Genomic DNA, 125,049 nt, shown 5'->3' with positions numbered 1-125,049 from the left:
CCAACTGAGCCATACCTGTCAGGGAGACAGTGGCTTTTCATTGACTGAATGCGGTGGTTTCTCATTGGCTGGGCTGTTGGTGGGCATGAAGAAAATCTTCCTTCCTCCTGCTCGGGTAGTGAAGTAAGCTTCCTGCACCAATTTGTGAATTAAGCTGACAGGAGTAGTGTGTGAGAGAGAGCTCCCCCTTTGGGGCTCCCCACTCCACTTAGAATGAGGGTTTGTTTTTCACATCTCTGTTTCTTCTTTTCCAATGGTATTTCCCAAGATCGCTGCTACCAAGCCTTGAATTTATCACAGGTGAATGAAGACAACTTTTGTTTCCTTTTCCTGCTGAAGTAATGAGGCTGACTCTGATTGCCCAGCTGAAGTCACATGCCAGTGCCAGCCAATCACTGGCCTGGGGAAGGGGACTCAAATGCCCTGATTGGCTGAGCCAAGTCACAAGCTCCTCACTGGTAATGTGAGTGATTACAATCAGGGGCTGAAGCCCCTGCTCCGTGGGCTGAATACCAACCTGTAAACCAGAAGGTCGCCGGGTGGATTCCTGGTCAGAGCACATGCCTGGGCTGCAGGCCAGGTTCCCAAGTTGGGGCGTGTGAGAGGCAACCAATTGATGTTTCTCTCGCACACCCATATTTCTCCCTCCCTTCCCCTCTCTATAAATAAATGAATAATTAAGAAAAAAAAGCCAGCTGCTGAAGCCAAAACCGGTTTAAATCCACTCTTAGCTGATCCTGTGGTCCTCTCTCCCAGTTTCCCATCTGTAAAACAGAGATAATAATGACACACCTCCTGGGGGCTCTGTGAGGACTGAGCGAGTTTGCTCATTCCAGGCCCTCAGACTGGCGCGCAGACGCAGAAAGCAGGTAAACATCAGCTGCTGGCGTTGATCCTGTAGGTCCTCCCCAGTTCTCGAGGCTGTGGTTCTGCGCAGGCTCCGTATTTTTTGCACTCTGTCTTCTTTCCAGGTAGTGTTGCTGGATCACAGGCCACTGTAAAACACAGCGGCCTATGTTCCAGCGACGGTCGTTCTATCATCTCTCACCATTCTTATGGTCACATTTTTGGGAAGGGTCTGGAGGCAGTGGTTGCAGTCAGCTGGTGGCTGAAGTGGGAACAGTGAAGCAGGTGTTTCAGGGCTTCTCCTCACGGTCTCCCCACGTGGACTCGTTCAGGCTTCCTCCCAGAGTGGCCACCTCCAGGCGGTCGGCCTTGTGTGGCAGCTCAGCGTTTCAGAAGAAGGGGCAGCCTCTCTTCTGACCTAGTCTTGGAAGTCCTGCAGCCTCACTTCTGCCACCTGCTGTTAGTTACTAGCCACTCACCAGCCCACCCAGATGCAGAGGGCGCACAAAACCCACTTCTCAATGGGGAGGGTGTCAAGGTTCTAGAAAAATATGTGGGAGGGGAAACAAAGATGGGAAGCCATCTTCGGAAATCCCAGTCTGACTCCTCTTGGGACTAACGTGTGCTCCACCTGTGCACAGCCAGTGCCTTGAAATGTCCTCCTGGGGTATGGCCTCCAGGCCCCAGTTCTAAATGAAAATAATTTATTGACAAGTCGCAGTTCCTTGGGATTGAAACATAACACAGTAGTCCCTATTTTCCACCGTTTTCATTTCAATTGTTTAGATCAACTGCACTCCAAAAATATTAAATGGAAAATTCCTGAATTAAGCAACTCTTGCCGTTTGGCTCTCTCCCTCCTGGCACATGAACCACCCCCTTGTCCAGCATCTTCACACTGCGCACACTGGTCACTTAGCAGCCATCGTGGTAGCAGCTTTGACTGTTGCTGATTCGAGGTCCTTGTGTTCAAGGAACCCTTACGTCACCTAATGGTGGCCCCAACGCATGAGAGTAGGGATGCTGGCAATTCGGACAGGCTGTAAAGAAGCCATAAAATGCTTCCTTTAAGTGAAAAGACGTGTGTGTTTTTATGTGTGGAAGAAAAAGGGCCACAGGCTACCCCGACAAGCTCAGGGGAGGCCTGCGTGGTGGCCTCACAAACTCAGAGACCAAGGCAGCCAGCCACACAGGATGCTCTGAAGTTAAAACTTTCCAACTAAAAGCAGTCACGGGGGGCAGTCACATGCTAGGCTAGAATCTTTTCTGGCAAGAGCCAGTCTTTACGTTAACTGAGCCTGTCTGTTGTCTTTCTGCATCCGTGATAACATACCTTTGGAATGTTAGAGTGATTTCCTGCTTCCCGACCCCTCCCCACAATCACTGACCAGGGCCGTGACCACAAGTTTCCTCGCTGTCACTGTCACTGTGTTAACGGTGCACCATTAACTGCCCTGTCCCCGCCGCTGTACAATAAGTGTGTGTCTTTCATTTTATTTTTCATCCAAACCCAGAGGGCCCTGCTGGGCTTTGCTTTCTCCCGCCTCCCCACTCGATCACCAGGAGACTCCATGTAGCCCCTTAGGCCTCCACGTTTGATTGAGATGCATAAAATAAGGTGCAAAACTGCCATTTCCGGGAGCATTTGCTCAATCTGCTGAGGTTTTTGTTTCCCGGCAATTGTCGTCAGTTTGGCTCAGATAAACTCATACAAATTCTCTACAGGTTTGAATGTTTCTTACATTGACATATGTCTGCATATATGTCTAGGGAAAAAAACAGGGAATGTGTTTAGGGTTTGGTACTATCCACAGTTTTAGGTATTCACTTTCCCCTGCAGATGGGGGGAGGTAGTTTTGTTCTGTTTTTAAGTGACTGCCCCTCCCTATTATCTATGCTAATTTTTATTTTTCTTTCTGGGTAAAAGCTGAGAGTGGCCAGTAAGCCAGGACAGGCAGATTAGGAAAACTAAGGCAGAGAGCTGGATAAACTGGCTGAAGTTTACAGCCAGACTCAAAAGATCGCCTCTGGAGAGATGACCTCTAGGCCCAGGTGTGTTTCAGCCCCAGGCCCGGAGAAGCAGCAGAGCCAGGTGGGCGATGCCAGGACCAGCTGCACTGACTCACGACCCCCTGCCCTGTCACTGACCAAGAGTGGAGACCCTGACCCTGAAAGGGGACACCTGAAAAACTGGTGAATATTCTACTGAAACCCTCCCCTGAAATTCCCACCTGTAGAGAAAGATAAAAGCCTCAAAACAAAGCACCCAGTGGGCTCTCCCTGTGGGGTGCAACCAGCACCCTTCCCTGCCCTGTCTTCTTCCCCACGGGCACGCAGCTCCTAAACTAACCAGGGGAGCAGTGGGCGGCAGCAACGGGTCCCAGGCTCATCCCATGAACCTGTCTGCATGGCCCCATTTTCTCTGACTTCCCAGTGAGCTCAGACAGCCCGGCCCAGGCTCTCCTGCTGCTTCCTCTATGCTGGGCCCTTCCTGGTCTCACCGTCCCCAGCTTTAATAAACACACCCTCATCCTGGCTGGTGTAGCTCAGTGGATTGAGTGCTGGCCTGTGAACCAGGGGGTGGCCGGTTCAATCCCCAGTCAGGGCACATGCCTCGGTTGCAGGCCAGGTCCCCAGTTGGGGGCACACAAGAGGCAACCATACACTGATGTTTCTCTCCCTCTCTTTCCCTTTCCCTTCTCCTCTGTCTAGAAATAAATAAAATTTAAACAAACAAACAAATGTACCCTCATAGTCTTGTGCAATCTTTTCTGCATGAAGTCAAGAACCCACACACTCCTGGCAGGCCCTGGGCAGACCTGCTCAGGGCCAGGCTCTCTGTCTGGTAACAAGGTTACAGGGAACCTTAATGACGGTTTTCACCAGATTCTCATTTTCATTCATTTCAAAGCACAATCTTAGACACCAGATCATCTTTTGAAGTGATTGCTCCTGTTTTCAGCTGTGACGATGGTGTTTTGGGTGAGAAGATGGTCTGGTTCTCAGAGCACAGGTGCTGCAGGGTCTGGGAGCCAAGACACGGGATGACTCAGCAGATCCCGGGTTCTGTGCACGCGCGTGCGTGCGTGCGTGCGTGTGTGTGTGTGTGTGTGTGTGTGTGTGTTCCAGCTTGAGTGTGGGTTCGGAGACAGAGAAGACAAACAGCTGGAAGTGTTCACAACCGCTGGCTCTAGGTGGACGGTATGTGGAGTTTATCATACTAGTCTCTCAACTTTTCCATAGATTTATACTTTTCACAACAAATATTTGAGGGGGAAAAACTGCTGTAACCTCACTCCGAGTTCGCAGGGGAGAGAGAGGTCTCTTAACTCTTGAGAACTCCACCCTCTGGCACTTGTCTTCTCTGCCACCCGCGGCATCCTTCTCTGAGGGAGGAGGGGCGGTGGTGGAAGCTGGGCCAGCCCTGGGTTCTCTCAGTGCGTTCTTTGGTTAGGTGGCTGGTGCCTGTCACTGAGACCTCAAACTTAGGCTATGGGGTAGTTGGCCACTTTTGTCCTCAGCTTTGGCCCTAGAAGCAATTCTGGGAGGTCCTGGAAAATTCCAATTCAACATCCTATTACGGAAGTCTGAAGGGCAGAGACCCCTGCCGGTTGCCAGAAGCTGATGGCTCTGATTCTCACCCAGGGTCAGCGCCTGCGAGACCTTTGGAAATGTGTGCGGGATGTTCTGTCATCGTCACAGTGACTTGGCCAAGGGTTGCTTTGGGCAGCTGTTCTGTAACTATTGACTTCATCTCCGACTGCCTTCCCCAGCCCCCAGCCCTCCAGTGGCAGTGTGCGCCCCCCTCGGGGCCTTTGCCAGGAACACATTCCCTCGAATCAGGTCGTGACTCCTGCACTTTGGCCGGGTCTCTGATCAAATGCTTTCCTCTCGGAGAGGTGCTCTCCGGCTGCCCCCAGATCCCACCCATCACACTCTCCCTTCCTCTAGAAAGGAGAGGTTTTTTTTTTCTCTTCAAAACACTTATCATCACAACCAGCCATTGTATCACACATCTTCTTGCTTATTTTTTTTATCCTCTCTTTACAACATCAACCCCAGCAGAGCAGGATTTCTGTCCCCCTTTTGCCCTACTGCTACATCCCTGCTTCCTAGAATAGTGCTGGCACATGGGAAGTGCTCAGTAAGTATCAATACATATTTTGAATGAATGACTGACTGGACAGATTTCCCATCAGACAAAGCCCCTGCCAGACCTGGAGCCCCCTGAGAGCAGAGCCAGCGTATCACCGCCTCCTCAGTACTTAGTATCTGGTAACAGAAGCCAGCATCCAGAACGTGCGTATAAATCGAGGAAAAGAATCCACGTGATGGAAAGTAGATCAGTGATTGGCTGGGGCCAGGGTGGGAATACGAAGTGACTGCAAGTGAGCACAAGAGGTCTTTTCAGGTGATGGCAATGTTCTGAAGTCGGATTGTAGTGATGGTTGCAGTCTGTAAAATCACCCTAAATCGTTCAAGCACTTAAAACAGGTGAATTTTGTATGTGTATCATATTTCACTAAAACTATTAAATAAAACAAAGAATATGGGTTGAGGGAGTGAACCCCACCCTAGGAGGTGCCCTGCAGATCGTCTGAGCCTTACTCAGTGTCCGCTCTGGGCGATCCTGGGGACTCAGTGACAGCCCTTGTCCCTGCCTTCATAGGCCCACAGTGACAGCCCGGAGGGTGGGGCCCGGAATGGGGAAACTGGCAGAAGGGTCAAGGCTGAGACGGGGAAGCACCGTTGGACCGCAGGACTGGAAGAGTCAGGGAGGACTTCCTAGACGAGCAAACGCCTGAGCCAGCGCCTGAAGGAGAATGTTGTTCATGACTGAGACTCCAATTTTTAAAACGCGTTAGCCTCGGTCTGGCTGCGCTCTCGTTCGGAGCCAGACAGGAGGCCCCGCCGAATTCCCGAGGACAGGGGCCACAAGGACAGGGGCCACAAGGGGGCGGTGTTGTACCGCGCTCCTGCAGGAGTGAGCGGTGAACCAGGGTAGGGCGGGGGGGGGGGGGGCTGGGGGGTGTTTGTGCGGAGAGACCTCGGCCAAGAGCGCCGCAAGTGGCCGCGCGGCGGGCAGAGGGAGCCGCTGAACTGGAAAGGGGGTGGCGACCAGCCTGATCTCCACGTCTGTTCCAAAATGACCTCCATGAAGGGGTTGGGGTGCAGCATTTTGCGTTAGTGGGACGAGATCACCGGTAGGGCGGGGATGTCAACGCGGTTGTTCCTGTATTTGGAGTCCAAGCCTGGAGGAAGTACAGGGTGGGAGGTTAGCCCCACATCTATGGTGTCGTGAAGGGAGAAGTACCTGGAAGAGGGTGTCGCCATCGGCGTGGGAGGGAAGATGGGGAAACTGGCTCAGGAGAGCCCGTGGAGCCTGGATCTCCACACACCAGAGCGTCTACGTCTACTGGACCGGTGTGTGTGAGGGGTGTGGCCGGAGTGAGGGCTGAGAAAGCCTTTCCTGGGCCCGGGGAAGGTTTTGGGAGAGAAGAGGAACTTGACTCTGTCCCTGACTTTGTGTGCCACGTGGCCTCAGTTTCCCCATCCGCCCAGCAGTTGGAATGATCTCTGCCTGAGTCAGACCTTTCTGCCCCTCTCACGCACCAGCGGTTTGCAGAGGTGAACTGCTGAGCTTGACGCTTCTGTGCCTGGCCCTGCGCTGGCACACTGAGGTGACCAAGGGTGCCTCAGGCCCACTCCTCCCTCACTCAATCCAATGGGGCGTCAGAGAGTGGCAGCCCCTGCTGGATCAGAGCTGGATTGGGGAAACAGAGGCAGAGCGGTCAGGACCCTGTAGGATCCAGGTATGGGGGCAGTGCTCCTGACTCAGACTGAAGGGTCAAAGGTTTTTAAAAACCTCCTAAGGCCCTGGCTGGTGTGGGTCAGTGGTTGAGTGCCAGCCTGCAAACTGAAAGGTCACTGGTTTGATGCCCAGTTGGGGCACATGTCTGGGTTGTGGGCCAGGTCCCCAGGAGGGAGCACCTGAGAGGCAACTACACACTGATGTTTCTCTCCCTCTTTTTCTCCCTCCCTTCCCTCTCTAAAAAAGAAAATGTTTAAAAAAACTTTCTAAGAATTGTATGGGAAGTGGGGGAGGGCCCAGGTCTCAGAAGAGAGTCCACTTGTAAGAGGCCTGAAGAATGGGTGAAATTTCTCTGGGAGAAGGTACAGCATCGGGTAAGGGTGTCCTTGGCAGAGGGAATGACATCTGCAACGGCTCGGAGATGATAAGTGTGGCTCATTTCCTTTGCTCCCTCTCTGGTATCCTGGCAGAATCACCTGTCACATGTCCCCGAGACCAGGATCCACAGCTGAGTGATGGGCTGTAATACAAACTCCCGAGGGCGGTCCCTGGGCCTGTCACCTCACGGCCTGGTGGACTGACTGGCCTTGAGGTCGGCGTGAATCCAGGCTCCCCACTAATCATGTGTGTGACTTCAGGTCTGTGACCCCACCCCCCCACCCATCAAATGGAGACATGACACTGGGTCTCACCAAATCAACCATCTCATTTTAAAGAGCAGTAAAGAATTAAGTATATAATTTACATATTAGATATTTAAAAATATATAACTTGTGGATTAAATCAAGGGGCCCAAGAAACAAGACAGACTCAAAAACATGCTGCCCCATTAACCGGTCCTCTGGCCTATGTCACAGAGCAAAAACTGACAATACAAGAATTTGCCAGCTCAAAGATATGCTATTCTAAACCTCATTATGTGGAGGGATTTTAATACTGAACTTATTAGCAGCAGCAGAGTATCACTTTACTTCCTTGGTTCAGATTCTGTAGAATCAGAAATGGGGTGACTAATTTTGGGGACCCTTTACTACTCACCTCTCCAGCGCCAGGTCGGCTGCCACCCGCTGCTATGCTCTGACTCAGGTTATTAGGCTGGGAGACCCTCTGGTCTGAGGGGTGACTCGTGAAGAAGGGCTGTGTGACCTCACCCCACCCCAACACACACCCCTGCCTTCCTGAGGGGCACATTATACTCTTCCTTTATTGGCTGTCCTGGTATAATACAAATCTGCAAGTTTAGATACAAAAAAATCTGGAAATAAAAGATAGAAAAGTACCCGCCAGGCACCGCTCCCCTTTCCTCTGGACCCCTCCCCAGCGGGCACTGACGTGAGGTAACTGAGCATCTCCTTCCCCTTCCCCTACCCCATTTCCTGGGCCCCTGACTTGGCCCCTGCCCCCGTGAGACCCCGGTCCAGGGAAGACGTGGGCCACGGAGCAGGGGAGGGGGTAGCAGGGTGAGCACAGCATTGGCAGTGAATGCAGTGGCGGGCAGAGGGAAGCCCTTTGCTTGTGCTGTGCATGGGGGGCAACCTGTGTGGGGCCCAGCTGAGCCCCTTTAGTGGGCACCCCTCCCCCACCCCACCCAATACTGGAAGGTGGAAGGTCAACAACAGAAACTGGAACACGTAGTTGGAACCGAGGGCACTCGGTGGGCCTGTGGCCGTCCCGTGTCTGGGGTGAGGGCAAACGGGCATTGCCAGCCTGAGTCTGGCAGTGAAATGGGTCCCTTAGCCAGGCTGGGTCCATCCCTGAATTCCATCCTGTCGCAACCTGGGCATCACACTGTTGGTTCTGTCGTGGGTGCGGGGGTGGTGGAGAGGGGATGTTAGAGGGGATGTTGAGGGGTGCACCCCAGGGAGCAGGATGAGGGGAGAGGTGGGGTCTCCACTCCCAGGCGTGGGGCGCCAGGAGATAGTGGGGTGGGCGGGGCATCTCGGGCTACAGTTCGATCTCAGTCTTTTGCAGGTCACCAGAGAAGGGGTTAGAAGGCTTCTCTGCAGCAGGTTTGCCTTCTAATGCTGCCCACTGGGCCTCAAAGGGGTCCAACTCGGGGGCCAGGGCGGGTGCTGGCTCTGGGGGCCAGGGTGCCCCACTGGGGCGCGGACGAGCCTGGGCCCCAGGGGCACTGGGCGCAGCCGGGGGCGGGAAGGCCCCAGCTTTCCCGAGCAGTGTGGCGGGCTGGGGCTGGAGCTGGGCAGCTGAGCAGAAGGCGTTGGCCACCATCTGTGAGGGTGTGATGCCCACCACAGGCACGCGGGGCATGGGCGGGTAGCCCAGGCCTGGATAGGTGGGCACAAAAGGGGGCTGCATGTGTGGGGGAGGCAGAAACAGAGCCACCTGGGCAGGTGCGGCATCGAAGGGCCCCACCGGGGCAGGGAAGGGCTGTAGGGGTGGGGGCACAGCGGGCACTGAGGACACTTGCTGCTGCTGCTGCTGCTGCTGCTGCGCTTTGGCCACCTGGGACACCTCTTCTAGCCACCTCTCGGCCTCCGAAGGGGTCCGCTTGTGCCCGGGCTGGAAGGCAGCTGCCGGGGACATGGATGGCTCGCCCCAGGCAGAAGTCCCTGGACAGAGGAAAGGGACAGGTGAGAGCAGGTGCTGCGTCGGAAAGAACCCGAGGCTTGGAGCAGACTCTGGAGCCTGGCCGCACCCTTCCTGAACCAAATGATGGCTCTGAGATGCTACGAAAACTCAGTTCTGAGATTCTAAGGACCCAGATGTCAAAGTACAAGCAGGACTGACAAGCGCCCAGGCCGGCTTTGCTTCTGGTGGGTCAGAACCAAACCTGTTAGTAGCTTAATTGTTCTCAATATCAGCCTTGGCTCTACTATTTTGAGAATGTTTTGTTTTAGGAGGCTAAGATTCTAAGGCTCCCTGCGTCTTTCTCAGACTGTACTACTCTGACAGAATGAGTAAGGCTTGATGGTTTTACGTTTGTGTTTTCTAAGATTATAGGGTTTTAAATTTACGTTGCTTGCCACTCGAAGGTGCTCCCGTGGTTCTAAGACAAGCATATGTCCCTAAGGTGGTCCCCTGGTGCTGAGCCTCAGAGAGCACACGCTTCCAAAGCTGTGCGATGCCAGGGCTTCATGGTTCCAGATCTGTCAGATGCGAGTATCCCATGATTCTAAGGCTCCAGGTTTCTAAATTTTATTACTCTGAGGCAGGAAGGTTTCAGAATGATCCCACGGGTCTAAGGTGATCCTGCAGCCCCCAGATGACCTGTGGGTCTGAGCCTGTGGGGTTCCAAGGTCCCTGGAGGCCCTGAATGGAGCAGGGCAGTGCGGGAGGGGCCCCGAGGCAGCCTCCCCGGGAGAAAGGCTGGGCTCACCTGCGGAGGCCGGTGGGGGCCCGGGGGCCGGCGCTCCAGGCCGGGCAAAGGACGAGCTGATCTGTGTGCACAGAGCGTTGATGCTGTCACTGTCGCTGCCACCAGGGGGCTCCATCTCAGGCACTGGGGAGTCAGGGGGAGGTGGAGGTCAGTGGCCAGGCCCACTCCCTGTCCTTGGCCCCTGGCCCTCTGGTGGCCTTCTCACAAGGTGTGTGGGCTGGTGGGTCCATTCTGCAGTCACTAAGTGGCCACAGCCACGAAAATGATAACTCTGTGCGTATGTGAGTGTGACATCTGAGTGGTCCAAGTAGTGTGTGACGCTAACATAGAGGAGAGACCATTCCTTGGTGTGGCCACTGCTGGACCCACAAACTAAATCGGGGCCAGAACAAAGACTGCTTCCTGTACACCCCCGAGGAGACTGTCTGATTGGCCCCTGTCCTTTGCTGGGACCTGAGCTGTTCCCCTTCATCCGGGGCAGGCCACGCCCCAGCACCCCTGTCCTGTGTAAACCCTTAGCGCCTGTCACACGGTGTGGGGAATGTCCATGTCGTCTTGCTGCTGCCCAAGATGAGCCTCGTACGTAAGTCCCCTTAATAAACTGCTGATGTGGTGGCAGAGCGGTCAGCTCCAGCTCTGGTCACCGGGCCCTGGAAAACTTCCCAAACAATTGGATGGCGAACAGTCACAGGGACCCCAGACCAGCGAGGACCTCAGGAAGCACCTGTCTGTAGCCACACGGCAGAAGAAATGTTTGAGATGTTTAACATATATTAATTTAAAAAATATGTTTAACCACGTACGTAGCAAGAGCACTGACCGGTCGCAATGGATGTTGGCCACACTGCTGTCCACTGGCTGGGGATCATTTGTCTCACTTTGGGTGGCAGAGTGGGGCCCGGCCCACCCACCCGACCAGCCCGTACGTCACGAGGGCAGAGATGCACCTGAGCCAGGAAGACACCGAGCAGGAGTGGCAGCCCCACGAGCCCCTGGACGAGCCAGGGGACTGCCCGGGTAAACAACGGACAACGCAGGACTGCCGGGCGCGGTGTGCGGCGAGTGCCTGCAACGGCCCAGCGAGTGTGTGTCTCCAAGGGTGCACGCGTGAGGCTCCAGTGAGCAAAAGGAAAACTGACTGTGGGGATCAGCAGGTGCCATGTGGGGGTGCACAGGTGGGGGTGTGGTTTCCAGGTCAATTATATGATGGCTGTGTGTGTTAGTGCAAAGGAGTGTGTATCTTCTGAGGATGTGGCGTCTGAGTGTGACTGGAAATCCAGGCGTGTGGCCACTTGACTGTGACTCCCGAGTGTGAGCCAATCTGCCTGTGTGATGCACAAATGTGTTTGCAAACTTGCACGAATCTGCATGTGTGACTTCCGAGTTTGCATGAACTGGGTGTGTGGTTTACAAGTGTAAACTTGGGTGTGTGATTTCTGGGTCTGGGACTAAGTGTGTGAGTGACACCTACAGCAAACTGTGAGATCTGTGTGTCAGTGAGATTTTTGTGTGGGAAGTCACAGCCACACAAGTGAGCAAATGGCCGCGGGAGCAAGGCTTCCAAATACAGCCTCAGGAGCCTGCCACCCCTCAGGGAGCATGTGTCACAGCTGTGGGGGGTGTGCTTAATGTCAGGTGGCACAGGGACAGCAAAAAAGGCCTACAGGACATGGAGTGAGTGCGCCTCATTCTCAACAAGCGCTGGTGTCTGCTTGGCGGTCACCTTCTGCAGCGGCCCAGCTCCTGGACACAGATCAACACCTCCCACACCAGCCCCCACAGCCTTGAGGGGCACACGTCTGCGGCTTGGTCTGGAGGCAGGAGAGCGGGCCGGGCTGCAGGACTTTGCCGAAAGCGGGAGGAAAGGCAGCCCTCCTGCCTGCCTCCCTCAGCCGAAGCTCGGCACCGCCCCTCCTCTCCTCTCCCGGCCCCACGGCAGACGTTGCTGCCGAACTCTGTGCTCACCTCACCCCTCACCTGGCCAGACCTCATGGCTCTCCTGGCCAAACACAGGAAGACAGGACTGGTCCCTGTAACTCCACCTTCCCTCCAAGCAAAACGGGACACTTTTGCGGCCTCTCCCCTAGAACCAGCCATGGCAGACACTGCTAAGCAGTGACAATGGGTGCTGCCCTGGCCACTCCTTCACCCATAAGTGACATCACAAACCCATCACTGGGCTCTCTGACCTCGAGATTCCCTTGCTCACTCCTGCCTTTCACCTCATGGTTCTTCTGGCCAAATTCTGGCAGTCTGTCCTTGGGTGAAACATAACACTCCCATTGCCCTCTCTTTCTCCCCTGCCCACAGAAGACTCTGCTAACTACGAACTACTCATGCAGTGTACCACCTGCTCCTTATTTTTCGCTCAGGGCAGACATTGTTTGGGGAATGCGATGTAAGCTGTCACTCTAGTCTCCTTGCCTTAGACAGACATTGTTAATCGATCACAATCCTCCATTACTCCCAGCCCAAATTCTTCACTTGGCCCAATCTCACGGCTCCACTGGCAATGACTTGAAGGGAGCACCAGCCTGAGGTGCCCCGGTCTCCTCCTGAACGAAAAAGCATGGCCTGGGTGCGGCTGTCCTCCTCCCCTTGCCCGTGGCTGATCAATCCCGCGGGCCACCTCTTGCCTTTCCCTAACCGCAGCAGACATTGCTAATCGAGCATGACTTGTGCCACCTGGCTTTATCCTTCGCCCACAGCAGATACTGCTGATCCATCCTGACTTCTCCTACCTCTCTACTGTCCTCTGCCAGGGACAGACACAGCTGATCACAGTGGGCTCCACCTTGTCACCTTTGCGCACGGCAGACGGTGCTAACCAGTTACGGCCCTCGCCACCTGTTCTCTGGCTCCTGCGCACACAGACAACCGCATTGACCCCAGTGTTCCTGTCCCCGGAGCCCGGGGCTCACCTGTGCTCTTCACCTGGAAGTCAGTGCGGCGCTGCAGTGTGGATGGCAGCTCATTCAGCCGTAGGCTCAGCTGCCGTTTGAAGGGCGAGTTCTTCTGGCTGAGCGCCGGAAACCCGCGGAACGAGCCCTGGCGCACCAGCTGCTCCAGGGGGGCGTGGCGACGGGGGATGGCAGCCGCTGGGGTGCCTGCAGCCACTGGGGTGCCTGCCTCAACCTTCTCACCAGGGGATGTGGTGGCTGGTGTCGGGGACACGTGCCCAGGCTGGGCGGGCCCGGGAGCTGCAGTGGGGGCAGCAGCTGCCTCTGCTGGAGACACAGGGGAGACAGGTGGTTAGACAGCTCGCCTGGGCATTTAGGCCTCTCCCGCCTGAGCCCCGTCATCCCCGCCCCCCCCCCCCCCAGGGCTGCCTTCCTCACTCAGTGTATCATACCTCAAGACAGGCTGCTCCAAGCCTTGAATGCCCCTCACCTCCACCCAAGTCATGACCACTTTCCCCAGGGCGCCCTCGAGGAAATGCCCCCAAACTGACCTTCTGTGTCTTTTAGCTTCTACCGCCAACCTGTTTTCCTCTGCTGTCTCTTCTGTCCCCCCTGAGACCTTCTGTCTCCTTTTCTGGCTAAATTAATAGACACTTGGTGCATAACCAGTGTACCAGGGCTCGTTCTAAGTGTTTTGCGATTATTAACTCATTCGACCTTTACGACCACCCAATGAAGTCAATAAGTATCCCCACTTTACAGATACGGAAACTGAGTCCCAGCAATGGTAAACGACTTGCCTGAGCCAGGGCTAACAGGAGACAGGCCGACTCTGGAGTCGGTGGTCCAATCAATGACCCTAACCCGTCTCTCCTGGTTTGGTCTTTCCACCTCGTGCTGTCTTCCTCAGTCATCCCGTCTGCTCTTCTCTGTCTCTCCGCCTCCCACTGTTCTTCCCACCTCCAGTACCTCCTCCCCTCCTCCGGTTGCTGCCCATCCTTCTAGACACAGCCTGGCCACTTCTTCCTCTGGGGAGCTTTCAAGTTTCTCCAGCCCCCACAGCCTGGGCTCCCTCCACTCTGGGACCATCCTCCAAGGGACACCTGTCCTCCCACTTGGCACAAGGTGTGCTCTTCAATGGGAGGGTCCCCTCACCCCTGCCAGTACACAAACACCAGCCCACCCTCCAACCAGGGTCTCACCCAAGCTGTAGCCTGAGTGCCGATGAGATTAGACTCAGACCTAGAGAGGGCGGGAAGTCACCCGGCGTCTCTTCCCCCAGCTTCCCAGTTGAGGTGGTGACGCTCTCAGCCAGGCCTGGCCCAGGGCAGTGGAAACAGCCTGGGACAGGTTGGAATCAGGAAACTTCCCCTGCCCCGGCTCCCGAACCCCTTCACTGTGTGACCTCAGGGAGTCCCCTCCAGTTTCCCAACTGTAAACCTGAGATAAACATCCCTCTGCCTCGCCGCCCCCCCACCCCTTGCCTCCTCAGAGGGTCAGTTGGGGCAGTAAACGTTCCACGCTTTGTAATCGGGCGAAAGCTCGGCACACACTCCCTGGAGCGAGCACTGCTCTGCTCCAAAATGCAGGGAGGAGCTCCCTGCGCAAGTGCAGCGCCTGTACCCGGTGACCACGCCCAGGGCGAAACGTGGGGGGATGTGCTCGGCAGGTCCTAACGCATCTGCGCGCTCTCATTTTGCTGTGTGCAGTGTAACGTGTTCGCTACAGTGCAAAGTACCTGGAAACGAATATCCTCTGGACACAGCAAAACTCTTTTGCCACCTCTAAAGCATATGACCAGTTTTTGTAAATTCTAGTCTCCCTTAGTAACAGAAAGGAAGCATCTGCAACTGGGAAGAACCGCGTATGTGCTCCCTGTGTTCCTTGTAAACGATAAAGCACCTACGGACCAGGCCCTTTGCTAAACTCACTCTGCGATCTGCTTTGCCCAAGATAAAACTCTTTGCGGATTCTGATAATGTAAACAGTAAAATACTTTGTAAGTTGTGCAGATAAATGGTCATGCAGTTTACACATAAAAACATACTTTGTAAAGCTCAAAAAATAATACAACTAAGCGACCAAGGATAGCCAACCTATCAGATGCACAGTTCAAAGCACTGGTGATCAGGATGCTCACCGAAGTGGTTGGTTGGTTTTAGTCACAAATTAGATTAAAAAATGAAGGCTTCACTAAGTGAAATGAAGCAAAAGGCACAGGGAAACAATAGTGATGGGAAGGAAACTGGGACTAAAATCAATGGAGTGGACCAGAAGGAAGAAAGAAACAATCAAACAGAAAAGAATGAAGAAACAAGAATTCAAAAAAATGAGGAGAGGCTTAGGAACCTCCAGGACATCTTTAAATGTTCCAACATCAACATTATAGGGGTGCCAGAAGGGGAAGAGGAACAGCAACAAGTAGAAAACTTATTTGAACAAATAATACAGGAGAACTTCCTCAATCTGGCATAGGAAATAGACTTCCAGGAAGTCCAGGAAGCTCAGAGAGTCCCAAAGAAGGTGGACCCAAGAAGGAACACACCAAGGCACATCATAATTACATTAACCAAGATTAAAATGAAGGAGAGAATCCTAGAAGCAGCAAGAGATAAGGGGACAATCACCTACAAAGGAGTTCCCATCAGACTGTCAGCTGATTTCTCAAAAGAGACCTTACAGGCAAGAAGGGGCTGGAAAGACGTATTCCAAGTCATGAAATCCAAAGACCTACAACCAAGATTGATCTATCCAGCAAAACTTTCATTTAGGATAGAAGGGCAGATAAAGTGCTCCTCAGATAAGGTCAAGTTAAAGGAGTTCATCATCACCAAGCCCTTATTTTATGAAATGTTAAAGGGACTTATCTAAGAAAAAGAAGATAAAAAAGATGAACAGTGAAAGGACAGCAGACTCACAGTTATTAACAACCACACCTAAAACAAAAGCAAACTAAGCAAACAACTAGATCAGGAGTGGAACCACAGAAATGGAGATCAGATGGAGGGTTAGCAACTGGGGAGTGAAAGGAGGAGAGGTGAGGAGAAGGTACAGAGAATAAGTAGCACATGTGGTTGGTAGAAAATAGAGGGAGGGCAAGAATAGTATGGGAAATGTAAAAGCTAGAGAACTTAAGATACATGGATGTGAATTAAAGGGGGGAAGGGAATGAAGGGGGAAAAATGGGACAACTGTAATAGCATAATCAATAAAATATATCTAAAAAATTAAAAATAAATAAAATAATATTTTCTATGTAAAAATAAAGAGACCATGCTTTGTAAACTCTAATATTCTAGTATGCGATAAAAATTTCTGTTTTCCTAACTTTTTAGTTAGGAATTTTAAACATATAGAAAAGAGGTAATAATAGAACAGTGAGCCCGCAGATTCTCTTACCCAACAGCAACCAGCATTAATAAGTTAGCATATTTGCCCTCTCCCTCATTCCATAATTTTTTTCTATCATTTAAGAGTAACATGCTGCCCTGGCTGGTGTGGCTCAGTGAATTGGGCATGGGCCTATGAAGCAAAGGGTTGCCAGTTTGATTCCCGGTCGGGGCGCATGCCTGGGTTGCGGGCCAGGTCCCCAGTTAGGGGACCCATGAGAGGAAACCACACATTGATGTTTCTCTCCCACTCTTTCTCCTTCCCTTCCCCTCTCTCTAAAAATAAATAAATAAATAAATAAATAAATAAATAAATAAATAAATAAATTTTAATTAAACAACAACAAAAAAAAGAGTAACATCCTTCAGCATGTATCTCTTAAGAACGGGGTCCATCTCCTACACAACACAGTGTCATTTCTCACTTGAGAAATTTAACATGAATAAACACTATTAGTCCCGTTTCCCCAAAGGTCCCAATTGTGTCTTTTATATTCATACATATATATATGTATGTATGTATATACTTATATACATAATCCAGCATCCGATTCAGGACCACCAGCTGCATTTATTAATATCTGTCAAACATCTTTATCTCCTTTACTCTGGAATAGTTCTCAATGGTAAATTCTTTGTAAATATTAAGCAACGTTTTTCAAAAATTTAAAAACTAGAATCCACAAGAAAAAATTAAATTACATCATTAATGTTGAAGTTTATCAGATATTTTTCATACTTTCTGGATGGCAACCCAGAAAAAATACCTTTTACATGGCAGCCCATTCCACACACACACAAATACACACACGTGCAAATATATACCATATTTTGCCATGTGTAATGTGCACTCAAGTTTTTGGCCCAAGCTTTCAGGAAAAAAAGAAATCTTTTGTTTTAATTTTTAATTTAATTTATTTATTTATATTTAGAAACAAAAACAGAGAATCATCCCAGGGTATTATTTTGCATGAGGATATTGTCGTTGCTTTCTAGAATTACACTTTTAATTCATAAGCACAAATAAAAGAATTAAAAACATTGATATAGACGTGCAACTAGTTCTATCCATATACAATGCACATCCTTACTTTTCCCTCAAAAATTCGGGGAAAAAGGTGCACCTTAATCATGGCAAAATACAGGGTATGCTGAAATAAAAGTATCATTAAGCTGTACTTACCCTAAGTACATTTGATTATTCTAGCGTTTTCTCTTTTATTATTTATTTATTTATGTATTTATTGTTGTTGTTCATGTACGGTTGTCTCCACCCCCCCAATACCCCTTTATCCTGGCCATTCCCTCTCCCACCCATTACTCTGGTGTTTTCTATTTCATTTTTTTCCTACACAGCTTGAAAAGCCTGGGACCTCCCTGAGTTGGCAGGTGATGAAGCGCTTGGTGAGTTTTGCTGGGATTTGTGGCCCACAGAATATTGCCCAAAGAACTCCTTAAACTAAAGTCAGCTTTATAAACTGCACCCGAACACGGTGCTTGGCGCTCTGCTTTGTAAACTGTCGAGTCCCGCTGCCTCTAAAGCTTCCCCTGTAAACCGGACCCAGGCCCCACCTGGGACCACTCTGTCCCCTGCTCTGCCCTCTGGGCAGCACCCACCTTTCTTTTTGTCCGGAGCCTCTCGCTCGGCGGGCCGCCCACCCCCAGACAGGCGGAAGGAGCCCTCCCGGGCGAAGCTGGTGCGGCTGGCATCGAAGGTGGCCGTGACCCCGCATTCCTTCTCCCGCCGCTGCTTCCGCTCCAGGCAGGCGGCAAAAGCACAGCCCACAGCGTGGCTCAGCCTCTCGCCCTGTTGGAGGGGGTTGGGTGGGGGTTAGAGACGCTGAGTTGTGCGGACTGGACCTCACGGGCCCCGCCTGGGCTCCAGCAGTTAGGTGCTGGGTGACCCGGGCAGTCCCTGTACCTCTCTGGGCCTCAGTGGAGACCTGCACCGAGAGGGGTACAAATGACAGCCCTGAGTGAAAAAAAGCCAGAAACAAGAGTTCAATAATATGGAGATTCCTCAAAAAATTAAAAATAGAGTTGCCATATGACCCAGCAATCCCACTTCTGGCTATTTATCTGAAGAAAAGTCAAATACTAACTCAAAAACATATACGTACCCCTGCGTTCGCTGTAGCACTGTTAACAATAGCCAAAGTAAGGGAGTAACCCAGGCGTCCACCAACACATGGGTGGATAGAGATGATGTGGTACATAGATACAGTGGAATAGTTCTCGGCCATAAAAAACGAATGAAATCTTGCCATTTGCAACAACATGGAAGAATCTAGGGGGAATTATGTTAAGTGAAATAAGACTGTCAGAGAAAGAAACAACGATTCGCCTATCTGTGGAATCTAAAGAACAAAGTAAATGAACAAACAAAACAAAACAGAAAGAGACAACAAGCTGATTTTACCAAAGGGAGTGGGGGTGGGGAGATGGGAATACAAAAAAAGAAAACAAGGACAATACTGTAAGCCTCCATCTACATTGTTCTTGTTTTATATTTTATTGATTATGCTATTACAGTTGCTCCATTTTCCCACCTTTATTCCCCTCCCACCCACATCCCCTCCCCACTTCAGTTCACGTCCATGGGTCATATATATAAGTTCTTTGGCTTCTATATTTCCTATACTATTCTTAACCTCCCCCTCTCTATTTTCTACTACCATTTATGCTACTTATTCTCTGTACTTCCCCCCCCCCCTTCCACTCCCAGTCCCCTGCTGATAACCCTCCATGTGATCTCCATTTCAGTAGTTCTGTTCCTGTTCTAGTTGTTTGCTTAGTTTGTCTTTGTTTCTGTTTAGGTTCAGTTGTTACTACCTGTGAGTTTGTTGTCATTCTACTGTTCATATTTTTAATCTCCTTTTTCTTAGATAAGTCCCTTTAACATTTCATATAATAAGGGCTCGGTGATGATGAACTCCTTTAACTTGACCTTATCTGAGAAGCACTTTATCTGCCCTTTCATTCTAAATGCTAGCTTTGCTGGATAGAGCAATGTTGGATGGAGGTCCTTGCTTTTCATGACTTGGAATACTTCTTTCCAGGCCCTTCTTGTCTGCAAGGTTTCTTCTGAGAAATCAGCTTATAGTCTTATGAAAAATCCCTTGTAGGTAACTGTCTCCTTTTCTCTTGCTGCTTTTAAGATTCTCTCCTTCATTTTAATCTTGGGAAATATAATTATGATGTGCCTTGGTATGTGTCTCCTTGGGTCCAACTTCTCTGGGGCTCTCTCAGCTTCCTGGAAGTCTATTTCCTTTGCCAGATTGGGGAAGTTCTCCTTCATTACTTTTTCAAATAAGTTTTCAATTTCTTGGTCTTCCTCTTCTCTTTCTGGCACCCCTATGATTCAGATGTTGGAACATTTAAAGTTGTCCTAGAGGTTCCTAAGCTTCTCCTCATTTTTTCTGAATTCTTGTTTCTTCATTCTGTTCTGGTTGAATGTTTATTTCTTCCTTCTGGTCCACACTGTTGATTTGAGTCCCAGTTTGCTTCCCTTCACTCTTGGTTCCCTGTACCTTTTCCTTTATTTCACCTAGCATAGCTTTCATTTTTTCCTGTAATTTGCAACCATACTCAACCAAGTCTGTGACCATCCTGATTATCAGTGTTTTGAACTCTGCATCTGAAAGGCCAGCTATCTCTTCATCACTTAGTTACATTTTTTCTAGAGCTTTGATCTGTTCTTTCATTTGGGCCATTTTTTTCATCTCATTGTGCCTGTTACGTAGTAAGGGGCGGAGCCTTAGGGGTTCACCAGGGCTGGGTAATCCACGTTGCTGTGTTGTGGTGCTATATGTGGGGGAGGGATCTGAGAGAGAACAGTCCCACTTGCTCTGCTCTCTGCCAGTTTTCAGTCACTTCCCCCACTACCCACAATCAAATTGGGCCCGCCTGATGCTGATTACCGGGTGGGAGGGTTTGTGTATGTTCTAGGACCCTGTGGGTCTCTCCAACAAACTCTCCTGTGAGGCTGGGAGTTTCTCCCGCTGCCACCTCAACCCCCACAGGTGTTTTCAGTCAGAGGCTTTGAGGCTTTATTTCCCTGCGCTGGAACCCTGAGTTGCAGTCTGTCTCACTTCCCAGTTGTTCCTCCTGATTTATCTGCACATGAATGTGGAACCACTCAGTTTATAAGCCATCGCCTCACCTGCTCCACCAGCCGCTGACCTGCCTGCCCTGGTCCTGAAACCACTGCCTTGTCTCGGGTCCTCTCTGCCTGGCTGCCCGTCTCTGCCCCTCCTACCAGTCTGAATGGATGTTTCTTCTTTAACTCCTTGGTTGTCAGACTTCCACACAGTTCGATTTTCTGTCAGTTCTGGGGGTTTTTTTTGTTTCTAAAGTTGTTGTTGACCTTCCTTTGGTTGTGTGAGGAGGCACAGTGTGTCTATCTATGCCTCCATCTTGGCCAGAAATCTAGAAAGCCCCATTTATATAAAGTTATAAAACAGGCAAAATTCATCTACTGGGGAAAAAGTCAGAACAGTGACTGTTTCCGGGGGGAAGGGGTGGAAGGGGACTGGGAAGGGGCAGGGAGAACAGATGGGTGGTCGTGTTCTAAAGCACACCAGGGGGGTGGGGGTGGGGTTCCAAAAGCGTGACAGGTGTGCGCGGTTGTCAAAACTCAGCACAAGTGTATCCGTGATTTGTGGATGGCATGTGCTTTTTTAAAAATAAAAAGAGCCAAGGGACACCTGGGCTGGTGTCCCTTGAGGTCTGACTGTGGGCTTGGCTCAGTCCCACTGGGACAATGACGAGGCCAATGTGATCCCAAGAACAAGGGCCAGATCAGGGGGTTCAATCAATTCTCCAGGCTCAATGATCCATGGTTAATTACCTGAACCAACCAAGGCCCACCTGGGAAGAAGTAAAAGAACACCTAGAAAAAGAAAGGCTCCAAGGCACTGGCTGAATTTGAAGAAAAAAATGAATGAGAACTAGAGGAAAGACTTATGAAAATTACAGGGAGAAATTATTAAGTGGAAGTGGGAGCTCATCCAGAAAAAAGACCAAAGGAAAAGAGAAAAGAGAAAAGAATTCTGGTAGGTATTTATCTTCTCCTTCAAGTTCTATTCTTCCAGCAGTTCTTCAAATTCTGTAGATGTGGATAAGAAACAAGGAAAAATGAAAAGAAGAAACCATTTACACAAATCTGCAGAAAGCTCCATGTCAGAAATTGAATCAGGCAGTAAGGAGAGTTTAAAAAAAAAAAGAGAAATCAAAAGATGCAAATGATAGAGATTTATGCAGCCACTGTGGAAAACAGGATGGAATTTCCTCAGAAAAACTAAACATGGAACTGCCTTTTAATCCAGTGATCCCACTGCTGGGACTGTACTCTAAGAAGAACCCTGAAACACCAATTCAGAAGAACCTATGCACCCCGATGTTCATAGCAGCGCAATTTACAACAGCCAAGTACTGGAAGCAGCCAAAGTGCCCATCAGTAAATGAATGGATCAAATCAATTTGGCATGACAAGAGGCTGGATAGATAGCTATTTTATTTTAAAAAGTGCTGAAAAAATATAAAATTGATTTAATGGTATGCATGCTGAAGTGTTTGGAAAAGTATTCCGGTATCCGCAATGGTGAAATACATCAAAACTGAGATGGACAGGTAAGTAATAGAATGAGCACAGACAAATATAAATGGCAGAAACTGGGTGGTATGTGTACAGGTGACTGGCCACTGTACAAGCCTTTTGACTTTGCTGTGTGTTTGAAGAACATTTGCTAATAAAATATTGGGAATAAAAAACAATAGTCACTATTACCTGAGTGCCTACTTAAGAGGCACTAAGCCAGAAAGCCTGGATTGATGCTGGCTTTCCACTTTTCAGCTGTGTGTTCTCAAGAAAAAAATCACTTCACACCCTGGCTGGTGTGGCTCAGTGGACAGAGCACCAGCCTGAGAACCAAAGAGTCACCAGTTTGATTCCCAGTCAGGGCACATGCCTGGGTTGCAGGCCAGGTTCCCAGTAGGGGGTGTGTGAGAGGCAATCACACACTGATGTTTCTCTCCCTCTCTTTCTCCCTTCCTTCCTCTCTCTAAAAATAAATAAATAAAATCTAAAAAAAAAATCACCTCGCCTCTCAGTGCCCGAGCCGCCTCATCTGTAAAATGAGGTGCTCCCCAATAGCCCCTACTTCACCAGGGTTACGGCAAGAATTAGGCAAATTAACATATGTAAGGCGTACGGCACAGAGAAATACCATAATATGTGTCATTGTAAATGCATCCAGCCCCGGCTGAGCCCTGACTTACATCCTGTTATAAAATTCTCAAACAATGCCAGGAGGTGCACACTGTCATGAATTGGTTTTACAGGTGAAGAAACTGAGGCTGTTAACACACCCATCATGAGTGGCAGCATTGGGATTCTCATAAGATCTGTCAGACTTCTGTTTCCTAACCAGGATGCTCAGCCACCTCTTAAAGTTACACCTGGAGACAAAAATCCTCAACAAAACACCAGCAACTGAACCCAGAAGCGTATTTTGTAAAAGATTTTTTATTTAATTATTTTTAGACAGAGGGGAAGGGAGAGAGGGAGAGAAACATCAATGTGTAGTTGCCCCCCCGTACGCCCCCTACTGGGGACCTGGCCTGCAATCCAGGCATGTGCCCTGACTGGGAATCCAACCAGTGACCCTTTAGTTCGCAGGCCAGCACTCAATCCACTGAGCCACACCAGCCAGGGCTGAATCCAGAAGCATATTAAATATATTATACACCATGATGAAGTGAGATTTATTCCAGGAATGAAAGGCTGACTCAACACATGGAAGTTAATCAACGTAATACACATTCATAAAATGAAGGAAAAACCACAAGATCATCTTGACTAATGCAGAAAAAGCATTCAACAAAATTCAATACCCTTTTGGAATAGGTAGATACAACCCATATCTATCTCTTTGCACAACCAAATAAAGAACAACAAAATTAAAAACAAAATCAACTAGAATTGCCAGAAAAATCAAACTGTACAGCAGTCCGACAACCAAGAAGTTAAAGAATAAACAATTCCTTCAGACTGGTAGGAGGGGAGGAGACAGGCAGCCAGGGTGGAGAGGATGCCCAGCAAGGTGGCAGCTGGAGGACCAGGTGGCCCCACATTCGCATGCAGATAAACCAGGAGGCACAACTGGGGAGCAAGGCAGACCGCACGATCCAAGGTTCCAGATCGGGGAAATAAAGCCTCAAAACCTCTGGCTGTAAAAATCTGTTGGGATTGCAGCAGTGGGAGATACTCCCAGTCTCACAGGAGAGTTCACTGGGGAGACCTACAGGGTCCTAGAAAGTACACAAACCCACCCACTCATGAATCAGCACCAGAAAAGCCCATTTTGTTTGTGGGTAGCAAGGGAAGTGACTGAAAGTTGGCCAATAGCTGAGTAAGCAGCATTGTTCCCTTCTGACCCCTCCCCTGCAGACAGCACCACAACACAGTATGTTGCCCCACCCTGGTGCATACTTAAGACCCTTACTATGTAACAGCTGTGCCAATACAAAGAAAGATATCCCAAATAAAAGAACAGATCAAAACTCCAAAAATAGAGCTAAGCGATGAAGAGATAGCCAATCTATCAGATGCAGAGTTCAAAACACTGGTGATCAAGATGCTCACAGAACTGGTTGATTATAGTCATAAATTAGAGGAACATATGAAGGTGAAACTCATTGAAATGAAGGGAATTGCACAGGAAACCAATAGTGATGAAGAGGAAACTGGGACTCCAATCAAGGGAGTGAAACAGAAGGAAGAAAATAATGGCCAAACAGGAAAATATGAAGAAACAAGCACTCAAAAAAATGAGAAGAGGCTTAGGAACCTCCAGGACATCTTTAAACGCTCCAACATTCGAATTATAGGGGTACCAGAGGGGAAGAGGAACAGTCACGAGTGGAAACCTTATTTGAACAAATAATAAAGGAGAAGTTCCCCAATCTGGCAAAGGAAATAGGCTTCCAGGAAATCCAGGAAGTTCAGAGAGTGCCAAAGAAGTTGGACCCAAGAAGAAACACACCAAGGCACATTATAATTACATTAGCCAAGATTAAAATGAAGGAGAGAATCCTAGAAGCAGCAAGAGATAAGGGGACAGTCACCTACAAAGGAGTTCCCATCAGACTGTGAGCTTATTTCTCAGAGACCCTACAGGCAAGAAGGGGCTGGAAAGAGGTATTTCAAGTCATGAAATCCAAAGACCTACATCCAAGATTGCTCTATCCAGCAAAACTTTCATTTAGAATGGAAGGACAGATAAAGTGCTTCTCAGATAAGATCAAATTCAAGAAGTTCATCATCACCAAGCCCTTATTATATGAAATGTTCAAGGGACTTACCTAAGAAAAAGAAGATGAAAAAGATGAACAGTGAAAGGACAGCAAACTCACAGTTATTAAGACCACACCTAAAACAGAAGCAAACTAAGAGGACAGCTAGATCAGGAGCAGAACCATAGAAATGAAGATCGCATGGACAGTTAGCAACAGGGGAGTGGAAGAAGGAGAAGGGGGGAGAAGGTACAGAAAATAAGTAGCATAGATTGTAGGTAGAAAATAGATAGGGGGGAGGGCAAGAATAGTATGGGAAATACAGAATCTAAAGAACTTGAGACACGTGGACATAAACTAAAGGGGGGGAATGGTGGGGGTGGGGGTGCAGGGTGGAGGGGAATGAAGGGGGGAATAGAACAACTGTAATGGCATAATTAATAAAATATATTTAAAAAATAAGAAAAGAAGCATAAATTGTAGGTTGAAAATAGACAGGGGAAAGTTAAGAATAGCATAGAAAACGGAGAAGCCAAAGAACTTATATGTGCAGCTCATGGACATGAACTAAGGGGTAGGGAATGCCGGTGAGAAAGGGGGTTGCTGGGCAGAAGGAAATAAAGGGGAGAAAGAGGTGGGGCAAGTGTAATAGTATAATCAATAAAATATACTTTAGCCCTGGCTGGTGTAGCTCAGTGGATTGAGCACAGGCCTGCAAATCAAAGGGTTGCCAGTTTGATTCCCAGTCAGGGCACACGCCTGGGTTGCAGCCAGGTCCCAAGTTGGGGACAGGTGAGAACAACCACATATTGATGTTTCTCTCCCTGTCTTTCTCCCTCCCTTCCCCTCTCTCTAAAAATAAATAAATAAATAATTAAAAAAATAATAAATAAAACATACTTAAAAAATTTCAATACCCTTTCATGATTACAAAAAAAAACACACAACAAACTTGGAATAGAAGGAAACTTCCTCAACCTGACAAAGGACATTTATGAAAAAGTTGCAGCTAACATCACACTCAATAGTAAAATACTGAAAGTTTTCCCCTAAAATCAGGAACAAGATAAGAATGTCCATTTTCTGGAGTAAAAGCCTCTTCAACAAATGATGTTGGGATATCTGGACAGCTACATGCAAAATAAAGAAACTTGATCACCTACTGACACCATACAGAAAAATAAATTCAAGGTGAATAAAAGAAAGTCCTAGAGGAGAACATAGGCAGGGAAAATTTCAGATATTCCATGCAGCAATATTTTCACAGATATTGCTGGATGTTCCACAGGTGCACAAATGCTCAGATGTCCCTAGACCAAGGGACATAAAGAGAATAATAAACAAATGAGATCTCATCAAAATAAAAAGCTTTTGTGTGGCTAAAGAAAACAGCATTAAAGTGAAAAGAAAACCAACGGTATGGGAAAACATATTTGCAAATGATACCTTGGACAAGAGTTTGATCTCCAAAATATATAAAGAACTCACACAATTCCACTCCAGGAAGACAAACAACCCAATTTAAAAAATGGGTAAAGGCCCTGGCTGGTATAGCTCAGTGGATTGAGTGTGGGTCTGTGAACCAAAGAATGACAGTTTGATTCCCAGTCAGGGCACATGCCTGGGTTGCAGGCCAGTTCCTGGCAGCAGACAAAGGAGAGGCAACAAAGGAGAAATACATTGATATTTCTCTCCCTCCCTTCCCCTCTAAAGGTAAATAAATAAGTAAATAAATAAATAAGATCTTTAAAAAATGGGTAAAAAACTTGAACAGACACTCTCCAAGGAGGACATACAGAGGGTCCAGAGACATGAAAAGATGTTCAGCATCACTAGCCATCAGACATGCAAATTAAAACCACAATGAGATACCACCTCACACGGGTCAGAATGGCCATCACAAACAAAGCAACAAGTGTCGGAGAGGTTGTGGAGAAAAGGGAACCTTAGTGCACTGTTGGTAGGAATGCAGACTGGTGCAGCCCCTGTGGAAAACAGTATGGAATTTTCTCAGTAAACTAAAAATGGAACTGCCTTCTGACCCAGCAATTCCACTGCTGGACTTATATCCTAAGAATCCTGAAACACCATCTCTAAAGAACCTATGCACCCCAATGTTCATAGCAGCACAATTTACAATAGCCAAGTGCTAGAAGCAGTCTAGGTGCCCATTAGTAAATAAGTGGATCAAAAAACTGTGGTACATTGGGGGGACTGGGATGGGAGAAATAGACAAAAAAATGTACTTAAAAAATAATTAAATAAAAATTTAAAAAAACAAAACAAAACTGTGGTACAATTACACAGTGGAATACTACAAAGCAGAAAGAAGGAACTCCTAACCTTCACAATAGCATGGATGGAACTGAGAGTATTGTGCTAAGTGAAATAAGCCAGGTGGTGAAAGACAAATACCATATGATCTTACCTATAAGGGAACCTAATCAGCAAAACAAACAAGCAAGCAAAATACAACCAGAGACATTGAAATAAAGAACAAACTGACAGTAACGGGGCGGGGAGGGAGAGGAATATGGGGGAAAATAGGGGAAGGATTGTCAAGGAACATGTATAAAGGACACATGGACAAAAACAAAGTGGGGAGAATCAAGGGTGGGAGGAGGGGATAGAAGGTCGGACAGGTGTGGGGGGGTGAAAATGGAGACAACTTTACTTGAATAACAATAAAACGCACACATACACAAAAGAATGCCCATTCTCATCACTTCTATTTAACAGTATCCTGGAAGTTCTAGCCAGAGCAATAAGACAGGAAAAGAAAATAAAGGCATCCAAGTTGAAAAGATAGAAGTAAAATTATCTCTATTTGCAGATGACATGATCTTGCATGTAGAAAGTCCTAAATAATTCACAAATTATTAGTGTTAATAAGTGAATTCACCCCTGACTGGTGTGGGTCAGTTAATTGACTGCCAGCCTGTGAAGCAAAGGATCACTGGTTTAATTTACAGTCAGGGCACATGCCTGGGTTGCAGGCCAGGCCCCTAGTAGGGGGTGCATGAGAGGCAACCACACATTGATTATTTCTATCCCTTTCTTTCTCCCTCAATACTCCTCTAAAATAAATAAACACAATCATTTAAAAATAAAAAATAAATTAATAAAAATCAGTCACATTTATAACCTAGAAATTAAGACAATAATTTCATTTGCAATAGCATCTAAAAGAACAAAATGGTTAGGAATAAATATAACCAAGGAAATAAAAGACATAAATACTGAAAACTACAAAACATTACTGAAAGAAGCCCTGACTGGTATGGCTTAGTGGGATGGGCACTGCCCCACAAATTGGTCATCAGTTTGATTCTCTATCAGGGCACATGCCTGGGTTGTGGGCCAGGTCCCCAGTTGGGGGCATCTGAGAGGCAACTAATTGCTGTTTCTCTCTCACATTGATGTTTCTCTCCTTCTCTTTCTCCCTTCCTTCCCCTTTCTCTCAAAATAAATAAAATGTTTTAAAAAATTACTGAAAGAAATTAAAGAGGGCCTAAATAAACAGAACATCTTATGTTTATGGATTAGAAGACCTCATCTTGTTAAAATGGCAATATTTCCCACGGTGGTCTAGAGATTTAATGTAACCCCTATCAAAACCTAATGGACTCTCACAGAAATGAAAAAGCTAATCCTAAAATTTACACGGAATTGCAAGTGACTCAGAATAGCCAAAAAATTGGAGAAAGAACAAAATAGAATTTACACTTTTTGATTTAAAAACTTACTCTAAAGCTGCAGTAGTAAAAAAAAAAAAAGTGTGATATTGGCATAAGGATAGACAAGCAGACCAATGAAAAAGAACTGAGTGCCCAGATATACACCCACACATCTACAGTCCATTGATTTTCTTGGAAATATTGGGACCAAGACTATTCAATGGAGAAAAGATAGTCTCATTAGCAAATGGCGCCAGGACTACAGATACACACATGAAAAAAATACAGTGGACCCCTACCGACACCATTTACAAAAATTAACTCAAAAGGGTTCAAAGACCTAAATGTGAGAGCTAAAACTATAAAACTCTTAGACTAAACATGGGATTTTATACATAAAACATTGAGGAAAGGGAGGAGCTTCAGGAGCCCTATCTTGTCATCAATAAAGTTCACTATACCCAGCCAACCCCCCCACCAAAAGACAAAAAAGAGTTGCAACAAATTTCTGACCCCACATGCTCTTCCAGAACCCTGTCTCTCCCCCCATCAGAAGTAGGGTGAAGCCCTGGCTGGTGTAGCTCAGTGGATTGAACGCTGGCCTGCAAACCAAGGGATCACAATTCGATTCCCAGTCAGGGCACATGCCTGGGTTGCAGGCCAGTTCCCAGCGGGGGATGCAGGAGAGGCAACCACACATTGATATTTCTCTCCCTCTCTCTTTCCCTTTCCCTCTAAAGATAAATGAATAAAATCTAAATTAAAAAAAAAAAAAAAAAAGAAGTAGGGTTAGTGTTGTCTTTCCTTAGTCTGGGAAGACCTCTTCCTTGTCTGGCCAAACAGAACAGCACAGAAGCAATGCTGTGGTTTCCAAGTCCAAAAAGGCAACATGGCTTCCTCCTGGTTAGTACTAGGGTTAAAGCAACCTCAGTCTCTCTCCTTCACACTCCTTCCCTCCGCCACTCCCCGTTTTGGAGCCCTGTGCCGCCACGTGAGAAGCCCAGCTTTCCTCAAGCTTCCACACTGTAGTCTCCCGTGTGACTGCCACGTACACTATGACCGCAGCGTGTGACAGACCCTGGTCATGGTGTGCCAGACGCTCTCTGAGCCTTCCCACACTCCTGACCTACAGCAACGTGAGAGGTAGTAAGTGATTGGAATTTTAAGCCGGTAAATTTTGGAGAAACTTGTTATGCACAACAGATAACTGAAACAACCACTAATACTATTCTCCAGAAACAGCAGCTGCTATGGTCTCTGCATCTCAAATATCTCCACACTAGCCCCTGGCAGGCACTGATCTGTGCTGACTAATCAATACTGACTCGCCTGCTTGCGGGTCTGAAATCGTGTGTATGAGTGAGGAAGGTGAGGGTATTGACTCGTTTGTGTTTGCTGAGTTTACAGCTCTTGGCAGTGAGGATTTCGGAAGCATGCAGGAATCCTTGAGTAGAGACTAGTGAGGTCTGCAAGGTCCAAGTGTTGTTTAACTTGCCCATTATCTCCCTGCTTTGGGTAACAGCACCACGGATTCTCTTTGGGAAACCCCTTTTCAATTCTGGCTATGTTGGTCTGGGTGCTCCACCTCTCGTGGCCAAGGGGAAGCCAGGGACCTGAGCCAGGCCAATTCCATGCCCTCTCACCAGAAATTGGACCCAAAGCACTGGGAGGCAGGTTCACCTCACAACAGTGCCCCAACAGAACTGTCCCCTGGCGCAGTGGCCCCAGGCTGCCCTGCTCTCTGCTCTTTCTGACGCTTAATGCTCTGCCCTTCGATTTTGTCGTGTCCTCACCCAGTGATACATGTATTGATTTTAGAGAGAGGAAGGAGAGAGTGAGGAACTTCAACGTGAAAGACAAACATGGATAGGTTGCCTCACACCCGCCCTGACCAGGGATCGAACCCTCAGCCTCAGTGTGCGTCCTGACTGGGGATCCAACCTGTAACATTTTGGTGTATGGGACAACACTCCAGCGGAGCCTCCCAGCTCGGGCTGCCCTCTGATTTTGTGAGATTTCTTACATCCTTCCATTAAATTTTTTTAAAAGATTTTATTTATTTATTTTTAGAGAGAGGGGGAGGGAGAGAGAGAAGCAGAGAAACGCTGATGTCCGAGACATCAAGCATTTGCCTCTCCTGCGCCCCAACTGGGGACGGAACACCCAACCCAAGCATGTGCCCTGACCGGGAATTGAACCAGCAACCTTTTGCTTCAGAGGATGATGCCCAAACCAACTAGGCCACACTGGTTAGGGCCGTGAGTTTAATTTAATTTTTTAAAATTTATTTTCACCCGAGGACATTTTTGCATTGCTTTTAGAGAAGAGAGAGGGAGAAACATCGATGTGAGAGAAGCATCGATTGGTTGCCTCCTGAATGCACCCTGACCAGGGATTGATTATATGCACCTGGACCAGGGATTGCAACTGACCAGGAATCAAACCCACAAGCCAGGTATATTCCCTGACTGGGAATTGAACCTGCAACCTTTCGATCACGGGACAACCCTCCAACCAACTGAACCACTAGGCCAGGGCCATGAATTATATTTTAGATTTAAGTTAACCAGATCAGTTTCTATTGCCAGCAACCAAAGAACTGGCCGACGTAGGGGGCCGAGACTGTGGTTTCCTACAAAGGTGGGCAAGGGACCGAATTCAGGGTCCAGGGTTCAGGGCAGAATAAAAACTCTATTTTCCACCATCTTTCGCAAGTAGAGAAGTGGAGCCATCCTTCAGCGCGGCAACATGATAAAGCAGCCGAGGCTCTGATGCAGGCGGGGGAGCCGCAGCCACGGGAGCTGCACTGCCTGCCTCCGGACGTCTCACATGAGACAGGGGCCAACCTGCATCTCACTGAAGTCACTGGTATTGGGGCTTTTCTGTCACAAGCCTCAGAATCTTTTTTTAAAAAAATATTTTATTTATTTATCTTTGGAAGGAGAGAGGGAGAAAAACATCAATGTATGGTTGCCTTTTGTGCGTCCCCTGGGGAACTAGGGAATGGTCTCAAAACCTTGATTGTCTGGTTCGCAGGCCCGTGCTCAATCCACTGAGCTACACCAGCCAGGGCTAAGCCTCAGAATCTCAACTATGAGGATGCTTCTGAGAAGGCAGCCCATTTGTTGCTTTCATCTGATTCTCAGACGGGACCTTGACCTCCCGGAATACAAAGAAACAAAGACAAAATGAATCAAGGCTGAAGGAAGAGTCGGGGGAGGGGTGTTGTTTGAGAAGGGCCTGAGGGAGCCTGCTGGGGGCAGGCGACCCCACAACTTGGCCTGGGTGGGGTTTACCCATAAGCAAAAATTCATGGAGCTGGACATAGAATGTACATTACTACTCTATGTATGTGATCCTCAACTAGAAAAGTTAGAGAAATATGAAGAACTGCTAACAATAAGGAGGATGCTGATAACCAGTGCTTTCCTGAGTGCCTCCTACATCCCAGGCATATTCCAACTTCTGTGTGTTAACCCATCCGAGTCCACAGTAATTCTCTAGGCTAGGAGGCTGAGTAGGGTCCCTTTTCCGGGTGAGGACGCCAGGCCTAGAGAGGAGAGGTGATGGCTTGTGTGACTCCACTCGGCAGGCCGGGGATGGAGCTGGACTGCCAGGTAATGAGAGAGAAGAGACAGCCTCAGGGCTCTGGCGATACTCACAGAGTCCTTAAGTGCCAGGAAACAGTGGCAGATCCAGCGGCGGGTGGTCCCGTCACGGCAGATATAAGAGAAAGCCTTGTCCAGGTTGCGGTCAGGGGCACAAAAGGAGACTTTTTCGATGGTCTGGTCCACCAGCAGGTCCTGGGAGCAGTCAGGAAGACCAGGAGAGAAATGTGAACTTTCACATATTCATGCCACATCCCTTAGTGTCTGCTCCACCTGGCAGTCACAGTGGGTCCTGCTGTGGACCCTGCAGGCATGGGACTCCCAGTTAAGTGCAGAAGCAGACTCATCCCCAGGAGAGGGCCCAGAGTCACAGCCGGACATAAGAAGGGAGGCACAGACACAGAGGTCAGGAATGGGACGGGGAGGCGTGGGGATGAGGAGCTGCCTGACCCAACCTGGGTGGGGAGGGAGAGTCAGGCAAAGCTTCCTGGAGGCAAAGGGCGGAGAACAGTAATTCAGGCTGAGGGAACTGCCTGTGCAAATGTGTTGACACTGTTCGGTCATTAACCTAACTGTCATCATGCGCTAGCTGCCTCCTCCGGTGGTGTCTGGGCTGGAGGCAGGGAATTCAAAAGTGACAGATACCCAGACCCTGGCCCCATGGCATCCTGTCTGGCTGGGTAGACTGACAACACACATCTAACAGCTAACACTGGTCTGAGTACGTGCACCGCACCAGGCGATAAAGACTAACCCCCATGCCGAGCAGCAACGCGTTGGGAGTGTCACGGGAGGGGTTAGGGCTTTGCTTGGAAGTTCTCGCACTTTGCGTAATTGCGAGAACCCTACAGGAAGAACTCTATTTTTATAGTAAAGCTCTATGGCTCTGAATTCCTCCTCCCTTGACTTCCTTTTCCTTCTATAAATATTCCTCCATCTTGGCCCACAGGCCAGGCTGGCCATGTCTGCTTGCATTCGATTGCAACTCTTTCCCAGATAAACCCTTTTCGGTGAGGCAACACCCAGCTGTGTGATATACTTTCTCAGGTAACGGCAGGGCCTTTTCTCATCTCCATTTGACAGATGACGAGACTGAGGAACAGAAGAAGGGTTGCGCCTCACACCCAGGGTCACCCAGCTGATAAGTGGGCGAGCTGGTGGGATGGAGCTGGGGCAGCTGCTCCAGTCTGCTCTCACCCACTGTCTGTGTCGGCTCACAAGTAACCACAGGACGCAATCCTGAAGTGTGACTCTGAGATGTGCCAAGATGTTACAGAAGGCCCCTGAGGGAGGGACATCCTAGCGGTGGGTGGGAAAGCGCCCTCGGCCCCACTCCAGCAGGGTGAGCAAAGGGGCCTCTTCCACCCCCACGAGCCTCCTACCTTGGTCTTGTCATCCACCACTCGGAGCCCATCAGCTGACACCCACAGCACTGACTTCACAGACTTCCGGCCCATCTGGGAGGAAGGTGAGAACAGAGGGCGTGATCGGGGCTGTCTCTTCCGGCCTGACCTTGCTCCTCCCTGCGCCAGCCCCTCGCTTACCGCCTTCAGCTTCTTCACTGCGTCTTCACACACGTGCATCCCCCTGGACTCCTCCACCTCCACGTGGCCCAGGTACTGGGGAGGGAGGAAAAACAAAAGGATGTGGAATAAGCACAGTAATCAATAATTCGTAGTGTCCCCTGAGCAGCTGCAATGCATCACACAGTGTTCTAAGCATGTCACATGTGCTTAGCCCTCATTTAGTCTGCACCTCAATTCTGCGAGGGAGGTCCCCCGATCCCACCCCAGATACACAGATGAGAAACTGAAGCACACCATGCAGTCGTGATTCCCATCCCACACCCGTCCCTGGGCCTTAGGCCGCCACTGTTGTCCTTCTGAGCGCCAGCATCTGCACCTCTGCACCCGAGGGCTGGCCCCAGCGATGCCTCATGGGAGTTGGGGCACACACACCCCCCCAGCTCCCTCCTGCTATGGGGGGGGGGTGGCTCTGTTTCCCAAAGTCCCCAGTGGCATTCAGCTCGGCTGCCCACAGCTGTAGTTTAGTGACCCACCAGTGATTGGCTGCCTTCCCTTCCCCACTCCACCAGCATTTCCTGCGCCTCCCAGATGGACCCCTCACACTCACGGTCTGCATCTGGAGAGCTAGAGGAACAGACCAAGTTGGGATTTGAACCTGAACCCTCTATCTAACGTATTAAAGTGTAGTGTGCATTGTCGAGTGTCACAGAGGGCTTTGCAAATGGTACAGAATTTTTGTGACCTTCCAGTGCCCTCTGGAAATTGTTACCTCCCACAAAACAGGTGACCCAGGCAGGATGTCCCCCAGGTGACATTTTCCTGGTACAAGACAAAGTGCGCTGGTTTTTAATCCTAACTCTGCAGGACTCAAGCTGTGGGGTCGCGCATGGGCGAACTCCACAGCTCTTCGTTGATGCACTGTCTCTGCCACAGAGGGCAGGAGGGCGGGACCTCACCCCGACAGGACGCACATGCGTCCCACCCCCACCCATGCCCCGCCCACTCACCCTGACAGGGAAGCTGCATGTGCCCTTGCGCACCGCATCCTCGTCCGCCTGCCACTGATGGGGGCGCGAAGCCTCGGGCACGTAGGCTGGCTTCCTCCGCCTCAGGCTCTGCCGTAACTTGTTCATAGTGCCTGCCCCCTCTGGTGACACAGGACAGGGAGTAGGTCAAAGGCCAGGATCGGAAGACACACACAGTGCTCAGGGAGTGGACACAGTGCTCAGTGGGCACAGAATCAGATAACAAGGGAGTAAGGTTACAGGGTTAGGGGGGTCACTGGGTCAGAGGACATGACATTCAGGGAACTTGGATCAGCAGCAGTCAGGGGACACTGGGGGGATGGGGATGACAAAAGGCAGGGTCAAGACATGAGGCAGAGGGCAAGAGTCAGTGCAGAGATTCAGAAGACATGGAGCTGAGGGGCAGGGAGGTCTGGGACGGGGGTCACAGCTTGTGGGGGCCTGGAAATGGGGATGTGGCAGTCTAGAATAATGAGGAATCAAAGTAATGGGAAGGCAAGGCAATGGAGAGTACTGGGTTACAGGGCATGAAGTCAGGGGTCACGAGGTCAGGGGCTGAGGTGGTCAGAGGGCACAAGAGTTGGGAGTTGCCTAGGTCCAATGTTGGGGGGGTCTCATAAGGTCCCGAAACTGAGGTCCAGAGCCAAGGCCAGAGAGTATGGACAACAGTGTGTAGTGTCAGGTGTGGGACGCTGGGGCAGTGCGCACCTGTGACTCCCAGAGGCATGGGTGAGGGTGGAAATGGCCAGCCGACACAATCCTCACTGACTGAAACATTCTTCACTGAGAAGCCATGCCGACAGTCCCAGGAGGGTGAGCAGATGGGGACTGTGTGTGTGCGTGACTATGTGTCCCCACGTGGTGTCTGGAAGGGTGTCCAGAGCAGAACACGCCACTGCGGTGAGTGTGTATTTCCGAGGGGTATACGGGAGGATGTGGGTCCGAGTGGTTGCTCCCTAGAGTGTGTGCCTGTGCACACTGTCCACGGCGGGGTCTGTGTCCAAGAGTGTGGTCACTGTCTGTGAGTACAGGTTCCTGAAGGTTGTTGCTGAAGTGTATGTATGTGTGAACGGTTGTGAGTGTGTCAGCAAATGTTTCCGGAGAGGTGAGGATGTGTCTCCGAGCAGGAAGAAGTTGTCTTTGAGGCTGTATGTCTGTGTGAGGGTGTGGCCATTGTCACTGAGGACTGTCTGTTGTCATCGATGAGAGGATGTATGAGTTACCCAAGAGACCACGCCGGCGTCCAAGACTGCAGCTGTTGTTGAGGGTGTGTCTGCCAGAGCATGTGGCCGTTGGGTCCACAAGTGTTGTTCTGAGGGTGTGTCAGTATGCACCCGTGAGTCTGTAAGGTGTGTGAGAACGTGAGGTGATTGTTATTTGTGAGACTGTGTCTGTGTGCGGAAGCGTGGCTCTTTTTTGTTAAAAGAAGTTTTTTTAAAGATTTTATTTATTTTTTTAGAGAGAGGGGATAGGAGGGAGAAAGAGAGGGAGAGAAACACTGACATGCGAGAGAAACATGGATTGGTCGCCTCTTGCATGCCCCTAACCAGGGACCTGGCCCACAATCCAGGCATGCGCCCTGCCTGGGAATCAAACTGGTGACCCTTTGGTTCACAGGCTGGTGCTCGATCCACTGGACAGCACCAGCCAGGGCTACAAGTGTAGCTCTTTATGAGAAGATGGGTCCAGAGGTGGAGTCTGCGAGGTGTCTGCTTGAGGAAGTGTGGGTCTGCACATGCTGTCTGGTACTGGTGTGCAACGTGGTCCTGGGGTCAGAATCTGCTCGGTGTCTGTCCTCCCCAGTCTGGAAGAGTCTGGGCGTTGTCTGGGAATGTGTCTGTATGTTTGTGTGAACCTACATTTGTGTGTGTGGGGAGGTCGACGTGTGTCTGTCCTAGTATGTGTCTGAGCATGAATCGGCTTGAATGGTCACTGAGTGTGCACAGGAGAGGTTTGAAGGTATCCACTCATGAGTGTGATTAGGCTGTGTGACTGCAGGGACAGTTTCTCTGGTCATGTTAGTCAGACCCACCCACCCACTCAGTCCCTGCCTCATCTCCACCCACCCGGTCACTCACCTGGCTCCGTCCTGGAGGTTTCAGGGGGCCCCAGGGCCCCACAGGGGGCTGGGGACAGATGTTGCTCAGGCCTCCTGGGTCCGTTCTGCTCAAGGGACAGAAGAGAAGGTGAGAGGCTGGCTTGGGATGGGCTTGGTGCCCTACCTCACCCTCTCTTTGGACATCAGCCAACATCACTCCATCTCGGGCTCCCTGATGAAGGCTTGGTTGTCACAGCAACTGTTACAAGGGAGATGAGCCCCCTGGCCCTGGTTGCAAGGGCCCAGGAACAAGTAAGTGTGTCTGGGGTGTTTGTTAGGGGATATCCTGGCCTCAGGAGGCCCTCAGTACCCACAGGGATGGTGTGAGGGGGGAGTGGCCTTGCCCTATAGACACATGTTCAGGGATGCACAGACATATAGTCACATGTCTGCATGCGACTCATGCTTACACTTGTCCCTAGCACTGGGTTGCAGCTCTGCACATTTAGTTACACACAGACACAACCCCCAACTATACACGCCAGGTCACACAGACACACATATAGTCACAACCACTACAAATATCTTGTGACACAGCCAAGTTCACAGATGTACACAGTCTCACTGCAGACATATGTTTCCATGCATACAGAGTCCCAGCCTGCCTAGGCACCGCCACACACACCTGGTCACATCAGCTGCTGATGCGTGGTCACTTCCGTTTTCTCAGCCACATACAAAGAGCTGGGCCCACCACCCAAGTGGCACATGTATAGCCACACCCAGTGAGTCACTTTTCCCCAGGCAGTCACCCGAGATCCTCCCACTCAGAATCACACCCAGTCACAAAGACACAATCATAGCCACACACACTTGTCACACCTAGCTCCAATGCTGCATGTTGACATCTGGTCATGGATGCATGCAGACATACACACATCTGATCACACAGCCACATGTGTTCAATCATCCACAGGCACAAAGCTGCACGTGGACACTCAACCCCTTGTATCAGTCACACCAACACACTTTTTGGACACACACTGTCACACAGTCATGCATACCCAGTCATAGAGGCTCACATTTAGTCACAGTATCAACTAACTTATATGGACAGTCCTCCATCCCCAATCACACAGAGACGCTGGTGGCCATGGCCCATGCATTATAGGGAAACAGGCTTGCACACTTAAGACACACATATGGCCACCAGGAGACAACTATCCCCCAGGATGGCCACACTCAGGCACAGCCAGACAGTCGGCGGCTCAGCATCACAGCCATATACATTTCAGAGGTGGTTGTGCATGCACAGTCGCACAGCCTCAGTACCCACGTTACTCAGCCATATACCACAGTTACAGTGCCGTCACCCAATATCCCACACCCAACCGTACCACATCATAGCATCACAGAGAAACATGTGGTCTCTCTCCATGAAAACACACAAGTCACACAGACCAGTGGCCACATACTCGTACAGTCACAGCCCCATGTGGCTAGACACGTAGTGTCTCACATGCAGAGCCATCAGCACACAATTTTGTTTCACATACCACAAGCACACAGTCACGTGCATGCTCCGAAATGCAGGGACCCAACACAGCATTTATAGCTGTGCTTCTGCAAAAGACACAGCTCCTCACAGTCACCCTGTCACCAAATCACACACTCAAACACAAATAGTCCAGCATGCATGCAGACACACACACCAAACAGCCACACAGCTACAGACACTCTCACAGCCTGTGACATAGACACAGGTACATATAGTCATCCGGGTCATAGACATGCGGGTCACAAACAAATACAGAAGCCCCAGTCACCTGCATGCCTCCAACACACACAGTAGCCTGATGCCATCACACAGACACCCGTGTAAAAATAGAGTCAGACATAGTGAAATAACCCACTATTAATGGTCAGCTAGGGTTTCAGATCCCAAGTCAAGCACATAGCCCAATTCACACATTCATGATTGTAAATGCACACGATCACTATCAACACAGAGCTAGATGCCATCATTTATACAATCCCAGTCACACACACAGACATGGCTCTGAACACACAAGCAGCACAGAAACATACAAGTCGCAATGCCATCACACAACCCTAGTCACATAGGCACAATGTGACCAACTTCATCTATAATGGAAGTCACACACCCAGAGGTGCAGGGACATGGTGTGTCACACAGACCCATGTGTGGCACGAATACAAAACCAGTCACAGATATAACCACAAATGTTCAGTCACTGGGAGAGTCGCACATGGACAGAGTCATAGACACCACTCCACTCACACAGTCACAACTACACCCACATCTTCAGTCAGCCACGAACACACATGTCCAACCCCAGACTTAACACATACAGTCACATACCCAGTCACAGTTACCAAGGCACACAAACACAGGGTCACTAAAGATGGAACGAGACGCAACTCCACAGTCACAACCGTGCACACACCCAAACATAGACAAAAAGTACAGGCTTCATGCACACTGAGCCGTTGTCATTCACACATACACAGTCACACAAATGCTGGGGTCACTCGAAGACGCTGCCAGACACAACCACAAGCATAAAACAGGCACACACACAGGACTCCTCATAGTCACCAGCTATAGCACAGACTCATGCTCAGCCACCTCCCCATCACTTGCTTCCCCCCTCCCCCAGGTACCACACACAAAGCCGCCATCACCTCAGATGCTGCAGACAGACAAGGCTGCACCCGGTCCCTAGGAAACCTCTCCCCACCGGCCTCCCAGCATGAATCCTGGAGCCTGAGGGGCCAGTGCATTATCCGAGGGTGGGGCCACTCCCTGGCAGCTGGGCAGCCCAAGGGACAAAGAGGGTGTCCCAGGGACCTGTGCCCTGAGACCCTTGACCAAGGAGGGGAAGTGCCTGAAATTTCCCTAATTTTATTCACGCTATGGCGGGAGTGAAGTCTCAGGCACAGGGACCTTGTTTTGAGAAGGGGCTGTTCCTAGGACACCGCCCAAGGATTGTGGGGAGGGGGGTGGGATGCTGTGCCCAGGACTCCTCTGAGGCCTGGGGACAGACTGTGCCTGAAATTGCTCTCAGCCTTGGCTTGGTAGGGAAGCCGTGCCTAGGGACCCCATCAAGACCTTGCCTAGAGGGTTGTTGTGCTCACAGACCCCCCTCTGGCAGGGAGGAGTCTGGATGGCGTCTGGTCCGGGATCGCCTCCAGCAGGCCTTGGCTTCATCCGGGGGTTGTGTCCCGAACCCATCCCCAAAACCTTGCCTAGGGAGTTGTACAGAAAATCTGTCCCCTGTCCTTGATTTCCCTGAGGGGGAGTTCTGTGTTCTGGACCCTTATCTCCAGGGCCTCGGTAAGGGAGGGAGGGCCTGTGTCTCCCAAGCTTTGGGTCGGTGGGGGTTTGTTCGTGGACTCCCACCCAGGACCACCCTCGCCAGCATTGGCACCCTCTCAATACGGGCGCCTCCCACCCCCCCAACCCCCACCCCCACGCCACATCAGCAGCGGCGCCGCCCCCCTACCCGAGCCCCACTCTCCCGCCCTTCTCACGCTGGCCGCTGCGCTCCGGGACATCCAGGGCCCGGGCGCCCCCGCCTCCCGCGGCCCCCGCCAGGCCCGGATCCCCGAATGCTGTTGGTGCTGCTGTTGTAAAGGTGGCGGCGGCAGCTCTGTCCGACGCTGGCGGAGCCCAGGGACCCAAGGATGGTGCGAGATGCACGCCCGCCAGCCTGTTTGGCTCCCCGAGATTTCCGTTCTGGGGCGGGGGAGCGCCCCTCCCGCCTCTGCTCCCCGCCCTGGCCCCGCCCACTGGCCCACCGCCTGCTGGATATACAAAAAGACCCCGCCCCGGCCCCGCCCACTGGCCCACCGCCTGCTGGATATACAAAAAGACCCCGCCCCTGTCCCGCCCCTTCAGCTTGCTGGCACCGCCTATACGCAAATGTAACCCCGCCCCCTCCCTTATGGCCACCGCCCCGCCACGCCCATTGGCCAGTCCCCGGCTGAGCTTGCACGTGAGCCTCTCGGAGTTTCCCCCTAGGTCTTTCGAAGCCTGGACTCCCTTTCCCTTGGTGACCCCTGATCTCAGGTCTCCGTCAGTTCTGCGTCCGAAAGAGTTGCTTCGGGAACCGTCTCGCCGCTCCACATCCTCAAATCTTCCAGCTAACCCCACGGTTTTCCTATCCCAGCGGGGGCTGGCAGAAGCGGTGACAAGGCACTTTTTGCAAGGAATGGGAGGGGAATGAACAGACCCCGGCGTTCCGGCGTGCGATCCTTTCGGCACGGGCGGTGGGGGCGCCAGGCTGGGACTTAGGCGCGGTTCTGGCTGCCGTGGCGTCCCCGCTCCCATCCTATCCTGTGGGTTTGGCAAAGCATCTGGCAGGGGCATTAAGGCCCATTAGCAAAGGCGAGGTTGCTGGGAGCCGGGGCGTCAGGGTGGTGGTGTAGGGGGGAGGACTTCTCAGCTGCCGCAGTCTTACGAGCAGGTGGTCTGCACGTGCGGGAGGGGTTGGGGGTGGGAGGGAAAGGGGAGAAGGAGGTTCCCGGCAACAGATGGCCCAGGCAGGACCAGGGCTTTCAGACAAGAGGGTGGGAGGGGGCTGGCCATCTGCACCTGGAGGCTGTCCGCGAGCTCCTCCTCCCGACCCAGCGCAGAGAAAAGAGCTGGGGAAGGGGAGGGCTACTTTTATTCATACTCAAGGTTCAAACACCCCCCAACACAGAGAGGATGGACAAGGAAAAGACAGCTGGTCGAGGGATGAGGGAGGCAAAGGTGAGGGCTGCCTCTAACCAACACCCCTCCCCTCTCATTGGCCAGATCTGTGGGAGACCAGAGACACAGGCGAGGGGCTCCCCTCTAAATGAGTCTGCATCTCCGCCCGGCGTGCAGGGTGCCTGAAGCTCTCTCAAATGTTGGCGGAAATAAATTAATCCCAGGAGTTCCTTGATGCCCACTTTGGGGTGGGGAGAGCAGGATATGGGAGCGTGAAGTGGGGAGTTCCTTAGCCCCAGGATTCCTCAGTCTCCAGCGAAGGGTGCTAGGCTGTACTGGGAAGCCCAGGGAGGCGTCCCCAGACCGGAACAGAGGGGAAAGGATGGCCCTCTATTGGCCGGATTCCCAGAGGGAGCTGTCTGAGGGGTCTGACCAGACAGACCGCCCCTCTGGTCAGGAGGCTTCGGGCAGTGGCTGAGCCTGGCGACCGGCCCAGTAGCGGTGGTAGGTGTCGTGGAAGAGGTCCCGGCAGTCGATACTGGCGCGGAGGCGGGCGCAGGTCAGGAAAGCCCCCGCCAGCTTGCGGTGCAGGGCGTAGGTCTCCTCAGGCGGTGGGCGGAGCCGGTGCTGCAGCAGCACCGGGATGAGGCCCTGCACTCGGCGGGCCGTATCCCCCGCCCCGAAGTCATAGGGGCCCTGGGTGGCGAAAGGCTCTCCCAGGATCATCACAGCCTCCACATGGGCATCAGAGAACGCCTAGAGGTGGGGAAGAGCAGAGGCACAGCCCTCCACTTAACCCAGAACTAACAAGCACCTCTCAGCTCCCTCGCGATGTCCAGTATAAACAAATGCCCGGACTCCTTCCAGAGCCCCTGGAAGGCAAGCAGCCCCCAACTCCTCCCAAAGGAAATGGCCTTTCGCTCCCTCTCAGAGCCTCCAATACACAAACAGACCTCACTCTGCAGACCAGAGAAGCAGGTTCCATTCCCCCATTCGCTTTCTCCAGAATAGGTTTAAGTGGTGCCCATTTTCCCAGGGTTCCTGAAGCAAAGCAACCCCCATTCCCCCCACTCCTCCCCAGAGCCCCTAAGTATAGATCAGCAGTTCCTCATTGCCCCAGAGTTCCCCAGCAGAGTTAAGCAGCCCCCCCATGCCCACCCCACCCCTCCCACAACAGATTCCATACCCAACCCCCACAGTGACTCCCAACCTTGGTTTCAAAGCCTGTGAGGAATTTGAGGTCCCGGGATTTCTGCAGGACCCGGTCTCTGTCTCCATTGGCTGCAGCCATCACCACCTGGATAGATGGGTGGGGGGGCACCAGGTCAAGGGCTCTGTGGAGTTCAAGGGTTCATGGAGGAGTCTGGGGAACTGGAGAAAGGACATAGTACCCACTTTCCTTCTCATCTGCCTAGGGCCTCTCACCTGGACAGCCTCTCCTGCCTTGCCTCACCTTGCCCGGCTGTGTCCCAAGACTGTCCTAGAGCCTGGGGAGTGGAGTAGTCAGGGGTTCTGACCACCTGGCTGGGAACTAGGCAGTAGAAGAGCACAGAGGAAAATAGATGTCGAGCGCTGCTCATGAGTCCAAATACTCATGTGGCCAAGGATGGAACTATGACCCAAAACTGTACCCAACGTTGCCACTGGGCCATCTCTATTCACCTGGTTGTCTGCTGATGTCTGCCTCCTGCACTGGACTGGGAGCCCTGAGACAACAGGAATCCTGGATGGGTTCAGTCCCATGTGGCACAGGCTCTGGCACTCAGGAGACCTTTAGTGAACTTTTGTGGAGCAAATTAGCTAAACACCCCTCCAACCATGAGTGCACACGAGGAGAGTTGAGGGTATAAGGACGGACGGACAGACAGACAGAAGCTGCCTGGGCTCAGTCCCAGCTCTGCCACTTGCTGACTGACTCTGGGCAAGGTTCTTTGTCTCAGGCCTCTGATTTCTCATCGGTGAAGTGGGGATGTTGGAATTATCTTCCTCGTGGGGTTGTTGTGAGGTTAAAGGAGGCGATAGCTATGCAGTGCTGAGCACTGGGCCAGCATGGAGGAAGCACCATAAATATAATCAGCTACTATTACTAGTAAGAGGTGGGTGTGAGGGTCCCCACCTCACACATGAGCAAAAAGGCTCAGAGTATGCAATAGAAAGGTGAGGAATGGAACCTGGGAGATCCCTTAACCAGTGAGTTGCCCTTCCTTGAGAGGAAGGGGTACAGGATTAAATCTCTCACTTCCACTCTGTCTCAGCTTCCATTCCCAAGACTGTCTGGCCATCTGTGAGGCCTACATGGTCCTTGGGGGCCAGTGTGACAGGGCTTTTTTAAATTGGGAACGACTGGGGAGGTGGCAGGAGAGCCATGCTTAGTCTGGAGGTGGGGTGGGGTGGGGGCAGGGCATGAGGTGTCCCAAGTATCCAAGTGGCCTGCAGAGGACAGGCCCCAACAGGCCCGTGTATGTGGCAGGAAGTGGGGGTTCCCAGCCCCTCCCTCCTGTCCCTACCTCAAGGATGGCCCCACCATGCCCACTACCCAATCCAGAGCCCTGGGCCTTGCCCCAGACACCATTCTTCCTTTCCTCACAGCCTCCCTGGGCTCCTGGCTCCTAGTCCTAAAGACCACTCGTTATTCAGAGGGGGTTTCTGATTCCGTCTCTGCCCCTCTCCTGCTCAAGTCCCTCCCATGGCTCCCCTAGGCACCCACACAAAGTACAAGCTACGAAGCATGGCTTCTGAGACCCAGTGTGATTTGGTTCCAATCTCATTGCTGGCTCCTCCTCTGCCCCCCACCTACCTTCCCAGTCAGAACATGAACTTCATTTTGGTCCATTAGGACCTGACTTCTCCAAGTGTGTGGTTCCTATACCTGGGTGTGTGTTAGCAATGCATGATCTTATGCCAAGCTCCAGACCAGAATCCATGTGTCAACAGGGTCATGGGGGCTGAGGGGGTTTCACGTACACATTCAAGTTTGAGAAGTGCTGCTTTAATGGAAATGTCCCTTCTCATCACTTAGCTTTGGTACATGTTGTAGATCTGGAATACCCTCCTAGCTTCTCCCTTATCAGTCTCCTCATCCCTCAGGTCTCAACTCTGATAGCTCCTCCCTTAGGAAGCCCTTCCTGACTCGCCAGGCTGGCCCATGCTTCTCTGAGCTCCCACAGTGCCCTGTGCCTCCCCATCCTGGCCCTGACCACTCTGGGTCTTCACTGTCTGTTCCCCCATTGGACTGTGAGCTCTTCGAAGGTGGGGACTTAGATTGAGTTGGTCATTATTGTCCTCAGTTTACCCAGAATAGGGCTGGGCACACAGGTAGTATCAAAGAATGTGTGAATTGATGACTAAATGATTAGAAAACCCAGGTTGAATGTCCAACCTCACCAGTCAGTTGACACGGTGTTCTCTGTGGCCTCTGAGACAGATTGACCCAAGTTAGTGGGAGGGGCAGGCAACGGGTGAGGAAGCACTTCCTGAGGGCGGAGCAGCTCCGTAGGAAGCAGCCTGCCAGGGGGTGTATGTGAGGGCAAGGCTGGATACCAAGATTTGGGACAGTGTGGATTGTGGGGAAGTGAGAGGATGGGGGCTAGTCAGGGTTGGAAGCATGGGCTCGGGAATCAGACCACCTGGGTTTGAATCCTAGGTCTGCTGTGACCTTGGGCAAGTGACTTAACCTCTCTGAGCCCCGGTTACTTCATCTGTAAAATGGGGCTAAAAATGGTCCTCACCCCATAGAGTTGCTGAGGGCTTTAAGTCAGTTACCATACGTCTAGCACTTAAAACAGCACCTGGCATTAAGTGCCTGGCATCTGTTAGCTGCTATTAGTATTACTATTATTTCTTATTTCTTAATTCCAGATACTATGCTTCTCCTTCTCACCTTTGCCTCAGTATCTGGCTTGAGCCTTGGCCCTTCAGACCACAGGGTTGGGGGGAACTCACCTCAATGTAATGGTCTGTGAATTCGGTCCCAAATTCTCGGCTTGCACCAAAGTCCAGCAGGGTCACCTGGGAATGAGAACGGTGAAAGAGACGCTGGGAGCCCACCTAGGCTCCCCGCTGTCCATTGGGGGTGGCCTGGGTCCTCCTGCCAGAGTCCCTGCCTGCTGTCTCCGGGGGCTCCTAGCTTCTGGTCTCCACAATTCTAAGTCACCCCCACATGAAGCTGAAGGGACTTGGCTTTTATTTATTTATTTTTGGGTCATAATTATTTTATATAATAAAGTGTTTTAGGCACAGAAAAAAAACCTCAGAGAACAAAACATATAGAAGAGTGAACAGAAATCTCACCACCCAGCTTAAAATATAAAGCGATACCAATCCAAGCGGGGTCTCTGCCCGATGTGTCCCCACCCTGTCTTCTAGGGTCACCACAGTCCTGAAATTTTTATTGATTACTGCCTGAAGTTGGCGTGTGTTTCTACGTGTTCTACATGTGTGCACTCATGAACGTGTCACATTTTCTGTATTTAAACTTTATATAAATGGTATTTGTGGTAGTTATCCTGAAGCTTGTTCCTTGTGCCCAGCGTGATTTGATGATTTGTCCGCACGGCTGTGTGCAGCTCTGGCTCTTTCATTCATTTCCTCCCTGCTGTGTAAGGACTTCATGGCATGAGTGTATCACAGTGAACTTATCTGGTTGATGAACACTGCGGGTGTTTGTGGGTTTTGCTATGAAAAACAGCACTTAATTGACACATATGTAGGAGTTTCTCTGGGGCAGTGGGGTTTGGACTACTGACCATAAATTATAGTAAGAAATACAGATTATACTGGGCACCAGTGCTAACGCCACATAAACATAAACGTCAAACAGAAGTGTCCTGATATATTATAGCTCTCTTCCGTCTATAACACACTGACACTTTCTATTCTATGCCTTTAAGATGAAAAAATGCGATTGAGACCCAATAAATGGACACCAGGACTCAGGAAGTGCATCACCTCCCAAGGTTGGAAAAACCCCTCCCTGGGGTGTCAGCTTGGGAGGGGTGCAGGGTGTGTGTGCACTTGGGGTGAACACAGTGGCAAGGGACTGCAGCTGGAGATTCAGCGGGGCCGCTCCACCTTCAGTAAAGGGCTCAGGCGTGATCCTGAGGGTGTATGGCGCCGTGGGAGGGAGGGTGTGGCCAGATCTGTTTGAGAAAGATCCGCCGGGAGACTGAACGGGGACAGACCACGTTGTCAAGCAATCTGGCAACCACGCATGCACGCTGAGAGTCTTTCCAAGCAAACTCTCTTGTCCAGGCTTTGGGGCACACTGTGTTCTTTGCCAGGAGTGCTCTTCCCTGCTCTTTGGCTGGCTATCCTCTTCTCATTTTTCTGGTTTCAGCTTTAATGGCACTTCCTTCAGGAAGGTTTTCTTGACCCCATCCTGACAGGACAGCCACTTTCTCTGGCTTCCCGTAGTGCCCGGGGCCTCCCCATCACTGTCCCTGACAGCTCTGGCCTGTGCTACCCTGCCATGGCTCTGACTACTCTAGGTCCCCCACTGTCTGGTGACGGGTCCCCCACTGGACCACGAGCTCTGAAGTGAGGATCAGGGTGGTCTTGGTGTCCTTATCAAGAGGCAGCGGGGGCTTGGTGTGTTCTAAATGAGTGGCAAGTGTGACAGTGATGACTAACTGCCTTTCAAAAGTTGTGTTCCTCTTCTCTACTGTCACACTGCCACTAGGAAGCCACTGCCTAGCCAGGAACTCCATTTCCCAGCATCCTTTGCACCTAGACTGGTTGTATGAACAGTTCTCATCAACAGAATGGTAAAAAGGAATGATGTGTCACTTCTGGTCAAAGAAGTTAGGCAGGGGATTATGCTCTCAATCTCTCTTCCCCACAATCACCAAAGGGGAGGAGTCTGGGTCTCCACATCACCACAGGGAGGAGGGCTAGCCCAGCCTGTCCTGTGAGTAGTAAACTGCTATTGGGTTAAGCTACTGAAATATTGGAAAATATCTGTCACAGCAGCTGATGTACCCTGACACACAGCACAAGGAACCGACCTGGTGACTGGAGACGTCATACAGGAAGTTGGCCCAGTTGGGGTCGGTCTGCATGAACCGGAACTCAAACAGCTCCCGCAGGCACAGCCGCAGGAGCTGGAAGCAGATCTGGGGTGGGAAGAAGGAGTAACAGATGCCTCGGAGTCACCTCCCCATGTAAAACCTCAGGGGCCTGGAGAGGCACAGTGGGTCCGGCTGACCCTGCTGGCTCTGCCCGGGGCAGCACCCTCCTTGCTGTCCCACCAGACCAAGTACCTGGTTCCGGATGTCCTGGCTCAGGCCCTGGCACTGGTCCAGGGGGACCCCTCCGACCAGCTCCATGCCCAGCACCCGTGTTGTGCAGAGGTCCTTGATCACTGCCGGCACCCGGAAGAAGGGGTCATCAGCCAACAGCTGCCTGGGGCAGAGGGGCAGGGAGGGGATGGGACATGGTGCGCAGGCGCTGTGGCCCACCTCTGAGAAGTCCTTCATGAAAAGTCTGTGTCTTGCCTTCCCTTCTCTTTCTCTTGCCTCTGTGTGCCCTGACTGATGGTTAATACCTGGCAGGACTCACGTTCATTCAGACATTTCGTTCATTCCTTCATTCAACAAACATCTCCATAAGGCCTACTCTGTGTCTGCCCCTCAGCCAGCTGCTGGAGACCCAGTTACCACTTCCCTACTGGAAATACTTTGATGATATCTGGTTGTCCCATGATGAGCTCAATGTATTAAGCTCCATAAACATTACTTTCTGCCCTGGCTGGTGTAGCTCAGTCAGTGGATTGAGCACTGGCCTGCAAACCAAAGGGTCACAGTTCAATTCCCAGTGAGGGCACATGTCTGGGTTGCAGGCCAGTTCCCAGTAGGGGGCGCACGAGAGGCAAATGTTTCCCTCTCTCCTTCCCTTCCCCTTTAAAGATAAATAAAATCTTAAAAAAATATATTACATTCTCATCAACTTATTAATTCATCCAAAATACAGTCACTGACAAAAAACAGTCACTGATATACAAATCTCTGAGTCTGTAGTGATACTCATTGGCTGCTCCTTGGAGTCAGGACTGGGAACACTGGTTAATTAAGGGAAAGCACCCTTCTCAGTGTCTGTCCCTGTGCTGGACAATGCTGGGACAGAGCAGTGGATGAGGCCCAGGCCTGCCTTTACGCACACCAGAGACCACACTATAACAAACAGACCAATAGAATGAGCTACGTGTGTCAGTGAAAGATTTGGGAGGCAGAGAATTATGAGGGAGGCCTCTGGTTGCGGAGCTGTGGGATGGCTGGAGGACAGTGAGGTGGGGAGCAGGGAGGTGGGGAGGGGTCAGGGGAACCCATACAGGTTTTATTCTAAAGACGCTGGGAATCCTGTGGGGGAGGGCTCTCCCCCATCCCACAGGGAGTGCTCTGGGCCGGCCCACTTTGAACCTTCCTCCTCCGGGCTCCAGGCTCCAGGCTTGTATTTTTGTGCTTGTTTGTAAAATCTCTATTTGAACCACTCCTGGTGGTCCAGGCCCTGCACTAGGCATTTAAGCAGCACGATTCCCTCTTCACTCCCCTGTGAGGACACTCTGCCAAGGCCGCTGTGCAGACTCAGGCCACCCAGACTTCAGGGCGGCCCTGGGGCTGGAGCCCACATCTGTCTGTCCAGGCCCACGCCCCAGAACATTTCCTTCCACTTACTCTGTATTTACAGAGCTCAGCTCAATAAGCACGTGGGCTACACTGTGGAGGATCTCACTGAGGTATAATTAATTACTGCCTATCATGATGCTTCTAAGATGCTACCACACTGCTCCCGATAACTATAGTTCATTCATTTTCTTTTTCTTGTTTTTTTAAAAAAGATTTAATTTATTTATCTTTAGAGGGTAAGGGAAGGAGAGAGGGAGACAAATATCCATGTGTGGTTGCCTCTTGTGCATCCCCTGCTGGCAACCTGCCTGCAACCCAGGCATGTTCCCTGACTGGGAATCGAACCACAATCCTTTGGTTCGCAGGCCCGAGTTCATTCATTTTCACTGCTGCATGATGTTCCACTGATGGATACACCATAATTAATTTATCCACCCTGATGGATGAATTTCAGAATTTGGGTTGTTTCTTTTTTTTTTAAAGATTTTTGTTTATTTTCTTTTTAGAGAGAGGGGAAGGGAAGGAGAAAGAGGATGAGAAACATCCATGTGTGGTTGGCTCCCATGCACCCCCCAGTGGGGACGTGGCCCACAACTCAGGCATGTGCTCTGACTGGGAATTGAACCTGCAACCCTTTGCTTTGCAGGCCCATGCTCAATCCACTGAGCTACACCAGCCAGGCCAGAATTTGGGTTGTTTCTAACTTGGCTTGCTGCAATGAGCATTCTGGGAAAGTCTGGTGGTGTATACTGCCCTCAGCAACCCTGGAGTATTAGTCAGGAGGGCGACTCTTAGGTTGTACGTGAATATCCAGCCTTAGCATGTGATGCCACACTGTTCTCCCAAAATCCTTATCTCAGTATCTGCTCCTGCCTGCAGTGTACCAGGGATGCTCTGGAGCCCGTTCTCTTTGACCCTTGACACTGTCGGCTTGCTCAAACTTTGTCAGTGCAGCAGGTGTGACCCATTATGTGAGTGAGTAAGTGCCTTTTGACAAGATCCTCCCCACCCTGGACTGAACGGTCATCCAACCCATTTCTCAGATGAGAAACTGACACTTTAAGAGAGGAAGTGACATGACCAAGCTCACAGATGACACAGAGGATACATTGGAAGTAACAAGTGAAGGGATGAACAAATGGATGAAGAGGAAAAGAGTTTGCCAGCCCCACCCAAAGACTCCAGTTCCGACTTGGCCTGGGAGGGAAGGAGGGAGGGAAGCTGGAAGGAAGAGGTCCTTGAGGGGCCTACGGGGGGCTCAGCTCACCTGAAGTTCTGGGCGGAAGCCGCCTCACGACGGTAGTCACACTCCCAAGCCAGCTCCTGCAGCAAAGCCTGCAGGCTCTGCTCGGCAAACAAGCCTGATGGGGGCAGCCTGTCAGTCGGGAAGGCCGCAGCTGTACCCGCCCCTGCCCGCCCAGCCCCTCAGGTTCCCACTCGTGAATGTCTTCCCTCGCCAATCCTGTCTTCCGCTTTCAGTCTCTCTTGCTGTCTCTCACACCTTCTGCTCCGAGCCTTTTACCCCACTGTCTGTCCACACACCTCCCCTCTGTCCTCATGCAACTGTGGGCTCTTCTTGGGTCTGCCTCTTTCACAGGCACGCACACCTGTCCCTAGGCATTTCTTTCCTAGTCACACACACCACTTATTCTGTCTTTGTCACACTCCGTCTTCTGCCCCTGCCTTTCTCTCCCTCTCACACACTCACACACATACTCTGCTCCATCTTCTTCAGACTCTTTCTCAAAAGCTTTAACACAAACACGAGGTCTCACTTACACTCTTACTGCTTCTGTGGCTCTTTTTCAGCCCTTCTCTACACACCTTCTGTGTGTTTCTGAATTTCAGCCTCGGCTTCTGTCTCTCTCAGACTCTCCAAGTTTGTTTTTTTCTTGCACACTTGTACTCCCTACCTGTGGTGTCCCTTCCTTCTGTCTCAAACACACACTCGCACACAGGCACGCCCTGTGGTGGTACCCTTGAGTACCACCCGAGCTGGTACTCTCCGACTCCCTGCGTCCAGCCCCACTTCCTCTCGTCAGGGTACCGGTCATACAGTGGGCACCTCACCGTCAGGCAGGGCCACGCTCATCTTGAGCACTGCCAGCAGGTTCTGGACGTCGCTCTGGATGCTCTGGGCAACACCTGGGTACTGCAGAGGGAGGAGTCATGGGAGGATGGGAGTCATTCCTCTGGGGCAGTAGGGTGCCCACCACCACCCATCCGCTTCCCCTCTCACCTGGATCTTCACGGCCACTTCCGTCCCATCCCTCAGCACGCCCTGGTGCACCTGCCCGATAGAGGCGGCAGCAAAGGGCACCTCCTCCAAAGAGACCACCTTGGCCTGCCAGTCCCTGCCAAGCTCCTCTTCCAGAACTCTCTGGGGAGAGTGGTGGTAACAGTCATCGCTATGATTATAGGCAGCTGAGCTCATTCCCTGTGCTGAGCACATTATAATAACTCCAGCACTCACCACACCCTGGGCGGGGGCTAAGTTGTTGGCTACTGCCCCACTTTACAGATGAGGAAATAGAGGCTTAGAGAGAAGTCTCTCCGTCAAGGTGAACCAGGCACTGGCGGACTGAGAGGCCCAGGCCAGCTTGGTATTAACTTAAAGTTAATGTGATAAACAAGTTAAAATGTACAGAAGGCTTCCTGTGGGCCAGATCCTGTTCAGAGAGGCTCAGGAGCAGCAGTGAGTGCCCAGCGTCACGTGGCGAGCGAGCAGAACGGAGGTCGGCAGGCAGGTGCCTGACCCTGGATGGCACACCCTGACCCTGACATTGGAAGGACAGCTCACTCCTGTGCACTCACTCAGGGCCAGGCACTGTGCCCACCTATTTGCAGATACACTGTCCTTTACTTTAAAAAGCAGTAATAATAACAACTAAAACTTGCATGTCATTCATGCTGTGTCAGGGCCCTTCAAGTGCACTCTTTATGCTAATTTATGTGGCCCTGTGATATGGGGGCTACTATCACTATCCCCATTTCCCAGAGGAGCACACTGAGGCGCAGAGAGGTCAGGCCGTGGATCTGCGATCACACGTGCAGGAAGGGGCAGGGCCAGGGTTTGAACTCACCAAGTCTGACCCCTAACATGGCACTCACTGCCGCCGTAACAGCTCACCGAGCCTGCCGAGGACCAGACTGAGTGCGGTGTACCACCCTCATTTAATCATCACAACAACCCTACGAGGAGGTGCTTCGGTGACCCATTTCCCAGAGGGGAAAACAGGCCCAAGGTTAGTTAGGCAGTACAGCGGGAAAGCCACGAGAGACAGGCAGGCGGAGCCCAGCTCCCCGGTCGGCCTCCCCTCACCGGGCACTCACCAGCATCTGCCAGCGGGGCATGAAGTCGGCGCTCTGGCGGACCCGCTCAAAGATGCGCTGCAGCTGGGGGCTGATGAAGCTGTTGTCTTGGGAGACAGGGGCCCAGGGGACAGGGAAGCAGTGAGGGAGCAAGCAAGGGGGACCCCTTGTGGGAATACCAGGGGTTGGGGCTGGCTGGTGGGTGGGGTAGGGTAGAAGTGAGGTTGGTGGTTGAGGGTCATGCTGTACCCTGGATGCTGAGCATTTGGCCAACCTTGAGGGCGGCCCCCCGAACTGTACACAAGGTCTGCACGATCCGCTCGGCATTGGCCTCTGACAGGAAAGGGCTGGAGCCGGGCCGGGAGCCGCCCTCTGGGGTGGAAAGAATGATTGTTAGTATTACAGCCACAGAAGTATTCAGCATGACACCACTATACACCCACCGGAATGGTTAAAGTGAAAAAGACAATGCCAAGTGTTGGCAAGAATGTGGAGCAGCCTGACCGCCAACACTGCCGATGATGGTGCCACAGCCCACGCCCTGTGGAAAACAGTGGCAAGTTTCTAGTAAAGCACACACCTGTATCAGACGCTGTTCCTCTCCTAGGTACACTCAAGAGACATACATAAATGTGTGCAATGACAGATATTCCAAGAGGAGTCTTCACAGCACTATTTGTAACAGTCCCAAACTGGGAACGTTTCAAGGGACTGTCAATACAATTAATGAAGAAACTGTGGAAAAGTCACAGAGCGACCACTATGGTGTGGAATAAACAGCCCACATCCACACACAGCAACACAGACACCTCTCCCACACAGAGCCTAGGGGTGTAGAGAACCAGACACACACCAAAATACACTGTCTCATCACACTGGTGTGAAGAGCCCAACTGGCAAAGGTGATCTCAGGGTCAGCAGCCAACACAGTGGTTATACTCGGTGGGGGGAGCAACCAGGATGGGGCGGGAGAGGAGCTTCTGCAGAACCAGGGCGGTGACCCTCCAAGTGAGGTTGGGTGGGCCCCTGAGGATCCTTGAGACCCTTCAGGAGGGTCTGTGAGATTAAAATATTACCGTAATATGCCCTGGCCAGGTGGCTCAACTGGTTGGAGCATTGTCCCATACACCACAAAACTGTGGGTTCGATTCCCATTCAGGGCCCTGACATAGGTTGCAGGTGTGATCCCTGGCCTGGCACATACAGGAGGAAGCCAGTTACTGCTTCCCTCTCCCATCAATGTCTCTCTCTCTCTCTCTCAAATCAATAAACATATCCTCCAGGGAGGATTAAAGATACATTATCATAATAATATGAATGTTATTTATCCCTTTTTACTCTTTCTCCCACAAACGTTCAGTGGAGTTTCCCAGAAACTCCAAGACCTGTGATGATGCTGTTGCCCTGATTGATGGCTGATGAAATGTGTGTATGTGTTCTTGTGTTCCAAAATTTTCAGTTTTAATCTCTAATACAGTAAGTATCCATAAGTATAACCCACATACACAAGCTCTTTGGGGTCCTCATGCTATTTTTTAACAACTGTATTGAGAGGTAATTCTCCTAACATCTAATCCGCCCATTTAAGGTCTACAATTCAATGGCTTCTAGTACATCGAGAGTTGTGCAACTATCAGCACGGGGTGGTTTTCACCACCCCGGAAAGAAACCCCTTTCTACTGGCAGTCACCCCTCACCCTGGTTTTCTCCAACCACTTTCCTTGAGCCCCAGGAAACCACTAATCTACTTGCTGTCCCCACAGATGGCCCTATTCGGGGCATTTCTCATAAATGGAATAATACAATATGTGGTCTTTTGTGTCTGGCTTCTGTCACTTAGGATAGTGTTTAAGAGTCATCTACACTGTAGCTGGATCAGTACTTCATTCCTTTTTTAAAAAAAATTTTATTTATTTATTCTTAGAAAGGGGAAAGGAGGGAGAAAGAGGGACAGAAACATCAATCAGTTGCCTTTTGCACGACCCACCCTACGGACCTGGCCCACAGTCCAGGCATGTGCCCTGACTGGGAATTGAACCTGCAACCTTCTGGTTCACAGGTCAGTGCTCAGTCCACTGAGCCACACTAGGTAGGGCTCATCCCTTTTTATGGCTGAATAATATTCCATTGTGTGGATATAACACTTTTTAAAATCCATTCCTCGGTGTTAAGAGTGTGTAGGGGTCCCAAGACCAAAAAGTTTGAGAAATGCTGTTCTAGAGTTTCTTGATCTGGGTACATAAGTGCTGTGAAAAGGATATGAACACAGGTCTATGTGTAAATTATATTAGTATTCAATAAAGCATCAATACGCTTTCATTTTATTTAAAAAAATTATTGAGCCCTGGCTGGGGTAGCTCAGTGGATTGAGCTACAGTGTGGGCTGGGAACCAAAGGGTCACCCGTTCCATTCCCAGTCAGGGCACGTGCCTGGGTTGCAGGCTGGATCCCCAGTAGGGGGCACATGAGAGGCAACCACGCATTGATGTGTTTCTCCCTCTCTTTCTCCTTCCCGTCCCTTCTCTCTAAAAATATATAAATAAAATATTTTTTAAAATTATTGAGCTCTTTATTGAGTGCTCACCCTGTGCCATGGAGAATTCTAAGTGTCTCTCTGGATTCTCTGGCAGAATCCCCATAATCACTCCAGGAAGTAAGAACTACCAATGCCTTAATTTTTAAGGCAAGAAAGCAAGAGATTCAGAGAGGTACACTGCCTAGCCCTGAGTCACACAGCACAGAAGTGGCACAGCGCAGTATAGACTCAGTCTGGCCTTACCCTAAAGCCAAATCTTCCACCTACCTCCAACTTTTTACTTTGAAAAAAACCCAAACAGACAGAAAAGTTGCATCATGAACACCTGCACACCCAATTCAAACATTTTAATATTCTGCCTCTTTCACTCTATCTGTGTACGTGACCAAACACTTACTGTTATGTTTTGCTGACCAATTTGCAAGGCAATGTACTCAAACTGTGCTAAAAATAAGGATATTACCCTACAGAATCACAATACCATAATCACACCTAATTAACACTATTTCTCTAATATCTACTATCCAGATCTTCCCAATTGTCCCTGAAAGTCTTTTATAGCTCTTTTTAACATTTTTTTTAGCTTTCAACTACAGTAGACATCCATTATATTAGTTTCAGATGCACAGCTCAGTGGTTAGACATTTATACCACTTATAAAGCTGTCACCCCGTAAGTCTCGTACCTACCTGGCACCATACACAGCCGTAACAGTATTATTGACTATATCCTTTTTTTAAAAAAGATTTTCTTTATTTATTTTAGAGGGGGTAAGGGAGGGAGAAAGAGAGGAAGAGAAACATCAATGTATGGCTGCCTCTCACAAGCCCCCGACCAGGGACCTGGCCTGCAACTCGGTCATGTGCCCCGACCAGGAATCGAACCAGTGACCCTTTGGTTTGCAGGCCAAACCAAAGGGTCACCGGTTGTACTTTACATTCCCATGATACAGTTATTTTTTTTCAAATTGATGTCCTGTCATGGTCCACACATTCCATCTGTCAGCTGTTATTTCTCTACTCCCTTTTAAATCTAGAACAGCCACCCCTATTTTTGTTTCGGCCATTGACTTGTTGGGGAATCTTATCCAAAAAGGCTGATCTCATTCCATCTCTGTTGGACCCAGACCTCCAATGGCCCTCATTTCAGCCTTCATCTCCTGCTCAGAGTTAGAACTCAACTCTGGAGGACTTACAATTTTTCCTCAAATGATCTCAGTGCATCAGGGCCCTGATGGGGTTCCCACCCTGTCCTGAGCCCTTTACAGTGACCCCTAGAGGTGGGTATATTATTATCATCTCCATTTTCCACATGAGGAAACTGGGGCTCTGAGGGGTGAAGCCGCTTGCCCCAGGTCACACAGCCAGGCCAGGGTCCAAACCCAAGTACTGTGACTAACTCACCTGACTGCAGAGATCCTCCTATCAGGGACTTCTTGGCCACTTCGGCCAGCACTCCCAGGCCTAAGCCCACAGCCAGTCCTGAGGAGTGAGAGAGGAGCCTGAATACCCACTTGCACAGGGCATTCCCCCCACCCACCCTCCCTCTGCTGTCTCTAAGCACGCTTGTCTCCCAGCTCTTGGCAGCCAAGTCTCTATGTATCTTTGTCCCTAACTCTCACTACTCCCCCTGCTTGAGGTTCCCTCCAAAGTGAGGCTGTCTCTTCCTCTATCCCTCTCCCCAGGCCTGTCTCCTGCGGCAGCAGTTCTCACCCAGGCTGCACATCTGAGTCACGTGAGAGCTTTTATAAACAGTGTGCCCACATCCCACCGCTGAGGTTCCGATTCAACAGGCCTGAGTTGAGGCCTCAGAATTTGTATTTTTATTAAGCATCCAAGATGATTCTTGTACACAGCCAAGGATAAGAAGGCTCCAGAATGATCTGTGACTTCCTATGAGTCCTGTTTTTCTGTCCACACCTCCTCTTCTTCATGCTCACCTTTTCTGTCAGTCATTTCTCTCTATCCCTCTCCTACTCTGGCATTTCTGTTTAGGCCTCTTTCTCTCTGTTCCTCCTTTGGATGTTCTCGCCGGCTGATTTCCTCTGCCCCCTCTTGTCTCCTTATCCCTAAGGGTATGCCAAGTCTCTCTGACTCTTTCACTATCACCATCCCTGAGAATGATTGTAGCTGGCATTTTGCAAGCACTTTCTCCATGCCAGGAACCATTCCTAGTACCTTAAATGCTTTAATTCATTTGTTCTCACACCCTCATAAGTTACGTTTTGGGAAAGCTTCCATTTTGCAGAAAAGGAAATCGAGGCTCAGAGAAGTTAAGTAATTCATCCAGAGTTATGCAGCTGGATCAATTCTTGAACCCTGGGCAGCCCAGTGTCAGAGCTCTAAACACTGAACTTAATTTCCTCTTTATACTGTGAATCGTTGTTTTTAAAGCTGGAACCATGATATGCAGTAAGGAAGACACTTGCATTATAACTGGTTGAGACCATATAATATTTCATTAAAAATATTTTCCCTGACTCTACAGGTTCACTCATATTTTCCATTCTATTCTTCTTTAAAGATTTTATTTATTTATTTTTAGAGAGAGGGGAAGGGGAGGAAAAAGAGAGGGAGAGAAATATCAATGTGTGGTTGCTTCTCTTGTGCCCCCTACTGGGGACCTGGGCCCCAACCCAAGCATGTGCCCTGACCAGGAATTGAACTGGTGACCCTTTGGTTCACAGCCGGCATTCAATCCACTGAGCTACACCAGCCAGAGCTGTTCTTCTTTTTTAATGATGGTTGCACCCACTAAATTATTTCATGCAGATTGGGACCTGAATTGTAAATTCTGCTGCTAACCTGGGGTCAAGTCACTTCACTTCCCTTAGCCTCCATGCCTGCATCTATAGAATGGAAATGAACAATTACTGACCCGGTGTAGAGGGAATCACACATATGGGACCTTGCACCTTCTTCTAAGTTCTCAACAATGTTGTTACCTGCCCCTCTATTTCCCTTGGTTTTGCAGGCCTTTGCTTTCATTCTCTTTTCATCTCTCCCTCCTGTCTCTGATTCACCCTCTTCTTTGCTTCATTCTGTACATGTTGCTTTCTCTCATCTAGGTCACAGTCTCCCACAATCACACCTACCCCCAAAGTTAGCCAAGCGGCTGATGCGGGACGCAGGCACCTTGCGTTCTCGAGAGCGGTCACTCAGCTGGAAAATGGGGAGAAGGTCTAAGGGTGGGAAGGTGGGTATAATGCCCAGGGAGTACAAGCAACCTGCCACCACACCCTTCCCCAGGCTCAGGGGGCCAAGTGCCTTCACGGAGTGTTGCTGAGTGAATGAGTGACAATGATACCTGGGGCCGAGATGTCTTCCTGAGCCGGGCCTCCCGGGCCTTGGAAATGTCCTCCTCACTCAGGCCTCTGCCAGGCTCACCCTGATGAAGCTTTTGGGCCCAAGAACACCCGCATGGCCCCTGCAAGAGATGTGGTCATTGGCAAGAAGTAGAAGACACGGGGTCTGCCTGACCCTTTGGATTCCTCCCTGCCCCTTTACTCACTGAGGCCTCCCTCAGGCTCTTCCCCTTGCAGAACTCTCCCCAGCCTCTTACCCAGCAGTGGGGCCCAGAACCCAGGACCCCACAAGGCAGACCAACAGTCCGGCCCAATTGTCCACAGGTCCCCCGCAGTAGGCCCCCAACCTCCAGCCACATCGCCTAGGGGAGAAGAGGAGGAATTACTCGGGTAGGAGTGGTGGGATTGACCTCCCTGCTTTGCTCCCCCACCCCAAGCCCTCACATTCCTCCGTGTTCACCCTAAGATTCCCACCTAGCAAAGACTTCCTTCCCTGATACAGGTCCCTCCAGTTTCTCCTGGTTCCCTCTCTCGGTTCTAGGAACCTATAATTCCTCCTGCTCAGCTCCCAAAACTGACTTTCCCCCGTCTCACTCCTGCCGTTGCTAAGGTCCTTCCCCGTTGCTAGACACCCACAGATTCTCCAGGGCTACCTCTTCCACTTCTCCGAGCCCCCCTTGTCTCCCAGGCACCGCCTCCACCTCTGTTGCTAGGCACCCACAATTCCTCTCCTGTACCCCCTACCCCGTTACTGGGTACCTCCCCCCCGTTGCTAAGCACCCACTGCTCCCAGACTTTAGGTCCGCAAAGCGTGGGGGCCTCTTGCACTTCCTGGAGTCTGATTCCGGACCGCTAGCCAATGACGGAGCAGCAGCTCGCTGACTGGCACAAACAACTCCTTGCTCTCTGTAGGAGGCGGGGCCTAAGGTTGGGCGTTAAGATCCACTGGGGATTGTAGGGGGGCCACGCGGGGAACACACGCATGCGTTTTTATGCCCTTCCATTTGTCTCAAAGTGCCTGCGTGCAGCGGACCTTTCTGTTCCCTATACCGTTTTTGTGGCAAACAACTCTTTCCCTTACAAACTCCACATGTGTCCTCTGCACGAACATCTTGCGAACCCCCTTTCTTTTTCTACCCTCAGCAGGCTCACGATGTCTCCGAACACCCGTCTTCCCAGCAAACATTTCCCGTGCATATGGAGCTCCTTCACTTTGCACACGCACCCTCTGCTTCAAACACTCACATCCTGGCACCCAGCCTCCTTCCTTGTACATATAAACCCCCTTCCTTACAGGCCAATTGCCTCCCTCTTGCACCCTCAACTCTCCCCACTGTAAACAAACTCCCTCACTCTCAGCCCCTGGCACACTGGGCCCTTGTTCCTTTATACTTCTTGCTCTCTCCGCTCCTCGCCGACGTGCAGGATGGCCTGACTGGGACTCCTCTCTTTCTTGTAGGCTTGACATTTCCCAGAACACATTCAGCCAAGATTCCCAGTTCTGAGTCAGGATCCTTGGCATCTCAGAACACCAGCTCCCAGGCCATCTGGGTGTGTGTGTCTTGGGGAGGGAGGGAGGGATGAGGTGGGAGAACAGGACGGCTTAAAGTCGGCTCCCCTCCCCCACAACAGGCTGACTCACCCCTCTTCTCACAGTCTGGAATAAAAGCAGCTGGCTGGGTCCTCTCTCTCACCGTTGGGGGGAGGATAGGACGCCTCCCCCACAGAACTCCGGCCCCCGTCTAACCCCTTTGTCAGGAATCAGACCTCCCTGTCTCTGTCTCTGTGCCGTGTGACCTCAGAAGAGCCTTGACCCTTTCTGGACCTCATTTTCCCAGTCTGACTGTTGCACTACAGGGTCCCTGATAGGACTTCTCTTTGGTCTGTAAAGAGATGACTCATTTTAGAGCCCTGGACCTGTGCCCAATGACCCTCCCACAGGTGACTCAGTTTCAAGACAGAAACCACCCCCTGTCCCCTTCCAGACATAAGGGTCTGACTCAGGATCTGAGTGGTAGCTCACTCTTGAATGTAAAAACATTTAAAAAGTACCTATGATAACTAATTTACAGGACTGTGGCAGATGGTGCCAAGCCTGGTGACGCATGCTTCACATGCATGAGGTCATACAAACAAAGGCTACAAGTTGGCAGACCTCTGAGTCTCTGTGTCCCCATCTGTAAATTGGGGCCTTGGTATCACTTCTTGCTCAGTGTTAGGTTAGTGAGAGAGAGATGCAGTGAAATAGTGTAAAGAGTGCAGGGCCTGGCACAGAATCAGAGCTACACACAAGAGAAATTTCTTATGGAAAAATAGTTCTTTACTAATTTCTACTAAGCACTTACCATGTGCTCTTCTAGGCACTGGGGACAAAGCAAGGAACGAAAGCAAAAATCCTTGCCCTTTTGGTCCTGGCTGCTGGTGAGGGGCATGGTAAACGAAATAAGTAAGTGTGGGCATACCTCGTTTTATTGTGCTTTGAAGATACTGCTTTTTTTAAAAAATAAATTGAAGTCTGTGAACACCCCGCCTCAAGCAAGTCTATGAACACTGTTTTCCCAATAGGCTCAGATGATGGTTAGTATTTTTACTTTTATTTTTAAATATATTTTAATTGATGAGGCTATTACAGTTGTCCCATTTCTTTCAAGATTTTATTTATCTTTAGAGAAAGGGGAAGGGAAGGAGAAGGAGAAAGAGGGAAACATCAGTGTGTGGTTGCCTCTCATCCACCCCTTACTGGGGAACTGGCCTGCAGCCAGGCATGTGCCCTGACTGGGAATTGAACTGTGACCCTTTGGGTTGAAGGCTTGTGCTCAGTCCACTGAGCTTCATCAGCCATGGCAGTTGTCCCATTGTTTTCTGTGCTTCATTCTCCTCCACCTTGTATCCCTCATTCCACCATCATTCCCCCACCTTAGTTCTTGTGCATAGGACATACATAAAAGTTCTTTGGCTTCTCCATTTCCCATACTATTCTTAACCTCTCCCTGTCTATTTTGTACCTACCATTTATGCTTCTTATTCCCTGTACCTTTCCCCGCCATTCTCTTCCTTTCCCCTCCCGCTGATAACCCTCCATGTGATCTCTGTTTCTGTGAATTTGTTCCTGTTCTAGTTGTTTGCTTAGTTTGTTTTTGTTTTTTAGTTCATTATTGATAGTTGTGAGTTTGTTGTCATTTTACTATCCACAGTTTTTGATCTTCTTTTTCTTAGCTAGGTCCCTTTAACAGTTCCTATAGCCCTGGCTGGTGTAGCTCAGTGGATTGAGCACTGGCCTGGAAACCAAAGGGTCAAGGTTCGATTCCCAGTCAGGGCACATGTCTGGGTTGCAGGCCAGTTCCCAGCAGGGGGCACGTGAGAAGTAAGCACACATTGATGTTTCTCTCCCTTTCTCCTTCCCTTCCCCTCTCTCCTTCCCGTCCCTTCTAAAAATAAATAAATAAAATATTTAAAAAACATTTCATATAATAAGGGCTTGGTGATGATGAATTCCTTTAACTTGACCTCATTTGGGAAGCACTTTATCTGCCCTTCTGCCCTTCCTTCCATTCTAAAGGATAGCTTTTCGGGATACAGTAATCTTGGATACTAAACCTTGCCTTTCATGACTTGGAATACTTCTTTCCAGCCTCTTCTTGCCTGGTTTCTTCTGAGAAATCAGCTGACAGTCTTACGGGAACTCCTTTGTAGGTAAACTGTCTCCTCTTCCCTTGCTGCTTTTAAGATTCTGTCCTTATCTTTAATCTTGGGTGATGTAATTATGTGCCCTGGTGAGTGCTTGCTTGGGTCCAACTTCTTTGGGACTTTCTGAGCTTCCTGGAAGTCTATTTCCTTTTCCAGGTTGGGGAAGTTCTCCTTCATTATTTTTTCCAAATAAGTTTTCCATTTCTTCCTCTTCTTCTCCTTCTGGCAGCCCTATAATTCAGATGTTGGAACATTTAAAGTTGTCCCAGAGGTTCCTAAGTCTCTCCTCATTTTTTTGAATTTTTGTTTCTTCATTCTGTTCTGGTTGTTCATTTCTTCCTTCTGCTCCAAATCATTGATTTGAGTCCTCATTTTCTTCCCTTCACTGTTGGTTGCCTGTACATTTTCCTTTGTTTCACTTTGCATAGCCTTCACTTTTTTCCTCTATTTTGCCACCATACTCAATCATTTCTGGAGCATCCTAATTACTAGTGTTTTGAACTCTGCATCTGATAGGTTTGCTGTCTCTTCATCACTTAGTTGTATTTTTTTTCTGGAGGTTTGATCCGTTCTTTCATTTGGGCCATGTGTTTTTTTGTTTTGTCTGGGAGTACCTGTTACATATAAGGGGTGGGTCCTTAAGTATCACCGGGGTGGGGCAACCCAGGTCATTGAGTTGTGTCACTGTCTGTGGGCGAGGGGTCTGAGAAGGATCAATGCTGCTTGCTCAGCTCTCCTAGCTTTCAGTCACTTCCCCCACTACCCACAAGCAATTTGGGCCCTTTGGTACTGATTCCCAGGTGGGTGGGTTTGCAAATGTTTTAGGACCCTGTGGATCTCTCCAATGAACTCTCCTGTGAGGCTGGGAGTTTCTACCCCTGTCTCAACCCCCACAGGTTTTTTTCGGTCAGAGGTTTTGAGGCCTTATTTCCCCATGCTGGAACCTTGGGTTGGGCAGTCTGTCTCACTCCCGGTTGTTCCTCCTAGTTTATCTGCACACAAATGTGGGACCACCCACTCTGCCTGCCACCGCCTTGCCCAGTCCTCTAGCTGCTGCCTTGCTGGGAGTCCTCTCCACCCCAGCTGCTTGTCTCCACCCCTCCTACCGGAATGGATGAATATTTCTTCTTTAACTTCTTGGTTGTCAGACTTCTATACAGTTTGATTTTCTGGCAGTTCTGGTTATTTTTTTGTTTTTAAATTTGTTATTGTCCTTCTTTTGGTTGTGCAAGGAGGCAAAGTGTATCTATCTATGCCTCCATCTTGGCCGGAAGTCTGGTTAGCATTTTTAATCAATAAAGTATTTTTTAATTAGGGTATGCATATTGTTGTTTTTAGAAATAATGCTGTCACATACTTATAGAGTACAGTATAATATAAACATAATTTTATATGCATTGGAAAAACAAAAATTCTTTGATTTGCTTTATTGCAATATTCATTTCATTGTGGTGATCTGGAATCAAACCCACAACATCTCTGTGGTATGCCTGTGTGTTTAATAAGATGATACCTGTTAAATATAAAAATAAACCTGAGAAGGGGGTCAGGGAGCGGAAGATTGTGAGATTAAATAGGGTGGTCAGAGAAGGTTCACTGAAGAGATGACATTCAAAGACTTGAGGGAGGTGAGGGAGGGAACTATTAGAATATCTGAGGGAAGGGCGTTCCAGGCAGAGGGAACAAACAGTACAAAAGCCCTGTGGTAGAAGATGTCTCAGAGAAATAGAGGAGGCTAGTGGGCAGAATGAGTGAAGGGAAAAGACAGAGGAGATGAGATCTGGGACGTAACTAGAGTCAGATCATATAGAGTATAGTGAATCACGGTGAGGACTGTGGTGAATGGGATGGGAAACACGGAGTGTTCTGAGCAGAGAAGAATCATGATCTGACTTAGAGAAAATACTCTTACTTCCAGCTCCTCCTGCAACACCTCAGCCTCAAAAGCAAGTTATATCATCCAGTAGGGTCCAAAAGTTCAGACTTTGGGTCAGGTTGGCCTGAGTTCAAATCTACACAGTTTAGATATGTGATCTTGAACTTTGCTCAAGTATGCCTCTGTTTTCCTGACCATGGATGATGAAGATCCCTACCTTAAAAGGTATGGGGTATAAAGAGGTCTAAGTACACTGCATGGTGTGAAGCAAGTGCACAAATGTATACATTATAAATAAAAATTCCCATAACAACCCCACGAGGAAATTATCATTGCTATATCCTTTTTACAGCTGAGGAAACTGAGGCTCAGAGGAAACAAGTCTGTTGGAGCCAGGATTTGGCCAGGTATCCTAGCTTTAGACGTAAGGCCATGGCTTTGCCCCTCATCTAATCTCCCTGTGACCTCAGACAAATTCTTTTACTGCTCTGGGTCTCAAGTTCCCTGTTGGTAAAGTGTTTCGCTCTTGTGGAATCGAACACACATTAAAAAAAAAAAGATTTTATTTTTAGACAGGAAGGGAGAGAGGGAAACATCAATGTGTGGTTGCCTCTCGCGCGCCCTCTACCCGCAACCCAGGCAAGTACCACAACTCTGAACCAACCTGTGACCCTTCAGTTCGCAGGCCAGTGCTCAATCCACTGAGCCGCACCAGCCTGGGCTGAACACACATTTTTGAAACAATCAAATATTATGTATCCTCATTTTACAGATGACAAAACTGAACTCTGTTAGGTAGCGTAAGCCACTCGTTCAAGGTAACACAGCTAGCAAGTGGGAGAGGCGGTTTTGAACACACGTCCGTGGGATTCCCAAATCTTTGGAACATCGGCCCTGCTGTGTGAAGAAAGGGCCCGCTGTTGGACCCGTCTCCAAGTTGTAAGGAGGCTAAATTGGTCACTCGAGGGTGAAATGAGGTTAGATTAATCGCCGGGATATAGGGAGGGGCTTCACGGGCCCTCAGGTGGAACCCCAGACCCAACCCGGTGGCGTACCGAATTCTGGGAATCCACTCAGTCCGAGGAAAGGGGGCGGGGACAGAAAAGGCCCGCCCTTACGCCACGTCCTGTTGGGCGGGACTTAGGGGCTTTCCCCCGCCCCCCCCAACGGAGGGGGAGTATCGGTTAACCACTGCGTGGCCTGGCGGGCTGGGGATTCGCGGGCCGGAACCTGCCAGTCCGGGCTCCGGAGCCACACCCCTCGTGGGATTTAAAGGGCCAGGAGGGGCCGGTTTGGGCCGAAGCCCGAACCAAGGGAGCGGGCATGAGGCGCTGCCCGTGCCGGGGGAGTCTGAACGAGGCCGAGGCCGGAAAGCTGCCGGGGTCGACCGGCATGGGGCTGGAGGCGCCGCGAGGGGGGCGGCGGCGGCAGCCGGGGCAGCAGAGACCAGGACCCGGCGCCGGGGGCCCGGCGGGGCGGCCAGAGGGGGGCGGGCCCCAGGCCTGGACCAAGGGGTCCTGCCTCCATTCCGAACGCGAGAGGGCCGGCCTCGGGCCTGAACCGGGGAGAGGCAGACAGGCTGATCCTGAAGCAGCTGGCCTCGGAGCGGAGACGGAGCAGCCCAGCCAAAAGACGGGGCCAGACAAGTCCAGCCCCAGGATACATCCAGAAAGGAGCAGCCACTGGTCAGAGCTGGAGACAGCCGGGCCCTGGACGGAGACAGGGACAGACGGATTTTGTACTGATCCATGCAGGTCCGATCTTCAGTGTCAGCCACAGAGGGCCAGACTCTGGACACAGCCATGCGTTGATGGGCCATGGACAGAGTTAGAAATACTTGGGTCACAGGCCCAGCCAGAGAGGTCCAAGCTAGAGAGGTCCAAGCCCTGGGCTGATAACCAGTCTACCCACCAGAAGAGGTCCAGCCTTCGGACTCAGTCAGAGGGGGCCTGTCCCTCAACAGAGCCAAGTGTTGATGGCTCCTGGAGAGCACTGAACACTGATGACTCCAGAACACAGCAGGATCCTGAAGACCCGTGGACAGAGTCTCACACTGATGGCTCCCAGTTACAACAGGATAGTGAAACAGCCTGGAAACAGGTTGGCACTGATGGTTTCCCAACACAACAAACTACTAATGGCTCCTGGACACAGCCCGGCACTGATGGTGCACAGACACAAGAGACTCATGGACCCCAGACAGAGCCTGGGACAGACTGCCTTTTGGGGGACCCCAACCAAGATGGCCCATTAGCAGAACGAGAGCCTGGGAAGTTGGTGACTCACCTGTACTCTCACCTGGAGTATAGCTCCCTGGTCCCTGTGCCCCGCCTCATCATCACTCCTGAAACCCCTGAGCCTGAGGCTCAGCCAGAGGGATCTCTCTCCCAGGTTGAGGTGGGCAGTGGCGGCTTCTCCTCCGCCTCTTCTTTCGACGAGTCTGAGGATGACGTGGTGGCCGGGGGTGGAGGTGCCAGCGACCCTGAGGACAGGTCTGGGGTGAGTGGGACCCATCCTGCCCTTAAGCCACATCCTCTCAGACCCCTTGTTCCCCTACCTTTGCTTTGAGAAGTTCTCTAACACCTACCAGAGGTGTTCATATCCAGACACCTCTTCCATCCACTTACCTCCTCCCTCTGACAGCTGGGTTACTAACCTACTCCAGGCACCCTCCTCCTAATCCTCTTTCCCCCTCATGCACTTCCTCCTCTTTCCCCCTCATCTACTGCATCCAGTCCTGCAGTCTCACATGGGTGGCCACTGGCCAACTTCATGCCACCCAGGAATCCTATGATGGTGTGAGTCTGCATGTACATACCCACATATTTTTCCAGCAAAGGTCTGTGACTTCCGTTGGATGCTCTGGACCATGATGTGTGACCCCCAAATCTGAAGAGCACTAGTAGAGGGGAATAGAAGAGGTGGACTTTCTACCCCAAATTTCCTAGTCTGGTGCCCGTGGCTGCCTCAAGGTGTCCTGCACCTTCACCACCCTTATCCCATTCACTTTTGTAGGGAGTGAGTCCCCAGCTTTGATCAGATTCACAAAGGGCTGTGTAAACCCAAAATGCCGAGGGAGCCCCTGAACCTGACCAGGGACCCTCCAGTCCTCCCATTGTTCCTCAGCTTCCCAGGGGGCCCAGGCCCACTTGTTTACATCCTCCTGCCTCACCCCCACTGCACTTGGGTGCGGTTCTACCCTGGTGAATCAGGAGGGCTGGCAGGGCAGGTTTGGGAGAGAGCGAAGATTCAGGTGTGGGAGGCTCCCGTGGGTCTGCCCGTGGCTGTGGAGCCCCTGGCTGGAGTCTACCCTGAGCCTTCCTCACCCCACATGCCTCCCTTAGGTGTGTGCTCACACACGTGGCCACAGATGTGAGAGACAGACCTGCCTCAGCCTGCCTCTGCCAGAGCGAGGGAGTTGACCTGTGGGCTGTCTGCCATTGCCGTTCCCTTTGCCTGTTCTCTTACCGCTTTGGCATCTCAGAAGAGCTAAGCTGGAAGTGTGTGAAAAAAATCCACTCATGCTCAGCCCTCTGTGAGCCTCCCTGCTATATTAACTCCTTTAATTCTCACAGCAGCCCTAGGAGGTAGACGCTGTTATCGCCTCGTTTTATAGATGAGGAAACTGAGGCAACCAGCCGTTAAGACAGTTCTCCAAAGGCACACGGCTTGGAAGACATGGAGCTGAGATTTCAGACCCATCCTGAGGCACTTTTCTAAGTGCTAAGAGTTATGTGTTAACTCTTTGAATTTCTATTGCAGCAGTATGAGGTTGGGATTATTATTATTTCCACTTTACAGATGAGGAAACTGAGGCTCAGAGAGGTAAAGTCACTTGCTTAGGGTTGACTAAGTCTGGCTGGATCCAGAACCAAGGATTCTAGTTCCGTTCTGGCTGAATTTAAAATCCAGTGATTTTTAACCTCCGAGGTGTGCAGATCTGTCCCAGACTTACTTTCCCCCAGGGTCTCCCTCTCTCAGTTTTCTCTCATCTTTCCAGAACCTTCATGGCCCACCTCTGATAACTTTTGAACTTTGCGTGCTCCAGCGCCTGCAACAACTCCCTGGGGCCTTCCTGATAGCGATCAGGAGTTCAGTCTTGTGTTCACAGCTTCCTGTCTCCAGGCTCCTTACCATGTTCAGCTTCCCTTCTCCCCCCACCCCACTATTGTAACAAAGCCGAAGTACACACTGTTCCTCGAACACCGCGCCATCCTGCCTCCAGCATTGCTCAAGCTGTTCACTGCGCAGAATAGCCCAGCTTCCGTCTCTCTTCATTTTGAAATCCCATCTGACCTTAAAGGTTCAGCTAGTTTCTTGCTTTCTTCTCTCCTTCTTTCCTTCTCACATTCATTTCACCCTCCTAATCAGACAACAGACAGTCCCTGAGCCTCTGTCATGTCTGGTGCTATGTTGGCTTTGCTAAAGACGGAGCAGTGATTGAGATACTGCCCTCGTAGAGCTCCCTGGGTCGTGGAGGAGACAGACCTGTCACCAGTATGTGACAGCTCAGAGTGGTCAGGGCTGAGATGGAAGAAGACCAGGGGGGTGTGGGAGTCCAGAGGAGGTGACTGGCCAGACCTGGGGTATCAGAGAGGGCTTCATGGAGGAGGGGGCATCATGAGACCATCCGAGAAAGCTCAAATTAGCCATCAGCTCTAAGGAAGGAGAGAAGATACTCAATCTGCTTGTAATAAAAAAAGGAGGTTTTGCCCTGGCTGGTGTAGCTCAGTGGATTGAGCATGGGCCTGTGAACCAAACAACCAAGGTTCGATTCCCAGTCAGGGCACGTGCCTGGATTGCGGGCCAGTTCCCGGCAGGGGATGCATGAGAGACAAGCATACATTGATATTTCTCTCCCCCTCTCCTTCCCTTCCACTCTAAAGATAAATAAATAAAATATATTAAAAAAAAAAAAAAGGAGGTTTCAACCGACCTGCTTCAATCCAAGCAACCTTTTTCAAGCACCTTTTGTGTGCCAGGCCATGGGCTGGGACACAGCCCCTGCTCTCAGGGCTCGTTGTCTAGCAGGGGTATAGTGGGGGTGTAGCGGGTAAGTCCAGGTCAGGGGGGTCAGGCCAAAGGTAGAACTGTATGATTTAGGCAAGTGACTTTACCCCTCTGAGCCTCTGTTTCTTCCTCTGTATAGTCAACAATTCTCCTGGGGTTGTGTGTTTAGGATTAAGTAGGTTATGACACTGACTCTTTGTCATTAAGCCTGGAATGTTCCAGGTGCTTAGTAAACAGGAACTTTTATTAATCACCTCCTCTCCATTCCTGGCCCCTGGAGGGGGTAGGGAATAAGCTCTTCCTGAATCCTGCAGTTCAACACCCTGACTTTACTTGACCTTCCCACCACAGATTAGATGTCTGCTGATAGATGGGCTCTGAGGGGGTGGGTGAGAGTGTGGCCTTGACCCTGGGATGGTGGGGGGTAGGAGAGACAGGCCACACAGCTTCCTTCTCTGGAGATGACCCATTCTCCCTGCTTGCTAAGGGCCTGCCGTATGCTGGGAGCGAAGAATGTATCTGCGCTGTGTGTGGATGCTCATGTGCGCACCGGAGTCAGACACCCGGTCTGAAGAAGCTCTTGTTGAGTCAATAAGAAACAACTGAATCCTCGTTTTCTGTTTGCTTCCCTGGTTTTCTGTTGTTCTCTCTTTCTCTCTGTTGTCCTCTGCTTCTGTCTGTTTCTTTTTCTGCCATTGCTTAGTATCTGTGTCTCCCTTTCTGTCTTTCCGTATTTTTCTTCTAGTTACTGTGTCTATCTCCGTTATCAAGAATAGGTCGGGATTTGCTGTAGTAACAAAAAAACCCCCAAACGGAGTGATTTGGAACAACAAAGGATGAACTTGTTCACACTCCACAGTGACAATGGTCAGTGGTGGGCGAGGGGCTGAGGACGCCTCCATTTCTCTTCCACCCTTTTTACAACAGGGAAAAGAACGTGGAGAGTCATGCGCTGGCTCTAAGGCTTCCACCCAAAATTGACATTTCTGCTTGTATGTCATTGGCCACAGCAAGTCGACAACCCTAAGTTTAAGAGAACAGGGACGTGCCTGTAAGGGGGCGGGTGGTGAGCAGCTCTCACGACTGCTGCAGTCTCTTTGTCCATGTCCCTCTGTCACTGTCATTGCTTTGTCATCTGTCTCAGTTTCTTTTCTCTCTGAGATGAGGCCTCCATCCATCCACACCCGCCTCTGTCATTGTCCTGGGGAGGTCTGACTCAGTTTTGGGACAGGGATGAGGCTTCCAAGTTTTGGGTGTGTGTATATGCGTGGTGGGGGGCGGGATCGAGGGTTGCTTGTTACGGCAACGGAACCCGGCCTGTCTTTACTCGTTGGAGAAGGACCAAGAGACCGAGATAGGGAGGAAGTGATGACATGGAGAAATGGACGGAGACTCTTCCCCGCCTTTGTGGGGGCCTCTAGGACATCCTGTGATTGCTGCAGTAGCGGGCTTGGCTCACCCCAGCGAGCCTGGGAGCAGTGACTCCGGGAAGCCCCTGGCCTTGGAAAGGCCGCAGGTCCACCTTCGAGTCCTCTCCTGGCACTACCTGCATCCTCCTCTCCCTCCGGACTCGGTCCTGACCCTGCCCTGCTCTGCCCCACACAGAACAAACCTTGGAAGAAGCTGAAGACAGTTCTGAAGTATTCGCCCTTCGTGGTCTCCTTTAGAAAACACTACCCCTGGGTCCAGCTGTCCGGACATGCTGGTGAGAGCAGGGGGCGGTGGAGGGCAGGGGCAGGCAGGGCCGGGCGGGGCTGCCTGGGCTGGGACACAAAGAAAGCTGCGGGGGGGCTTGCTGGAGCTCGGTTTTCCCATCTGTAAAATGGGCTTTGTGTGAGTCCCATCTCTTTGGGCTGGGACATTTATACCTCAGGGTTGAGGGCTCTTCCCTGTTATCTCAGTGTTAGGGTGTGTGTGTGTGTGTGTGTGTCCACCCTGGCTGGGGACAAGTGGGCTGGGCTGACATCCTAGTTCTGATCTTTATTTGTGGGTGACCCTGGGCAACTGACTTTCCCTCCCTGGGCCTCAGTGTCCTCATCTGTAACATAGAGATAATCGTCCCTCCCTTGCAGAGTTAACTGAAGGGTTCTTATCAAAATGTATATCGAGACTGAGACATAGGCCCCCCACATAGGGAAATTGTTATTCCCTGTCCTCGCCCTGTGTCCAGAGCTCAGGAGGCCCCCGATGACCCACAGCTGTGATGGTGTCTCCAGGGCCTCGCACAGCATCTGCCGCACACAGTGGTGCAACGCATAACAGACGCCTCACAGACAGTGTCTTTTGTAAAGGGCGAGGTAATAAGTAGACTACTCAGCTCTTCGGTGGCAGTATGAAAGCAGCCATAGATAACACACAAGTGAGCGTGACTGTGTCCCAATAAGACTTTATTTACAAAAATGGGCAGTGGGATGGATGAGACAAACCATGCCCACCCTCAGAGAGAGACAGGAAGGGAACCCATTTGCTTTGTTCATGCTTCGATCTGAGTCAGGGAAAAGACAAGCCCCCTCTGAAACTGTAAACACAGGCCTGGTATCAATATGTGTCCTAGTTTCTATTACTGAGTGTGAAACCAGACAAGCAAACAGAATACTCAAAACTCAGTGGTGGGTAAAAAACAAAATTTGGTGAAATAAAAACTACGATTTTATTGCATTCACAGGTTTTGGGGTTGGGATGGCAGGGGTGCCTTGCTACTGCTCCATGGTATCTGGGAACTCAGCTAGAACAAGCTGAAGGCTGTAAGCTGGGAACTTTTGGAGGGTCATTGAGTCACTTGCCTGGCAGTCATGGCTGACTGTTTGTGTCTCAGTTGGGACCACTGGCTGGAGAGCTTATGTGTGGCTTCTCCATGGAGTTGCTTGGGCTTCCTCGCATTATAGTGGCCTCCAGTAGCAAGATTTCTTACATAGCAGGTCAGGACTGTAAAGTGTCTCTGCCAGCACAGTGGATGCCGCATCTCCTTTTATGACCTAGGGGAGAAGAAGGAGATTCCACTTCTTGCTGGGGGATGGGAAAATTCTAGAAGAGCATGTGGGACAGGAGCTATTATTGTCCTGTCTTTTGAAAAAGTATAATCTGGAAATATAATCTGCCTCAGTAAGAATTGTAATTCTAGTCTGCACTATCTTCGTGGCCCAGGAAATGCCAGATTTGCAAATCAATTTAGGGAGGCCTCAGTTGTTAGTGCCCTGGGACTCTGGGCAGAAGAAAATGCATAACTGCTCTAGCGAGTCCAGCTCTCCACTCAGATCGCACAAAAATTCCCGCAGCTGATTGTGAGCGCACAACCCAGAATTATAAAACAAATGAGGGCACAGTCTGCTGCAAAGAGGACTGTGTTTAAACAAAGAGCAGAAATAGGCCCTTCCTTGCAGCCCTGGCCAAGATTTTGAGAGTTGCAGGGAGCGGGAGAAAGCATTGCAGAGGAGTCGGCACAATGGCAGTGGCCAGCCTGATGCCTACAGGAGACAGGGGTTCTCTTGCTCACACAGTGTCTGACCCTGTCATTGATGGTGCTGCTCACAGGGAACTTCCAGGCTGGAGAGGATGGTCGGATTCTAAAGCGTTTCTGTCAGTGTGAGCAACGCAGCTTGGAGCAGCTGATGAACGACCCCCTGCGGCCTTTTGTGCCAACCTATTATGGCATGGTGCAGAAGGATGGCCAGGCCTTCAACCAGATGGAAGATCTCCTGGCGGACTTCGAGGGCCCTTCCATCATGGACTGCAAGATGGGCAGCAGGTATGGTCAGGGACAGCCATGAGGCGGAGGTGGAGGGTCAGGGGTGGGCATTTTTTAAGACAGTGCCAAGTCAACCTTTAAAGTGGCCGGACAGCCGTGGCTGCCGTGGCTCAGTGGGCTGAGTGCCGGCCTGCAACCCAAAGGGTTGCCGGTTTGATTCCCAGTTAGGGCATGTGGGCCAGGTCCCCGGTAGGGGGCGCTGGAGAGGCAACCACACATTTCTCTCCCTCTCTTTCTCTCTCCCTCCCCCTCTCTAAAATTAAATACGTAAACATTTTAAAGTGGTTGTCCCCACATTTCTGCTAGCAGTGTGTGAGAGTTCCCATTGTCCCCTCTTCTCACCACCACTTGGTATCACCTGTTTCATTAATTTTAGCCATTCCAGCGAGTGTTTCATTATGGCTTTATTTCTGGTTTTCTGACGACCAAAGAAGTGTTGAGCATTGATTGGCCGATTGAAAAGTGCCTGTTGGAATATTTTGTCAAATTTTCTCTTGGGCTGGCTTTTTCTTTCTTCTACTTATTTATTTTTAGAAAGAAGGGAAGGACAAAGAGAGGGATAAAAACATCAGTGTGTGGTTGCCTCTCACATGCCTCCTACTGGGGACCTGGCCTGAAACCCAGGCATGTGCCCTGCCTGGGAATCAAACCGGTGACCCTTTGGTTCGAAGGCCAGCACTCAGTCCACTGAGCCACACCAGCCGGGCCCTTCTTTTTTTATTGTATATTTTTTCCATTACCATTTCATCTCCTATACCCTTTCCCCCCTCTTTCTTCTTTTTTTTCCTTTTTATTGAATTTATTGGGGTGACACTGGTTAACAAAATTGTACGGGTTTCAGGTGCACAGTTTGACACCACATCTGCCCACTGCGTTGCGCCTTCACCACTTCGAGTCAGGTCTCCATCCGTCACCGTTTACCCCTACCATACCCTCGTCACCTTCTTTTTGGTTTCAAATTCTTTGTATGTTCTGGGTGCAAGTCTTTTGTTGGAGATGCACATACACCTACATATACGTCTCCAGCCTCCCATTTCACTCTCTTAATATTGTCTTTTGATAACACAGTACTTTTAATTTAGTCCCGTTTGTCCATTTTTTCCATTAGGGTTAGTAGCTTTGTGTTTAGGAAATGCCCACTTTGTCCCATTCTCTGTGTCCCAGGACCTACCTGGAGGAGGAGCTGGTGAAGGCTCGAGACCGGCCCCGGCCCCGGAAGGACATGTACGAGAAGATGGTGGCAGTGGACCCCGGGGCCCCCACGCCCCAGGAGCACGCCCAGGGTGCCGTCACCAAGCCTCGCTACATGCAGTGGAGAGAGACCGTGAGCTCGACCTCCACCCTGGGCTTCCGGATTGAGGGCATCAAGGTGAGGTCCAGGAGCTGCTAGCCTCTCTGGGAGCTGGGAGCTAGGCCTAGGCAGGGGTTCTTGGGGAGCATGGGTGTCAGGGAAACCGGAAAAATGCAAGATCCAGAGAGAGCTCAGGAGACTGCAGAGGATGATGAGATCGGGCCGGGAGAGGTCTTGCTCCCCTCGTCCCATAGCCATCAGCGGCCAAGTTTTGTTTCTTTCTCTGAGCACCCCGATTCCATCTTCTTCCCGCCCCTCGGCCCTGTCCGGGCCCGGCTCCGTCTTCTCCTTCCCCAGCCTCCTCAGATCCACCGTCCAGTACAGCAGCTAGAGCACTGTCCCTTTCCCCTTGTGGAGAAAGATTTTCTCCTTCCTTTCTTCCTCCCTCCCTCCCTCTCTCCCATCCTTCCTTCTTTAAAAAAAATATTTTTATCGATTCTAGAGAAAGGGGAAGGGAGGGAGAAAGAGAGGGAGAGAAATAGCAGTGCGAGAGAGAAACATCGATTGGTTGCCTTCTGCACACGCCCTGACTGGGTATCAAACCTGTGACCTTTTGTAAAATAGCCAGGGCTCCTTCTTTCTTTTTGTAAGTTAAATCTAATTGTTTGAATAAGAATTCACACTGTTGAAAAGTCAAAATAATATTATAATGGGGGGTATAGGAAAAATCCCCCCCCCCCAGCTGCTGCTGTCATTCCCGTTCTGTCCCTTTACCCCCTCCCTCTTCACAGGGCACCGCTTTGTCAGTGTCTTACATTTCTTCCTGCAAATGCAAATGATTGCAATTGCATATTTCCAAATGTCCTCCCTTTCTTACCCAAAAGGCAGCATAGTCCTAAAGGGTTTTCCATATCATTCCAGAGTCTCTTTTCTTTACTTTTTTCCTCTTTCTTCCTTCCTCCCTCCCTTCTCCCCTTCCCCCTCCCTCCTTTTTCTCTTTCTTTCCTCCTTTTCCTTCCTTTTCTTTCATTCTTTCTTTCAACTGCAATAGCTCTTTGCGGATGTGCCACAGTGCCCTATTGATGGATACCTGGATTGTTTCCATTTTTTCCATTACAAAAACATCTCAGCGGCACAGTTTGCAAGCGTGGAGGTTTAGCTATAGGCCAGACTCCCGGAAGCAGGACTACCAGATGAAATATGAAATGCAATGAGAATGTGGCTAGAGATCGCCACACCCCTTCCATAGGTGCTTCCATGTACCAGTGTGCATCCCACCAGCCATGTATGAGGGGTCTCGTTTCCGCACAGCCTCGCTGGATATACGTTGTTTATCCGGCTATGCCATTCTCCTATTCGAAACCCTCCCACGGCTCCCTAGGGCCCTGAAGAGACGTTCCCTGGCCTAGAGGGCCCTCTGGGGTCTGGCCTCATCTTTCATCCCTCTCTTCCTCCCTGCCCACCTTCAGGCCACAGTGAAGTACTTCATTTCCTTGAAAGGGGCCTGTTGCTAGTCTTTTCCTGTCTCCTTTTACATTTCAATTCCTCCAGGAAGCCCTTCCTACTAGATGAGAACCCTCTCTTTAGCTCCTCATAACTTCCTGTACTCCATTATTCTTATCTTCTTTTGTGATGCTCTTGTTCAGTCTCTGCCCCCTCATCTGACTGTGTCAGATGCCCGTGCCCTCTCCGTGCCCCTCTCAGACATATAAAAGAACATTAGTCTCATTTATTGAGTGCTTACTTGCTATGTGCCAATCTCAGTGCTATGCATTCTGCATACCCAATCTCCTCTCATCCTCACACCAGCTTTGGCAAGTAGATACTAACACAATTCCCATCTTCCACACAAGGAAACCGATGTTGAGACAGGTGAAGTGACTCGCTTAATGCCACCCAGCTCGGAAGTAGCAGAGTCACAATTCAAAGCCAGATTCGCCCCCTTCCAGAGCCCACTTGGCTAGACTGGCTCAAGCAGCAGGTTCAAGGTTAGACTTGGAAGGACTAGCTGCTCAGAGTGTGCCTTGGGGCTGGGTTGATCTGAGCTGGGCAGGCGGGTTGGCTTCTGCTGAACAGCAACTGGGTATGGAGGTAGGTAGGTGGCGCATGAGGTACCTGAGGCTGACTGGTGTTGGGCGTGAGAAGGAAAGTTATGACCCTGCGCCTTCAACCCTCGCTCTGCAGAAAGCCGATGGGACCTGCAACACCAACTTCAAGAAGACACAGGAGCTGGAGCAGGTGACAAAGGTGTTGGAGGACTTCGTGGATGGGAACCGTGGAATCCTGGTGAGTGGGACACCCATGCCCCAAAGTTGGCCGTTTAGGGCCACTGCCATCGCTGTTGTCCCCTATGGTGGTCTTTTGCTCAGGGCCGAGGTTGGCTGTTACTGGCTGGTCTAGGATGGCCCTGCCCACTTGTCTGGTGGTCTCAGATCATGACTCAGCCACTTGTCTCTTGTGATCCAGCAGGCTCACCTGGGCTTGTTCTCACGGTGGAAGCAGCTGGCCGGGAGAACAAGTGAAAACGCAAGGCCTGTTGGTGGATAAGCCACCATCACTTCTGCTGTGTTTCATTAGCCAGAGCAAGTTATGACCAAGCCTACCTTGGAGGAGAGCAGACTCCACCTCTTTTTTACTTTTTTAGTGATTTGAGAGAGAGAAAGAAAGACTGATTTGTTGTTCTATTTATTTATGCATTCATTGGCTAACTCTTGAATGTGCCTTAGCTAGGCATCAAACCCGCAACCTTGGCATATGGGGTGATACTCTAACCGACTGAGCTACCCAGCCAGGGCTAGACTCCGCCTCTTGGTGGGAGAAGCTGCTAGGAATTATGGGTATTCCGGGATGTACTCACCCTGTCTGCACCACCCCAGCGTATCCATTCTCCCCTATCGCTTTCCCCATTGGCTCCCCTTATCCATCACGGCCGGTATAGGACGAGGTCAGATCTCAGGGTGGGGAAGGACCCCCAAAGTTCCTGTGCTAACCAAGAAACTCTCCCTCTCAAACAGAGAAAGTACGTCACACGCCTAGAAGAACTTCGTGAAGCTCTGGAGAACTCCCCCTTCTTCAAGACCCATGAGGTGCGAGCCCCACCACCAAGGGAGCAGAGGGTCCTGTATGTGTGTGAGGTCGGGGTGGGTTGGGGTCCAGGTCGCACTGAGGAGAAATTGCTGACAGAAAGAATTAAAGCAGTTAAAACGAGACCCCGTATTTGGGGGTCTGCTTTTTTACAGTAGGCAGCACAGGGGTTCAGGGAGGTGCGTCGTTAGGAGCGTGGACTCGGGCCAAGCAGCCTGGGACGAGGTGGGCTCTGCCGTCTGGCTTCTCAGCTACGTGACCTCTCGGGCCTTGGCTTCCTTCTAAGGTGGGAAGGAACATTACCTTCCTCATAGGGCTGCTGAGGCGTGAGACGAACAACTGTCGAGCACCATTTGGAGCATGGAAGTGCATTTAACGTGTAGCTCTTGTTTGTTTTTGAGAGGGAGAGGAGGGGGAGAAACATTGATTTTTTTGGTCCCCCTTATTTATGCATTCATTGGTTGCTTCTTGTATGTGCTCTGACTGGGAATCGAACCTGCAGTGTTGGTGTATCAGGATAACGTTCTAATCAACTGAACAACCTGGCCAGTGCTAACTCCTAGCTCTTACAGTTACTTTGTGATCAGAATTATTTATAGTTATTGTTATCTGCGTTCCTTGTTCAGTGGCTCTCCCCCTGGCCTTCTCCCTCTTCCTCAGCCTGTTTTTTTGGAAACATCCATCACTCCGAGGCTGTCTCAGAGTCTGGCGAGTGGTGGCAGCAGCCCTTGCGTCCTTTCCTCCCCTGCTCTGTACAGGCTCTCCCCTCACCCAAGCCCGCTCCCTTCTCCTGGCATCACTGACTTCTGGGAGAGCCCTGACCCAGAAGCCCAGCCGGCCTGGGTTGGGACCCCAGCTCTGCTGGCCTGCAGGGGGGGGTAACCGAGCACCCGCCTTCTGGGCCACCTGAGAGTTAAGTGGATTCATCGAGGGACCGCGTGGCCCAAAGGAAACCCTCAGTGTGTGCCAGCTGTTACCGTCAGGTTTCTTATCAGAAGTCACCTTCATCGACCTTGTCACTGCCTCTGTGCTTCACAAGTTGCAAAGAGGAGGTGGGGGGTGTGTGTGTGTCACATCTCATCTGTCTTTGTGTTTGGTGTCACCTGCTCAGTGACTTACAGTTTAAAAGATGAGTTGCCAGCATTGAACATGTGAGACTTCACCCCCAGATCGGGGTTTCCAGTTCCCCTGGGTACCTTGGGAGATGTGGTAACACGGGGCCACTTGCCACATCTCAGCAGCTGCCGGGAGTGGGGCGGCATCTGCCTCTACTCAAAGGCACCTGCTCGCGGGCCCTGTCACCTGGGCTCCCTGGGGGCAGTGGGGTTCGAAACCAGGTTAGGAAAAGGGAGGGTTGCCAACATGGAGTTAGGTGAAGGCAAGGAAACTACTGTGTCTAATTAGGAAAACAAAAGCAGCATCTCTGAGGGCCGCAGGCACGCCCCACAGGCCCTTGCTGGGTGCGTGGATCATGGAACGGTGCCGACAAGCCCCGGAGGTAGGGCCGTGACCATCATCCCTGTTCTACAGGGAAACTGAGGCCCAGGGAAGGGAAGCCACTTGCCTCTGGTTACGAGCAGCAGTCCGCCAGGGCTGTGTACTTGTTGGCTCTTCCCGTGGGGAAGGCGTGAACCACTTTCTTAGTTCCCACGGGGCTCTCCTGACCCATTCAGGATCCTACAGGCATTTGAGTTTGTAACTCAGCTTGAAAAAGGATACCAGTTAACATCCGCATTTGCTACACTGGAAACTGTTTTTAATTGCTTTGTGTGGATTAATCCATACATATAATATGCCCAGCAACCTTCGAGGTAAATGGTACTATTACTCCATTATTCGCACCACTTTGTGTATCAGTCGGCAGAGGCACAGAGAAGTTAGGTCACCTGCCCAAGGCTTAACAGCCAATGAGTAGCAGAGCCAGGATTTGAACCTAGGCATCTTGTTTCAAGTTCATGCTGTCACCCACCCTGCTCAGATGCCCCCAGGGGATGGGACCTTCGTGATGCTTGCTCCGCCCCTGACTGCTGCCTGTCTCCCCGCAGGTGGTGGGCAGCTCCCTTCTCTTCGTGCACGACTGCACTGGCCTGGCCAAGGTTTGGATGATTGACTTCGGCAAGACAGTGGCTCTGCCCGACCACCAGACACTCAGCCACCGGCTGCCCTGGGCTGAGGGTAACCGTGAGGACGGCTACCTCTGGGGCCTGGACAACATGATTCACCTTTTTCAGGGGCTGGCCCAGAGCTGACCCACTTGCCTGCTGCCAGCTTTATTTATTGGATGGTACTCAGCTGGCTGGAGGAGCCGAGGGGCCTGAGGTCGGCCGTGGAGGTCCTGACCCGCGGGACAGAGGTGTGGTGCACCACCCACGCCCAGTGCAGATCTGAAGGGCCTTGGAGACCGGGTAGTGCCCAGCCCCTGCGCGATCCTGGGTCTGTAAGGCCTACAGAGAGGACGTGACGTGGCTGGGTCCCACCGAGTCAGAGCCAGACCAGGTCCTCTGGCTAGCAAGGAAGATTCCCGAGGGGCTGCTGGAGGCTACAAGTGAACCACACCCCTGAAAGAACAGTTCAGCCACTGCAGGGTGCGGGCCTGACCCGGCTATTACCATGTGAATGACTCTAATCACTACTGGCAGGCCTCCTCCTGCCACCAGCAGGCTCAAGGCCAGGGACCAGTCAGCTGCATCTGTGGTGCTGGGAGGACCAGGCTTCTTTGTGGACAAACACTGAAGCTGGTGTGTCTGCCTGGGAACGTTAGGGCCCCATCACTTCATCCGGGGCCTTTCAAGTGCTGACTGTGGGGTGTGACACCATGGGACTGGCCTGAGAGCTGACGCTGCTCTCCTGCCTTCCCAGGGCCCCTTGGGTCCTCCCTGCTCCTGGGAGAACTGTGCTGACACCCTGCAGACCAAAACTGCAGCCACATCCCATGCCAGCTCTGTGACCAGCACCACCTCAGCCACAGGACTTCCCATGTCTTCCCCTTACCCTTTAAGGTGCCCTTTATTTTAGCTGAGGTGGTGAGAAGGGCTTTCAGGGGCAGGGAAACCAGCTTGGGTATCAGCACTGCGTTTCTTGGGAAGCCCCCACCACACCCGGGGCCCCAGCCCTGAGAAGCGCCGGGCTTGAGCCAGATGCTCAGGGTGGGTGGGGCTGCTAGCTGGCTCACAACCTGTCCAAACCAAAGACCCCCAGATCCCGAGGTCAGTGGTGCCCTGCCCCTGCCCCCAGGAACTGGCCTCCTGGGGGCCACAGAGGTGGAAAAGCACCTCTTCAAGTCAAAGCTCTAATGTGGTCTTCCAGCGTGTAGGAGGCACGCTCCTTTTCTATTGACCTTTGTACTTATTTATACAAGTAGTTGTTAGACCGGACAGTGCTGGGGACCTGGCGGCAACATCCCTGAACCGCCATCCCCTCCGTGACGACTCCCCAGTAAACAGAACATTCAAAGCCAACTTCGTGAAATTTTTCTCTTGCATTTGGGGGGTGTGGGCCCAAAGCACACAGTCTCGAGCCCGGTTAACAGGACAGTGACCAGTTTGGAGTAGAGATGCAGGCCCGGAGTCCTGGCTGAGCTGCTCCTCTTGTGCCTGGCTCTGTGCCGGCTCGGGCAGGACAGTGCACAGGAGCGCCAACCCACCAGGGCTGGGAAGGGAGGCACAGGTGGAGGGGCCTGGGCTGGTGGGGGTTCCCCACTTCTGGTTAGAAACATTAAAAAACCCCAAACACTATCTGTGTGCAGCAATCTCTCTGAAGTTTCCTTGCACCACAGGCACGGCAGTGACCACAACACACCTGTTTCCTCCCCTTTCAGAGGGGAGGGAACAGGTATTCATTAAACTAACCTAAAAATATGTATTTATTTATCTAGATGTACCCGTGCAGGTACTACCTGGTTTGAATCCTGACCCTGCCACTTGCCAAGCCAGGTGGCCTTGGCCAATGACTGTGCTCCCCCAAGCCTGTCTCTCCATCTGTAACGTGGGGACAACCTAGTACCTCACGTATGAGAGTGGAGCATGTACCAAGTTAACGTGGGTGACCGGGTTGGCACACTCAGTTGCTCTCAGATGCATGTCTTTTTCAAAAAATCAGAACACACAGGGAACCTGTGATGAGTCAAGCTGGTATAGGGGCTCAGAACCACTCACCCCAAGATGTGCCTCTGTGGTATGCGGGTTGTGAGCTAGGGTAATCAAGACTGAAGGCTCAGTGAAACCTCCAACTCTGCCCGAAATACCTAGAACAGTCTGAATTAGGGGCTGTGCCCGTAATAAAATGATCACTTTTCTGACCCACCTACAGAGCAGGGTAAACTTCTAATTGCTTCTGTCATCCTGCAGTGACCTTCCTCCCTCTGGAGCCCTAAGATGAACCTTAGCTCAGAATGGCACCTATACCTCATTCTCCCCATCTTGGAACCTCTCATATAGGTGAGGTTCCCATTATGTATGTATTAAGTTTGGCTATTTTCTCGTTAAGCAGTCTCACGTAGACTTACTGAAGAACCTGAGGGCACAGTTAAGGATGACCGTCAGCAGAGGCTGCAGCGGGTGCACTGGGGGTCTGAAAGGCCAGTAGGGCTGGTAGCAGGAGGGGAGCTGGGCTGGGCGGTTAGTTCCTATTCTCTGACCAAAAGGGAACTGCCGCAAGCTTCCCTGGAAGGTAATGAGGAGGCCAAGTTTTTTTTTTTGCTCCCTCAGCCCTGACCCCATGTGAACAGGTACTGGGGGACAGCAAGGTGCCCAGTGAGGAGGCAGATGTCCACAGAGATGATGGTTCAGAAGAGGGTGCCCTCCAGTGAGAAGCAGTGGATGCAATACTCGGGTGGGGTGGATGGGCCTCCGTGTCTGAGCTGTTTTCCCCCCTGGGAGAGGGAGTTTGTCAATCCAGCTTCCAGCTCTACAGCCCACACAGTCGGTGCCTGACGCAGGATGAGGTTGAGGCAGTTGGGACGACACCCAGGCTCAAGAGTGAATAGGTTGTTGGGGACCCTGTGTGAAAGATCTCTTGTTGGAGGTCCCCAAGAGAGCCAGCCGGAGCCCTTGGGTAGTCACACAGAGGAAAACCTGCGGTCTGGGTCCCATCGCCCCCAGTTCAGGGCTGCAGCAGGCTGGTGGCGGGAGTCCTACGGTCTGAGGAGCACAGCCTGGCCACAGAGGCCAGCCCGTACTCCACCCACAGGCACCACATACGCCCGGCCATCAGAGGCCCGAGAGGGTGAGAAGTCCGTCAGCTGCAGGTTGCTATCCCGGACCTGGTTGTAGTCCCACAGCTGGTAATGCCAACTCTTGCCCTGCTTGGCGAGAAGGTAGACTGCTCCCTGCGAGCCTTCCTCTGGCAGGGGTGGTGGCTGGCGGGGCACGCCGGGCACAGGGTGAAACAGGCCTGGCAGCTCAGTGTCCTCAGCATAGCCAGGGCTTGGCACACGCTGCACACCGAGCAGGACCCCTGTGAGAGGGAGAGGCCGTGAGTGGGGGCCCGGGGCACACTGAGTTGCCCCTGCAGCCCTCCAGGGAAGGTGCTGCCTGGTCCCCACATTACAGTGAAGTTAATGGGGGCAGCAGGCACACAGCTGGGCTGGCATTTGGAGCCGGGGTGTCCGGCTCCAGAGCTGTAGGCACTTTAAGTCCCGCCCCCTGCGGCCTGTCAGTGCTGGGAGGTGGAGAGCTGACATTAAACAGAGCAAACGCTGTCACCCAGTCGTCTCCAGCTACCTAGGAGAGAGATGCTAGGAGCGGAGGAGCCCTCAAGGCCACAGCCAGGAGGAGGTCGAGCAGAACCTTGACCAGGCCCACCTGATGCACACAGATCCCTCCTCCTTGCAGGCAGGTGACATGAGGACAATGCTGGTCACAGCTAACACTGAGATGTGCAACATGCCAGACACCACTGTTCAGAGGGTTTTCCATGCTCAGCAAGTAAGGCAGCCCTGTGAGGTGGGTTCTACCATCACCCCGATTTCCAGAGTCAGCGCCTGGAAGTGGCAGGACTGAGCCTGGAGTCCAGAAGGTTTGCTCCAAACACCTGCACTCTGGGCTCGTTCGTGGAAACCCCAACTGCTAGACACTGAAGCACCGCTGCCTGCCAGGCCCCTGCTAAGTACGGTATCCTGTGCAGACAGGGGTGGCCCAGGCCTCGTCTCTGCCTGGAGAGTACTGGGGAGGTCCCAGTGAGCACCAGGGTGAGAATGTGAGGAGGGATGATGTGCAGCGGGGGAGACCCAGGGCGCGTGCACAGGGACACAGGAGGGGGACTTACCCACGCTCACTGCCCAGTGGGCCTTGTGGCCCTTTCTCTGACACGGCTCGTGGTTGAAGTCTTCATCGTAGCTGGTGGCAGGGTTAAGGCCAAAGCTGTGGTGTGGCCTTGGAATTCACCCTTCCCCACCCGTTCCCGTCCTGCCCTGGGATACGGGATGAGCAAGGGATGTCCGGCAACAAGGTGCTGCAGCACACGTTCCCTGTTGGCACCGCCTAGACCACCACGGAGCAGCTCCACTTCGCAGCCCAGGGCCTCCTCAGCCAGCCTGCCCATGTCAGCCACTGCGGGGACACAGCAGACAGAGCAAGGGATCACTGTGTGCTTGGTACCTTTCAAGGTCTCACAGGGATCGATGCCTCTGATCTCTACTGTGAACATCACCTCTTGCACAAATGCAGAAAATGAAGCACATCGAGGGTAAGCTGCTTGTGCAGGACCACAGAGCAGGAGGTGGCAGAGTTGGGCTGGGAGCCCAGGCAGCCTTGCTCCAGAGTCTATCTCGTAACACTTGGTAGGGGAAGGGCCTAAGGAATGGAACAAGGCCCTCCCACGTACCTGGTCCCACCCAGCCTCTTCAGTCCATTCCTGGTGAAGAACGCCAGGCTTGTGAGCCTTTTGCACCCGACTCACCAGAGAACATCTCTCCCTGGGCCGTGTAGCCTCTCTCCATGGCCATCTGCACAAGTCTCTCTAGGGGGATGCCACTGGGGGGCACCAGGAGAGTGCCTGCCATCCACAGGGCCACCAGCCCACACCTGGGAGAAACAAGCCCAACCCCTCAGTCCCTGAGTCCCTGAGTCCAGGGACCCCTCTGCCCTGGAAGCTGGAGTGTGAGGAATAGGTTGGCTGCCCTGGGGGAGTCCTTTCCCCTCTGTCAGGGTGGGGAGACAATACCCTTTCGTGGCAGAGAGACTGGCCAAGTACTGAGGATGAGGAGAAGGAAGGGTAGAGAGATATGTCCCTTGGGCTTCCAGGATGAGTAGCTGCCAAAGTGGAGTTGGAGACAATGGACCAGGTTCATTTGTTCTCTCACTTACTCAGTGATTCCAACTATTTACTGCGCATGCCCCCAGGACCCTGACCCAGTAAGTCACCCTCTCCTTCCACTCCCCTTGTCTTCCCCGGGCTACTGGGGTGAGGAGAACCCATTCCTCCCACCCTCCTGGGCCCATCCTCAGTAAGCACAGCAAAGTCAAAGGCTTGGGACACATGGGACTCCCAAGGGCTTAGGGTTCCACATCAAGGCACGTACTGAGGGCCTTCTTGGATGAGGGAGGGCAGGTCTGCACAGAAGAGGATCCAATGCAAGTCACTTCTGAAACTGAATCAGAGCCAAAATCAGGTCACACGAAGAACCAGCTCCTATAGTGCCCTGCTGAGGTCTGGCTGGGAGCAGTGAAGGGGGGGGAATACAGGCCCCGCTGTCCTGAGGCCTGAACTCTCCGGGCTCAGTCACTGACTTCCTTCACCTGACAGGACACGTCCCTGACCAGCCTCAATTTGTCATCCACTCGGTGGGCGTGACCCTTCCACCTGCTGCTCCCTATGCCTTCTCCTAATTACTGAAGAGGCAAAGGACAGATGTGCAAGAGCTTTGCAACTAGGAGCCGGTGATTAGAGAAAATTTCTCGGGAGATTGAGATTTTATACCCAAACTCTGATTTCCCCCTCTCAAACCTGTTTTGCAGGCTGTTAAATAAGGCAAAAATTCCTTGACTCAGCCTTGACTAAAAATCAGGTAACAAGTTCCAGGTCTAGAGAGCATCTTGATAATGAGCCTCACCCTCCAGCCACTCAGGGTTGCCTGATCCCAATCTATTCCTCCACCTCTGGGGCACAGGAGGGTCAGGGAGATGCGTTTAATTTCTATTTCAAGGCCAGTGAAAGTGAAGGAGATGCCACTGTAGCATGGTGGTTAAAAGCATGGAGGCCCACTCCCAGAGTTCGACCTGGCTATTACTCTGATAAGCACTGTGGCTAAGTCACTTCATTGAGGCTCAGTCTTGAGCCTCAGTTTCCTTATCTGGAAAACAGAGTAATAGTTCCTACCTCGTGGAGTTGCTGAGAGGATTAAATAAGTACTTAAAAACAATGCTGGAAATCTATGGGTGGGGCATAGAAAAGATTATCAAGCTCCCTAGAAAGCTGGAAGTTTCTTACGTATCTGGACTAGTCACTTCTCCCTCTTCCCTTCAGCCAGGCAATTGTTAAGTGGGGTCTGCACAGCCCAGCCAGGTCTAGGCCCTCCTTTCCTGCTGAGGTCCCTGGGTGTCCCAGCTTCCTCGTTGGCCTGCAGACGCCAGTCTCACTACATCCTCCGTTCCCTTGCTGTGCAAGGCCTTCCACAGGACAGTCGCCTTCCTTCCATGCCCTGCCCAACTGTCAAACCCCGTGCTTGTCACTTCCCCTGTCCCATTAAAGAAATGTATCTTCATTTCACTCTGGGTCTCTGCACAAGCTGGTTACTCTCAACACATAGCTTTGATAACTTGCTCAATAGCACTCAGGGATCTTCTTCAGGCAGGCCCCACTGATCCCCAGCCTGGGCTGGGCACCCCCTCCGGACTCCCTCATCACTCCCTCTGCCCACTCTCCACTGTCACCATCTGGTGGAGCGAAGGACACGTTTTTCTCACTGGACTAGGTGTTTGTGAGGGCAGATTCCTGAGGAAATGGGGAAACCCCAAGAGAACATGGAGGAAGCTATGTGGGGACGGGTGGTTCAATGAGCCCCTGGGTGGGTGGGGCGGGAAACGCAAACCCTACCGGTCCTTGTGAAGTTTTAGGAGCCTCTTCGTGTCTTCTCTGCTCCCGGCGGTTGGGCCGGCTTTCTCCAAGGCTTCTTTCAGAAGCTGGCTCTTCTCTAAGCCAAATACATGAGGGGGAGCAGCACCCGTGGAAGAGGGTGGAGGTGGTGGTGGTGGGGGAATAAGGGCCTGGAGACTTGAAGGAGAGGGTAGAAAGGCTATGTCCGGGAGATGTGGGGGTAGGGGAGCTGGGATGATGGGGGCCTGGGATGAAGGATTTCTTGGAGGATGGATTTGGGGCTCTAAGGGAGAAGAGCATGAAGAAATCATTTTGGAGTCTATGGCATGCGCTAGAAGGATGAGAAAGAGGATTCTCCAAAATGGACTGGGCTCAGGGATGGAGATTTTGAAAAATTCTAGGGCAGAGTTCTGGAACTGGGGCACTCAGCAATGGCACTGAAAGAACCAGGGCTAAAATTTTGGAACCATGGGAGCAAGGATAGGGGGTGACTCAAATCAGTTGGTCTCTAAGGGTTAACAGGGTGGTGTCCTTTAATCCAGAACCAGATTTGTAGAATGCAGCTGGGTTGGGAGCCTGAAAGAGGGAAATTGAAGAGTTAATTTATCATCTGGGTTAGATTTGGAAACTTGGGGGTCAGTTACTGGGATATGACGTTTCACACTGCAGTGAGGCGCTAACGGTGGGGTTTAGAGGCCCAAAGCTAAAGACGAGGTGATAATTTAGAATGTGTTCCACTGCCCCGCCCTCCCCATCCCATACATCCCAAACCCGAGTTAGGAAGCTTTGAGCTGACCTTAAGTCAGAGGTCAAGAGGTCAAAAGGACACCTGGCGGGAAAAATGGCCCAGTTGTGGAGGTTCCAGAATCAGGACGCAACAGGAAAGGCCTGTGGGATAAGGAAGGCCCAGAGATCGAAGGCCGTTGGGATCCAAAATACCGCTGGGATGCCGTATGGTGTCAGAGAGTAAAAGGCACCTCCCCTTCCCGCAAAATGGCTGCCGCAACATACAACCTTTCTGATTCAAGTAGTAGGGACCCGCGTGCTTGTCCGCCCCTTTAGGAATTACGTAACAGAGAAGGCGTGGCATTGGGGAGAGGTGGGGCTCCCGAAGGACTGCCTCCGGAAAAGACTGCCGCAAGAAAGGTGCAGCCTTCATTGATTGGTCCGGGGACAGAGGCGGGAACCCAGGTGGCCTTTTGATTGGCAAAGTCTATGTTGCATTGATTGGCAAGATCTGGCCCAAGATTTGATTGGCAAGGTCGGGAAAGAGTACTCTTATTGGTCAAGATACCAAGTTACCGTGCGGGGATTGGCTTGCAGGATAATAAAGGCGGAGCCAAGAGAGGAAGCTTTGGTCTTGGCGTTTGGAAACGTAGCAGCGGCCAGTTGTCGGATCCGTGTCTGTGTTGGTGAGTAGTAGTGGGTGCAGGCCCCCAAGGGCAGGCAGAGCGCTTGGCACCCGAGTCTTTACCAGCCTCGTGTGCGGAAACTATTTTTTCTTTTCGCGTGGCCAGGGCTTCACAAAATTGCCCCTCCTTAACTGGCACTTACATCCGGGTTTTTCTCCTGACCGCCTCGTGAGCGTGTGGGCCAATGAGAATGACCAGTCAGTACGTTCCACCTATTAAGTCGCTCAGAGTCTCCTGGGACTCGTAGTAAACCTCTGTGGAGATTTCCCTCACCACGCGGGAGGGGAAGTAGTGTCCCGCGTTCGCTTTGTTTTCCAAACTGTGGACCCTTTTCCTTCCTTCCTACTTTATGTGACTTCCTTCTGGAAGGAAGATCCCCGAGCAATCCTTTAAGCCCGCGTTCGGATAAAGGATTTTTAGAAGCCCGGGGCTGAAGGTACCTTTTTCCTTTCAGTTCTACAGCGGCACCTTGCTACATGGCAGTTCCCGAGGCCCGCCCCAACCACACTATTTACATCAATAACCTCAATGAGAAGATCAAGAAGGACGGTGAGTTCTCAGTGGAGTGCATCTCACACGAGCCGGCCCCCTCGTTTATCAACAGCATCCACTTCTCTTCCTCGGCCATCTCTTCTAGACAGAATATTAGAGTTAACCCCTCGGTCTTTGCACATGTTGCTTCCTTTGACTTTAACACTACCCCAGTTCATTTTTAGACTGTCCATTAACCCAGTCATTGTCGCTCATCCTTAAAGGTTTCAGCTCACGGTACCCCTCGTCCAGGAAGCCTTCCCCATCTGCTTCCCCCTTGAGAGGAGCCGGTCTGATTTCCCATAGGCCTTTTCCCCCCCACCCTGCAAAGTCCTGATGGTTCTGGTCTGTCATAAGTGTCTGTTCACTGGCCTGTGAGGGCAAGAACTGGGACTGGCTCAGTCAGTGTCATGTATTCAATGGTCAGCCCACAATGAAAATGTTTAATATCAAAGTTTTCACAACAGTCCTGCAGGAAATAGGTATTGTTCCAGTTTCTCAGATTAGGACATTGAGATTCAGGGGTTATGTGACTTCCTTAAGTTCACACAGCAAAGAAAAGAGGTTCAGGTCACCAGTGTGGAATTCTGTGTAAGAAGCTGTTTCTTAACCTCAGACGTTTTTTATTTCTTTTAACAAGTCATCTTTATTGAACTATATTTATTATATTTAAAAACTGGGCAAAATCATAATACTATGTATGGATTAAATTAGCTAAGACTCCATGCGGTGCTTCTTTTTCTTTTTTTAAGGTTTTATTTATTTTTAGAGAGGGGAAGGGAGAAAGAGTGAGAGGAACATCCACGTGCAAGAGATAGATTCGTTGCCTCTTGTGCGCCCCCTACTGGGGACCTGGCTCATAACCTAGTCATGTGCCCTGACTGGGAATCCGGCCTGCGACCCTTTGGTTCACAGGCTGGCAACTCAATCCACTGAGCCACACCAGCCAGGGCGTGGTGCTTTTTTATGGGATCCAGCAATTAGGGCTGGGTAAATGTTAGCTCTGATTATCACCTCAAGAAAATTGTGGGGAAAAACAAAAAAGGTTGTTGGATTAAGTTTGAGGTTACCGACAAACTTGCTGTTGAAGACAAAACAGGGCATGTAAATTGCCTGTGTGCTTTTAGGGCATCTTGCTCAGGCAGTACTTTTTGGTGCTGGGGGCACACTGGTGACTGGGACAGTTCTGGTCATACCTTCATGGAGCCACAAGTCCAGTGGGGATGGAAGACCTGCTAGGAGACCATGATAAACCAGAGTAGCCAGGGGAAGCACAGGGCTGAGATTGGGCACTGAGAAAGTGGGAGTAATTGAGTTTCACAGAAAAGGAGATAGTTGGTGGGAAAGATTTCCAGGTAGAGGAAGCACTACGCTTGACCCTTGAACAACGTGTAGGCTAGGGGCGCCGACCATCCATGAAGTAGAAAATGCACATATAACCTAGGTTGGCCCTCCATATAGTATTTATGTTGCAATGAGGGAGAAGAATGTTCCTAATCTGGACCAGCATATGCAAATGTCAATGTCCAGGGCAGCAGTTTTTCAACCGGTGAGCTGCAAGAATTTTTAAAACATGTAATAACTGACTATTTAGTCAGGGGCACTGATCTCTTTTTTTCATACATTGTCAAATTTAAAAAAATACAACAGTCAACACAATAGCTGTCTGGTGTGAATGAATCAAAGTTATACCTATTTTTTTTTTTTAGTGTCAGGTTGGCAAAAAATATATTCTTTGGTGTGCCACAGAATTGTAGTAATTAGTTTATGTGTGCCATGAGATGGAAAAAGGTAAAGATCGTTGGTCTAGGGACAAGAGCCCTGGACATTCTGGGAACTACAAGTTAATCGTGTGTGTGTGTGTGTGTGTGTGTGTGTGTGTGTGTGGCCTACTACTGGCCTGTGACTTCCAGGAAGATTCCAGTGAGCAGAGCACTGGTTGCTCTTGGGGCCTGTGGACTGGGTGAGGCATTAGGCTGTGTCCTGGGGGCATGGGGAGCCAAGCAAGGAACTCAGTTGTGACAGATCTTCCAGCAGTGGAGGGAGGGGGCCAGATGGACAAACGTGGAGAGGTCCGGTGTTCACAGAGGCAACTGAGGCCCAAACTGGGTTTATGGGGATGGAGAATGGAAAGAAAATCCGGAAACGTCATCAGAATTTTTGGTTAATTGCTTCAAAACACTTTTGCTTCCCTTCTATTCCTCCCGCCCCTACACATTTTGTTTTCTTCCCTCACCTAGTATGTTTTTCACCAATTATCTTTAGCTCAGATACCTCTTTGCACAAAATTGGTATTCTATTTCTGCTGTCAAGTAAGATAGTTTGCTAGCAAGGTGTGATTCTAGGTTTATATGCACTTGGGTCTGTCCCAGTCCTGGCTCTGTAGGGTCTTCCCAGAACCCTTGGGATACTCCTGGGTCAGTAACAAATTCTCTGAAAATCTGCTGCTTACATGTTAGCCAAATAGGGACAGTTAAAGTTGCTACCTCATGGGGCTGTTGTGAGAATTTCGTGACCTTTTTTTCTGTTTTGTTTTAAAAAAATGAAGAGATGTAATTTTTTTGAAATCTGGAGTTTTTCCCCTGTCTGGTGTGGATCGGTATCTTGAGTCCTGGCCTGTGAATTAAAGGGTCCTGGGTTTCATTCCAAGTCAGGATACTTGCCTGCGTGGTGGGCCAGGTGTCCAGTAGGTGGCACCCGAGAGGCAACCACATATTGATGTTTCTCTCCCTCCCCTTGGTCTAAAAATAAATAAATAAAATATTTTAAAAAATTCTGGGTTTTTTACTTGCTGAAAAAGAGACTACAGGCGTAATATGAACTTTTTAGTGACTTACCATAAAACAATGGTATCTTTATTCACACAAATATTTTTAGAGAAGTTTGTGTGCTGCAGTCAGAACTGAGCATGGAGATACTGTGGTGAACAAATGCTTCTCTTCAGAAGGAAAGCTAGACACCAAGTAAACAAAGATGATGTCAGCAGATGGAAGGTACTAGGAAGGAGAGCAAGTAGGATATGAGGAGGGGGGTGACATGAAGGCTGTTTCTTTAGACAAGGTGTTTAGGGAAGGCCTTTGAGACCTGAGTGACTAGGAGACAGCTGTGTATACATTAGGAGGAAGGTGTTGCTGGTAGGGGGAGTGGCCAGTGCAAAGATCTTGAGGCATAATTGGTATGATGGGCTAAGTGAGAGTTAGGAGACCAGTGTGGCTGAAGACACCACAGTGAGGTGAAGTATGGGGAGAGACGAGGTTGGAGGAGTTGGCTAGAGCCACATGGCACAGGCCCAGTCGAGGTGCTACAAGGAAAAGACCAGCTCGAATTGCAATATGCTCTTTGTACATGTTACCTGTGTTCCCCACTGCAGAGCTGAAGAAGTCCCTGTATGCCATCTTCTCCCAGTTTGGCCAGATCCTGGATATCCTGGTGTCACGGAGCCTGAAGATGAGGGGCCAGGCCTTTGTCATCTTTAAGGAGGTCAGCAGTGCCACCAATGCCCTGCGCTCCATGCAGGGTTTCCCGTTCTACGACAAGCCCATGGTGAGCACAGAGGGTGTGGAGGACATGAGCGTGCCCTTGTGTGCGAGGTGCTGCAGGAGACTGGGTGGGCCTGTACTCCTGTTACCTGTAATGCAGCTCCATAAGGACAAGAGTTTCTCTTGGCTGTTCTTAGCATTTACTATTCACTGTACTGGCGTAGGGGGACACACAGTGACTAAGGAAGCCTCCAGCGCTGCCCCCTCAGACCCACAAAGCTGTGAAAGAGACAAGCTTGTCACCAGATGGTGCCAGCCCGGGGGGAGGGGAGGTGGGCTGGGCTGCAGAAGTGCACAGAGCTAGTCAAACTGGGCGTACCACACCCAGGCTGGGGGTTCAGGGAAGGCTTTCTGGATGCGGTGAGACTTGAAGGGGAAGTGTTAGCTGGGGGAGGAGAAGGGAGAAAGAGTGTTAGGCAGAGGGTCCATGTGGACTAAGGCCCAGAGATAACCAAGAACTTATGTAATTGAGGAAGTAAGTCAAGTTCATTTGCCTGGGGTGAAGGGCCAGTAGGAGGTCAGGGAGGGCATGGCCTGGAGAGCATGTCCAAAGTCAGGCTAAGGGGCTAGAGTTTGTCCTGAAAGTGGACTTGACTCCAAGGGTGCTTCCGAGCCATGGAAGGGTTTAGGGAGATGTCTGACTCACTTCCTCAATTATATATGTTCTTGGTTATCTCTGGGCCTTAGTCCACATGGACCCTCTGCCTAACACTCTTTCTCCCTCTCCTCCCCCAGCTGACTCCTTCCCTTCAAGTCTCACCTCATCCAGAAAGCCTTCCCCCAGCTTGGGTGTAGTGTCCCCACTGAATTGGCCCAGCTCTGTGCACTTATGCATCCCAGACCTACCCCCCCCTCACCCTGGGCTGTAGAGTGGACTGGAGAAGGGAATTTAGGGTCCAGTTCTGAAGGAGAGGCTGGGGCAGGCTCTTGGGTGGGGAGGGCTGGGCTGCGACTAGGGCTGAGGCCGTGCAGTTGGGCAAATTGGGTGGGTTGCAGATGTTCCAAGGCCAAATGGACAGCCAGGGGAGCTGCAGTCTTGGAGTTTAGGAGCGTCTTGAAGGCCCTGCCCTGAGCTGCGGTTCCTGCCAGATCACTGGCAGACACCTCTGGTTCTTCGGTCCTTTCCGTAACAGATTTTGAAATGTGCCTCCCTGAACTGATTTCCTTAGGGAGGTGACAGCAAAGCATCAGTGCCTGCAGGTGTCAGGCAGGTGACCTCAGTGGGGGAGGTGGGTCGTGTGGGCGAGTGTGGGCCCCAGGGCAGCAGAGCAGCCTCGAGCCCTCTCATCCCCATTGATTTGACTCCTGTTGCCACCTCTGTGTCTGCAGATCCAGAGTTGCCACATCTTCTAGTGACTTTTCTGGAGTCTATAGAAATTGGCTCTTGAAGTTTAAAAAGCATGATTTTTTTAAAAGATTTTATTTATTTACTTTATAAATAATAAAGGGGAAGGGGGACAGAAAGAAGGAGAGAAACATCGATGGTGAGAAACATCACTTGATTGCTCCCAGGTCGTATGCACCCTGACCTGGGAGCAAACCCAAAACCCAGGCACACGTCCTGACCGGGAATCAAACCAGCAACCTTTCGCTTTACGGAACAACTCCCAGCCAATTGAGCCACACTGGTCAGAGCTAATAAACTGTAAATCTTTCTGTGTTGACCTTCCCCCACTCGTCTTCCTAAGTCACTGCTTGAACCATATTGAGCACCTCAGCATGTGCGAGTTTTGTCAGGGAGTCCTGTCAACTCTACTTTCAAAATACCCACCAGCTGCCTATTTCTCACCAGTCCCCTCTGCCGACCTGGTCCCAGCCTCCACCATTCGTTGTCACTACTATGGCAGTGGCCTTGCCTGCTGGCCCTCCTGCTCAGCCCCTGCTCCCCAGGTTTGTTCTCCGTCCATAGCGTGGCCACAGCACTCCTTGTGAAACACTCCCCTGCTGAAAGCAGCCCCTGGCTTTCTCAGGAAAAGACAAAGTCCTCCCCATGGCCCTCAGGGTCCTTGTTGCTTCTGTGACCTTATGTCTTTCCTCCTTCTCATCCACATTGCCCTTGCTCTTCTTGAATACCCCATGCAAACCCTAGCTCTTCGATGGCTATTTTCTCTGCGAGAATGCTCTTTCCCTAGATGTCTGCAAGGCTCCCACTCTGTCTTTACACTGTTGTCACCTTGTTCAGGCTTTTCTTGGAAACCCTATCTGAAAAATGCAATGCTTAATGATTCTCCAGTTCTTAATCTTTGTTTTTTCTTCCCCACTGAGGAAGCTTCATGAGGGCAGGGCTTTTCGAGTTCCCACAAACAGCTGAGTGGATGAAGTTTAGATTGGGAGACTAAACCCAGGGGTGACTGGAAACCCCTGTCAAGTGCCCTCGTCCTGGCTTGTTGCTTGGTGCGTCCACCTTTGGCCTGATGCTCAGGGCTGTCCCATCCCTTCAAAATTTTAACAGCCCACCCACTGAATGCTAATTAGCCATGTGTCGGGTACTGTTCAAATCACTTTAACTAAAGTCCTTGTAGTCATTCTTTGAAGTGGGAAATATCACAACCCCCCTTGACAGATGTTGAAGCCCAGTGATTTCTTTAACATCACTCACTGAGCTCCTGGTAAGGTCTGCTTTTGCAACCAAGCAGTTGGCTCTGAAATCCCTCTGAACCCTTTGGCTCTCCCTTGGCAGCGCATCCAGTATGCTAAGACTGACTCGGATATCATTGCCAAGATGAAGGGCACCTTCGTGGAGCGGGACCGTAAGCGGGAGAAGAGGAAGCCCAAGAGCCAGGAGACCCCAGCAGCCAAGAAGGCTGTGCAGGGTGGGGCAGCCGCCCCTGTCGTGGGGGCTGTCACAGGCCCTGTCCCGGTAAGTGAGGGCCCTCTCATTAGGCGCTTCTCTGTGTGGTGGGGTTGCTGGGGGGTGGTCTGTGCTTGGGGATTCAGACACCTCCCCCTTCTGTTTCCTTATGTAGATTGGGTGCCTGTCCCTGCCTGCCAGACTCTTAAGATCTTTCTCTGTCTCAGTCTTGGTTTCTCTCTCCTTGACTTGATGTTGGCTCTCTGTGTAGAAAATTGAGGAAGCTACTTAATCAACAGTTAGTATTAATAAGTGAGTTTAATTTATTAGCAGGGTTGCTAGGTATAAGGTCAATATGGAAAAAATAAACTTTATTTCTACATGTTAGCCACACACAAGTAGACTTCAAACCGAAAAATAGCTGAGGAGTCAATCCAACAAAAGGCGTGAGCACCCTCAGCCCTGAAAGTGCAGAACGCTGCTGAGAGAAGCTGGAGATGGGCTCCTCGAGGGCCTGAGGAACTCCCCACTGTTTGGATGTCCGTTCTTCCCAGACTGGTGAAAACTCAACACAATTCCAGTCAGACCCCCAGCAGGAATTCTGGGGACACTGACATCTGTTTTCTCCATGTCTGTGAAAAGGCAAAGCAGGATAGGTGAGGATAAAGTGGGTGGGGAGGTCGCCGCTACAGTGGTCAGGATGGTGTGGAATTAGCACACGAGTAGGAAGATGGACCAGCGGGATGGGAGAGAGTCCAGACACAGCTCTGCACACGTGCTTATTCAACAAGTGGTGAAACTAACATGGTGGCAAAAGGGCGCTTTTTTCCTAGTGAACGATGCTAGACGATGCTGGATATCTGTAAGGGAAAAAATTAGCTCTACCTCAACTAGATATAAGTTAATTTGAGATTGACCTTAGTGTGCCAGCTAAAACAGTAAATGTCGAAGAAAACGGGAAGATGTCTTCATGGCCTTGGTGAGGGCATGAAAAGTAGGGATATTCTGTAAACAGGATACAGAAACATGTAGCACAAAAGAAAAGATGGATGGATTGTATCCACTTTAGTCTCCAAGTCTCTGGGGCTTGCTGAATTTTGCATGCACTGATGCCAACTCACACACTGGCATCAGGAACGCTGTCTGGGTTACTGTCCAGCTTCCCCACTCTTACCTTGTCGCCGCTCTGTGCCCAGCTTTCTGTGCACCTTTGACTGTTTAGGTGTGATCCTCACTCCGGCCTCCCTGTCCCCTCAGTGTATGTGCTGTGTGCCACTGGGCTGTCTCCTCTTCCCCTTGCTGCCACCCCTCTCATTTCTTTCTGTACCTGTCTTGATCCTCCCTGTCCATCTCTGCCTTCTTTTTAAAGATTTTATTTATTTATTTTTAAACAAAGGGGAGGGAGGGAGGGAGAAAGAGAGAGGGAAACATCAGTGTGTGGTTGCCTCATGCACCTCCCACTGGGGACCTGGCCCGCCACCCAGGCGTGTGCCCTGACCGGGAATGGAAACAGTGACCCTTGTGTTCGCAGGCCGGCACTCAGCCCACTGAGCCACACCAGCCAGGGCCCATCTCTGCTTTTATTTATTTATTTGTTTATTTATTTATCTTTAGAGGGGAAGGGAAGGAAAGAAGGAGAGAAATATCAATGTATGGTTGCCTCTCATGCGTCCCCTGCTGGGAACTGGCCTGCAACCCAGGCGTGTGCCCTGACTGGGATCTGCTTTCTGTTCGTTCTTTTTTTCTCTGTAGGTCTCTGGATCCATTCGTTCGGTTTTACCATAAAAATTATTTTTATAAGCAAAAGTATAGCGTTCTCATTGCACTGTTTATTTCTACTCCTTTTAGTTAGCAATTGTTAATAATTAGAAGTTTTCCTTTTTTTTTTTCTCCACTCATATTTGTAAACAAAATTAGGTCATACTGGCTAATTTTTATATATCAAATCTTTTTTAGCTTTCTGATTTGATGTCCTTGACCCTGGGTCTGTTTTGCTCTGTTTTTCTTGATATCCTTTGTCTGGGCCTTTCTCCCTGTGTCTCATGTCTGGGTTTCCTCAAATAACCTCTTCTCTGTGCCTCCTGGTGACTCTGAAAGCACATTTCCTCCCACCTGCTGGCCGCCCCACTCAGTCCAGCTCTCCCTTTCTTTGCAGGGCATGCCACCGATGACGCAGGCGCCCCGCATCATGCACCACATGCCGGGCCAGCCCCCCTACATGCCACCCCCCGGCATGATCCCACCTCCAGGCCTCGCGCCTGGCCAGATCCCACCGGGGGCCATGCCACCACAGCAGCTTATGCCAGGCCAGATGCCACCTGCTCAGCCGGTGAGTGTGTAGTCCCCTGGGATCTCATAAACAGTTGGAACATGGGAACTGAAGGGGAGTGGTTGGGATACTGTTTTAGGTTGGGTGGTCCGGGCAGGCCTTCCTTAGGAGGTGCTATTGGGCGAGAAAGATGAGGCCCTGGGGCAGCTGTGATTGGCATGTTTGTTGGAGGAGCTTTGGAAGGTCGGGGTGAGGCTGGACCAGAGGCCAGCACCTTGATTCATATTCATTGAACTTCTGCCAAGCAGCCGCTTCTGGGTGCAGCAGCGCTGTCATGCGGCTCACAGTCTAGAGGGGGCAGAGTGGGGTAAGACAGGCAGCACCGCAGGGCGGGGAGGGGCTAGGAAGGAATCGAGCAGGGTTGCAGGGGGGAACAAGAAGGCCGCAGCTACCCTTCTGGACTCATGGGCTCCTATCTCTTTCCCACAGCTTTCAGAAAACCCGCCAAATCACATCTTGTTCCTCACCAATCTGCCAGAGGAGACCAATGAGCTGATGCTCTCCATGCTTTTCAACCAGTAAGTGGGGCTGGGGCCAGAGGGCGATGGTCAGGAGGTGGCACCATGGGGACAGGCCTCAGAATTCTGCTGGTGGAGCCTGGCTCCTTCTAAGGCTTTGCAGGCAAAAAAGGAGGAGGCTGAGGCCAGATCCCACAGCCCACGGGGTGTGGAGGTGACGAGGCTGGGGGTTAGCAGTGGCCAGGGCATATGTGCCATCCTCCACCTTCATGGGGGTAGGGCTGGAGAGATTCTGGGTCTCATCTTCCTCGTCTGTAGGATCCAAAATACGTGTAAAAGAAGACTTACGTGATCTCATCGAATACTGGCCAGACTAGTAAAGTCAGCACACTGAAAGAGCAAGTGTGGGAGATGGAGAGGTTGGAGCCCCGTACGTTGCTGATGGCGCGCACACCCTATGGGCATTGTGCCAGGGTACTTACTGTTCACTGCTTAGTGAGTTAGGGGTGTGCTTTCACCTGTTTGCTCTGCTTCTGATTGTGTACCCTAGAGAAATATATAGTTTTTCAATACAAAATGTGTTTCCGGGGATGGTTGCCCACTCACCTTGATTCAGGTGCTTTAAGTGCTGCTTCCTGCTCGAGGAGTATCCTTTGCCAGCCTGGCTGTTCCTCCTGGAGGCCGACAGGACAGTGGAGCAGCCAACACACAAAACCACCGTCTGTGCACGGCTGACAGCGGTGGTGATTTTACAGTGTCCTGGGCTTTCTCACCCATGAAGTAGGAACCAGGGCTCTGCAGTGGGTGCTTCTCATGTCTCCTCTTCTCTTCTGGGGAGGGAAGAAGGAGGTCCTTTGTGAGCTACATGTTGTCATGGGGAGGTCGTTATTACCAGAAAGGCACTAAAGAATTTATTCGGGTCAGGGGAGAAGTCAAAGGGTGATGCTCCCCGCAGTGCCTGTGTGCAGTGAGGAGGAACAGAGTGCCCCAGGCGTGGCGTAATAGTACTGAGAGGAAACTTGAGAAACTGGGTAAAAAAAATACGAGGTCTGCCCAGAAAGTATCCAGCCACTTAATATGAAAAATAGTGGCATTTATTGAAGAAGATTCAAGAAACATTGTACATAGGACAATGACACCTTAGTCCCCTTCAAAGTAGACACGTTGGGACCTCACACAGTTCTTCCAATTGCTATCAGCTGCCCTGTATTATTTTCCTGAACCTCACAAACAGTCTGAAATCTCCCCGCTTTTAAAGGTGATTTTAGTTTTGGGAGAAGCCAGAAGTCACAGGGCACCAAATCTGGGCTGTAGTGGGGCTGAGTCACCTGGATGATTTGATGTTTCACTGAGAGACTACATGAGACGTCATGTGTGAGCATGTGTGTTGTGTTGAAGCTGCCAATCACCAGTTGCCCATAGCTGTGACCTTCTGAATCAGCTGAATAGTTTCCTTGGAGGAATGTTCAAGCTTAATGCATAATTTGATGGAAATTTGTTCTACTCAGTCATTTTGAATGCAGCAGCCACACAGTACACATGCTCATTCAATGGCGTCTACCGCCGCCACTGACTAGTACGGTGAAGTCATCATTGTTCACGCATGCACATTCCAGTCCACTCTCCTTGGCTGCCAGGTTACATCAATGTTTCACAACTAGTTCTCGTTATATTAACAATGGCTGGACTTTATCCAAACAGACCTCATAATACCACACATTTACCATGTCCACAGAACAAAACATTTTGTAAGGACACTGATGGAAAAAAAGGATACCCAGTCAAGATGAGGGTGGTTGCCTAGTAGCTAGGGAATGTACTAGGGAATGAGAAGAGGGAGATGAAAGAAAAGGCAGATTCTAAAAAGGTAGTGGTGGTTTCTGGAGCAGAGGTAGGTGGGTTACAGTGGGGGCAGTAGGTGGGGGGGAGAGCAGTGTTTGGTAGCTTGACCTAAGTTATGGTTTGTGGGTAACTGTGTTAAAACCTCTCATTAAGTGATGTGTTCATACTGTACGTACTTGTTTCTGTTAGGGCTTCTCAGCGTAGCAGTACATACATTCTGGGCCAGGTAATTCTTCGTTAGTGTGGGCGTCCTCTGCTTTGTAGGATGTTTAGCAAACATCCTGTCCACCAGATGCCACAATGTCAGAGGGAAGTGCTGACTCTAAATCTCTGTGGTCTGTCCCTTCTTTCAGGTTCCCTGGCTTCAAGGAGGTCCGGCTGGTCCCAGGGCGGCATGACATCGCCTTTGTGGAGTTTGACAATGAGGTTCAGGCAGGGGCAGCTCGTGACGCCCTACAGGGCTTCAAGATCACCCAGAACAACGCCATGAAGATCTCTTTTGCCAAGAAGTAGCGCCTTTTCCCCATGCCTGCCCCCTCTCCCCTATTTGGGACCTCCCCTCTTTCCCTTGGCTCGGCCCCCCGAAGGTAAGTCCCCCTTCTTTGGGGCCGCCTTGGAGCCGCGCATGTGTGAGTGAGTGGTCACACAGCATTGTACCCAGAGTCTGCCCCCAGACATTGCACCTGGCGCTGTTAGGTTGGAATTAAAGTGGTTTTTATGTTTGTTTTTTTGATGTTTGATTTTCTACAACCATTTGTCGTTTTTATTTTCTTGTTCCCTATGGTTCTCTTTTCTGCATATCAGAATATCTTGAATTTTCGAACCTCTCAACCTTGGGAAAACAGAGTATGTAGTAATATTGTCCAAGCCGAAGTCACCTTTACTACTTCAGCAGATTTCTGTTTTCACTCAGTCAGCATTCACTGTGGCAAAGTGAAACCCAGGCTGCCTTGGACAGTTGGGCAGTTTCTCTGTTATACAAGGATGCTACCTTGAATGGCACACCATTCACTTCGTGGACTCGCATGTTTATTCCAATAATTGTCTAACATAGAGTGTTAAGGAGGAGATTTCCCTTCACTTGTTTCTAATCCTCACAAAAGTACCTTCAGTTATAGCAACAGTCCCATAGCAACCATTCTAGGTACTTCAGGGGGAAGGAAGAGGATTGGGTGTTCATGAAATCGTTGGAAGGGTAGTAGGAACAGCACTCTGGATTTGGGACACTTGAGTTCAGGTTTGTAACTCCTGACTGAGCTTCGATCTATAGTTCAGGAAGGTGCTGCTGCTAACAGGAGGCCCAAATTCATTTGCTCACACATGGGAAGGTACTGACCAGACACTAGTAAACGAGTGTGGCCACTTCCATCACAGCTGACCTCTCTTGCCTGCTGCCACCAGCCAGAAGACCCAAATTCATCTTCAGTGCTTTAGTTGCGGGGAAGCCTGGGAAATGTAGTTTTGGGCTAGATAATTATGTGTCCAGTTAAAGCTATGGATAAGGGTAGATGGAACACAGGACCTTCCTTAGCCATCTGTCACACGCCTAATTGGAGAATTTTATATTACCTAATACCTTTTCTCGCACCATATGGATGGGAAAGTTCGATTGCCAGAAGTAGAAAATTAACCACAAAAAGTAAGACATAGTGTTTAGCACTGGCTGGTGTGGCTCAATGGATTGAGTCCTGGCCTGTGAACCAAAGGGTCACTGGTTTGATTCCCAGTCAGGGCACATGCCTGGGTTGTGTGCCGGGTCCCTAGTAGGGGGCTTGTGAAAGGCAACCACACGTTGATGTTTCTCCCTTCCCCACCTCTAAAAGTAAATAAAATCTAAAAATATACCAGAGAAACACCCCGACTCTCTTACTCTGTGTTACAGACTCTGGATGCTTTTTCCTGCCAAGCCTAAGTGTAAGCCTGTCCCTGCTGTGCTCCTCCAGTAGAGGAGCATCCGTGAAATGAGACCTGTAGAACCAAATGCAGACTTTTCCCCTGTAAGATCTGAAAGATTGGAAGCAGGAAGGGTTGCCCTTTCCACTAAAATACATGGTGTTATTGCAGATGGCACGTGCAAACATCCTGCCCACCACACTGGTTCTGAGGTCAGCTGATCTTGGTCTCTGCTGTCTCCATAGGGGGCTCCCTAGCTGTTCTCTCACCCACTCACTCATTTTTTTCCTGTGTAAAGAAAAACCTATGTTAGTACTATGGTCTTGTTTGTCCTGTCACTCCTCCCCGCATACGCCCCTACTGCCAGGCACTTAGCAGGCACTCAGTTCAGCAGACCTCTTATATGCTAAATATTGTTCTTGCATAGGATACACAGTGGTGAAGAGACAAGCTAATTTCAAATACTGTGTTCTGATACAACCAAAACTGATTCTGTGGAGTGATGGGAGGATAAGGCTAGGCAACTGACTGGATGATCCAGAAAGACCCTTCAGAGTAATTGACGTTTGAGTAGAGCTGTTTAACATTCTCCTGGTACTTGGTGCTGGGTGTGGGTATGTAGAGATGGCTTATATGTCCCTTTATGAGTTCTTCCCCTCCCCAAACCTGTGTGTGTTCATTCTCTTCCCCTCTAAAAAATTTTGGACTTACTATCCCAGAGGCAAGAATGCCTGGAAAAAGGTGGATGCTCAGGAGAAGGATCTCAGCCTGTGGCATTCTCTTTGAAGCAGTTTTAGAGGTGAGACTTGAATTCAAACCTCCCCCATTCTCATTCTGACCTTGGGCAACTGAACTCCGAGCTCAGTGTGGGCCTGGAACCAAATCTAGCCGCTCCACTTCTGGCTTCGTAACCTTGCACGACTTCCTTAAGGCTCTGCTTCCATTTCCACATATAATGGGGTTATGTTAGTCCCTCTTGAGGTGATGCAAAGTGTTTATTTGAGTTAATAAAATAAAAATCCATAATAAAAATGATGACTACTCTGTAAATAGCGATTAGCTTTTATTATCCCTATTTTATAGATGAGAAAGGTGAGGCTCCAAGAGGAGAATATAGCTTAGCCCAGGTCAGTTGGTCAGGAAGTGGCTGGTTGAGGATAAATAGTGGTCGTGGCAGGGTATCACCTAGCCTGAGGTCCAACATACAACATTCACTCAGTATTTGAGAGCCGGGGTTATTCCTGGCATTCAAAGGGCTGCCTGTTCTGTCCCTTAGCACAGGAAATACCAAGCCAGGTAACTGAGAAGATGGAATTAAATATCAGCCTGCCTGTCTGGGCCTCACTAATTCTTGAGGGGGTAGCCGTCACTTGGAGTGGCCTGAGCAGCTTTGGTTCTATCTGGGCATTTCCTTGGGTGGGTAGCCCTTACCCTGTCCTCGAAATGGTTCAGGCTGGGTAGCAACCTCTATGTGGTGTGGGCAAAATATGGGACTGGTTTAGGGCGGGGACAAGACCGAGAACACAGGTTTCCTTGTATAGCTGGAAAGAGGGAGGGCAGGAGGAAATTGGAGACCCCATTTCTGCCTTAGTCACTGTTGCTCATAGTCCATGATGACTTGGTCCAGGGTGTTCCTCGCTGTCATCTTGCTGTCTGCCTTACCAGGGCCTAGTATCGGGGGCCGCCCCATGCCCAAGCTTGCTGACCGGAAGCTGTGTGCTGATGAGGAATGCAGCTGTAAGAGTTGGGGGCTGGGGGAGCTGGGGGCTTGGGCTGCCAGCCTTTTTGGAGGACGCTGTCATTCCCGTCTATTCTTCTCCAGACCCCATCTCCATTGCTGTGGCCCTTCAGGACTACGTGGCCCCCGACTGCCGTTTCCTGACCGTACATAGGGGCCAAGTTGTGTATGTCTTCTCCAAGCTGAAGGGCCGGGGTCGGCTCTTCTGGGGAGGCAGTGTGAGTTTTGGGAGAGCAGAAAAGAGTATGGGATAGAGTGGGAGTACACCCTAACTTTCTGCCTAAGGGGAAAATTAGAGAGGGTGAACTGAAATAGAGTTTGGGGTGCTACTGTGATGTGTTTTCACTTTGTTTACCAATAATTATAGGGCACCTCCTATGGTACCTAGTTCTGTTTTAGACACCAAAGATACAATATTAAATAATCCCTTTTATCCTAATGGAAGAAGACAAGCCATCAAAGATATCAGCAAATGTGCTGCTCTGAAAATTAATGTAGTGTGACTGGGTGACACTATCACGTGGTCAGGGAAGCCTCTGAACAAGTAATGTTAAGCTGAGATGTAACTGACAAAGATGAGCCAGCCTTGTGGAGATCAGGGAGAAGAGCTAGTTTAAAGGTCTAAGGCAGGCAGGAGCTTTCGATCTTCCCGAGACCCTGGCTTTTAACCATTTCCCCCCTAGGTTCAGGGAGATTACTATGGAGACCTGGCTGCTCGCCTGGGCTTTTTCCCCAGTAGCATTGTACGGGAGGACCAGATCCTGAAACCTGGGAAAATCGACGTGAAGACAGATGTGAGTGTGTGTGTGTGTGTGTGTGTGTGTGGTGGGGGGGGGGTGGCAGGGATATGGAGGGAGGACCCCTGGGTTTGGTGATAGACAAAGAGGCTCCTACCCTTGGCTCCCTGGCAGCCTAGCTGTGTGCACTGGGACAAGTTCTCTGCATCAGTTTTCTCATCTGCAAAATGGGACGTGATTTCTAAGTTTTGCTGCAGTTGAGAGGTATAAGATTAGAGGATTCTGGGCTATTTTGCATAGAGATTATGTGGCCAAACCTGGCCCGTGCAGCTGCAGTCTTTGCTAAAGCCAACTAGGTCCTTTGTGGTATGACCGCTGGTTTTGTCCCCACTGTTTTCCTTTTCTCTTTTCCAGAAATGGGATTTCTACTGTCAGTGAGCTCAGCCTAACGCTGTCCCTGCTGTTTTTTTCTCCCAGTTTTATGCAAATACATCAGCCAAATACAAACTGCAAGTCTCTGTGGTCTTTGTGGTGGAAATCTATAAAGGAAATGGGTCCCCGGGTTCCTGCATTAGCCAATGAACCCACAGATGGTGAAAACATCAATAGTTGCTAGGTAGAATTTCACTGACTAAAAGCCCTTTGCTCTAACCTGAGTTCCCGAGGTGGGCTCTAAACACACAAGCAAATGGAAAGATGCAATAATCTGAACAGCACAGTAGGGGACTGTGATGTCTAGAAGACCAAAGGAAGACAGTGGAACTATTGGGAATAAGCCAGTCGGATCATGAGGAAGACAACTCACGGAGCAAAAATTTTCTTGAAAGATTATCTGCAAAGGAAGGTGGGAGGTTGTTAAACTGAGTGTATCACCTCAATTTTCATCCATCCTGCCTTTGAGGTCAGAAATCGCTCTCATTGAAAAAAAAAAAAAAAAAAAGAAATCGCTCTCATTGGGCTCTTCATCAGTTCTGCTCATACCTCCTTTCTTTGCATCCGTATCCCCGCCCCCAGGTCCGCTACTACCCAATGTGGAGTGTCCACTCTGTCCCCGGATTCCAGACCAAATCCGTTTCTCTGCTCTGTTAAGCGTCTCTGCACCGCCTCTTCCCACTTGCTCCGCCAGTTGCTTACCTTGGTCCCGCCCCTTTCTGCGGGTCCCTCACACCGCCAATCTGCGCCTTTTGTCCCACCCCCTGGCCACTGAGTCCTCCAATCCCTGCCTTTGCGAAGCGTGGCCGGGTATCCCGCAGGCCTAGCGGGTAGTGCCAGGGACGGGTGGAGGCGGAAGTGGCGGCACCGGCCCGGGAGTAGGAAGGAGCCGGGGCTGCAGCCGGAGTGGAGCGGCTGCTAGCTGAGGAGCAGGCGCGGCCGCGGCGCCATATTGCGGCCCTAAGCGGCCGCGACCAAGTCATGGCCGAAACCTATGGTGAGGGTGGCAGGCCGAAGCTGAGGTGTGGGATCTGGTGTCTGGGCCCGGGAAGGATGCGGCCTGTGGAGATGGGGCGGGACTTTATGTCAGGGGGCGGGGTCTGGTATTATGGGGTAGGGCCCGGTGGATGCTGGGAGGGGCTTAATGGGTCTGATGCTGAACTGAATCGATTTTGGCGGAGACTGAGGGTCTGGTTGTGGGTTTAATAGTTTGGGGCGGGATTTGAAGAAGTCAGTCATGGATCAGGGTAGGCATTGAGGAAGAGGGTGGGACTTAATATGTCGGGGCGGAGCCTGAGTGGATGGGGCGGGGCTGACTGAATGGCAGAACTGGAATTTTATGGGTTGAGGGATGCTTGAAGGGATGATCTGGACTCTGGGACTGCAGTGGTTTGGGAGGTCCGGAAGAGGTTGGGGATTAGTTGTCCTTGAATTAGAGGGTGGGACTAGTGGCAACGGCAAGGGGTGGGGCTTAAGCTTGAGAATTGGAACAGGGCCTTGGATAGAAGGAGGGGAAGGAGTGATTTAGAATTGGAAAATCAGGATGGATGGATAGGAGGTGAAGGACAGGTTGCGGTAGAAAGAGCACTGGTTTAGCAGTCAGTCAGAGGGACCTACATTCATTCAGAAAATAGAGAAAAGCATAGGGAACAAATACAAAGACCCTGAGGTGGGAACCAACTTGTCATCTTCAGGGAGTAAACTGAAAGCTAGAGGCTAGAGTGGAGTAAATGAGTCAGAGTGGTAGGAGGTGAAGTTGTGAGGGGGCAAGGGCAAGATTGTAGTCCTTTTTAAAAAAAGTTATTGTTCGATTACAGTTGTCCGCATTTATCCCCTTTGTAGTTCTTGATAAAAGGCCTTAGCAATGTAATAGCTAAGATCTTGGACTCGAGCCAGTTGGCCTGGGTTTGAATTCCAGCTTTGCCTAGCTGTGGGACCTTGGGCAAGTCAGTTAACTTTTCTGGCCTCAGTTTCCTCATCTGAAAAATGAGAATAATAATCAGTGCATCTCCCTCATTGAGTTTCCCTGAGGATTAAGTGAGCTACTGATGTAGGTAAAGAACTTTAGAACTATGGCTGGTAAATTGTAAGCATTATATAAGAATTATCTGTTACTGTTCGTTACGTACTGCTTTGTTTCTGCCGGTGTCTGTTTCTTTCCCTGTAACTCTAATGGCCTCTTGGTTTCCATATTTTCTCTTATATCTTTCTCTTTGCCTGGGTCTTCCTGATTTTGGCTCCATTTGCTCAGACTTCCTCTTCAAATTCCTGGTGATTGGCAGTGCAGGAACTGGCAAATCATGTCTTCTTCATCAGTTCATTGAGAATAAATGTGAGTGTCTGGGAGTGATCCTGGGAGCACTGAACTGTGGGCATGGGCAAGGTGTGGGCAAGTGGGCAGTGGTTGGGGTGGGCAGGGGCAAGGCTGGCTGTAGGTACAACTCCAGTGCTGGATGCCTGATTCTTGCCATGGTGTATGCTCTATGCCAGATCCTCCTTGAGCCTCAGTCACCCCAGCAATGAGAATGGGGTTGTGTAGAGTGAGGAGGCCTCGGAGGACAGGAAATCCCCTGAGCCTCTGTACTGCCTCTTTTCGCCCTCCCACTCCCAGTCAAACAGGACTCCAACCACACAATCGGTGTGGAATTCGGATCTCGGGTAGTCAGTGTGGGAGGGAAGACTGTGAAACTACAGATTTGGGACACAGCTGGCCAGGAGCGGTTTCGGTAAGTGGGCTGGGCTTTCAAGGAGAGAGAGGGTGGTGGGGAGGGTGGTGGGGAAGGAGGAAAGAGGAGAGAAAATGGGAGAGAGAGGTGTGCAGAGGCACTTGGAGACCAAACATTGGGAGCAAGGGGACACTGAGAGAGCAGGCAAGGCAGAGGGAGAGAGATGGAAACTGAGGAACAGGTACTTACATCCGAAGAAAGGAGGAGTCCTGGAGCGAGTATGAGAGAGACAGAAAGAGGAAAAGAGATGGAGAATGAAGCATAATGAAGAGTGAGAGAGCCAGGGAGAGACCAACAGGCCACAGAGAGTCTATGGGAGTTAGACCCCCGTGGCTGGAAGGATGGAGGGAGACTTGTGCCCAGGGCGAGACCATGTATGAAGAGAAAGACATACTTGGGGTGGGCATGGGAATGTAGAGATGGAAAGAGAGCAACTAAAACAGAAAGAGGATGGAACACTTGAAAAAGAAGGAGAGACAAAGACAGAGAGAAGAAGATAAAGAAAAGGGAGACAAGGAAACAGAACAGAGAGGGAGAAGCGGACAGGTGTGCAGAGAGATGGAGAAACCTTTCTGTGTTGGTGAGGGGAGAGAGAAACGAGTAGGGCTCAGTGCACAGAATGTCTCAGGAAATGTCTGAGGAAAAGGTGATAGACAGCCCTGGCTGGTGTAGCTCAGTGGATTGAGCGCGGGCCTGCGAACCAGAGTATCACGGTTCGATTCCCAGTCAGGGCACATGCCTGGGTTGCAGGCCAGTTCCCCGCAGGGGACAGATGAGAGGCAACCACACATTGATGTTTCTCTCCCTCTCTTTCTCCTTCCCTTCCCCTCTCTTGAAAAATAAATAAAGAAAATATTTTAAAAAAAAAGGTGATAGACACATAGAAATCCTGAGTCTGCAAAACAGACGGAGAAGAATAAGGGAATATAATCCATGAAGAAGAGCCGCTAAGTAAATAGTCATGTGTTAGTTCACTGTGTGAGGTGCACAGAGGTCAAAGACAGGGAGAGGGCGAAGGAAGGACAGGTGATTGACAGAAGCTCGGTTTGCAGTAAGTGCTCACTAAATGCTTGCGGAATGATTGCATGGGTTCCAGAGAGACCCAGGCTGGTGACACAGGGAGATGCAAACAGTTGGCCACATTGGGAAGGGGCCACACAGCAGGAGAGGGACAGGCAGATGTAGTTGCACAGCATCTTGCCAGGACTAGGCAAAGAGATGACTAAAAATGTTGAATGAATGAACGAATGGTTGGGAAACCAAGAGTGAGCATGAGAGAGCCAGAGTCAGACAGAAATAGAGATTTAAAGACACATACACACCAGTAAAGAAATACAGAAAGACAGGTACACAGAGAGAGTCAAAGACAGGGAGAGACTCAGAGGCAGACAGATGGAGAACTAAGTGAGATGGAGGTTGAGGGAGGCGGAGACCGTGAGGTAGAAAGGCACTGTAATGAGGTCAGACCATGCCAGGTTTGGGGGGATGGGCCAGCAGTGAAGGGGGGCCTTCGAACCACCAGTCTCTCTCCGCAGAGGGGGGCAGTCTTGGGACAGACCCCAGCCTCCAGGGTGACTGGGTCCTCCTGGCCCCACAGGTCAGTGACACGGAGTTACTACCGAGGGGCAGCCGGAGCCCTGCTGGTGTATGACATTACCAGGTGGGTGTCTGAAATGGGTGGGGTGGGGCGGGGCCGGGGCAGCCTCCCTCCTGTGCCCACCTCCCTCTTTTTCCCTTCTCCACAGCCGGGAGACTTACAACTCCCTGGCTGCCTGGCTGACTGATGCCCGCACACTGGCCAGCCCCAACATCGTGGTCATCCTTTGTGGCAACAAGAAGGACCTGGACCCTGAGCGTGAGGTCACTTTCCTGGAGGCCTCCCGCTTTGCCCAGGAGAATGGTGAGAGCCATATGGTGGGCTTGCAGGGATGGAGGGCAGTCCACTGGGTCCATGGGCCTCCTGGCTCTCTATGGCTGTGCCCAGCAGGGGAATGTGGACGTTTAGAGGCGTGCGTTCAAATGCGTACCGTGTGACTGCTCTGGTCCTCAGTTTCCCCGACTAGAAAGTGGGGCTCACGATGTTTCTGTCTCTCATCCTGAGTGATGGGTAAGAGACATGGTTCATGCAAAGCCTTCAGCACCATTTGGATGGAGGAGGCACTTGATAATGATGCTGCTAAGAAGGTTTCACCCACTGTGGTGAGCCGCAGAGTATTGGTGTTAAGGTAGAGACTGCAAATTCTACTGGTCCTAAGGACAGGCACATTTTGTGAATAAGGAAGATAGGATGGGTTGACCTCAGGTTAGCAGGCACTGGCATTAGGGGAGTAGACAAGACTCACACTCATGTTAAAAGGTATGCAAGTGCAAACCTATTCAAAAACGTCATGTTGGCCAAATGTCTGCCTGCGTAGGGTCTGTCCACGTTCTTCGTTTGTGACCTCCAGGTTTAGAGGAGGTTTTGCTCTCAGAAAGATGTAGGTTTTGATCCTGGCTTTTAACTTACTCTGAGGCCTCGTCACATGACCGATGGGTGGACTTTGGTGGACCTACGCCTTGCTAGTTGGTGCCTAGGGGACAGCGATGAAGACAGTCTTGGGCCCAGCCCTCAGTCCAGTGGGGAATAGGTGGGCAGGCCCATTTCCAGACAGTGACAGCCCAGAGGGGTCAGGGTTGGCTGGGGGAGACACAGAGGCCCATGGGAACCCTGAGGAGGCTCCTGACCTAGTCTGGGAGGTCAGGGAGGACTTTCTGGAGGAAGAGATGCATAATTGGAGCTACGAAGGAAGAGTTGGGTGGGCAGAAGGGCATTCATTCATGGCAGAGGAATGGTGCGTTCAAAGGCAGGGAGTGAAGGCAAAGGTGGCACATTTGAGGAGCAGAGTGAGAGGCAGCAGGTTATAGTTGGAGTGGAGGATGGAGACATTCTGAGGCCCTGACCTTCTGAGTATCTGCCCCCAGAGCTAATGTTCCTGGAAACTAGCGCTCTCACAGGGGAGAACGTGGAAGAAGCTTTCCTGAAGTGTGCCCGCACTATCCTGAACAAGATTGACTCAGGTGAGACCCGGACTGACCGGAGTGGGAGTGGAAGGCAGGAGCTAGAGGTTTCCAAGAGGCCAGTCCTGACCTCTCCCCTCTCACCTAGGTGAGCTTGACCCTGAGAGGATGGGCTCAGGCATTCAGTACGGTGATGCTTCCCTTCGCCAGCTGCGGCAGCCGCGGAGCGCTCAGGCTGTGGCCCCTCAGCCCTGTGGCTGCTGAGACCTGTGGAGCCAGGTGGGATACTGGGGATTCGGGGACTACAGGGGTGGTTTCCCAGCAAGGGGGCATGTGGAGCAGAGACAGAGACACAGAAAAGGAAGGATGACAAGAGACGCAGGGAGAAAGAAAATTGCAAAACCACTTGAGTTAAAGCCACAGGGAAGTCCTTTCCATCCCACAGCTAGCTCTCTGTCCTGGATCTCTGCTCCTCCCATTCATAATTTATCAAATATTTGTTGAGTATCTGCTGTGTGCCAGGCTCTGTTCAAGTCACTAGTGAGACAGACAAAAGTACCTGCCTTCATGGAGGAGACAGACAAATATCTAAGTAAATTACATAGTTGTTAGGGAGATAAAAGCTTTGCAGGGCAAGACAGGGTGGGGAGGTGGAAGAGTGGAATTTTGAACAGGATGATGAGGCAAGGCCTTACTGATAAGGTGACATTTGAACAAAGGCTCAAAGGAGGTAAGGGAGGGGGTCATTTGGGGCCTGGGGGAAGAGTGTTCTAGGCAAAATGAACAGCCAGTGCAAAGGCCCCGAGGCAGGGTCATGACTCGAATGGTGAGGAAGACCAAGGAGGCTAACGTGAGTGGAGTAGTGTGTGTGCGTGCGTGTGTGTCGAGGGGGTGGTGCAGCAGGAGATGAGGTCATGAGTGAAGGCAAGCAGATCAGTTAGGGTCTTCTGGGCCACAGGGAGGATTCTGGCTTAAACACTGGGAGGGATGGGAGCCTAAGGGCTCTGAGCAGAGGAGGGATGGGATCTGATTCAGGTGTTCACAGGGTCCCTCTGACTGCATGTAGTGGGGTACTGTGGGGGGCGGGGATGGTTGCTGGGAGACCAGAGAGGAGGCTACTGTAAGGTCAAGGTGAGAGACGATGGTGGACAGGACTGCGGTGGGGGCGGAGGACGCGCTGAGATGTCGATAAGTTCTGTATCCTCCCTATTCTCTTTGGCCAGTCTTCTCCCCTCTTCATGTAGCCACTGGGCCTTTCTAAAGCACATCTGACCCTGTCCCTCCCCTGCTTAAAACTATTCGTGGCTCCCATGGTCCCTGGGACACAGCTGAGGCTCCTGAGCCTGATGTTTGACTCTGCGGGTCTGGCCCCTGCCACCCTCACCTGCCTCAACTTGTATCTCCCCACTTCTCAGGCCACTGCAGCCACAGTGAAGCTCTTTCTGTCTCTCTCAGTCTTTGCTCATTCCATTCCCTCTGCCAGGAACACCCTTCCTTCCCTCTCTTTCCTGCTAACCTCCTCCCCCTTCTTCAGAACCCCTTGTTTGTTTCATACTTTTTGACAGGCTTGCCAGATCCCACAGGATTTGGTCCCACCCTTACCTCTCTGGGGGTGTGAATATCTTCCCAGTTCTCCCCTCTGTGCTTCATGTCCACTTCCCTTCATAGCCATTAGCAGCTCCAGAGTGGCGGCGGGGAAAGGGGGTTATACCGGAATATGCTTTGAAGGCAGGGTCAGTATGATTTCCTGTGAATGGATATGGAATTTGAGAGAGAGGAGTCCAGGGTGAGTTCTCTGGGCAGTGCTCTTTCTCACTTCTGTGCTTTTCCATCCGCTGTGCCTCTGCACCTGGCCTCCTGCCTCCTTTGTTACACCAACTCCCACTCATTATCTGTCTCTGCTAATAGGACTCCTGCTGCAAGAACTTTTATCCCAAACGGGGTCACTTCCTCTTGCTAGTGGTCTCACAACTTATTGTTTGTACGGTGTTTGTCTTCTCCATCTGAGAAGGAAAGGAGGTGACAGATCACAGAGTCCAGAGCCAGACCGTCTGCATTTAAACTCCAACTCTGTCACTTGCAGCTAGGTGACTCTGGGCAAATCATTTAACCTTGCTGGGCCTTGGTTTCCTCAGTAACAGTACTGCCTTCTGTGGCTGTTGAGAGAGATAAATAATTAGTTCATGTAAAGTGTTTAGAACAGGGGCTGACACTGATAAAGATTCATAAACAAAGGCTGTTTATTGTTTTTCTTCTTTTTATCCATTTAAAGACTCTGGCTGTGCAGAAATGGATGAGTGTGTACTCTTCAACTCCAGGGCTTAGCACAGGCTCTGTATCAGGGTTTGCCCTCAGGGAATCAAATATAAGACGATGCTTTTTCAAACTTTGTTGACTGCCATCTGCAGGAGGAGATATGTGTTAATCTCATACAGTCACACACATATAAAACTGACACACATGTTTTCCTAGCACTAATATTCTTTTAAAAAACTGGGGGGGGATATTTACATAAGATAAATATAGACATTTTAAAGTGTATCATTCAGTGGCATTGAGTATTTTCACAAGATTGTACAACCACCACCTCTGTACAGGTCCAGAACATTTTCATTGACTTGAAAGGAAACCTCGCACCTGTTAAGCAGTCATTCCTTGTGTCCCCCAGTCTTCGGCACCTGCTCATCTGCTTTCTATTTCCGAGGACCAGTATTATTACATATGATGTAGTCTGATATTTTCTTTGTATTCCATTTTATTCTTTTTCAACAAAACATTGGTCGAGGCCCACCAAACTGATTTCCTACCCCACTAATTAAGCTTTAACAGCTGCAGAAGCCTGGGCCTCACCCCGGAGATTCTGAAGTGATTTCAGGATTTCTGGAAGCTCCCAGGTAATGCTGTCTGCAGCAAAGCAAGAACTGCTAACAAAGTGTCTCCTGAGTTTGAGAAACCCTGGGATGAAACCCTGGACCCAGTGCCATCCAGGACTGTAGAAGGACACAGAGATACAAATGTGGGGCTATGATATTTAGACATAAGGAGACAGACTCAAGGAGACAGCTCTCTGAGGGAAACAGGGAGAAACCCTCAAGAGAGAGTGCCACAGATTACATGCAGATAAGAAATAGAAAGATAGATAATGTAGAAGCTCGGGGGGGGAAAAGAAAGGTATGGGGAGACAGGCACAGATAGGAGGGCAGAAAGATACCCAGAAATGAGACAGACACAGGCTGGACAGAGCCAGGATATTTCCAGTTCACCTTACACTTTTCTTTCAGCTCACCTGTTCTCCAGGACCAGCCCTGTCCTTCCAGCTGGGGTCCAGACCCAGGCCCTTGGAGGCTGAGCCCCTCACCTGCCCTGGCCCCACAGAAGCTGCCCGGACACCTCTCCCCCTTCCCTTTGCTTGGTGGAGCCTGGCTGAGGGGCAAGACTGAGCCACAGGGGATGGGGGAGTCCATACCTGCTGCTGCTTCCTCTGTCTTGGCTACTCCCTGTCCTCCTTGAACTCCTAACCATTCTCAAAGAGTTCCCAAAGCCTGAGACCAGGGCCATTTGGCCCCAGCTCCCCTGGCCCTGCCATTGTGAGTACAAGTTATTTATTACCTGGAGGCCTGTCCCCCGACCCCACCCCGATAAAGCATTGTTTATACCTGTGTCTTGGCCTCCATCATGTTGGGGTGGCCAGGAGGGAGGGGAGGCAGAAGAGGTACCTGATAGAAGAATATCAAGTGTCCTGATGTTCGGAGCCATGTTTCTGGGTGGGACATGGTGTGGAGGTACACACTGACTCCGTGACTTAGGGGCCTGTTGTAGAGGGAGTCTGTCACTGTGTACACATTTTGTGACCATGTGTGCTGCAGGCCCACATACAGATCATGGATGACCCTCTGTTTGTGCCATGAGTAATGGTATCTGTAATAGGCATGTGTGTTGTGTGTATACACTGTCGTTTGTGATGACTGTGTCTTCAGTGATTGTGTTCATGAGGCTGGTGTTGCTTGGGACACCAAACAACATGAGCAAGAATTTAGGTCTGTGGGTAATATATGCAGGTCTAATGCCTGAACGTTTTAGGCAGTGTTTGACTTGTGCGTGTGTGTGAGTCTGCATGTATGCCCCTGAGGTCTCTGTGTTTTGATGTGAATTTGGCTCCTTTGATACACCTGTGGGTGACCATGGACCCTTTCTGTGTGTGTCCCTCAGCACTGTGTGGGCCTTTGTGCAACCTGGACTCGTGCATACTGGAGTCCGGCACGTTATCTTTGCGTAGGTGAACCGCACGTACCAAATGCTCTGCTGAGGACAGGTGAAGCCCCCTCCGGACACTCCCAACTGCTCAGTCATCCCCAAGTCAGCTTTAATCCACACCCAAGAGCCTGAGTCTCTCCTTAGCCTAGGTGAGGTGGAGGAGGCGCGGCATTTAAATGACCTCATCAGCAGAGTCCTTCCAGTTCCAGTAGCCAAAATGTTCTTAAAAGACACGAGGCTGTCCTGTGTCTTTTATCTTCCGTGTCAAATATCTTCTGTGCAATAGCTTTCCTAGGTTGCTTTATTCTGACTCCCGCAATTGTCTCAAGGGGCAAGGACCGAGTGGCTTATGGTACATCCATACATCCTTTTCAGCTACTCTCCCTCCTCTCAGGGACGCTTCTCACGTTTTCCCTCCGTTATATAAAGGCCTTGTGTAAATTATCATTGACGTGTTAATTACATACATTTCCCAACTACCTATGCCGACATTTCTCAGTATCTCATCTCTATTCTTTCTTTTTTTTAAAGATTTTATTTATTTATCTTCAGAGGGGAAGGGAAGGAGAGAGGGAGAGAAATATCAATGTATGGTTGCCTCTTGTGTGTCCCCTGCTGGGAACTGGCCTGCAACCCATGCATGTGCCCTGACTGGGAATTGAACGCCGATACTCTGGTTCGCAGGCCCACACTCAATCCACTGAGCTACACCAGCCAGGCCCCTCTATTCTTGAACGGTGAGAAGGCGGAGCTTTCCATGTAAATTACAACAGTAATATGCATACCATAGCCCGACCAGGCTACTCATTCCTCAGCATTCTGGCTGTGAGGGGATGGGGTTGTTCATGTAAACAGCCTTATTTGCATATCCCTCCCATGTCGTTTGAATAACATTAGCAACAACTCCCTTTCCCTGATTCAGCCCTTTCTTACCGTGTTCCTCCCCTCGCTAGCAAAAAAGGGCAGAGCATAGAATGCAAATAAGCTTGGAGTCCCCCGGCCCACCTCCCCTTTTTCAATTGGGGCTGTTCTGAATGTCCTCGTCCCGCCCTGCTCTGCTGGCGCCTGCGCACTGTGTCCTCAGCTCGGGCGCGGTCACGTACCCACCGGGAGAGGCGGGGGCGGAGCATCGCGGATGGTGGGGGCGGGGTATGGCGCGCTATGCGGCGCAGGGCGGCTGGCACAAACGGCGGCGCCGGGGTCGGAGGAAAAAGCTCGGTGAGGAGACTTCGGGAAGGGAAGGGAGCAGGATTGACAGGGTGTTCGAGTCGGGACACTGGCGCCTGCCGGCCTGCCGGCCAGGGTGTGGGGGCACGCGCCGACCGGCAGTTACGGAGCTTGGCGACCCTAGGGAGGGGGGAATGGGGGTGGGGCGTGGGGGAGGGATCCCGCGATGGTGAGTGTTGGCTTTGGCAAAGGTTGAGGTGGCAGCGGGGAGCACAGGCCTGGCGGAGGGGGAGGGGAGGGGCAGGGGTCTTAGCTGCCCCTAGGTCCTGCCTCCGTCGCCTGCTGCGCCCCGACGGGGCTTTAGTGCTCGTGCCAAAGGGAGTTGGGAGGGGGTGCTTTTTTTCCCTAGTCCTGTCCCCGAGTGCGTGAACCCATCTCCGCCTTTTCTGTCTCTATGCACCCTCCTCCCGCGACTCCCTTCCGTACGTCTGTCTGTCTCAGGACCTTCCTTCCGTCTGGGTGTGTGTCAGCCCCTAACAGGCTTCCTCCCGTTGGGGTAGAGTCGACCCCGCCACCCCGGTCTGTCCGGCCGTCTCAGGCCCTCCCTCCCAGCTTTTCTCCGGTTTGTTTTTCTGTCTCTGTCCCCACCCCACCTCCACAACCCCTCCTGTTCTCTTTGTCTCTGAACTCCCCAGTTTCCTCTGTGCACCCCCACCTCCCCTCTGTTTCTCTGGAACCCCCAGGAAAATCACCCCTATTCATCTCTGCTCCCCACTCCTTCACCTTTCCTTTTCTACTTCAGGCCCCCCCCCCCCCCCTTTTCTGTTTGTCTGTCTCAGTGTGAGGATGATCTCCCTCAGCCCCTACCGTAGTCCTCTGTCTTGGGTCATATCAGCCTTACTCCTCCAGCCGTTCCTCTCACTGACTCTTGTCTGTCAGCGACTCCCCCCAGAATTCCCAGGGTCTTCTCTCCCCAAGTTGGCTCAGGTTTTGGGGTCTCAGAAGCCAAGTTTGTCTGCTTTTCTATTGCCCCTCCACCCCTTACCCTTCTGACCAGCCAGCCTGCCTCTAGCTCCTCGCATATCCCTTTTTCTCTCTCCCTCCAGGCACCCTGACAGGTCCTTTCCCAAGCCCCTAGGGACAGCAGAGGACTTGGGGACCAGCGGCACCCCCCAGGGCACAAGAAGAGCCTCTGCCACCTGCCCTGCCTCACCCTGCCCCACACCCGGCCCGGCCGCCCTGGCCTCCGGCTGCATCAAGTGGAGGAGGAGGAGGCAGTGCAGGAGGGTGGCACCATGGGCCTGGGCCGTGCCCTCCATGCCCGGGGGATGAAGACGCTGCTGCCATGGACAGCCCTTGCCAGCCACAGCCCCTGAGTCAGGCTCTCCCTCAGTTGCCGAGTTCTGTGTCAGAGCCATTGGAGCTTGGCCGGTCCAGGATGGGGGTAGAGAGGTACCTGCCGTGTCCCCTGCTACCCTCCTACCACCGTCCAGGAGCACCTGCTGAGGCCTCGGCTGGGAGTGGGATCCCCAGAGCCACAGCCACTTCCACCACAACCAGCCCCTTGCCAGAAGGCTTCGGTGGGCAGGATGGTGGCGAGCTGCTGCCACTGCAGAGCGAGGGTGCTGCAGCACTGGTCACCAAGGGGTGCCAGCGACTGGCAGCTCAGGGCGCCCGGCCTGAGGCCCCCAAGCGGAAATGGGCAGAGGATGGTGGGGATGCGCCTGCACCCAGCAAGCGTCCCTGGGCCAGGCAAGAGAACCAGGAAGCGGAGGAAGAGGGGGAGGGCAGCATAGGCTGCAGCAATGGCCGTGGTGAGGCCAGTGTTGGCCTGAGGGAGGAGGAGCTGCCTGCTGCACCTGAGCGCCTGGCCCTGGACTATATTGTGCCCTGCATGCGGTACTATGGCATCTGTGTCAAGGACAGCTTCCTGGGGGCGGCACTGGGTGGCCGTGTGTTGGCTGAGGTAGAGGCCCTGAAGCGGGGCGGGCGCCTGCGTGATGGGCAGCTAGTGAGCCAGCGGGCTATCCCGCCACGCAGCATCCGTGGGGACCAGATTGCCTGGGTGGAAGGCCATGAGCCAGGCTGCCGAAGCATCGGGGCCCTCATGGCCCACGTGGACACTGTGATCCGGCACTGCGCTGGGCGGCTGGGCGGCTACGTCATCAACGGGCGCACCAAGGTAAGGCTGCCCAGCACGCGTTTGTTGGGTGCCTTGTGGTCTGAGCTCCAGTGGGTTTGGAGACGCTTCTGGGGTCACAGAAGGGTTTAGGCAGCTCCAGTGGAGGGAATGTTGGAATTTGCTTTGGGCTGTTACTTCCTGTGGAGACTCGGGGTCTGTGTGTTTTGTTTCTGTGGGCTATAGATTGTGTACGTATGTATCAGGGGTTTGGCCTGTAGCCACAGTGCTCCTTGATCTCCAGGGATCCTCTTGAAGAACCCGAGGAGAGGTGCTGACGTTCATGGCCCCATACCTGTGCATGGGTCATGTTGGGGTTCACAGCCTCTTGATGTCTGTTTACAGGCCCCAGACCAAAAATGGTCCATATAGATAGGCACATGTTTCTGCCTCTGTGTGTCTGCTCACCTCTGTCTGTCCCTGCCTTCATCCTTCCCTGGTGCCCCATCCTTTCATCCATTCTTATCTGCTGGCCTGTCTGTCTAGTTCGTCCTGTCCCCTGTCTGTTTCTGGTCTGTCCGTTGTCTCCCAGGCAGAACGATGAGGTGGAGGGGGAGGGTGGCAGTAGTGAGGCCAGTGCCAGGCTGAGGGGGGAGGCGCTGCCCGCTGCTCCTGGTGCTGGGCTGCATTGTGCTCTGTGTGCCATATTACGGCATCTGCGGCAAGGGCAGCTTCCTGGGGGTGGCACCGGGTGGCTCTCTGCTGACTCGGGTGGAGGTCATGTCCCTGTCTTTCGAATTCCTCCCCATCCTCGTCCCTGTTGTCCATCCTTTCTGTCTGACTCTGGTCTGTTCCTCGAACCCCTTTGTGTCTCTTCTTGGTCCCTTTTTCTTTAAAGTAGTAGTTACTAGTGTTTTTTTAAAGCCCTGGGATTTTCTGAAAATCTGCCATTTTACAGTATTCTCTTAAGAAAAATGCTGATTTGATTAGAGTTTATGGCAGTTTGTCAGAGTTTCCCGGGCCTCCAGCTGCTCTGCTTGTTCAAGAACCTGGGCCAGGAGCTCCACACAGGACAATGGTCCATAGGGCCTTTCCAGCCTGCTGACACAATAGTGCTCTCCACCGAGGGGTGTGAGGGCCCCAGCCTCGAGTCCAAGGCTTGGTGTCATTTGGGAAAAGCTCTGTAGTGAGCGCCTACTGCGCAACGCCACTGATGTGGGGCTGATGGCACTGGCTGTGTTCTGCCCTTCAGGCGTGAGGTTGTGCTCCTGATGTCCCCTGCCTGCTTTTTCAGATCGCATCTCGGGTTCTGCCTCTGTGCAGCGTCCCTCGTAGGCTGGAGCTGGCTTGGGGGCCAGGGCTCCCCTGGGGCAAGGACCAGTGTCCTCCCCACCCCAGCTGGAACTTGTCCTACTTCCCTCTCCCTTCTGTTACTTGATAGCTGGAGAGCCAAAGGGGGGCCCCTCCCTGGGCTGGCCTGCAAAGGCAGGAGAGATTAGTGGGAGTTTCCCTGGTCACAGGGTGCTCAGCAGCTTCACCCCAGGGTCCCCTATCCTTGCAGGAGGTAGACCACAAAGGCTGAATGGCCCAGGGCAGGACATTTCTCTGAGCCTTTGCTCATCCACAGGGTAGGGAAACCAGGCTAAGTCCCCAGCTAGTCTGTAGCATTTTGGAAGGAAGGAGAGGGTTGAAGGAGCAGATCTTGTCCTCCTTGGTGCCTTGGATGTGGTTGGGGATAGGGCCCTGGCCAGGATTTGAGGGGGGACTTTTTTAGCCCTAGGTGACCCCTGTTGCCCTGGAAGGTAGGCCAGGCTGGACTGAGAAGGGAGGGGAGGAGCCACCCAATCACTGGAGTTCCTCTCAGACCCTCTCCTGCCCCAGTGAGACAACAACTCCATGCTTCCCTGCCTTCGGAGGAAGGGCTGCATCTGGGCTCTCTCCCCAGGCTCTGCAGCAAGATAGTGTAGGGTGCTGGAGTCAGTGGCCATAGCATTGTTGGGTACACTGGTCACCTGTATGACTAGGGCCAGCAACAGCCTGCTCTTGATGGTTCTGAGTAGAGCTCTTTTTCTTCCCTGGTTCTTCTGCTCAGTTGGCCTGTAGGTGGGAAAGGGTTGACCTTCATTCACATTAGGGACCTCTGAGAGGCCCTGGCGGGCTTGGTTTGCCCCTTTAAGAGCACCCTGGGGATGGGGCCTGCTGTCATTGGCTCAGTCTCTAGTTTCAGCGGGGTGTGTGTGTGTATGTGTGTGTGTGGCTTTGGGCACACTGTCACCAATAGCCTTTAACTCTTCAGTTTGCTGGCTCTGATCCCAGCTGTCCCTTCCCTGAGGTGGAAGGGTGAGGAACAAGTTTCCATGTTTCCATATCCCTTTGCTTGTTGTGCCTTTCCCTTGTGGGGGAGGAAGTAGATGCTTCTCTGGGGCCAGAGTACGCTTCCACCCTCCACTCCCTATGGTGTGTGTATGTGGGGGCAGGGTGTGGCCTTAAAGAGGCGGCTTCTGTGCCCAGCCTTTGTGTACAAGTCCTCTTCCATGCCAGACTCCAGAGGGTACCCCTGCTGCATGGTGGGTGACCCTGCATAACGGAGCCCAGGGCAGAATGCAGTGGAGGCCCAGAGGAGTGCTTTTAGTCAGCAGCTACCTCCTGGGCACTAGGGAGATAGGCCTGGCCCCAGGGGCTTCCATGGGACTACTCGTTGGGCCAGTGCTAGGTAAACAAGCACCTGTGTTGATTTCACACTGAGGGGTAGGGTGGAAAAGCAGCCCGGGTACCTTCAGCTAGAGTACTCAAGGTGCCCCTTGATCTGAGTCAGGAATAACAAAGGACGGGGAAGAATGTTCCAGTCCTGTGCAAAGGCCTTGGAAATGAGCTTGGCCTAGTCAGAGAACGGTCATGAGGCCCCAGAGGCTGGAGCAGAGTGATGGGGCTAGGAGAGGAGGTTGGTGACCATGGAGACTGTGGTCAGGACTTTGTATTTTGTGTGTTTCTGGGATGCATTGGGTGCTGGAAGGGATTTGAGCAATGAAGAGCTGAAGAAAAGGCCTCTGATTGCTGTGTGTAGGGGTGGGTTGTTGGACCGCAGGAGGCAAGGTCACAGCACGGGGTCCTCTCCCCACCCTCCTCATGCCAAACCAGCAAGGTCTCTGCTTGCACTCTAACTGGGAGGCCTTGCCCATCCCTAATCAGTGACTCACTGATTCCAGGCCACTTGGGCCACAGCGCGTTCTTTCTTCCTGGTGAGGTGCTTGCTCAAAGCGCTGACCCACGTGCAGGGAATGAACAGTGCAGTGAAGGAGCTCCTTCCAAGCCTGGTGGTGTGGGGGCTGCTCACTCCCTGTGCCCTGGTGCCACCAGGGAGAGGAGTGCTCTTCACTCCTGGGTGGCCTCCCCCTGGGGCAGCTCTCCTGGCCTCTGTCCTAGGGCAGGTGCCGTGGTGGATCAGGTGCACATGTGTAGGGCAGAGTGGTTTACATCCATCCTGCAGGGAGAATGGGAATGACGTGTCGGGCTTGAGTCCACCCGGCCTGCTTTGGGGTGCTTAGCAAGCTGTTTGGGCGGGAGACACTGATCTTTCTGATCAGTAATGTTTATCTTGCGGTTATCCAGCCGGACTGTGCCCCGCAGGTGTAGCTGAGTGTTAGTGGGGAGCAGTGGCCTGGCCTCCGTCTGATTCTAGGTGTCAGGACAGATGGTCTCCAACTGGACAGGAGCTCGAGGGTCCTCACGGCAGTGTTTCCTTATCTGCCTCATCCAGTGGCTTTGGGCAGAGGGTAGGACTGGGACTCCATTTCAGCCTGTGATTTGGGTTTCTTTCAAGTGGCGGGCACCATGCTGGGTGCTTTGCCATTTATGTCTTGTTTAGTTCCCACAACAACCTGAGAAGTAGTTGTCAGCTCCATGTCATGGGTGAGGAACCTGAGACAGGAAGTTAAGTCATTTTCCCTCCTTCCCCCAACGTTACAGCTTGTGTGTCTACTCTGAAGTGAATCGGGGTGTTAGGTCTGTAGGGACACCCGGGCCCTTTTCCTCACACCGCATCTACCTTTTTGTCAGGTTCTTGATGAGAAGACAGGCCCCTGAGTGGCTGGGCCCAGGCATCAGTATGGGCGGGGCTGGCCAGGGCAATGGCAGCCATCGGGGAGAGGAGGCGAGAACCTTGGGGCTAGACCTGTGCACACAGAAGCCAAGACCTCGAATGAGTCCTATTAGATCTGTGTTGACAGGAGCAACACATCCAAAGTTAGGTTCTCAGAGGGGATAATGCCCCTGCTGTAAACAGAGCAGATATTATTGGCCCCATTTTACAGACTAGATAGTTGAGGACTCTTCAGGTGATAGGTAGGGACTGTTGAGGGCTACCCAGCAAGCTGTCCTTGAAGTCGAGATTAGATCTCAGGTTCTAGTTACACTGTAGGTTTTGGAACTTGTTCACATGTGCAGGAGGCATAATTTACTTAGCAGGGACTCTTTGTAGTAAGGGGCAGCAGTTCTCAACATTGCTGTGCATTAGAATTACCTTTAAAAACCTTGGGGACCTTTCAAACCTTGGGGACCTTTAAAAATTCCAGGCTCCTGGAATTCCTGGCTAGTGGGTTCAGTTCCTGGTCAGAGCACATGCCTAGGTTGCGGATTTGGTCTCTGGTAGGGGCGCATTGTTCCCCTCTCCCTAAAATCAGTAAGCATGTCCTCGGGTGAAGAATAAAAATATAAATAAACTCCAGGCTCCCGCCCTGGCTGGGTGGCTTAGTTGGTTGGAGCATCGTCCTGTACAGCGAAAGGCTTGATCTCCGGTCAGGGTGCATACCTACGTAGACGGTTCGATCCTCAGTCTGGCCACGTACAGGAGGCAATCACCTGCTGCTTCTCACATTGATGTTCCTTTCTCCCTTCCTCTCTCTCCAAAGTCAATAAACCTATCCTCGGGTGATGATTAAAAAAAATCCAGGTTCCATCTTAGACCAAGTACATGAGAACCTCTAAGGTGAGCCCAAGTGTCAGCGGACCAGGTGGTCTCACTCTGCAGCCAAGGGGAGGAACCCCGACATAGGACTGTGAGGCCACACCTCTGCACGTCAGGCAGCCTTTACAGTGGCTTTATTCTGCTGAAATGTCTGAGGTGGGGTCAGTTATCTTTAAAAAATGAAACCCACAGTTCCTCACTGGGACCCTTCCCTGAGGGCCAGCATCTGTGGGGGTGGGGGGTGGGGAGGGAGGGGCTGTTGAGGCCCTGGAGTTGAGGTTTCCAGTGGATGGAGGCTTGGCCAAAAAGGGTGAACGTTTGGGGGCTGGAGCCCTTGGAGCCCAGGACACTTGAGGAGTCAGAAATGAGGGGCAGGGAGTGTAAGGAAGAGGAGGTAATGGCTGCTTCCCCAAGTGCCCCTACCTAGCTCCAGTAAACCACTTCCATCTGTCTCTGCCAGGCCATGGTGGCGTGTTACCCAGGCAACGGGCTGGGGTACGTGAGGCACGTCGACAATCCCCACGGTGATGGGCGCTGCATCACATGTATCTATTACCTGAATCAGAACTGGGACATCAAGGTAGGGTGTGGGGGTGAGGATGGAGGTGGGGTGTTGTGCATCCACTTCCTTTTCCACTGCCAGCTCAGCTTCTAGCCTTCTCTGGTTCTTCTCAGTCCACAGTGGGGTGGGGCAGTCTGTCCTCCGGTTCTTCACTGGCAATGGCGCAGTCTGCCCACCCCCAGGCCCGATGAACCCTCCCTTCCATTTCCTGTCTTAGTAGCTTCCTGCCCATCTCCATGGGGATGCAAACTCTGGGCTGCCATTCATTTTTAAGAGGCTGAGTGGTGGGAGAGTGATCTGTGTTGCTGCTATGCCTTTCTTTGGTGGGCTCCTGGGGGGCAGGCAGTGCCAGCCTCCTGCCTCATCCTCTGGTCTGCCCTCAGGTGCACGGTGGCCTGCTGCAGATCTTCCCTGAGGGCCGGCCTGTGGTAGCCAACATTGAGCCACTCTTTGACCGGCTGCTCATTTTCTGGTCTGACCGGCGGAACCCTCATGAGGTGAAACCAGCCTATGCTACCAGGTATGACCCATACTTCTGGGATATGCCCAGGTGCTACCCCCGAATGACTACGACGGGATCAAGTACTGAGAGGGGGCCTAGGTGGGAACAGAGTCAGGCTCGGAGGGTGGACTCTGATGTTACTGTGGGTGTAGTGGCTGGAATTGAAGAAACGTGGTCTCTCACTGCCCCCCGGCACTGCTCTGGTCCCCAGGTACGCCATCACGGTCTGGTATTTTGATGCCAAGGAGCGAGCAGCAGCCAAAGACAAGTATCAGCTAGGTACCTGCTTCCCAAACGGTGTCCCCTCCCTCGAGTCCTTCCTTTTCCATGACCTCACCAGGCCTTGAGCCACCTCATCCACCTTGTCAGTCTTTGACTAAATTCTGCCACCTTTTTTCTCACCTCTGACCACCTTCCCTAGACAGCCACTCTCCTAGTACCCCAGCTTTTCTGTGGCCTCTTTGTCCCTTCCTGGATGACTCATTATCTCCTGTCCCTCCCACCAGCATCAGGACAGAAAGGTGTTCAAGTACCTGTATCTCAGCCAGCTACACCCACCTAGTGGCCATCGCAGAGCTGCATGGACAGAAAGCTTGCCCTGACTTCGGGAGAGCCCTGGGCCGGTGCCGCCCAGCCAGTAGCCCGCCAGTCTCGGTGTCTGCTCCTTCCCTGCCACCGCTGCTGCTTCCGACTTTGCCTCTGTCCTGCCTGGTGTGGAGGGTTTCCTCGGTTGCTGAGGGCTGAGGAGGAGAGACCTGTGCTGCCCTGTTCTGGGGGCAGGGGCTACTGTTACTGGAGCCGGGGGTCTGTGTCCTGCCCTGTCTGGCCATGCTCCTCTCGGGTGTGGAGAGCTGGAAGGGGGCGTTGCCACCTCCCACCAGCATGCAGGATTTGGGGTTGAGGTGAGTCATGGCCTCTTGCTGGCAAAGGTTTGGGGGGGTTCGTATCCCCACGCCCCCTACTCCTCCAGCCTGGAATGTGAAGTGACTCCCAACCCCTTTGGCCATGGCACCCTTATGACTAGGCTGCCCCTGCTTGGGCAGGATAATAGGTGCTGGGAGGAGCATGGCTGTGACAGTCCTGTCAGCCAAGAAATAAATAAGTTTACCTCAGAGCTGCACACATGACTCCCCCTCCCCCTCTGCTTGGCAAGGACATGCCTCCATCGACAGTTCAGGGTGTTTATTGAGGTATGTAGGGAGGGCTGAGATCAGTGAGCAGGGGGTAGCCGAGCCTGACCTCAGCAGGCCACCAGGCAGAGCTGGAAAGCTAAGGGGACATTGCCCAGGCTGGTACACTGCGGGGTGAGGTCTGTGTTGGCGGGGGTCCCCACAAGAAGTGGGAAAGACACTGCAGGATAGTGGCAAAGAGGAAGATCTCCAGTCAGGCCAGGCCTGTACCCAAGCACATCCACTTTTCTGGGGACACAGATTCAGGGGCAGAACCCCATGTACCCTGGGAACTCGCCCTTCAGGAAGTTGGCAGGGCGTGTTGAAGCAGTATGGATGCTCAAATAGGGTCCCTGTGCACACGCACAAGCAGAAAAATCAGGAAGGTACTCTGGGGGGTGTGCAAGTGTTAGGATCATGGCAAGGTTGCCTTTCATCCAAGACACCATATAGAAGTCACTGGTAAGGTGGAGTCTTATTTCTTGCACACACACGCTGATGCCTGGGGAGCTAGGTGCTCCCTGACCTTGCACACAGTCCCCAGACTTGGTGGATACTTTGGGCTGAAAGTGGTCGCGCGGGTGGAGGTATGTGACAGTCCCAGGAGCAGCACTCTGATGAAGCGCTGGGTCTCCTGCAGCACCGCATTGGGGTAGGGCAGACGCTGGTGGTCCTTCAGGCCTGGGACGCATGCCTGGCCCACCGTGGTGTCCAGCTTCCCTCTGCACCTTGGCTGGAGCCAACAAACTGAGAGCCATTCACACACTGGCGGGGGGGGGGGCGGTGGTGGAATGTACATGGGGGGAACAGGATCTCAGTAGGACCTTGATGCTGTAAGTCCTAGAACTCTCCCATTCCAACATTCTAAATCCTATCCTAATGATCCACTCTAGGTAGGTCTATGTACTCTATATTTGGCACAGTTTTGAGCTCAGCAGGACGGATTGGGGCTAGTCCTCTCAACTCTCCCCATCTGGAACTCAAGCAGAAGTTGTCATTGAAGAGGTCCAGGAGCCTCAGGAACTCAGGGTCCTTGTAGTCATAGCGGTTCCCGAAGACCATGGAGCAGATACCATTAGATGCAGCGTTACTTATTAATAGTAGCCGCCGGGGGTCGCATGACCAGGTCGTAATGCTCTGGCTCTGCCTCCAGCTAGCTCCTGGACTTACTCATTTCACTCCACTGAAATGCCTTCCTGCAGCCCCTGCGGTCCGTTCGCC

At 51.3% G+C, this 125,049-nt stretch overlaps 8 protein-coding genes and 1 pseudogene across 19 annotated transcripts; 6 read left to right on the top strand and 3 right to left on the bottom strand.

The window, feature by feature from the left end:
* Positions 1–7,388: 7,388 nt before the first annotated feature.
* On the bottom strand, positions 7,389–40,205 carry NUMBL (NUMB like endocytic adaptor protein). The gene is made up of 10 exons (XM_037133664.2): positions 40,009–40,205; positions 36,494–36,578; positions 34,398–34,537; positions 33,409–33,483; positions 33,247–33,321; positions 31,919–32,059; positions 17,902–18,091; positions 12,917–13,222; positions 9,996–10,118; positions 7,389–9,228 (listed from the first exon to the last, which is right to left on the bottom strand). The coding sequence occupies exons 1-10, from the start codon at positions 40,030–40,032 to the stop codon at positions 8,603–8,605; spliced, it is 1,785 nt and encodes a 594-aa protein (XP_036989559.2). The 5' UTR covers positions 40,033–40,205; the 3' UTR covers positions 7,389–8,602.
* On the top strand, positions 21,122–21,531 carry LOC128627791 (protein FAM133B-like; annotated as a pseudogene).
* Positions 40,206–41,126: 921 nt separating the features above from the next.
* On the bottom strand, positions 41,127–59,728 carry COQ8B (coenzyme Q8B). 7 transcript variants are annotated; one of them, XM_037133724.2, is made up of 15 exons: positions 59,584–59,728; positions 58,199–58,303; positions 57,944–58,063; positions 57,732–57,798; positions 56,041–56,118; positions 52,351–52,473; positions 52,123–52,208; positions 51,029–51,169; positions 50,860–50,941; positions 50,057–50,150; positions 47,428–47,569; positions 47,173–47,280; positions 45,113–45,178; positions 42,381–42,467; positions 41,127–41,926 (listed from the first exon to the last, which is right to left on the bottom strand). In XM_037133724.2, the coding sequence occupies exons 2-15, from the start codon at positions 58,298–58,300 to the stop codon at positions 41,624–41,626; spliced, it is 1,599 nt and encodes a 532-aa protein (XP_036989619.2). In that variant the 5' UTR covers positions 58,301–58,303; positions 59,584–59,728; the 3' UTR covers positions 41,127–41,623. The 7 variants fall into 7 exon arrangements, with proteins under 7 accessions (XP_036989619.2, XP_036989570.2, XP_036989591.2 ...); XM_037133675.2 differs by lacking the exon at positions 59,584–59,728 and adding an exon at positions 59,334–59,463; XM_037133696.2 differs by lacking the exon at positions 59,584–59,728 and adding an exon at positions 58,726–58,794.
* Positions 59,729–64,679: 4,951 nt separating this feature from the next.
* ITPKC (inositol-trisphosphate 3-kinase C) lies at positions 64,680–80,092 on the top strand. 2 transcript variants are annotated; one of them, XM_037133746.2, is made up of 7 exons: positions 64,680–65,901; positions 70,120–70,219; positions 72,046–72,259; positions 73,424–73,628; positions 75,735–75,836; positions 76,565–76,636; positions 78,680–80,092. In XM_037133746.2, the coding sequence occupies exons 1-7, from the start codon at positions 64,828–64,830 to the stop codon at positions 78,881–78,883; spliced, it is 1,971 nt and encodes a 656-aa protein (XP_036989641.2). In that variant the 5' UTR covers positions 64,680–64,827; the 3' UTR covers positions 78,884–80,092. The 2 variants fall into 2 exon arrangements, with proteins under 2 accessions (XP_036989641.2, XP_036989631.2); XM_037133736.2 differs by having other exon boundaries at positions 64,681–66,003.
* A 1-nt stretch (position 80,093) lies between these two features.
* On the bottom strand, positions 80,094–86,736 carry ACTMAP (actin maturation protease). Of its 3 annotated transcripts, none has more exons than XM_037133767.2 (7): positions 86,682–86,736; positions 85,668–86,243; positions 84,154–84,222; positions 83,532–83,656; positions 83,053–83,182; positions 82,899–82,969; positions 80,094–82,088 (listed from the first exon to the last, which is right to left on the bottom strand). In XM_037133767.2, the coding sequence occupies exons 2-7, from the start codon at positions 85,976–85,978 to the stop codon at positions 81,766–81,768; spliced, it is 1,029 nt and encodes a 342-aa protein (XP_036989662.2). In that variant the 5' UTR covers positions 85,979–86,243; positions 86,682–86,736; the 3' UTR covers positions 80,094–81,765. The 3 variants fall into 3 exon arrangements, with proteins under 3 accessions (XP_036989662.2, XP_053523508.1, XP_053523509.1); XM_053667533.1 differs by lacking the exon at positions 86,682–86,736 and adding an exon at positions 86,464–86,675; XM_053667534.1 differs by lacking the exons at positions 84,154–84,222; positions 86,682–86,736 and adding an exon at positions 86,464–86,675.
* Positions 86,737–86,998: 262 nt separating this feature from the next.
* SNRPA (small nuclear ribonucleoprotein polypeptide A) lies at positions 86,999–99,302 on the top strand. The gene is made up of 7 exons (XM_037133783.2): positions 86,999–87,079; positions 87,534–87,628; positions 90,981–91,153; positions 93,830–94,009; positions 96,096–96,269; positions 96,699–96,787; positions 98,923–99,302. Exons 2-7 carry the CDS (start codon positions 87,556–87,558, stop codon positions 99,080–99,082), a joined length of 849 nt encoding a protein of 282 aa, XP_036989678.2. The 5' UTR covers positions 86,999–87,079; positions 87,534–87,555; the 3' UTR covers positions 99,083–99,302.
* Positions 99,303–99,401: 99 nt separating this feature from the next.
* Positions 99,402–103,776, top strand: MIA (MIA SH3 domain containing). 3 transcript variants are annotated; one of them, XM_037133804.2, is made up of 5 exons: positions 99,402–101,261; positions 102,128–102,199; positions 102,285–102,418; positions 102,884–102,994; positions 103,352–103,776. In XM_037133804.2, exons 2-5 carry the CDS (start codon positions 102,151–102,153, stop codon positions 103,373–103,375), a joined length of 318 nt encoding a protein of 105 aa, XP_036989699.1. In that variant the 5' UTR covers positions 99,402–101,261; positions 102,128–102,150; the 3' UTR covers positions 103,376–103,776. The 3 variants fall into 3 exon arrangements, with proteins under 3 accessions (XP_036989699.1, XP_036989693.1, XP_036989684.1); XM_037133798.2 differs by having other exon boundaries at positions 102,090–102,199; XM_037133789.2 differs by having other exon boundaries at positions 99,402–102,199.
* Positions 103,777–104,173: 397 nt separating this feature from the next.
* RAB4B (RAB4B, member RAS oncogene family) lies at positions 104,174–112,747 on the top strand. The gene is made up of 8 exons (XM_037133818.2): positions 104,174–104,366; positions 105,621–105,701; positions 105,981–106,095; positions 107,693–107,755; positions 107,841–107,995; positions 109,057–109,152; positions 109,241–109,371; positions 112,374–112,747. The coding sequence occupies exons 1-7, from the start codon at positions 104,351–104,353 to the stop codon at positions 109,354–109,356; spliced, it is 642 nt and encodes a 213-aa protein (XP_036989713.2). The 5' UTR covers positions 104,174–104,350; the 3' UTR covers positions 109,357–109,371; positions 112,374–112,747.
* A 1,737-nt stretch (positions 112,748–114,484) lies between these two features.
* EGLN2 (egl-9 family hypoxia inducible factor 2) lies at positions 114,485–123,779 on the top strand. Its single transcript, XM_037133830.2, has 6 exons — positions 114,485–114,564; positions 115,620–116,695; positions 122,056–122,175; positions 122,541–122,677; positions 122,871–122,938; positions 123,166–123,779. The coding sequence occupies exons 2-6, from the start codon at positions 115,859–115,861 to the stop codon at positions 123,219–123,221; spliced, it is 1,218 nt and encodes a 405-aa protein (XP_036989725.2). The 5' UTR covers positions 114,485–114,564; positions 115,620–115,858; the 3' UTR covers positions 123,222–123,779.
* The last annotated feature ends 1,270 nt before the right edge of the window (positions 123,780–125,049 follow it).

This window comes from Artibeus jamaicensis, unplaced genomic scaffold (assembly GCF_021234435.1).
Source record: "Artibeus jamaicensis isolate MK-2021 breed Jamaican fruit bat unplaced genomic scaffold, CSHL_Jam_final contig_47, whole genome shotgun sequence".
Taxonomy (NCBI): domain Eukaryota; kingdom Metazoa; phylum Chordata; class Mammalia; order Chiroptera; family Phyllostomidae; genus Artibeus; species Artibeus jamaicensis.
Note: the sequence above shows the minus strand (reverse complement) of the source record. Positions and strands in the feature narration are given on the sequence as shown.

Coding starts and splice junctions, on each gene's coding strand:
- COQ8B (XM_037133675.2), bottom strand. CDS start 59,423: ATGTGTTCTGGGAAATGTCAAGCCTACAAGAAAGAGAGGAGTCCCAGT. Junction 47,570..50,056: donor GCTTCCGCCCAGAACTTCAG/GTGAGCTGAGCC, acceptor CCTCTGCCCCAG/GCAGCTGTTGGCTGATGACC. Junction 41,927..42,380: donor TCACAGGCTTTGAAACCAAG/GTTGGGAGTCAC, acceptor CCCCACCTCTAG/GCGTTCTCTGATGCCCATGT.
- NUMBL (XM_037133664.2), bottom strand. CDS start 40,032: ATGTCCCGGAGCGCAGCGGCCAGC. Junction 34,538..36,493: donor AACCTCCAGGACGGAGCCAG/GTGAGTGACCGG, acceptor CTGTGTCACCAG/AGGGGGCAGGCACTATGAAC. Junction 33,484..34,397: donor CATGCAGCTTCCCTGTCAGG/GTGAGTGGGCGG, acceptor CTCCCTCCCCAG/TACCTGGGCCACGTGGAGGT.
- RAB4B (XM_037133818.2), top strand. Junction 106,096..107,692: donor GCTGGCCAGGAGCGGTTTCG/GTAAGTGGGCTG, acceptor CTGGCCCCACAG/GTCAGTGACACGGAGTTACT. Junction 107,756..107,840: donor CTGGTGTATGACATTACCAG/GTGGGTGTCTGA, acceptor CCTTCTCCACAG/CCGGGAGACTTACAACTCCC.
- ITPKC (XM_037133736.2), top strand. CDS start 64,828: ATGAGGCGCTGCCCGTGCCGGGGGAGTCTGAACGAGGCCGAGGCCGGA. Junction 66,004..70,119: donor ACCCTGAGGACAGGTCTGGG/GTGAGTGGGACC, acceptor TGCCCCACACAG/AACAAACCTTGGAAGAAGCT. Junction 70,220..72,045: donor CCAGCTGTCCGGACATGCTG/GTGAGAGCAGGG, acceptor TGCTGCTCACAG/GGAACTTCCAGGCTGGAGAG.
- SNRPA (XM_037133783.2), top strand. CDS start 87,556: ATGGCAGTTCCCGAGGCCCGCCCCAACCACACTATTTACATCAATAAC. Junction 96,270..96,698: donor AGATGCCACCTGCTCAGCCG/GTGAGTGTGTAG, acceptor TCTTTCCCACAG/CTTTCAGAAAACCCGCCAAA. Junction 96,788..98,922: donor CTCTCCATGCTTTTCAACCA/GTAAGTGGGGCT, acceptor CCCTTCTTTCAG/GTTCCCTGGCTTCAAGGAGG.
- ACTMAP (XM_037133767.2), bottom strand. CDS start 85,978: ATGATTTCTTCATGCTCTTCTCCCTTAGAGCCCCAAATCCATCCTCCA. Junction 84,223..85,667: donor CTAAAACTTCACAAGGACCG/GTAGGGTTTGCG, acceptor GCTCTGATTCAG/TTTCAGAAGTGACTTGCATT. Junction 82,970..83,052: donor GGACATCCCTTGCTCATCCC/GTATCCCAGGGC, acceptor CCCTGCCACCAG/CTACGATGAAGACTTCAACC.
- EGLN2 (XM_037133830.2), top strand. CDS start 115,859: ATGGACAGCCCTTGCCAGCCACAGCCCCTGAGTCAGGCTCTCCCTCAG. Junction 122,678..122,870: donor AAACCAGCCTATGCTACCAG/GTATGACCCATA, acceptor TCTGGTCCCCAG/GTACGCCATCACGGTCTGGT. Junction 122,939..123,165: donor CAAAGACAAGTATCAGCTAG/GTACCTGCTTCC, acceptor CCCTCCCACCAG/CATCAGGACAGAAAGGTGTT.
- MIA (XM_037133789.2), top strand. CDS start 102,073: ATGATGACTTGGTCCAGGGTGTTCCTCGCTGTCATCTTGCTGTCTGCC. Junction 102,200..102,284: donor TGCTGATGAGGAATGCAGCT/GTAAGAGTTGGG, acceptor ATTCTTCTCCAG/ACCCCATCTCCATTGCTGTG. Junction 102,995..103,351: donor AAATCGACGTGAAGACAGAT/GTGAGTGTGTGT, acceptor TCTCTTTTCCAG/AAATGGGATTTCTACTGTCA.